The 144,179-nt window shown below is 43.2% G+C and overlaps 1 protein-coding gene and 1 long non-coding RNA gene across 2 annotated transcripts; one reads left to right on the forward strand and one right to left on the reverse strand.

The window, feature by feature from the left end:
* Nucleotides 1-8,670: 8,670 nt before the first annotated feature.
* LOC125638994 (uncharacterized) lies at nt 8,671-102,047 on the reverse strand. Its single transcript, XR_012669073.1, has 2 exons — nt 101,274-102,047; nt 8,671-13,093 (listed from the first exon to the last, which is right to left on the reverse strand). It is a non-coding gene; the product is annotated as an uncharacterized LOC125638994 (long non-coding RNA).
* Nucleotides 102,048-113,203: 11,156 nt separating this feature from the next.
* On the forward strand, nt 113,204-117,048 carry SOX1 (SRY-box transcription factor 1). Its single transcript, XM_048855339.2, has one exon. The coding sequence runs from the start codon at nt 113,600-113,602 to the stop codon at nt 114,695-114,697; it is 1,098 nt and encodes a 365-aa protein (XP_048711296.2). The 5' UTR covers nt 113,204-113,599; the 3' UTR covers nt 114,698-117,048.
* The last annotated feature ends 27,131 nt before the right edge of the window (nt 117,049-144,179 follow it).

A 144,179-nucleotide genomic window follows, 5' to 3' on the forward strand; every position in this document is an offset into this window, starting at 1 on the left:
ACCTCTCATCTATTTAGTCTTTCATTCATTCACTATTTCCCCTCACATGCATCCACTATCCCTTGGGGCAATGAGGGTGAGCCCCAGGCTGGGGCTGTCGTATAGAGAGCGTAAGCTGGGGCAGATGGCAGAAAAAAGGAACTCCTGAGCAGCTAGGGTTTCGAAGAAGCAAGGGGCAGATCGGAGGAAGGGGTTTATTATGGAGCTCAGGGCCTGGGAAAGAGGGTTTTTTGAAGGTTGGAGGAACAGGGAGGAAGAGGGATTTGGGGGGCATGGGTTGCCAATGGGAGGAGACTAACCAGGCATGGTAGGAGTTGTTAGGAAGAGGGCTCTTCTGGGTTTTAGTGTAGAGGTTGGTGACCTACAGGAAAGAGGAGATGCTTGGGTTGGAGTTGATCTGGATGGAAAGGAGACACTGAGAGGAAGTAGGTGGGAGGATGTAGTCGCTGGGATCAGAAGGCTTGGATGAATTAGGATGTCACTGTCTTCCTGAGGGGCTTGGGGGAAAGTTAGCTTCTGGGATTGGGAGGAAGGGGTCCTGGTTGCATTTGAGGTAAGGCTGGGGGAATGGAGGCTGCTGAATTCAGGGCTGAGGAGGAGTCTGAAGATGAGGAGATTATGTGCAGGAAGATAAGGCCATGCTCTCTGCATGGCAGGTTGGCAGTGAGTAAGTTCTCCCAATGTGGTAAATCATTTGTGAACAGAGGTGGCTGAGCTCAAGAGCACCAGGCTGTACAGGGATGGATTGTCTCTCCCTTAGGCACAATCCCTTTTTCAGCTCCCCAGGGGATGGAGCAGTCCTGCATTGCTGGTTACTCAGGTCAGAAGCTAAATACTACCATTTGGCTCTTATTTTGCATGAGGCAGAGAGAGAGAGAATGAGGCTAATGTATCAGTTAGCCATTTTTTAAAAATTATTCTTCTTGAGAAAATATGAAGTTCGGAGGTCCATTTCATTCCTGACAAGGAGGAAGTGACAGAAAAAAATATTTAGCCTGTTAAAATCTTGTTTTCTAAAGTCAATCTTGTGTTTTAAAGGTATTGCAGAAAGTTCCACATTCTGACACAGGATCTTTTTCATGTGGGATTGTATTAATCGATATATATCAGCCCTCCAGCTGATATTGTAAGGAGCTAAAAAGAAGTGTCAAGCACACAAGTAGGGGAAGAAAGTCTGTTGATAATGAAATACGGAAAAGACTGATTATATGTTGTAGAAGTTCGATTAAACAAGTGGCCAAAACCAAATTAAGGTGCAAAGTAATTCAGGCCATTCAACTCTGTCAAATGCCTTCTTAGCATGATTGACAGTGAGCATCCCTCCTTCCAAAAGATTCTGGCTTGGTGTATCAAATGTTATCAGAACCAGCTTGGACAGGATGATTCAACCCAGGTGGAATATTATTCATATAACTGTCTTAGGAATCATTTTAAGTCTGTGTTGAGAAAGGAAATTGGCCTGTAATGAATGTAGGAGCATCCATCTCTGTCTGTTTTCAAAACCTCAAGGATCAAAACCATCTTTGTCTCCCTTACAGGATAGCCACTTCTGCACATGTCTTAAAATTCTGATTGAAGAATAGGCAAAAATAAGGAGAGACTTTATAAAATTCTGAAGAAAAATATTAATGTGGCTTAGTCACTTAAAATTATTTAATTACTGTAACTTATTTATTTTGAAACGTTGCATGTCAAATTCCCACAACTGTGTACGTAGCAGAAGTGCTCTGTTTAATGCTCTGATCAACTTTATCCCTCTTACAACTTCAGTTAACATAATACAAGATTCTGGTTGCTTATCTCCCATAGAGCTTACCTTTAAAAGATATTCTGCCAGCAAGACATTTGGCAGCATGCAGGGAAGAAGCAAGTGAAGTACATGAGGGGAAGTGTGGAGAGAGGTGTGCCAAGTAATCTAGGCCCATACTCCAAAGGGCTTCTGGGCATGAGCTCTGGGAGTGCCTGCCCCCTTCCAATTCCTTGGTAACACTTCTCCTTTGGAGAGCACTGCTGGCGGTATCTTTGCCCATTACTATCCCTGAAATCTACTTATAGAGGATGTGCATTATGGGACAAGACAGAAGAAATTATTATAGACTCTGACTGTTGTTTCTTCCCTGCATATTTTCAAGGGGAGAATCTGGGCGAGGCCAGCTGACTCACCCATCCCATCCTCTCACGCCAGCCTGTCCCTTACCACTCTACAGATCTGGAACTCCACAGATCTCCAAATGAGGGGCTTCCATAAGTATAGAGAAGAGAACATAAGCCACAGAGGCAGAACTCCCCTTCTCGGCAGGCACTGGCTCCCTTCCATGCACATGTAGGAAGGGCAGCATGTGTCCTTGTCTTTCCAGTTCACTCCCTTTTTAAATATCTAAGATCTGTCTCAAAGTATGAAAGGTGGAGAACAAGGCAAAACAAGTGTGATATCTGGGCAGAAGAAGCATGCTGTACATATTCTTCCCAGAATCAGGTGGCTCGACTTAAATCTACCCCAGAATGCCTTATCCTGCACATGCCACATCAGAGTAGCAGACAACACAAGGTCTCACTAACTTCATCAACATTATGATTCAATCTCAACAGAGGGATTAACTGACAACAACGTCTCAGATGCAGTAGGTATAAACAGGCTTCAGAATCAAGCAGGACTGTCTTCTTGTTACAATGATTTTTGTTTCAATATGTATATTGATTGTGACCAATGGAAAGAAAATCCTACCTGCCATTCACAAATGAGTTCTGTTATAACCCAGATGCTGCACAGCGGGACATTGTTCCAGCAAACCCTTGTCTAATTTTTCAGAGCAACATTGAAAACTTCATACGTTCACAGTGTTTCTGACATTGTACAATGACTTTCTTCATCAGATTAGGTCTGGGTTTGGGGGATCAAGAATGAGAAAGTCAGCGGCTATTGCCATAAAAATGATTATGTCACAAGTTTGCTTCTGGAAAGAAGATGGTCTACAAGAGAGAAATACTTGTCTAAAAACAAAGATAGTTAGCAAAAGTGGTGAGGAAAATTATGGAAAAACAAGGTAATTGGATTTAAGTTTAAGTATGGTCTACTTGAAAGTCCAAATCTTACCTATCATACCCAGAACAGCAGTTCTATATAGCCCTTTAATAGCAAGCATAGGGCCAAAATCTCAGCTGGTATAAATTGGCATAGCTCCACTAAAGTCACTAGAGCTACACTGATGTATACACTAAGGAGCTGTCCCATAGTTTCTTGTTGTTGAGTTAGATTACTGTTGGTATGTAGTGGCATAGCCTGTGAAGGTAATGGAAAAGAACACTGTGAATAAATTGCACAAGGTGTTTTACTAGATTGGTCTTTGAGCCATTTGTGGGGCTAGAAAGTAGGTAGGAGCGAGTCTGCCCTGCCACAAGTATCAAGAATGTTTTAGTGGTGAGATCTTCAATAAGCGGAGAATAGGGTTTAGGTGGTGTGAAGAGAATCCAGAGAGATGGTGGATTATGGGGAAAGAAAGATTAAAGGAATGAAAGATGGGGGGGAGGGGATGGAAGTGAGGGAGCAGGCTAGCTGGTAAAGGGGAAGATGGCTTTTCAAGGAAGCAAAGTGAAAAGAAGGTAATAGCTAGTTAGTGAATCAAAGGGCAAGAAGCCAAGTTTTGTAATAAAGAAGTGATTAATTGAGGCAGCAAGGGAGAGGATTAGAACAGAGAGGCTTTAATATTACGCAGTTGGAAAGGAAGACTAAAGAACTGTACAGCATATAAAGAGAGCAGAGAGAAGGGAGCTGGAGGAAAGGGAAAAAAGAACTTAAAAATAAAAAAAGAAAATGGATGACAAGTATGTGTATTCCATGCAGTCCAGTGAAGGAATGAGTACCCAGACTGCAAATAAGATGGAGTTCTCCTTCATTGTTCTTCTGTATTACTAGATGCCCAGAAATTGACAGCACAGACACGGAAGTCATGCTGATGTGAAATGAAGTTAGAAACAATTGGATAGACCAATCACTATGTTTAAAAGTCTCAAAGAATTGTTTATATCAGTTTTCCAATCTATTTTTTCCTACTGCTTATAATGGGGTTATTCAGTGAATATGAAGGTATTAAATCCCACATCTCAAAATATTTTATGTAAGAGTATGATTCCTGTACTATAACTTACTTCTAGGTGGTTTTCAGAGTAGTTTCTATCACCACAATGCAGCTTTGCTCCATTTTCAAGCAGTGCTGTCTCCAGTAGTTGTTCCCCAGTCCTGGATTCTTATTCAACTAACCAAATTTAAAAATAAAAATATAAACCTGTCTGTCCATGGAGAAGTATTCCAGGCCTTTCATTGTCTGCTGTTTCTCTGCTGAATAAAGTATTCACAATCTTAAGTGTCCTGCTTGATATTAGAATATTGGCTTCATGCATTTGACAAATCATTGAGTGAAAAAAGATTAGATTGTTTGATCTTGGTCATTTTTGGATTTTGGATCTTGAGAGGAGGCAAGGAGGGTCTATTACATTAAAGGTTCTGGATACAGAAGCCTTTTTTTTTATCCCCAGATAAGGTATGGCAGAGGCAGTCGCAGCGTTAGCTGTCCCCACACTGCCCCATTAATATTCCTTGCCCCAGACCTGGAGATACATCTACTTGGGTGAGATCATGATTTAGCCTCTATGTACATTCAGTACTTGGGGTGAAATCCTGGCTCCCTGGAAGTCGATGTGAGTTTTGCCATTGACTTTAGAGAGGCCAGGATTTCACCCTTCGTCTGTTTGCTCAGACTATATCAACAAGGGTATGTGATGGTATTTTTCTGTTATGCTGAGAGCACCACCTCATTTGACATAGGCCACCAAACAGCCATCAGCTGGTAATTACTTTTGTTCACACTGACATGGTTACATTCATATAAATCATCTAGAGGTGAAAGGCTCTATATCTTCTCACCCACCCAGTCCCTCAAGGGTGGCGTGTTTGGAATGGAAGAGGGTATAGATAAGAAAACCGTGAGTGTCTGAACTCTGGAGAGGTTTTATTGGTTGATTGGGAGACAAAGTCTGAAATTATAAATATTTAGCCTTATTTAAAAATGAAACCAACTATGGAGGAATAAATTTTGGTAACCTACTAAAACAAAAAAAGTGTGAGAGGCAGTTTTGGGAGCTTTGAATGCAACAAAAAGCTCTGCTCATATAGTTGTCAGTGTAACACTTGACAAACTGGAGCAAGAACTCCAGAGTATAACTGAAACAATGCTACTTCACTGAATAGATTGGCCCAACCACAACCCATCTCAGCACCCATGGCAACTCCATGATAAAAACTCAATCCAATTAAAGAGCATTCATTTTAATATGTATTCAGCTAGTCAGATCGGAGTTTTGAGTGGATGGTTGCTATTGTGAGTGTGAGTTTGATTTAAAAAATAAAATACACCAGTTATTGAGTGAGCATGTTTTGTATGGAGGTGTGATACCCATGATGAAAATGCACTGATATTCTTCTATGTGCTGCAGTACAGGACATAGAAGAATATCAGTGCATTTTCATCATGGGTATCACACCTCCATACAGAACATGCTCAATGTGTTGCATATCTGGCATGAAGTAAGAGAGGATAGCTTCAACAATTAGGCCTTGTCTGCATTAAAAAAGAAAAAGATGGACATTACAACAATATGACAAGAAATTGACTGTGGTTTCAAAGCACCAATTTCTGATCTCAGCCACACTAGTGTAAATCTGGAGTAGCTCTAATGAGTTCATAATTTGACAATAAAGTCTCTTAATCTGCTCAGGCAAAAGATAAAAGAATGCTTAAATTGTATAATGATGTCTATGTATTAGTACTTTTGCTAAGTCACAAATTCTTGGTCTTGTATAAGTATCTTTCCCTAATACTTTTTAAAAAATGTTAACCAGGGGTCATCAACAGTGAAACTGAGAGAATAATTTGTAGTGAATAATATAGTTAATTACTTCAAACATTTTTATTAATGAATTGCCCAAAAGCAGCTTGAGGTTATCTTGAATGTTTTTGTAATTCAGAATTACTCACCATACAATTTTTCCAAATAATTCTTGCTCTGTAAACTGTTCTTGAACTGCTTGTATTCAGAGTATTCAGCATCTGAAATCTGTGTTGTGTTGGTTTGTTTTAATAAGGCATGTATGTTACCAGAGAAACATAACTTAGAATCAGGTTTCCAATGTGATTTTATCCTTATGAGTTCAAAATTTGCGTTTCATGAAAATTCACTAACATTTAATTAAAATATACTATTTCTACTAACATCCAAGCCAGTATATTCAATGCCCTGCAATAGTCTCAGAAAATGAACACCAAAGGGGCATGGCCACTTCTGAAGTTAATCTCATTATTTTTATGTACGCAAATAGTCCCCGAAAAAAATTGAGGTGTTTATCCTGTTCTAATCAACGCCTGGAAGAATTTAAAATTATAAAAGTTACAAAGAGCCTGCTTAGTAAAATAGCAAATGCTATGGCTGAATAAATGTATCAGCTGTCCTATTTTCCTGCTAGAGGATATGAATAACTCCTCTTGATCTCAGTGGGAGTTACTTATATTCTCTGGTGGGAGAATAGGGTCCTAGACCTCAAAAAGGAAATATAATCACTCTCTTTCACTCCCAGAATCCTGCCATCCTCAGACTAACAAATACTCTCTACTCCCTCCATGTTTTTCCATCTGGTGAGCTGTTTACCTCCAAACATTTTAGATACTGTAGAAGCTTTTGGATCATTCCTATTGTGGGACTCTTTCTGCAAGCACTTCCAAAAAAAGATATAATTTCACAGAAGTATGTTAGCACTGATTTATGCAGTTATGCACAAGAGGCCCGGCTCATCCTGTCAATCGCAATCAAGCAACTCCCAGTGAGGTCAATGGGAGTTGCACTAGTGCAGATACCAGGGTGATTGGGCCACAGGATCCTTATTCACTCCCCTTCCCCCCAGGTACAAGTAAGTCCCACTGATTTCTATGAGAGTTACTTATATCCTGTGGCAGGAAATTAGGGCCCCAATGATACAGTAGAAAACTGATGGTGATAGTTTCCATGAGTTGCATGACAGAAACAACCTGTACTGAGTGTCTGTAATGATTTTCAAATGCAAATCTTGTAAATGAGGTCAGGTGTACACATTAAAGTTGTATTTTAACTTACACATGCTTTCCCATAGCAGCCTTTGACTCTAATAGATGCTGAATTTGCAACAATACAGAGGTAGTCTTTAAATTATAATTTATTTTCAGCAATTTCTCCAATTTCTGGACAGAAAAGTTTTCATTCAGAAAATATTTTGAATGTTTCCTTTTTTCGTTTTTTTCTTCAGACTTTTTTATTGTTTTTTGTTTGTTGGTGATCAGTAAAAAGACAATCCCCTTCTTCAATTTTTTTTCTTTTTTCTTTTTTTTCTTTCTTTTTTTTTAATTGCAATGCATGTCTTATACAACATTTCATGGTAGTTCAGGATCCTGCACCTCCATTATCTGAAACTCCTGTTAAGAACTTCTGAACTACTTTGGCTTTTGAGAACTGAAACAGACTTTTGTTATGTGCAGGCCTTTTATTTTATCCCTTGAGAGAGTGATGCAGCACTACAAGAAAAAAGAGGTGACAACTTTTGAGGAAAAGAAGAATCAGAATGAATAATTTCTTACGTCTGTTTTCACCTTTCCTATGAAAGCCTCCAGTGAAACAAATTGTGTGTATGTAGCTCCCATTGCAATAGGTTGGATGAATGGGTGCTCAAAACTTCTGAAAATCAGTTTGCTTTTATTTAGATGTCTAAGTATGTATTTAGCAGTCTGTCTTTTAACACACGAGTTTGAAAATGTTGGCCATCATGCATCACTTTGAGACTAGATCTTTCTATCTCTGATCAGCTGTTGTGTTTGTGTCCGAACTGCATTGTCTGTCCAGTTTAAGCTGTAAGTGGCTGGCAGAATAGTCTGGACCATATCTTGTTCAAACAAAGTAGTGGCACTCAATAAATAACAATGCCCAGTTTACATAAAAAGCATATCTATATCTTTTATAATGTCACATAAATGAAAGTCCTTGTGCCTATATTTGAAATACAGTCAAGTACAGAAAACAATTAACCAAGCCCCACTCATCTGCCATTATGTGGGTATGTATTTTAAACACTTTGTTTTTTACTGGATTCCTTATAAGCATTACTTGTCATTCGGCATCTAAAATTAGAAAAATGATGCATTCATGTAAAAATAAAAAATCAGACCCCAAATATAGCTTCAGTGGTGTGCAATTGACAGTTTTCCAAATAACAGTGGGTCTGTCCATGTCCTTATGCCTTTTAATATCAGGTCTATGGCTTTTTTTCAAGGCCTATGATCTTTCCTGATACTTACTAACATACTGATGTTTTTTGGCACAAACTTTGTCTCCTTTCCCACATGCAGTGGCCTAAAGTATTCTAGCTTCCCTTGATGATCTTTTCTCTAGCTCATACATGTCCAAAAGAGCTTCATTCAGGGACCACTGAAATCTATGGAAGTCTTTCTATAGACTTTCTTTGGATCAAGCCCTAACTACTGTACTATACCAGTTTGAGATGTTTTTTTCAGACTCCCCTCTCCGGTATTTTTTCACTATGGAGGCCAGTCCTAGTCACACAAATTTGTAATCACTACTGATAACTAAACAAAATAATTAATTATCCATTTATTTATTTGTACCTGGAAATACAGAACATTGTTTTAGTTACTGAAAAACAGACCCCATTCTCCTGCATCTATTAGGAAAATTTACAGATTTATTTAAAGACATATAGCTTGTGAGACATATTTTTTTAAAAAGGGTGTAGATATACATTAGACATAGCTATTAGCATATCACACAGTAAAATTCTGTTTTGATGATCAATTTGAGTAACTTCCATTTTGATCATTATACTCAAACAACCACTCTATCCAGATCCATAAAACAGTGACTTATCTACACCGGAAACATCAGAGGATCGGTATCTCTCTGATGTCTGAACTAAGTAAATTCTGCCAGAGGTTGTAGTACTATGGTAGTTCAGTCAAGCTATAATTAGCTCCAAGTGGCTCCAACTCCAACTGGCACGTCCCAAACCTCAAGTCTTTGCTTACAGCTTAGTGCCATCTGAACTTCTCCTTGAGGGGTACTCTGTTATAAGCAAAATATTGAAGAAAACGAATAAATAATTTCTAAGCTGATCCTTAGAACCAAATCCACAGCGATCACGGTAAGGGAGGAAGCAACACATCAGTGCTAATAGCAAAAAGGCTTTTGGAAAGTCAGACTTGCTCCATGATCACTGCAAGGATTACTCTGAATTCCACCGCACGGTGTGTATAAAGCAGACTATATATTACATACAGTCATATCTTCTGCAAGATTCCATCCAGTGAGCAGAATTTCGGCACGTGAGCTTCTGTGTAATAGCATCAAGTGTAACAGGAGAGGGGGGAGGTAAACTAGAACTTCCTGAATTAAGCTGAGCAAGGGAGGAAAATAAGTGAAGGGGACATACATATTTTTTAAGCTTTCTTCCACGTGACGTGAGTGGTTCCCCTTCCCTCCCAAACACTGTAAAGACGTTTTCTCTGGCAATAAACAAAGAAGGACAGAGCCTGGTTTGTAGCACACTGCCTAGAGGCAGTTTACGTTCAGCTGGCAAGGTTGCTGATCTCTTATTTTTAGTCGCAGGCAGCAGTCTGTGATTGCTGCTGAACTTGGAGGACCCAGGCCTCCACTTTCCTAGTGGGGTGCTGTACTGAGGAGCAATGCAAAAGAGAAACTAGATCTGCGGGACCCCCAGACCAGTTTGGCTTCTGCCTCTGAGATCTTATTGCTACATTAGAACAGTCATTCCGTTAGCAGAGAGGGGAGACCACCACTCGGCCATCAGCATCCAGTGGCCCCCTCCTTCTTACATTCGGAATAACTTTGGGAAAGATCGAAAACTTTCCCCTGTGAGATTCTTTTGCGGATCAAAACTGTCTTCCTTTTATTTATTTTTTAATGAGCCATTTCGACGTACACAATCACAAGCTCTGTCGAGTTACTCTGGAAAAACAAACAAACTTGTTTACCTGATTTAAAGTTTATAAAGCATTACATTTTACCTTCACAATGCTGCTGGAATGGATGAATCAAGTGTGGCCTCGCTGCCCATATGCCATTCAGCTTCTGTCTGTCTTTTTGTTTACACTGGGAATACAATAGAAACTATAGTCCTTCCAATGCATCATTTATAAGTGTATTCTACCTCTGAATGTACAGACAGAACTGGCTCTGTGAATGAGGTCTGTGAATATTGCCAAGACACTGTGCTTTGTTCAGCATTATTCTTCACAATAGATACCACACTTTGGAAGTAATTTTAAAAAGGGAATCAAAATAGTGGTACTTTTAGCCTTTGTTTCTTTTATACCACACTGCATTCTCTGTCTCTCATTCAGCGGCTTCTATTATACTGACAAATTAAATAAACCACTCCATTGCTACAGAGGCTTCCGCAGCCTGGGCTTCAGTACAGGGCGGCCCTGGGAAGTTGAAATAAACATTTGTGCGGTTTTTTATTCTTAGCCATTTTAAGCTAACTTGAGTCAAACATCTTTTTAAAAATTGAGAGAGAGAGAGAGAGAGAGAGAGAGAGAGGGAGTGCTTCCAAATTTTTAGCTGATCTGCAGCACCAAGAGATCTGGCACCTGGAGGTGACGGGGGAAAGCCATGTGTCCAGGTAGTGAGCCTGAAGCACTGCAAGTTCCTTCCCGCGGTGAGGCCTCTGGGAGCGTGAATCGGTGAGTTCCATTCAGAATGATCTGGTGCAAACAGGAGCGGATCAGCGGCGTGGCTACAGACTTGCGCAACCTGCAAAACTAAGCAGCAAAAGTTTCGGGTGGGTCCTCCGGCCGCGCGCTGGTGTGTGTCTTTGTATTTTATACGGCTTATTAGCCACAAGCTCGTTCTCTAAAGGAGTGCGGCGTATGGACAAGGGGTGCGGGATCGGGGCAGGTCTTTCTTCCAAAAAAATAGTTATTGATTGGGATCTCGTTAACCCACACAGATATTCGCATTGCAGGGCGGGCGGAGGGAGAGCGGCGAGCTCAGAGAAAAATAAACCCAGGGCTGTAATGTGACCCTTAACTTTACCATGATGCTTTTCTGGCTCTGACTGTGGGACAGCACCCTTGCTTTTAGCAGGCAAAACAACACAAAATACAAACAAACCCAAAGCCCCTGAGGGCATCTTGTGATAGCCACAGGAACAATGTGCTTGCAAACAATTACCTGGGGGGATGGGGCTCGTTGGTATGATGATGGGGTGTGTGTGTGTATTAGTATTCTGAGAAAAAAGAAGAGGAGGACTTGTGGCACCTTAGAGACTAACCAATTTGTTTGAGCATGAGCTTTCGGGAGTTACAGCTCACTTCATCGGTTGCTGAACCCTAGTATCCTGAGAAGGATCATCCATGGACGACTTCGTCCTTTCACCGAGCCAGTCCTGCCCAGCACCCGCCCGGGTTAGCTTTGCAAAGCTCTGCCAAACGCGCCTGGAGTCGGAGCGTGTAAATAATGTAGGCTGTGTCTCTCCCCCGTGCCTTTCCCCTCCCGTCCTTAACAAAGCGAATAGCTGATGGGTAGAGGCGTCGGCGCGTCGTGGTGATTTTAAGGGGCCTTAGAAGCCGTCAGATTCCTTCTGAAACCCGAACTCCAGTAAATGCCAGTTCCGGGAGCGGGGCTTTGAAGGCTTCAGCCACCAGCTACCGTGACCTCATTTGGGATGCGAGGCGGCGAAGGCAGAGCCTGGGGGCCGCTGTCTTCCAGCAGCGCCGGCCCGGGGCTTCTAAGTCACCGCGCGCCGCAGGCGAAGGGGAGTATTGAGCCAACGCGGTTTGAACAGAGCGCCGAGGGTTCATCTTTTATTACTTAAAGAAAGGCTTTAAAAAAAATTAAATACAGCTCAGGTGAAATTTCCTTCTATTGTCTCGGAAAATTCTCTGTAATTTGCCCCAAGGGAAATCCCACTGCCTTGTGAAAAAAACCCTCCCTCTCGCTCCAAACGTAAATGTCTGTGGGGCCCCTGGAGCAGAGAGCTGGGCAGGGTGGGGGGGAAGCTGAAGGTCAGGGTTACCCACTGTGGCATGACTTTTAAGCTAAAGAGGTTTTTATTTCTCTTGTTGCCATGTCAGGTCTAATTTGGGCTGCATTATGCGAAAGGGGTGGGCCTGCTCATGACAGGAGGGGGTTAAATGAGATTACAAGCTTCAGAGGTTGTCAGCAGCTACTGCTGCCTGGGGATGTTAAATTGCGATTTAATGGTCAGCTTTATCAGTGGAGATCTGCTGTTTTCAGCAACTTAATTGGCGCTGGGTTTCCAGGAGTGGATTTGGAGTTCGGTGGGCCAGCTGACCGGCTTTCCCTACCGAACCGGGTGCCAGACGGGGGCAATGGGCGCGGCTCGGGCCTTTGCCCTTTGCTCGGGCAATCTGCTGCTTAAAACAAATGTCAACTTGCCAGACCTGATTCCGGCAGCTCTGAGTTCAGTCAGAGGGAGGGGACCACTTTTGCTCCCGGAACATGTGCCCAGTGAGGAGGGGGCCACGCCAAGCACACTTTGCACGTGTGTGTGAGGGAGAGCGGCCATGCGCACACCCAGAGAGGCCGGGGAAGGGCTTGGCAGGCATTGTCTGTTCACGAGTTTAGGGGTCAGTCCGGAAAGTTCAGGATTAGTACATTTAATATCCCATCAAAAGTCTCAGGATAATGGAGCCCGGCTGGCCGAGTTGGCAGAGCAGCCTCGGCGCTGCAGCTTGCGAGATAGCGCTCCTCGTTTGTGAGCAAGAAATTGTTTTGTGCTGACATGAGCAGGGCTGGTCAGACGAGAGAGGCTCGCTGGTGGGGGGCTTTTTTGTTTTTTTGGTTTTTTTGGCTCTGCAATGACCACTGCACTGGGGGAAAATACGCAGACCTGGATCGTTTTAAGTGACTCTTATTCATTCCAAAATCTTCCTGGCTGAAATGACATGTGCTGTTTGTTTTTCCTCTCCCTGCGTTGTAGGTATGGGCTGCCTCTGGGAGTCACTCAGGAATTCTGCCACTGAAAATAAGAAAGACAGAATCTTGTGTGTATACACACACACACAGAGAGAGAGAGAGAGAGATAATTTCCCAAGCATGACTTTTTAATGTACAGAGTTGTCAAATTTAAAGCACAGATCCTAGAGGAGGGAAATTAATCATAAAGCAAATAAATAAGGTTGTAATAAACTACAAATTGCAGCCCTGATTGAGTAGTTTTTGAGCTGCTGGGGGAATTTTAAAATATACTGTTTCTAACCAAGTAACAACAACAACCAAAAAAAGGAAAGGGGGAAAAAAAGTTCCTGTGTACTTTGTTCAAGATTCTGCACCTCTCTAAGCAGCTGTCACATCCCTACATTATGGTACATTGAATCTGAATGAGGCTCTCCACATCAAAACCTTGCATCCATTATGATATCATCTCCTGCTCTAAGCTGTAATGCTTATTAATTCTGCACCCATACTCTCCAAGCTTCAGCAAATGTATTCCATCAGCCTAGCATTTAATTTAATTAGTACAGCTGGGCTCTCATTCTCCTTTCTGTGTCAGAGGTATTGTCAGCACGTTCTGCTATAACACAATTACTGATTGCTTTTAGATAGGCAGAAATATGATTAGGGTATTGGGTGACTGTATCATAAGCCTTATTAGATTCATTTGAAATCTGGAGATAAATAGGAAACTTTTATTTGCAGTGTAATGAGATTATGCTTATTAGGCCAAGGCCTCGCAACCTTTTGCAAAGAACATAGTGTATCGCTAGGATTATACTCTGGAACCACACTTTTTGCTCATAGCATCCAAGCAATTTCTTAGTGGCTTTGAGATTTAACTGTTGTAGCACTGTACACATTTGAGGATTGTTTTCAATCTCAGTGGCTTTCCTGGGTGGTGGATAATATGTAACTTTCTTGGTGTGTTTTCTTCTGGTTTAATCGGGGATCTTGACAGAGTCTTTTGTTCAGCCGATAAAACAAGTAGATGAAAAAGGTTTGGGTAGGTTGGGGCATCGTGTGAGTGAGCAGACAGACACCCTGAACAGAAAAGGGTTTTGTTTAAAAAAAAATGAAACTCCATTTTTCTAAAAAGAAATACGCATGCATTTTGTAGCCGTTTTCCAAGGCTAAAAAAATAAATTCATATTTAAATTCTCTGAGGTCTATCTAATCTATAATGAAAGGGTGCTCATGAAATATGTAATGAGTTTCCTTGTGTAAAAGATCTGGACCTGCTATGCAGTTTCATATAAGGATCAAAAACCAGAGTGCAGTTAAGTCATATTTATGTCACACCATTTTGTTTTATGTATTATTCTGACAACACATACAGTGTACTGGAAGCAAGGGTTTTGTGACTAGAGTTCATTTATCATGAGGATTCAGAATTATTATCTGGTAGTTTAACCGTCACTATCACTGGTCATTGACTTAACAGGTAATGAGGGACCCACCAGTTTTAACATTAGCGTAGACTTTCGATCTGATCTTGCTCCCATTTAAGCTTTGCAACTGACTTCAGTGGGAGCAGGATTGAGTCCTTTTCACTCATGACAATTGCTGGGAAAGCCCTGGGTATTGACATTTGTGCTGCTCTCAGATCTGAGTGTAACAAAGACGTGGGTCTTAGCTTTAGATTCTTTGTGGCGTCATTTTATCAGAGGCCAAGATCATCACACTATGTCTGTAAAAAGAAAAGGAGGACTTGTGGCACCTTAGAGACTAACCAATTTATTTGAGCATAAGCTTTCGTGAGCTACAGCTCACTTCATCGGATGCATACTGTGGAAAGTGTAGAAGATCTTTTTATACACACAAAGCATGAAAAAATATCTCCCTCCACCCCACTCTTTATTACCAGCAGGAGAGTGGGGTGGAGGGAGGTATTTTTTCATGCTTTGTGTGTATAAAAAGATCTTCTACACTTTCCACAGTATGCATCCGATGAAGTGAGCTGTAGCTCACGAAAGCTTATGCTCAAATAAATTGGTTAGTCTCTAAGGTGCCACAAGTCCTCCTTTTCTTTTTGCGAATACAGATTAACACGGCTGTTACTCTGAAACCTGACACTATGTCTGTGTTACTAGTTTTGGCTAAAGGATTGCTCAATGGGGAGTAACATGGTGTATCAGTATTTCCATGGCTTTTTACTGTTCAGTTGGCAGGCACTGAGGTGAAGCAGGCATTGGCTTTGTTACCACTGCCAAATTGTGATGAGTTCTAAGGTAACTTTTAGAAAACATGAAATAGCCGTGGGTGGGGGACGGACCTTGCGGCAATTCAGAAAATATCAGACAGAAATTTTAAATATGACATTTGTATGGGTACATTTTTGTTTTAGTTAATGAGAAAGAGTTCCAGGAGCTACAGTGTTGCTTGGTCCAACTGGAGGCCTTCAGGGGAAAATGAATTGAGTTAAGGGATAGCCCAGTGGTGGGTGATGGGATAGCTCAGTGGTTTGAGAGTTGGCCTGCTAAACCCAGGGTTGTGAGTTCAATCCTTGAGGAGGCCATTTAGGGAACTGGGCCAAAAATTGGGGATTGGTCCTGCTTTGAGCAAAGGGTTGGACTAGATGACCTTCTGAGATCCCTTCCAACCCCAATATGCTATGTTGCTCAGTTGCAGCTTGGCATGGTTTTGTGTGATTCCTTAAGTGATGAGCAGGTGACAGCTGCTGACCAGTCTCAGGACCTACCCTTGTGTGTATGCACGCATGTAACAACTATAATAAATGCATCCCACTTCTATAGTAGCTCTCAAAGCGCTTTGCAAAGGTGGGGTTCATTCTCTCTGTTTTACAGATGGGAAAACTGAGGCACAGAAAAGTGAGTTGGCCAAGGTCACACAGCAAGTCAATGGCAGAGGCAAACACCGGTCTGGTGTCCTGTCCATTTTACTGAAAAGTCAAACACTGAAGATAAAATACCAATACGATACATAAGGTATAGAGAAATATATTATTATTTATATAACACCATAGGTGTGCATGTCACTCGACAAAAAAACAGCACTCTAGAAAAACAGGTGATTTCACAGATAATTTTAAGATGAAAAATACACAAGCGTTTGAGACACGATAGTCTTTAGCATCTTTCTACCTACCAAATGAGACGAACAGAAGAGACAGGAGCCCGCTATTACTCTGAATTGGGGCTTTTTCTTGTAGAAGGAAGGGGAAGTGACACATGCTACAGTTTTTCACTATTTTATTTATTAATAGAAGTATTTTAAAATTCACTGTAATTGCCTATATGTGAAAATGATCTGGTGGCCTCATTTCATTTCCTAGTGATCCACATTAAGGCAGAGGGGCTACCCATAAGCTTAAGTTTACATCAGTGCTTCAGTGCCTTGCTGGATCAAGGCTGAATTGACATGCTCAGTAAAGAGAAGCTGAACTATGATGTATCATTTTTATTCCCAGAGGCGGTTTGTCCAGATTCTGTTTGAGATGAGTTATCAAGCTGCTGCTTGTGGGTTATTTCCTCTATGCATAGGCAGAGGACTTGAGTCTCTGGGCCAAAAATAAATGAATTGTTACATATGAGTGCTAAATTACAACAAACAGTTTTATCTTTGGCCTGTTCTAAAAGAGCAGGTTTGTAAAAAGGAATACTAATAGCCAGTTATCCTAAAATTGGTTGATTAAACGAAAGTGTAACTAATTGTTATATGTTTGTTTCATGTAGACTCAAAGGTAGAATCACAACAGAAGTAATTAGAGTAATTATTAAGGTCTGTATTTAATTCAAAACCCCCAGGGAATATTGCATTTTCATTCATGTGAGCTACACTTCCTATTAAAAGATAGACTATTTCTTAAAGCTTCCATTACAGGTATGTTTGCGGTCGTGTCATCTCATATGACTTCATGTCATCTTGCTCTCTGTCTACAGTGACAACATTTGTTAATCATACTCTTGGTAATCAAACGGGAAATGTTACTGGTAACTTCTGTATGTGTGTCTTTTGCATTTCTCACCCCTAAACAGGAGTGACAATCATTTACTTAAGGCTTTCAGAGTCTTAGGATGGGAATGTTAGGATGAACTCTCCTTGATCTTTATAAAGATTGTACTGCACACATGAAGATGCTAAAACTAGGCATTATTGATGTAACCACAAAGAAAAATGGAGCCACGATTTGTGTCATTTCATTGAATCAAGAGAAGGATCCAGTTCCATCAACCTACTAAATTGTTGCATTTTAACACTAGTCTTGTAAAATCCAAAGACTGTCTACCCCCTCACCCCCCCCCCCCAAAATGTTTTCTGCACCATTTATTCTGGAGTAGCTCTCAAACTGCTTTTTCAGTCTGCGCACTGAAGCTGAGTTTGGAGTAGAGGACCCTGCAAAAGCACCCACTAAGGGCCCAATTCTGCAAATTGCTGAGCCCCTCTTCTGACATGGTGAGTAGCAAGCACCCTCAACTGTTGTTGACATCTGTACTTGGCAGGAGGCACACAGTATCTTCACGGGATTGGACCCTAATTGAGTTGGTGCAATCTCTCTCTGAATGGATTAAAATGCCTGGATGTGAGGCCAGATCCTAAACTGGTGCAAACAGGATAGCTCCATTGACTTCCTGTAACACAGAATAATGTCAGTCAAACAGACAGCACTGTAGCTTGATAAATTAGTGCATAGCTTGCTTTTCATTGCTTCCGGTTCTGATCCAGGCATGGCACTTCCTGTTCAGAGCGTAGGTGTATGTATGTGTATACACAGATAGAAAATCTAGGTTTTCTCCCAGCCAGTTTTCAGACTATTACATTTTATGTAAACAATAGCTACCCAAACAATTTTAGTCCCATTCTCTACATAAATACACAACATATTGAAACAAAAAAGCACAACCACAATTCCATACCTACTGCTTTCTAGTATAACTAGGACTGCTCTGGAATTAGGTGAATTTTTGCCACTAATGTAATGCTGCTTATCACATTATTAGTAGTAGTAACTTATTTATTTACTTATTTGTAGGTACTGCAGTTGTGCCTAAAGGTCTTGGTCAGGGATTGAGTGCCATTGTTTTATGAACTGTACACACTTATAATGAAAAGGCAATTGCTGCTCAAAACAGCTGACAGTAGAAATAAATGAGAGACAACAGGTTGATATCTTTTGCGCCCCCTGTATTTGTGTTGAAACAGTGAGAGGGTTATGATTAGCGCAGTCAAAACCCTATAGTTAAAGCTGTGTCAACATTCCCTATAACTCACATTTTACCACATTTATAACTTGTATCTAAAAGTTTCCATGAGCTGAAATTTGATATCCAGTGTTGTTTGTAACCATTCTTAAAACAATTATTTTGGTCACATTTAAATATCAGTGATTAAATTAGGAAATTGGCAATGCACGCTCGGTGCTTGCTTAGCCACTAGGGGACAGAACACCATGAGTTATTTTCTAATGAATCCTTCTGGTCAAATGGAGGGACAAGCGCTGGTGAGCTCCAGAGGGAACTGCTCAAGCCCTCCTCATAGAAGGAGGGTATGTGCATTGTGAGTCCTGCATGTGTAAGGGGAGAAAACAGGATATGTAAAGTTTCAAGAGGAGACTGGATGAGTCCTTTCCCCTAACCCCCATTAGAGCTGGCTGAAATTCTTTTGTCAAAACATTTTAGGAATATGGAAATTGCCAGCCTGGATCAGATCCAAGGTCCATTTAGTCCAGTACCCTGTCTCTGAGAATGGCCCGGTCCAGATGCTTCAGAGGCAGCTGTAAGAACCCTACAGCAGGCAGATGTGAAATAGTCTGCTCCCCCACATCAGATCTCATGCTGATCTCTTCATAGTTAAGAAATTAGTTTAAACCCTGAAGCAGGAGATTCAATATCCCTTCCATTTTTTTTCTGTTATCATTAGTTATAGTTCTAGATATTTTTGACATCCATAGTAATATCTGTGCCCTTTTTCGAATGTCGCTAAATTTGTGGCCTCAGTGACTTCCTGTAGCAATGAGCTCCACAGTCTAGTTGCCCATTTTGGGAAAAAGAATTTCCTGTTTTCAGTGGAAAAAAGGCTTTTTGGCCAAAAGACAAATTAAAATTTTCAATTTTTTTCTAGGTACATTTTGGGAACCAAAACTTTGGGGGAAGTGTTTTGGGGGGGTTTTCAAAATTTCTCACCAAAAATAATTGGATTTTTTTCCATCTGCCTTGTATCCTTTGAAATTGATATTTGCGCATTAGGGCCTGGTCCTGTATTGCTTATACGTAGGGCCCTACCAAATTCACGGCTATTAAAAAGCATCACGGGTCATGAAATCTGGTCTTCCCCCATGAAATCTGGTCTTTTGTGTTCTTTTACCCTATACTACACAGATTTCACGGGGGAGACCAGCATTCCTCAAATTGTGGGTTCTGACCCAAAAAGGAGTTTCAGGGGGGTTGCAAGGTTATTTAAGGGGGGGTTGCACTATTGCCACCCTTCTGCGTTGCCTTCAGATCTGGGAGGCCCAAGAGCGGCGACTGTTAGCCAGACGCCCAGCTCTGAAGGCAGCACCCCACCAGCAGCAGCAGCACAGAAGTAAGGGTGTCAATACCATACCAGGCCACCCTTACTTCTGTGCTGCTGCCTTCACAGCTGGGAAGCCAGAGAATGGCGGCTGCTGACTGAGGGCCCAGCTCTGCGATCAGCAGCGCAGAAGTAAAGGTGGCAATACCACATCAGGCCGTCCTTACTTCTGCGCTGCTCCTGGCGACAGCTCTGCCTTCAGAGCTGGGCTCCTGGCCAACAGCCACTGCTCTCCAGCTGCCCAGCTCTGAAGGCAGTGTCACTGTCAGCAGCAGTGGAGAAGTAAGGGTAGCAGTACCGCATCCCCCCCTACAATAACCTTGTGACCCCCTCCCTACCCACTGCAACTCCTTTTAGGGTCAGGACTCCTACAACTATGGCACCTGAAATTTCAGATTTAAATAGCTGACATCATGAAATTTGCAATTTTAAAAATCCTATGACCGTGAAATTGACTAAATGGACCATGAATTTTGTAGGGCCCTACTTATGAGCCAAACTGCCTCTGAGTTCAACAGGAGACTTGGGTGACAAGAAATGCAAGATCCAGCCCTTAGGGATAAACTTGTAGGGCCTAATTCTGCCCCCACATCCAGGAGCATAACCAATAAGAGTAGGAGGAGCCCTCCCCCTCCTCTCCCTGTCTTGGGTAAGCAGTGCTCCCCTCCCAGCTCCACCCCCTCCCCCCCATCTTGGCTGGAGATTTGAGAACTCCCCTTCCTCTTTCAATTTACTTTAGTCACTAGGTGTAACGCCCATTGAAATCCATGAGGAGTTGCCACCACGAAGCTGAGGACCAATAGGATTTTAGCCAACCAGTTCCCATTAATAGCGATGAAATTCTGCAGCTAAAACCCCAGAATGCTTTTGGCCACTTATGGATTACAAAACAGCTTTGGTTTATGAAAATGAAATTTGGCTGTAATGTGGTATGATAGAATTCCAGGCTATTGTTTTTTTTTTAAATAGCCAGGAATCAGGATCTTTTTCATGCAAACGTAAGGCCTGAATTTGCCACTCTAAGGCTGTGTCTGTACTGCGCACCTCTTGTTCCCCATATTTAGGGTAGGTATAGCTACTCACCACAGGAAAGAGGAGGCTGCATCCACACTTCAGTATGTAGCAACACGTGTAAGTGAAAGGCTCCGCAATGGGGAGCTGCTGGAGCCTTTTCCCTCTGTCAGAGTCTTTACCTGTTGCAAGGAAAGGCTACCGCTGCTCACGGCAGCTGGGAAAGGTCCAGGAGCAGGGAGCTGCCATACCAGAGCTTTTCCCTGCTGCCTCCTCTGCCAGACTTTCCCTGCTGCTGGAGCCTTTCCCTGTGGGAGGGAAAGACTCCAGCACTGGGCTGCAGGACTCTACACTGCTAAAGATAGTGTAGACAGGAGAGGCACTGCTTGGACATCTAGAGAGCTGTGTAGGGTTCATACCCACAGGGTTCAGGTGTGTCTTTACTCGCCTAAGAAGTGCCTCACCGTCTACGCTGCTGTTCTACCTGTGCTAGGTGGGTGTGCAGTGTGTGTACTCTACACACTGTGGAAAGGAGTGTGCAGTGTAGACATATCTTTAATCACATTAAATAGTACTTGACTCCCTGAATAGTCCTATTGATTTATATGAGACTGCTTACAGAGTAATGTCCTGCTCACCAAGCGTAAGGGATCTGACTCTTAGTGCAGTTCCCTGGCAGATGAAATGACATAATAGCAGTCTGATAGGACATTCTGTGGGGTCACTTACCAATGAAAGAGGATGATCTCAGATTTTGGGGATCCACAACAGAAAATGCAAACATGTACCTCCACCCAGTGCTTCATTTGTAATGAAAGAGGTGCTGGGACTCAGGCAAATAGGTGCCGGGGAGCAAGACATTTTTTTACTTTCATAACTGATGCAGCAAGCCTAGGCTAGGAACTGCCACGCCTAGAGGTGCCGGGGCTAGGAACTGCCAAGCCTAGAGGTGCCGGGGCTCAGCCCTGGCACAAATTAAGCACTGCCTCCACCTTGCAGATGTACACACCGACACTAGAGATGGTCGGAAGTTTTCAAGTTTTGACAACAACAACAAGAAAAGACATTTCCATGAAAATTATTGTGAAAATGTATCCTGTTTTTCAGAGAGCTCTGGCCCACACACAGTTTTGTTTTTTGTCTGTGGATTACGTAATTGTTATCTTTTCCAGACCATTTTAGAGAGGATAGTTTAATCAGTCAGTATAACCACGTGCGCTTTGCTAATCATGTCTTAGACCACGTGTGTCCCTACACACACACACTCCCTCATTCACTCTCCAGAAAGACTCTGACAAACCATTTCCAATGGCAGAGACATTATAATCAATCAATTGTATAACGTACCTTTAATTCCTCTCTGCCCCCCATTTTCAAAGTGCAGTTAGTGCCTGTCTGTTCAGCACCTACGCTTCCCTGAAAACTGAAGTCTTCTTCAGAACAAGTACAGCATGAGAAGTGGCAAGGAAATTCCCCACACTGCTTCCTTTGCACTTCAGCATCCATCTGGAAAAAGGGCAGGGGGGTGACGAAAGTTGTTCCCTCCTCATATCTGCTGAACAGTTGGCTTCCTAACTGAGACCTCTACAAAGGTGTATTTATGGTGATGGTTTTCATGATGTGGGCAGCTGCAATAAGGAATGATATTATTTTGCTTAAGGCACATTGTCACAAGTCAGAAGACCTAGATTTTATTCTGAGCTCTAAGACATACTGCCTGCGTGACCTGAGTGTTTCCCTTGGGCCAAGATTTTCGAAGGTGACTATTGATTTTGGGTGCCCAAATGAGACAGCTTAAAAGGGCTTAATTTTCAGAAAGCGCTGAGCACCTACCTTCTGATAATCAAGGCTCTATAAAATGGCTCAGACTGGGCCCCCAAAATCAATAGTCACTTGTAAGACTCATGGATTTCTATACTAAAGATTCCTGTCAATATAATGGGGGTAATAATGGGCCTCTACCTCATAGGGTGGTTTTGAGGCAAAATTAATTCTTTGTAAAGAGCAGAGATGCCTGCATGTCCAACATGGTATATTTTTATTGTTACACCTGGTCAAAAGTTCCTGAATTGTGAGTTTTGAATAATTTTTTGTCAAAAATGTCCAATTTTGATTAAAATTTCCTCAAAGCTTTTAATGAAAAATGTGGGGGGTGGGGGTTGACTGACTATAGAACTTGTTGACACTTTTCTATAATGGACAAAAGTATGCAAGATGTTGGCATTTTTCAAAACAATAAAAACATTTCAAAAAAATCCTATGACATTTTTACCAATTTTTGCCATTTTTTGACCAGTTCTAATTATTTCATATGGACCTTATTTGTATTGTAGTCCAAGTCTCAAAATGGAAAGTGATGCAAGACACAAGCTAAATGGTCAAGGTAATGACTGACAGACATCTTAGTTCCATGGCTTGATTTGTTATTTTGGAGGCACGGGGAGGGGAGTTGTTGGGACGCTCAGTGTTGAGGTGGGCAGGAGGAAGGGAAGGTTGGAGTACGATAGGGGAGAAGGTAAAAGGAGAGAGTAACTGCACAGGGGGAAGCTAGAAAGGGGATGTCAAGGTTCCTTCCCCACTCTGAACTATAGGGTACAGATGTGGGGACCTGCATGAAAACCTCCTAAGCTTACTTTTACCAGCTTAGGTTAAAACTTCCCCAAGGTACAAACTATTTTACCCTTTGCCCTTGGACTTCCACTGCCACCACCAAACATTTATCTGGGTTTATTTTATTAGGAAAGCATTGTTTGGAAACGTCTTTCCCCCCAAAATCCTCCCAACCCTTGTACCCCACTTCTTGGGGAAGGTTTGATAAAAATCATCACCAATTTGTATAGGTGACCACAGACCCAAACCCTTGGATCTTAAGAACAATGAAAAAAAGCATTCAGTTCTTAAAAAGAAGAATGTTAATAGAAGTAACAGTAAAAAAGAAGTAACAATAAAAAGAATCACCTCTGTAAAATCAGGATGGTAAATACCTACAGACACACAGACAGGAATATCCATTCTATTCAGCACAACTTAATTTCTCAACCATTTAAAGAAATCGGAATCTAACGCATATCTAGCTAGATTACTTACTAAATTCTAAGGCTCTATTCCTGTTCTGTCCCCGGCAAAAGCATTACACAGACAGACACTTTGTTTTTCTCCCTCCTCCCAGCTTTTGAAAGTATCTTGTCTTCTCATTGGTCATTTTGGTCAGGTGCCAGCGAGGTTATCCTAGCTTCTTAACCCTTTACAGGTGACAGGATTTTTTCTCTGGCCAGGAGAGATTTTAAAGGGGTTTACCCTTCCCTTTACATTTATGACAGGGGAAAAGGGAGAGGAGAGTGATGGGAAGAGAGGGTGAGGCGGGGCAGCTGAAAGGTTGCAGAGGTAGGAGAGGGGTGAGATGAGTGGGAACCAAAACCCAGTGGTAACAGATCAAATGGGGGGTGGAGGGAATCCAGAGTCCAAGTTTCAGGATGTGATTTTCTACCATGTTATACCATTTTTACACCATTGTAACATGAAATCAGATGCAATGGAGAATTTTGCCTTCTGGGTTGAGGTAATGTGATATAAGGAGACTTGACTCCTGTGTCTGGCTTTTGTTGCTGTTCCCTGCATGGAGTAGGAAGGAGAGGCTATTGGACTTAATGTCCTGTGTGGGTTTCTTGGGATCCTGTGACAGGGCCACACTGTGACAAGGATGAAAGACCCTGAGTTACCACCCTGTGCCCTCAGCAGCAGCTGTTGCCAGTAGCTATGGGGAAGAAGCCCCAGGGATCTGAAGATTTCCCCTGTAAACTCCTGCTAAAAGCTTGATTTGAACCCTATGAAGATGAAAACAGGATGAAGGAAAGCCACAATACTTGAGAGAGGACCCTTTGGGTCCAGTAGGGGTATGGGAGGTCTGGAAGCCCATGCAGCCTGAGCTGTCACTTGTACCTAGCTACTCTGAGAGAGAGCTCTGAGCAGGACTGATTTCCAGAGCGAAGATGGCTTTTCTCTGTTAGGAACTGAACAAAGACCACCAGCTGGCTTCACATGAACCATCAAGCAGCCATCAGATAATAACAATTGCAGGTCATTACTGATCAGCTCCGAATTTGAACCAGTGGCATAATAATATATAAACCAGTGGATTGTAATATATAAAATAGGTATGGAAAGCAAAATACATACGCAGTGAATATGTCAGTAATTTTAATAGGGCCATTGTGGACTACCAAGTAAAAAGTATGCTAAGGCACATGCTTAGCCCTATTTTAAATATGCACTTACACATAGGCCCATAACCATAGCTTTTGGTGAGAGGCAAAAACTCTGTTGAATACGGGCTTGTCACCCAGGGTTATAAGTAATCCTATCCATCTTGAGAAATGTAAGTAAGTGTGTGGTTCATGTCTTCTTCCATTCCTCTTTGTGTTGGATCTGGAACCTTTGGATACAGCCATTATTAATGCTCCTGACAACACAAGCACTCAGATTGCTCAGCAAGAGCATAGAGACTTGCACAACACTTCATCAATGTGGAGATAATGTTCCTGCTTGTCCTTGTGCCCTTTCAGAATGTGAGAGATAAACCCTAAGGGTGAAATCCTGGCCCCATTTAAGCTAATGATTTCAGTGGGGCCAGGATTTCACTCCAGAACCTCAAATGTTGGGAGAGCAAGAAGTGTGGAATTAAGTCTGTCCCTTACAAAGCTGTTAGTGTTATAATAACCCACAAAACAGAAACCAGAGAAAACCAGGAAATGAAGTTAAGGTGACATTTCCCACCAACAGATACATATATCACTGAACAACTACATCTAAGTTAAAAAGGCAAAACCAGGTCTCCTAAGATATTCAATCTCATTTTACTGTAATGATTACAGCATCTTAATTAACAAACTTTGCTCATAAATTCACACACAGTCAAATTCTTAGATGGAAGTGTTAGATCATTTTTACGGGATGAGAAAAATAATGCATCAGGATTAAAAGTGGGTTAACGGCAGATATCACGATTCCTGTGTAACCTTAAATTACTGAATCTAGAACTATATTAGCTGGTATGTGGTATGAATCCAATGTGCTATTACATGAAAAACAAAATTTCACCACCAACTTCATATTCATCTGTTTTAAGGCAAGCGGGGACTATTATGCTCATCTAGTCTGACCTTCTGCACAACACATAGACGTTCATCCCGTGATTCCTATAATGAGCCCAATAACTTATTGTTGAACTAGAGCATATCTTCTATAAAGGTATCCAATCTTGATGTAAAGACTTCAGGTTAAGTGCTTCTAAAAGAGACCTAACAAGCACAGATTAGTTATTGCACAAATTGATGAACCCGCCCTCATACCTGCTGAATCTAACCCAATCTTTGATTATAATAATAATAGACACATAGGAGTATATCTTCAGCTGGTGATAACCAGCATAGATCCATTAACGTCAATGGAACTAAACTGATTTACACCAGCTGAGTATCTTTAAAAAAAGCAGCCCACAGTCAGTTACTCAGGATTCCCCTTCTCATTCTCCAATATGTAATATCATTCTAATTTAAAAAGATGGGAAATGCATCCATTGGTGTGTATGGTATATAGCCAGAACAGGAGTGATTGGAGATTTAGGCACCAACCCTGCAAACACTTAAGCATGTTCTGAACTTTAGGGTATGCAAGTTGACATCAATGAAAGTATTTGTGAGTTTAAAGTTAACACATACACAAGTCTTTGCAGGATCAGGGCCTTATTCCGCAAGGGAGTATTAAAAATCTCCTTGCTCAAACTTATAGAGTTATGGAGCTACATCTGACTCCCATAATATTTTCACATAACAGATATGTTAAAACCAGCCACTTCCCAAATAGTCTCCCTATGAAATAACTCTAGTTATTAGTACAGTAAATGTCTGTCTATGATAGAAGATTATAAATAATCATGTAGTATGTATTAGTAACCCTTTGGGGTACATGTATGTGTTCAGTCTTGCATTATGATTGCTAGATGCTAGCAGTGCATGGTTTGAGTGGCTGTGACTATCAATCTTTATGTCCATGATGCACTCACTCACCCTCGACAAGTTCAGATTTTTTTAATGTTATGATATTATTTAATTTTTTTATTTTAATCAAAGAGAGCGGCCAGCAATCAGTGAGGTCATGGTTTTATCTTAATCATGGATCCCATATTCATAAATAGGCAGGTTTTCAGCTTTCTAGTAGCTCTGGCAATGATTTTTTTGATGCCTGTTGACAATGGAGAGAAGTAATTTCACCTTAACTACGATAAAGCTGGTAGGCGTGGTATAGTACTATCGGAAGAGCATATTATTGCTTGTGCCTGTTTCGAAGTGGGGGGAGTGCTACAGTACATAGGCAGTGCCTCAGGAGAGCCCCTTTTCTCTCTACTGATGTGAAGGCATGCAGTAGCGCAACATTCAACCGTCTACAATCAAATACCTCAGAGGGCAGAGCGGGTAACAGTGATATCATAGAATCATAGAATCATAGAATATAAGGGTTGGAAGGGACCCCAGAAGGTCATCTAGTCCAACCCCCTGCTCAAAGCAGAACCAATTCCCAGTTAAATCATCCCAGCCAGGGCTTTGTCAAGCCTGACCTTAAAAACCTCTAAGGAAGGAGATTCTACCACCTCCCTAGGTAACGCATTCCAGTGTTTCACCACCCTCTTAGTGAAAAAGTTTTTCCTAATATCCAATCTAAACCTCCCCCACTGCAGCTTGAGACCATTACTCCTCGTTCTGTCATCTGATACCATTGAGAACAGTCTAGAGCCATCCTCTTTGGAACCCCCTTTCAGGTAGTTGAAAGCAGCTATCAAATCCCCCCTCATTCTTCTCTTCTGCAGGCTAAACAATCCCAGCTCCCTCAGCCTCTCCTCATAACTCATGTGTTCCAGACCCCTAATCATTTTTGTTGCCCTTCGCTGGACTCTCTCCAATTTATCCACATCCTTCTTGAAGTGTGGGGCCCAAAACTGGACACAGTACTCCAGATGAGGCCTCACCAATGTCGAATAGAGGGGAACGATCACGTCCCTCGATCTGCTCGCTATGCCCCTACTTATGCATCCCAAAATGCCATTGGCCTTCTTGGCAACAAGGGCACACTGCTGACTCATATCCAGCTTCTCGTCCACTGTCACCCCTAGGTCCTTTTCCGCAGAACTGCTGCCTAGCCATTCGGTCCCTAGTCTGTAGCTGTGCATTGGGTTCTTCCGTCCTAAGTGCAGGACCCTGCACTTATCCTTATTGAACCTCATCAGATTTCTTTTGGCCCAATCCTCCAATTTGTCTAGGTCCTTCTGTATCCTATCCCTCCCCTCCAGCGTATCTACCACTCCTCCCAGTTTAGTATCATCCGCAAATTTGCTGAGAGTGCAATCCACACCATCCTCCAGATCATTTATGAAGATATTGAACAAAACCGGCCCCAGGACCGACCCTTGGGGCACTCCACTTGATACCGGCTGCCAACTAGACATGGAGCCATTGATAACTACCCGTTGAGCCCGACAATCTAGCCAGCTTTCTACCCACCTTGTAGTGCATTCATCCAGCCCATACTTCCTTAACTTGCTGACAAGAATACTGTGGGAGACCGTGTCAAAAGCTTTGCTAAAGTCAAGAAACAATACATCCACTGCTTTCCCTTCATCCACAGAACCAGTAATCTCATCATTGAAGGCGATTAGATTAGTCAGGCATGACCTTCCCTTGGTGAATCCATGCTGGCTGTTCCTGATCACTTTCCTCTCATACAAGTGCTTCAGGATTGATTCTTTGAGGACCTGCTCCATGATTTTTCCAGGGACTGAAGTGAGGCTGACTGGCCTGTAGTTCCCAGGATCCTCCTTCTTCCCTTTTTTAAAGATTGGCACTACATTAGCCTTTTTCCAGTCATCCGGGACTTCCCCTGTTCGCCACGAGTTTTCAAAGATAATGGCCAATGGCTCTGCAATCACAGCCGCCAGTTCCTTCAGCACTCTCGGATGCAACTCGTCCGGCCCCATGGACTTGTGCACGTCCAGCTTTTCTAAATAGTCCCTAACCACCTCTATCTCCACAGAGGGCTGTCCATCTCTTCCCCATTTTGTGATGCCCAGCATAGCAGTCTGGGAGCTAACCTTGTTAGTGAAAACAGAGGCAAAAAAAGCATTGAGTACATTAGCTTTTTCCACATCCTCTGTCACTAGTTTGCCTCCCTCATTCAGTAAGGGGCCCACACATTCCTTGGCTTTCTTCTTGTTGCCAACATACCTGAAGAAACCCTTCTTGTTACTCTTGACATCTCTGGCTAGCTGCAGCTCCAGGTGCGATTTGGCCCTCCTGATAACATTCGTACATGCCCGAGCAATATTTTTATACTCTTCCCTGGTCATATGTCCAACCTTCCACTTCTTGTAAGCTTCTTTTTTATGTTTAAGATCCGCTAAGATTTCACCATTAAGCCAAGCTGGTCGCCTGCCATATTTACTATTCTTTCGACTCATCGGGATGGTTTGTCCCTGTAACCTCAACAGGGATTCCTTGAAATACAGCCAGCTCTCCTGGACTCCTTTCCCCTTCAAGTTAGTCCCCCAGGGGATCCTGGCCATCCGTTCCCTGAGGGAGTCAAAGTCTGCTTTCCTGAAGTCCAGGGTCCGTATCGTGCTGCTTACCTTTCTTCCCTGTGTCAGGATCCTGAACTCAACCAACTCATGGTCACTGCCTCCCAGATTCCCATCCACTTTTGCTTCTCCCACTAATTCTACCCGGTTTGTGAGCAGCAGGTCAAGAAAAGCGCCCCCCCTAGTTGGCTCCTCTAGCACTTGCGCCAGGAAATTGTCCCCTACGCTTTCCAAAAACTTCCTGGATTGTCTATGCACCGCTGTATTGCTCTCCCAGCAGATATCAGGAAAATTAAAGTCACCCATGAGAATCAGGGCATGCGATCCAGTAGCTTCCGTGAGCTGCCGGAAGAAAGCCTCATCTACCTCATCCCCCTGGTCCGGTGGTCTATAGCAGACTCCCACCACTACATCACTCTTGTTGCACACACTTCTAAACTTAATCCAGAGACACTCAGGTTTTTCTGCAGTTTCGTACTGGAGCTCTGAGCAGTCATACTGCTCCCTTACATACAGTGCTACTCCCCCACCTTTTCTGCCCTGCCTGTCCTTCCTGAACAGTTTATATCCATCCATGACAGTACTCCAGTCATGTGAGTTATCCCATCAAGTCTCTGTTATTCCGATCACGTCATAGTTCTTTGACATCACCAGGACCTCCAGTTCTCCCTGCTTGTTTCCAAGGCTTTGTGCATTTGTATATAAGCACTTGAGATAACCTGTTGATCGCCCCTCATTCCCAGTATGAGGCAGGAGCCCTCCCCTCACAGACATTCCTGATATAATGATATAATTATTTTAGAAAACCATATTTTCTTAGCTCAAATCTGATAACTAGGATTGGCAGTCTCAGATGGCCTTCATTTCTCCCAGTTGGAACTGCAGATCCTAAGTGACTGTCCCCATGAAGAAATTAATAGAGTTCTGTAGACCGTTACCCCGTGAGGTGTGCAAAGGCACTTGTTGAAATCTGATCAAAGCAAACAATGACATTCGGTTGCTCATGATGGAAATATCTAAATTCACTTTTTTTTTCTTTTTTTTGGTGGGGGGCAGGGAAGGTATGGTTGTTTTGTTTTTGTTCCTTTATCCAGTGAATGAATATACCAGGTTTCAAGATGGTGGCTCCATGGAAACATGGAAGTTACATGTGTCAATCATTTTGTTACAAGGACCTGTATTATAGATGGTGGTTGGTTTTTGTACTTCATTGTAGTATATGTTTTATTCAATAAAAATAATTATCACAAAGGCACCAACCAATAAAAACAAAGAATTCCAAAGGTCAAGTGGTAACTCTGTCTTTTAAAACCTTTTCCTGGTTTTACAGTGTCCCTTTGTCCCTGAATATTACAGTGTACATAATATACATCATGATGTGCTGACATCAAACTGTCAATACCAAAGGTGAGATTAATTGGTCTCAATACAATAAGAACCAAGCTGAACAGTTGCCCAAAACATGGTCTAGTTTTTGAGGTTCAGATATATTTAACTTGCTTTCTCTTTTTTCATTTTCAAATGCCGCCTTGTACTGGCTAATATAATACTGCCCTCTACTGGATAGAATGGCAAACCGTCTGAAGTGTCAGTGATTATGTTGCCCTCTAGTGGCTCACCCGCAAAGAATAAAAAAGTTCTTATAGTACAAGGGCCAGAGGGAATTCTGCTTTAGCCCATGTGGCAGAGTCTTGTGTTTTGCAGAAATGAATATCCCAAGCTGTTTACTTTAACTGTTCACTTGTGTGATATTTACAAGTAACTATATAAGTAAATATATATGTAAAATGCATAAATAGATATAAAGATTTTAGGGTGTGGTATTATTGCATACCTTTATGAACACATGCACATAGGTCCAGGGTGTGGTATTGTTCTACATAAGAATATATGTAGGCAGTTGATGCAGCAGTGTTATATACAACTATATACATATGTATTTGGTGCATTATTGATGCACACTGAGAGGTCCACAAGTAGCTGGTGTAGAACTTTTCTAGCTAGATAGGTACATGGGAATCTGGTGCAGAGTTCTTATACTTAAGTAAATATAGAGGTGTTTTTTGTTCAATATATCAGTGAGAGGTTGACATCTTTATAAATATTGCACAATGCAGTATGGCATAATTGCTGTTTGGTGTTGTTGCTTTTGCATTACAAGTAGCTGAGTGCTTCCGTAACTGATTTTGGCACTGTCTAATCTGAGCTATGATCCATTCCATATCTGATATTTCTTGTCTTTTGTTTAGCTTCATTGTAACTGTAGAATTTTCTCTTGTGCGCCATAGCTTTCCTTCTGCTTTTTTTTAAATTATTTTTTCGATAACTATCTTTGTTTTGGAGAATCTTTGTAGATGTGGGGAAAGGCTTCCCAGAACATACAAAAATAGGTTTTTATCAAAATGGGTGTCAGAGATTTTCTGAGCACTTTTAGTTGCACACAAGCAACATATCTGGATCTATGGGTATTCCCAGAAAAAATTATAGGTAGGTATATAGATAGATATAGATATAGAGAGATATAGAGAGATATCCTCAACAAAATGTACTCAAATACTCAACATTGGCTGTAGGCCAATAAGTCGCCACACACACACACTTTATATGTGAAAGTGTGTGTGTGTGTGGTGACTTATTGGCCCACAGCCAATGTTGAGTATTTGAGTACATTTTGTTGAAGATATATTGAGTGGAGAAGAAACATGATTACTTACCACAGAAATTCTTTCCATGAGGAGGGGAGGGTGTGTGTAGTTTGGAGGATATCTGCTCAGAGGTAGTCATCTATAATACTCTGAAATTCTGCTTCCTGTTTTTCTGTTATGTGCTGTGACTTATCTATTTCAGCACTATTCAGTGCTCCACAGAGAATGGCAATTTGTCCTTTAGATTAGTTCTTGTTTGCTTTATTATTCATTTTTGAATTTGGACATGGATTTGCTGTATATCTGCCCAGTCAGTTCAGGTGTGCTGAAGTTGGAGATATTTTTAAAAATCTATCACTGACGGTTGTATTAATTGGCTAGTTCATCAGTTTTCAAACTTTTTGACTTACAATTTTTGGCTGCGCCCCCATCAACCCAAACCCAGAAAAAAAAGGGGTGAGTCGGGGTGAAGGTAGGGCTCCCTTTCTGAGTCCCACCGCATGGGGCTGACCTGAGCTGCCTGGCATCGCCACTCCCCCACCCCCGAATGTTCCTCCGCACCCCCCTACAGGGACATGCCCCACAATTTGAAAACCTTTGGGCTAGTTGTTCAAAGCTTCCAAATCTGTATGGGCTGTTGTAGCTAATTCTGTTTATTCTGCTTCCATCTAGTTGTGGTCTCATGGCAGACACCAGGGATATGGTTGAGGATGTTAGAATTTATTATCTGTATTACAGTAGCACCAAGAAGCCCTATGATTAAGGCCCTTCAAAAATTGCTTTCTTTTTCTTTAAATTCATGGCAGTGCCATTGGTAAGTGCTTGAATTTCATGTGATATGCCTGGTTGCTGAGTCTTTCCCCTCCCCTCAGTTCCCAATCTGCTGTAATTTTTCCAACAGCAGGAATTCCCACTTCTGCCTCCCTGCTGAAGCTGCCGCTGTTGGGGGGGTTAGTGGGCCAGGCCTATCCCACGGAGGGGTGGGAAGTGCTGTGCTGGACCTATTCCAGGAAGTGGGGAGTGTGTCAGGCTGAGCGGCTCAGCCCCACATTTAGGGTAAGGGTTCAGGGCCTGGCTCACTCTGTGCTGAGCTCCAGCCCCGTGTGCTGCTGCTTCCAGTCTGGCCAGCATGATGAGGCGGGTGGCAATTAGAACCCTGGCTCAGCCCACCCCTGGAAGCCCCATGCAGCTCCAGGGAGACACCTCATGCTGGCTGTTGTGGAGCTGACCCTGAGATCTGCTGCATGGAGCACAAGCAGGTGTGTGAGTAGATGAATCTATCCCATCCCCCAATCCTGATCCCCCCAAATAAGGCAGGGCCACCTTACACCCCAGTCCTCCCACCAGGGTGGGCAACAGTGGTGACCTGAGCCAGAGCTCAGCGCAGATGGAGCCAGGCCCTCATCCCTGACCTGACCTGGGTTGGCTGGTCAGCAGAGTGTCTCAAGACACACTGTCCTTACCCACCTCCCCTGGCCTGCCACCCTCCCACTTACTCCCCAATAAGGAGCCGAATTAGTCCAATACTGTGATTATTTTGAGGAGTGGGGAGGCAGAAGCAGGGATTCCCATTTCTGCCTCCCCAGGATTGGAATAAATCACAGTATAGGGCTAATTTAATGATTTTTGTACAATGTGTGAAACTGTGATTTACATGGGGCCTTAGCCATTGTGCTAGGCAATGTACATACAGATAACACGAGACAATTCCTGCCCCAAAGATTTTACAGTTTCAATAGATAAGACAGACAAAGGAAGGTCTCATTCCTGTCTTTTGAATGGGGAACTTGAGCACAGAGAAAGATTAAGTGACTTGCCCAAAGTCACACAGCAAGTCTGTGACAGAGCCAGGCATTAAACCCAGATCTCCTGGTGTGCAGGCTGACACCTTAACCATAAGACAATCCTCCCTCTCGATACTAGGTGGCACAGAGATGTTTTCACACTCCATATTTTTTGCTGTGTTTCCAAACAGTTCTGGTGGTTTTGACCCAGACGTTAATCTGGATCTGTGTTTTGTCTTTGTGGGGCCTATAAAGAGAGTTGATTTCAGTGGTGTAGCTTTAAGGGCTGGTTTTCCATGTGCATCCAATCTGTGTGGGTATGATTCCTCCATATCCAGTCCATTAAATATTTATTTCAAGTGCAAGTCTGGAGGAATGAGTGTTTTCCATCCCTATAGCTTTCAGCTATACCTAAGTGCTCAATGGATTTAACCTAAATCAAGAATTCAGTGTAACACCTGGCTATAAGAAACATAAATCTGAGAACTAAGTCTTTTCTCTCTCAGGTATCCAGGATCTTAAGTCATGCAAATGGCATAGTGGGGTTCCAACAGCTGAACAATAGTATACCCAAGCATAAATACTCTATATGACAAAAACTTGCTCAAATGATTTGAACAGTTTAAAAACACTTTGCAGAAGAGCTGTTCTATTGTTAATCCTAGGAGGCAGGCTAGATTCTGGAAACCAATAAGATAAACATCCAGCCAAGTTTTTCCTTGTTCCTTTCCATGTACTTCCCCTTGATATTTTCAAAAAGTTTGTTGTCATTTCTGATCATACGTTTGCAGGTTCGTTTGGGGTCTGAAAGGGAGCAGAATAAATCCTGAGTTCTGTACCCACCTCAGATCACAGGCTGCAGCCACTATGTGCAGTCTGTGTGCTGACAACCGTGGAGTCCTCTACCACCATGGAAGTTGAATTATCAGAGTGCCTCTGAATTTTCTGGTTCCAGTTAGAGGTGAAAGTACCAACATCCCATATAAGAGACTATTCTGTAGGATTTCTTACCCATCCAACACTGAGAAATAGCAGGAGTCTGGTGAAAAGTCCTGTTCCAAAGCAAACTCTGTTCCGTTAGCACTTAACCTGTCCCTAATTATACCCGCAAGGCCTATGTACAATGGAGCATGTTTAGCGCAAAGTTAAATCTTAAACTTTAAAATTTAAGTTTAAATTAATCTGTGTCAAGACTCTTAATGGTACATAAAGGGTTGGTGGTTTTGCCTATGGATTTCTTTCATTTCTCGGCAGGTTTGGCATCCAACTTTACACTGTTATTTGTAGCAATAGCCACAGTAGCAATTTAAGTTCAGCAAATTTCAGCCAGAGGTGCCACATTTGCATTTCATGAGCAGCACACGGTGAATGCAGTTTCTACATTCCCTCCTCAGTGAAAACAGCAGTGGCCACAGCAGTCTGAAAGTGGTTAGTAAGGATGCTTCTGCCCCGGCCAGCACATAGCAACCACTATGTTTCTAAGGGCAAATAGCTCCTGCCCACCCTAAGCAACTAGATGAGAACATCAAAACATGCCTTGTACGAGACCTCTAATACCCATTAGCGTTAGAAACTGTTACCTCAATCATGAATGACACAGCCCTAATTATTAAGGTAATTAGAAGTTATAACACTGGCAATATTAAAGGGAGAACTTCTAAAGCCCATTAACAACGTTACTTTAAGTGATCTAGCTGTGAACTGTTCAAATCTCTAATTACATTATACGTCTGTCTTAAAGGGTGATGTAATTAAGTGATGGGAGAGCAAATTAATGTATAGTGACTACTGTGCAACACTTCTAAGTACTATTTTCACAGAAACCAGCTTCAGTAATGTAATTATGTCAGTTCAGGCTTTTTCAGTTAACTGTATACAGTATGTAGCTAAATAAAACCCCTTTCCTCAAAATATCTGTAAATGGATACATGGCAGTGTGGTATAAGGGTTTTATCAACATGCGTGTGGGATGGCTCCATTACTCAGGCATGGCAAAGTCATGTGTAAGATGTTCAGGTCATCGCAGACGAGTGCTACCTTTATACTGCAGCTCCCCACCTCTGTTACAGGAGAACCTTGTTTCAGGAATGATTCAGAGTATTAAACATTTTACTAGGATTGTATCTTGTAGTATTTCCATGATTGTAGCACCAAGGAGCCCTAGTCACGAGCCAGGAGCCCATTGTGCTGGGTGCTACACAAGCACTGAAGAAAAAGACAGTCCCTGCCTTTCCTCCACTTATTTACTGTAAGTCCCATTGACCAGGACAAACAGGCAGATGAGTTACAGACACACAGGATGGGTTTAAATGGCAGGCCACAACTTTATTAATGATAACTTGGGGAGGGGCCCAACCCCTGCTCTCCTGTGCCATAAGGCTTTTACCACCAATACCAAACAATAACTTGGGTAGATGCTCCCCAGGGTACCCCATGGACTCAACTCTGTTGTGAAACCTTCCCTCCCCCAACCTCCCACACATTAAGGGAATGGCGTGACAGAGGCGACAAAGCTGGGAGGATGACCCTCAGCCTGCAAAGACTTCAAACTCCTCTCCCTCCACCCATGAGTTCAAGATCCAACAGTGCAATCCCGGGCCTCATTTACCTCTGAGAGCTGCCCCAGTGAATAACCAGGACTTTAGGTCTCTGAAGATCAGCCATCAAGAAGTGTATCAGAGGCAGGAGCTGGTCGCAGCATATACCCCATCTGCCACACCATGGAAGGGAAATGGCTTCAGCTTTGAAGCTCAGTTGTGATCTATTTGCTGACCTGGTCACCTGCTTATGGGCCCAGTGCACAACCTTCCAGACATCAGCCTTCCTCCCAATGTCATCTGTTGTCATGATTGACAAGGTTAATGTGACCTCTGGTGTGCTCAGTGATGGCCAAGGCCAGAAACACCCACTAGGCTGCAATGAAAAATTAAGCCTCCAAGACACCCCCAGACACTCAAGGATGGACCATAAAGTTTTGAAGTCCTTTTTGAACTCTACAAATTTGACCAAACCAGCCATTAAACCAGAAAGCCCGGGGAGCAATGGAGGATTTCAGGGGTGGTGAGTGTAGGGAGGTTCGCCAATTCTAAAGCTGTCATGAACCAAGACTCCACAATTGGCCTGTGGGTCACAGCTAGCGAATGGAGCAAACTCCTGGAATTTAATCTCCTAAAATTGAGACAGAGGGTCAGCAATGTCATTATCTATGCTTGAAACATGAACTAAACAGAATAGGATTTTAAAATGAAAACCAAGGTAAAATAAATGCTCTCACCAGCTTCATTCCCTGGGCTGACTTTGCTGACTGTCGTTTGTTGACATGAACCAGGATCTGGCTGTCACACCAGTAACATACCTACTTATTTCAGAATTCCTCACCCCAGATAATGACCAATGTAGAAAAACATTCCAGAAAAGCAATATCCCTGTTTATACCTAGGGTTGCCAGGCATCCGATTTTCAACTGGAACACTTGGTCGAGAAGGGACCCTGGTGGCTCTGGTCAATGGCCGTTAAAAGTCTGGTCAATGGCGCAGCGGGGGCCTGGGGCTAAGGCAGGCTCCCTGCCTGCCCTAGATTTGCGCAGCTGGAAGCAGCTGCCAGATCTTTGTGGCTCCACATGCCGGCTCCACAGCTCCCATTAGCCAGGACCACGACCAATGGGAGCTGTGGGGATGGTGCCTGCAGACATGATGGTAGCGCACAAAGCCTCCCTGGCCCCCAATGTGCCTAGGAGCTGCAGGCTCCTGGTGGCCACTTCCTGGAAGCACAGTAAGCGCTGCTGGGACCCTGCCCCCTGGAATCCCCTCCTGTACCCCAACCCCCTGCCCCAACCCAGAGTCCCATCCTGCACCCAAACTCCCTCCCAGAGCCCACCCCCTGCTCTCCCCAACCCACTGCTGCAGCCCAGTGTCCCCTCTTGCACCCCAAACCCCTCATCCCTGGCCCCACCCCAGAGCCTGCACCCCCAGCCAGAGACCTCACCCCCTCCTGCACACCACTCCACAGCCCAGAGCCCCCTCCTTTACCCCAAACCCCTCATCTCCAGCCCCACCACAGAACCCGCACCTCCAGCTGGAGCCCTCACCCCAGCCCTCTGCCCCAGCCTGGTGAAAGTGAATGAGGGTGGGGGAGAGCAAGCAATGGAGAGAGGGGGAATGGTGTGAGTGGGAGCAGGGCCTTGGAGAAGGGGGGCAGAGCCTCATGGAAGGGGCAGGGCAGGGGTGTTCAGTTTTGTGCAATTAGAAAGTTGTCAACCCTACTTATACCTGTGCTGTCCAATCTGCTGACCAGCTCTGTGCACCATTTCCCTTGAAAATATACTCCAAAACCAATTCCCCCAGGGGCATCAGATTGTATCTAAAGTTCAGTTCCCATTATCCAAATAATCTCCAGATAGATACTCTACTAAATGGATTGAGAAATCTTGCCCAGACCCCTAAGTCAGCCTTCATTTCCCTGGCTCTCCTGATGAAATGTTGAGGCTCCCTGATCCCAGCAGTGGAGGAAGCAAGCAGGGCATAAAAGGCTCTGCCTGGAGCCCCCACCTTACAAGCAAAATTCAGATGCTCTAAAATCACCTGCCACTGCCTAAATGTTGTTTTTCTACACCCCAAATTACCCATATCACCGCCTTTAGATAAGCCAGTTTCTCCCTGGGTAGCCATGATAAATCCTGCATTGTGTCGAACTCAGTTCCCAAATACATCAACCTCTGCACTGGACCTTCTGTCTTTTCAGAGGCCAGTGGGATACCCAGTCACCCACCTGTGATGCTTTGGGGGTCAACCCAGACGAGTATTTTATGTCACCACCTGCCCTGGAAAGCTGCTGTCCCTGTGCTGTGCAGCCTTGGTTCAGAGCTCTGACACCAGCGGCATGCTCACAGCACAGCAGCCTCATCCTGGCTTCCACCAGCCTGGGCTACTCTTTGCAGGGTGACCCCAACACCCTCCCAGTGCCAAATATCCCCCAAACGGTCTGCCCTGAAGTGTCCAGCCCACTCACTGAACACTTACAGAAGTTATTGAGTTCACTGCTCCCTTAAAGAGACAGTACCTTGCAGTTTGTTACCTTCACTGGGGTTAACAATCGTACTATTTTAATCGAAGTACAGAAATATTTTATAGTCAAAGTAAAACAAGTTTATTATACAAAAAGACACAAGTGTAAGTGATACCAAGTATTAAGACAGAAAGGGTTAAAAGCAAACAAAAGGTTTTTAAGACTAAAACCTGATTTAACAAACTAGAGTCTTTTGCTCAAAGAAGTGTTTCTCACTAAGTCGCTTTTCCAGCTTGGCTAACCAGACTCTCTGGTCTCACAAAGCTCAAAGTGCTCGGTGCCTTTGTCTCCTCAGGTGAAGGATGCCAAACTGGCATTTTCTCCCTGCTTATATGTTCCCAAAGTTCACTGACCCTGCTTCAAGAGGCAGGAAGGCTTCCTGGGGGTGCAGTCGCAATCCCCTTTCGGGATTGTTAAGTGATTCCCTTTCCTCACTTGCTCTCCCGATAGCTTTGTTCACCTTGCGTGTAAATTTGCTTGTCTTTGGCTTTGGTCACATCTTGCTTAATTTCCATCAGAGAGTCATGTTCGAGCAGGGAGAAACACATTCCTGTGTCTGGAACAGGCATGGCTTAGGCACTGCTTGCCAAATACATTTTAAGAACATATTTCCAGCACAGATCTATAAAGACCTTTGTGGGTTTACCATAGATACATCACACAAGACTATTAATGATCTGTGCATTATTAGTTTCCCTTGATATATTTGGGTATATATCATGACAACAGTGTGCCAATTGACATTAGAATGCTCTTAAGGTCACACCGCCTATTCTCTGAAAGTCACCGGTCCCCAAATCTTCCTGCAAAGAGGAACTCACCAAGATAATGAACTGTCTATTCTTAGGCCTGATCTACACTACAAACTTAGATCAATGCAAGCTGCCTTATGTCGACCTAATAATGTATGCGTCTACACTACCAGGTCCTTCCGCCGACCTAACTCACCTGTAACATTGACTTAATTACTCCACTTCCGTGCTTAATTCGTGAGAGGCATAGTGCTTAATTTGATTTTGATGGGTCAAGAGAGAGGTAGTATAGATGCAGCATTGTGTAAGTCGACTGAATTGGCCTCCAGGTCGTGTCCCACATTGCTCTGTTGTGACCGCTCTGGAGATCATATTCAACTCCACCACACAGCAGCCAGGTACACAGGAAGCAGCACCCCCCTCTCTTAAATGCCCAGGAACTTTTGAATTCCCATTTCCTGTTTGATCAGCATGGAGAGTTCACCAACCCAGCTGATCATGGCAACTTAATGCGCCAAACACTCTCCAGCCTGGAGTACACAAGAAGTGATGGATCTTATTGGTCTGTGGGGAGAAGAGTCTGTGCAGTGACAGCTCCGATCCAGCTGTAGAAATGTAAACATCTACGAAAAGATCACGAAGCGCATGGGGGAGAAGGGCTACACCAGGGACATGCAGCAGTGCATGTGAAAATCAAAGAACTTCAGCAAACGTACCAGAAGACAAGGGAGGTGAACAGTCATTTTGGTTCTGCCCCTCAAACATGCCTCTTCTTCAGTGAGCTGCATGCGATTTTCGGCAGTGACCCCACCACTGCCCTTAAACACAGGAGTCTGTGTCCTGGGCCACCAAACACAGGAGTCTGAGTCCTGGGCCACCTCAGGCAACAATGAGGAGGACATTCTGGATGAGGAAGAGAAGGAGACAGAGAATGGGAGACAGGTGAGTGGGGATCCATTCTCCCCCAGAACCAGGAGCTATTTTTAACTGTGGAGCATAGCTGCTCAGGGGACAGCATGGCGGCCGAGTGTGATGCCGGGGAAGGCACCTCTGGTGAGTATGCAATTCCAATCAATCTGTAGGGGTTAGATGCTCTTATATTTTGTGCTTAACATGAAGAAAAGGTGCCATACTCACCATGGCTGGAACAGCAACTGGTTCGTTGAATAGCTAGGGATTCTCTTTATGTTCTGGCTTGCACTTGAGTGTAGTAGAGGGAGGGATTTTTAAACAGCAACTCCTTACTAGACTCAGGGTAAGCATTGACAATGGTTGCCTTGTGCTTTTCATGTCCTACAGTGAAAAGCTTGGCCTTCAGCACATCCTCCACACCGGCAGAGAGGCTTTCACAGCTTGGAAGATGGAAAGAAGAGAATGCGTAATGACATGTTCAATGAGATAATGAACACCTCCGGGACAGCTGACATGGAGCTCAGAGCCTAGAGGATTTCATGGTCTGAAAAACTGGACATAGACATGGAGAGCAGGAGAGCATCCCAGGAGCATGAGCGTTCCAAGCAGGATGAGATGCTGTGGATTATGAAGGACCAATCAGACATGTTGAGGCATCTGTTTGAGCTTCAAGAAAAACAGCTTGAGGCTAGACTCCCTCTGCAGCCCTTGCAGAACTGCCTGCAAGCATCGCCCTGTTCGCAGTCCCCCTCCCCAAAACACTCCAGGAGGCGAGGGGGGGAGGTGCAGTATCCTTTCCACTCAACACCGGGGGAGGATACTAAAATCAAAAGGTGGCCACTCAAAGACCTTTGATGAGCAAGACTTCTGTGCTTTCACAGACAAGCTGACTTGGTTTCTCCCCTCCCAATTTTATCACACCATTTGTCCAAGGTTAAATTATTTTCCTGTTCTTTCAGTTTCTTTATGTTTGTGCAATAAATGTCAAGAATAGAAGTCATTTTGAGAATGAAATACTCTTTATTAATTCCAAGCATGGGAAGGGGGTGGTGGGTGGGAAGGGGAGGTACAAGGAAACTGATGAAATGGAGGGGATGGTATGGGAAATCACAACACAAATAAGTGGCTCACTTTACTGTGCCTCATTACTGAAACAGGTTTTCAAAGTCTCCTGGAGATGCAGAGCCCCTTGCTGGGCTCTTCTTATTGCCCTGGTCTCTTGCTGCTCAAAATTAGCTGCCAGCCTATCCACCTCCATGCCCCATTCCGGTGGAAACTTCTGTCCCTTTGCCTCACAGATATTATGGAGCACACAGCAGGCACCAGTAACAATGGGGATATTGCTCTCACAGAGGTCTAACCTAGTAAGCAAACTGCGCCAGTGACCATTTAAACATTCAAAGGCACATTCCACCACCATTTTCTGACCCCGTATAGAGGAGAGATATATCACGTACTGGCAAAGAATTTAAAATCCCTTAAAGGATTTGAACATATAGTTTAAAAACAAATACAGGCAGAAGTAGCTTCTAAAAGGCGGGCTGACACCTATGTGAGTTTACCAATGCTGGACTTGCACCTTTCCCTCCTGGGTTTGATTCCTAATAAAAACTAGAGGGAAGTACAGTATTATACACCATTTTTCTTACCTCCTGGGGCTCTGCTGTTAATAATAATATTGATCCTAATCTATGGTTAATTTGATATTCCTCATTTGGTACAGCAGTGCTATGATCAAGCGGTGTGGCCAAAAAGCACTGCTAAAGTGCAACATTAAGTCTGGATTTTGGTTGCTTACTATCCATCCCAAGGATTTTTAATTGTTGGGTCTCCAGTTTAAAGGGCACTACCATTTTGAGCAATGTTTACCAATGGGCATATCTACACGACAAAGTTAAGAAGAGATAATTTAAATCGACATCTAGCCACAGCAGTAATTAAGTTTTTAGTTAAGTGTTGCACACACAAAACCAGAGAGGTAGCTAGGACCAAAGAGCTAATGGAGGGGTCGAGGGGGTTGAGTTTGCTTTGTGTCAACAAGTTTACAAGTGAAGAGAGGGTGCTTCTCATTTACATCTTTAGTGACTTTTCATAGTTCTTTCTGATGGAGCAAGGAAATCAGAAGGAAACACACCAGTGCTTCTCCACCTCCAATACAGTAACTCCTCACTTAACGTTGTAGTTATGTTTCTGAAAAATGCGACTTTAAGCGAAACGATATTAAGCTAATCCAATTTCCCCATAAGAATTAATGTAAATGGGGGGGTTAGGTCCCGGGGAAATTTTTGTTTGCCAGACACAAGACTATATATATATATACAGTCACACACACACACACGCACACACACACACACAGAGTGTACGTTTTAAACAAACAGTTTAATACTGTACGCAGCGATGATGATTGTGAAGCTTGGTTGAGGTGGTGGAGTCAGAGGGTGGGATGTTTCCCAGGGAATGCCTTCCTGCTAAATGATGAAGTAGCACTTGGCTGAGCCCTCAAGGGGTTAACTCGTTGTTAATGTAGCCTCCCACTCCACAAGGCAGCAGGAATGGAGGGAGGGGAGACAGCATGGCAGACAGAGACAGAGACACACATCGTGTGTGTGTGAGAGAGAGAGAGAGAGAGAGATGCGCATTTCCCCTTTAAGTAGGCTGACACCACTCTTTAGTGCACTGCCTTGTTAAGTAGATCAGCAAGCTGAGACCACAGCTGCTGCCAGGAAGCTCCCTCCGTCCTGAACCCTGTCGTGTGTCCCCCCTGCTCTATGGAGACGGGGTAAGCGGGGTGCAGGAGCAAGGAGGAGGGGGACACCCTGACATTAGCCCCCCGTCTTCTCCCCCGCTCCCCACACAGCAAGCAGGAGGCTCGGGGAGCTGCTCCAAGGCAGAGGGCAGGAGCAGCACGTGCAGGGCGGGCTCCAGGCCCCAGCGTTCCAAGCAGGTGCTTGGGGCGGCAGTCAGAAAGGGGCGGCAGAGTTTCCCCCACGGCAGCAGCAATTCGGAGGCAGCTTCTCTGTTCCACCAGCCGCAGCAGCAAATTGGTGGCAGCTTCTCCCTTTTACCGTCTGCGGCGGCAGTTTTTTTCACTGCTTGGGGCGGCAAAAACTGTCGAGCCGGCCCTGAGCACATGGCAGCGGCGGGAGGGACAGCTGAACTGCCCACAATTGATAGCCTGCTGGGCGGCTGCCGAACAGGGAACTTAGGGGAGCGGGGGGCTGATAAGGGGTCTGCCGGCCCACCCTGGTTCCAAGCCCCCACCCACTAGCTGCAACGGGCTGCTCTTCCCGCAAGCAGTGGACGAAGCAGGCGGCTGCCAAACGACGTTAAAAGGGAGCATTGCGCAATCTTAAACGAGCATGTTCCCTAATTGATCAGCAACATAACAACGTTAACCGGGACGACTTTAAGTGAGGAGTTCCTATATAATACTATTTTTCCCTCCTTGGTAAAAGGAGCCAAAATACCATCATTCACTCTTTTTATCTAAACTCAGACTTTGTTCTAATTTTAAAACCACTGAACTTCAAAGGGCAGGTGCTGGCTCTGGGGTTTGTGTGGTGCTTTTGCACTGGGTTGTGTCAGAATTGGGGGGAGTCAATTGCAGCAACTAGGTTTGTTCTCCAGTTAGTAGTGGAATTTGGAGGGCTAAGCCCAAAAAATGACATGATCTGTTTTTACTCAGATCTTTGTACTTAGATTTAGTGAGAGGGAAACAGAGTTCCTCTTTCAAAAAGAACCAAGCCAGTTCCCTCCATCCCCCCAACCCCCCATAGCTGTTCACACACGACCCCATGCTATCGATTTATAGCTTGGCTGTGGGAGCCAGCTTTCATAATTGTTCAAGTGGCTGGTGTATGCACATTGTTCCTGGCACTTGAGCTCTCTAGGGCTGACTGAAGTAAAGGAAATTTACAACAAATAATCAAGTACACCTGGTGGCTGAACTTTGTGACTTTGTCCTCACCCGTAACTATTTCACATTTGGGGGCAATGTATACCTTCAAATCAGCGGCACTGCTATGGGTACCTGCACGGCCCCACAGTGTGCCAACATTTTTATGGTTGACTTAGAACAACGCTTCCTCAGCTCTCGTCCCCTAAAGCCCCTACTCTACTTGCGCTACATTGATGACATCTTCATCATCTGGACCTATGGAAAATAAGCCCTTGAGGAATTCCACCATGATTTCAACGATTTCCATCCCACCATCAACCTCAGCCTGGACCAGTCCACACAAGAGATCCACTTCCTGGACACTACGGTGCTAATAAGCGATAGTCACATAAACACCACCCTACTGACCGCTATTCCTACCTACATGCCTCCAGCTTTCATCCAGACCACACCACACAATCCATTGTCTACAGCCAAGCTCTACGATACAACTGCATGTGCTCCAAACCCTCAGACAGAGACAAACACCTACAAGATCTCTATCAAGCTTTCTTACAACTACAATACCCACCTGCGGAAGTGAAGAAACAGATTGACAGAGCCAGAAGAGTACCCAGAAGTCACCTACTACAGGACAGGCCCAACAAAGAAAATAACAGAACGCCACTAGCCGTCACCTTCAGCCCCCAATGAAAACCTCTCCAACGCATCATCAAGGATCTACAACCTATCCTGAAGGACGACCCAACACTCTCACAAATCTTGGGAGACAGGCCAGTCCTTGCCTACAGACAGCCCCCCAACCTGAAGCAAATACTCACCCGCAGCCACACACCACACAACAAAACCACTAACCCAGGAACCTATCCTTGCAACAAAGCCCGTTGCCAACTGTGTCCACATATCTATTCAGGGGACACTGTCATAGGGCCTAATCACATCAGCCACACTATCAGAGGCTCGTTCACCTGCACATCTACCAATGTGATATATGCCATCATGTGCCAGCAATGCCCCTCTGCCATGTACATTGGTCAAACTGGACAGTCTCTTCATAAAAGAATAAATGGACACAAATCAGATGTCAAGAATTATAACATTCATAAACCAGTCGGAGAACACGTCAATCTCTCTGGTCACTCGATCTCTGACCTAAAAGTCGCAATATTACAACAAAAAGACTTCAAAAACAGACTCCAACGAGAGACTGCTGAATTGGAATTAATTTGCAAACTGGATACAATTAACTCAGGCTTGAATAGAGACTGGGAGTGGAGGAGTCATTACACAAAGTAAAACTATTTCCCCATGTTTATTTCCTCCTCTCCCCCCCCCCCCCCCCCACTGTTCCTCAGACGTTCTTGTTAACTGCTGGAAATGACCCACCTTGATTATCACTACAAAAGGTTTTCTTCCCCCCTCCCCCCGCCCCGCTCTCCTGCTGGTAATAGCTCATCTTAAGTGATCACTCTCCTTACAATGTGCATAGTAACACCCATTTTTTCATGTTCTGTGTGTATATAAATCTCCTCACTGTATTTTCCACTGAATGCATCCGATGAAGTGAGCTATAGCTCACGAAAGCTTATGCTCAGATAAATTGGTTAGTCTCTAAGATGCCACAAGTACTCCTTTTCTTTTTGCGAATACAGATTAACACGGCTGCTACTCTGAAACCAAGTACATCTTGCAAGGCCTGCCTATGGCTTGACGGGCCTGCTAATGACACAGACACATCTCTTCAACTCCATGTGAGCCTTCACCTGTCTGCGCACACACACACAGCCCAGGTCTGAATTCACCCCAGAGTCTTTCTTAGCTACCTGCTTGTACTCAGAATAGGAAGGTCCCACTGCTAGGCAGACAGATCATTCTCTGAAGTGGAGCCAGTCTCTGGGTCTCTCAAACCTTGCTCTTCCCTTCTCTTCCAGCGTAAGGGTGGAAGCAGATTCAGTTAATGATGCTATCAGCAAAAAAGCAAAGCCAAGGAAGGAAATACACCAAAATGTTATAATTGTAAGGTCCCTAGCCAAAGAAATAAGCTTAGGTGATTTTAACCTTGTGAAAATAGCTGACAGGATTTCAAAAGGCGTAGGAGATATAGTAAGAGCCAAGGAAGCCGAAAGGTGAGGATCTTTTAGTAGAATGTAAAAACAAAGAACAAGCTGATAAGCTGCTAAAAACTAAAACATTAGAGAAAGTTAAAAGAAGTTGCCAGCTACCCAAATATTTGACTGAAACAAAGAGGGTAATATATTAGAACTGACCAATGATGAGAGAAAGTGTTAGTAAGTAAGTCACTGGTTAGTAAATGAGGAGCTGAAAGCAAGCCATCAACAGCAGTGCTGATTACATTTCAGGGGGGGACTCCAGCTGAGAAAGCCCCATTAGGGTTTCAGATATTCAGAACCAAGCCACATAGCCCCCTCCCCGAAGGGGTTATAAGTGCCAAGAGTATGGGCACGGAGCAACTTTTTGTAAAGGGACAGTAAGATGTGGTAAATGAGGGAGAGAGAATTCCTGTGAAAATCACATGGAAGGGACAGAGGTCAAATGTAGTAAGTGCAATAGTAATCACAGCCCAGCGTATTGAAGGTACATTGCGGCATGATAAACTAAGGAGATACAAAAAAACAAAAAATATTAATAACATATCTGTGCAGAAGCTATAAAGAGACTCAAAGCATCAGGCAGAGAAGGAAGAGACAATCAGCACAGGAAAGGGGGAACTGCAGACACAGCCTTATTCTATAAAGCATATGGTAAACACTGCAGAAGGAATAGTGATATAGTTAGTAGTGAGAAAAAAGGTTTATTGCATTTAGAACAGAAGAGAGAACTTCTACAACACAAATAGGGAAAAAATCAGAAAAAATGAAAATTATAGCAAAGGCAGCAGAAAAATACTTGCATGTTAGCAATTTGTCAATAGACCATCTTCTTGTGATTTTGATTGATGTTAATAGTGAAATATGACTACTACGGGAATCATAATCTTTTGTTGGAATGCGCACAGCTTGATCGCACATGGTCAAGAATAAAAATAAACGTCCTGGAAATGAAAACTAAACCAGCACCATACGTGTCCAGGAAACACAGTTGGTTTAAAAAGCTTGCTTTTAAAATTCGAGGGTATATTGCCTTTAGGCAAGACCAAAAACTAGGAAAAGGAGGAGTCATTTGTACTTTCCGAAGGCAAAGATTAAACTATATAACAGTAGAGAATGAAAAAGTAAGCCTAGAATATAATGCTGTTGAGTTCAGTGCAGAAGAGAAATATTTCTTTAAGGCTTTATAATATCTATAACCCGTGTGGGAAATTTAGAAAGCTCCCAGCTACAAGAAATAGTGAAGAATGCTAAAAGACCCTACATTATATGTGGTTACCGAAATAATTATAATAAACTGAGGGGAGTAAGACAACTTATAAAAATGGTGCATGCTTAGAAAAGTTCATTGATGAAAACAATCTAGTGGTTTTAAATGATGGCACCCCAACTGGATTTAGTGCAGCAGATGGTAGTTTTTCCTGCTTAGATTTGGGAATTATAACAGCAGATATTGCAAGTAAATTCAACTGGGAGATCATAGAATCATAGAATATCAGGGTTGGAAGGGACCTCAGGAGGTCATCTAGTCCAACCTCCTGCTGAAAGCAGGACCAATCCCCAACTATATATATAAGGAAGAAGGAATGGGGAGTGATCATTTCCTTATATTTATTACTTTTCAAGGGCAATGTAAGGTTGAAAGTAATGGAAAATTACCCTCCTGGAATTTTAAGAAATCTAACTGGGAACTCATTATAAATCAGGGATCGGCAACCTTTGGCACACAACCTGTCAGTGAAATCCGCTGGTGGGCTGGGACGGTTTGTTTACCTGTGGCATCCACAGGTTCGGCCGATCGCAGCTCCCGCTGGCCACAGTTCGCTGTTCCAGGCCAATGGGGGCTGCGGGAAGCGGCGCGGGCCGAAGGATGTGCTGGCCACTGCTTCCCGCAGCCCCGATTGGCCTGGGACGGTGACCCAAGGCCAGTGGGAGCTGCGATCGGCCGAACCTGCGGACGCTGTAGGTAAACAAACCAGCTCGGCCCACCAGGGGCTTTCCCTGATAGGCTGCATGCCAAAGGTTGCCAATCCCTATTATAAATAAATGTACTGAATTTGTGAATAATGATTGTGTGAGTGATGACACAGAGAATTTCAGTGACAATGTAATAAAGGGATTAATAGTAGCAGCTGCTGGAGACGTACCAAAGATAGTGAAGTACCACAAAACTAAAAACTCACTTTCGTGGTGAAATGAGGAGTTAAAAAAAGGAACAAAGCCTATAAAAAAGCAAAATAGTGAAGATTTAATGAAGTATAAAAGAATCAAGACAATAGCATAAAGAATTATTTAAAATTCAAATAAACAGAGCTGGAGGAAGTACTGAGGTCAGATAAATAAAGATACCAAGACATCAGAAATATAGAGCAAATTAGAAGAACGAAGGAAATTCAGACTGATTAGTCACATCCCAGGTCCAACTGGGACTGACAACATAGTTAAAAGTTCTGATAATAAGAAAAGCAAAAGTTATAGCAGAAATTTCTAAGGAGTGAGTAATGAGGAAAATCAAAGTGAAGTTTTCCACAAGATTAAAAGACAATTCATTGAAGAGAGTCATGTTCTAGTATGATGTTGGGATAAACATGAAGATAATATACTGAAGTAATGGTTTTGTATGCGAGAACTTGAGAAAGCTATTGATATCAGCAAGAATACATCCCCAGGTAAAGATCATATATGTAACATAATGTTTAAATATCTCTCTGAGGGCAGTTTGCGGGTTCTCTTGGAATTGTATAACACAATATGGGGAAAAGCTGTGATAGCTGTAGGATGGAAACCTGCAGTTGTAAATCCAAGATGAAAACCACGCAAACTCCACAAAAGAGGATGCCTAAAGACCAGTTGCCTTTATGTCCTGTCTGGATAAAATTATGGAGAGAATGGTGAATGAAAGAGTGGTTGCCTATTTGGAAAACAATGGCATTATAGATAACATGCAGAGCTGTTGTAGGAGGGGAAGATGCGCCATTGATCACACTGTTAAAATAGAAACTGAAATACAAAAAAGTGAAGCACGAAGGTTTTGTGATAGTTGTCTTTCTAGATATTGAAAAGGTGTAGGACATGGTATAGAGGGAAGGCTTGTTGTACAAAGTAGGGTCACAAGGGATAAGGAGAAGAATGTTGTAGTAGGAAGAGAGCCAGAGACAATAAGCCCTTGGATCAGAGGCTAAAGATAAGGTCAGGATGACAGTGTGATGGATAGAGATGCTTTGATCGAACCAACATGTACAAGGTAATGGGTGGTAACAACCCACGTCATGGGGCAGGAGCTAACCACGTCAGAGGGGCAATACATAACTTGTTTGTATTGATGTACAAAATGAAGCCTCAAAGGGAGTGTTTTTGTCTGGCCTGGAGGGAACAGAAAGTCCCGCCATTCACTGAGCTGGTCCATTGTAACGGGCATACTTGTATTAGTCATCCGGGGTAGAGTCTGTGGGATGCTAGCTCATCATCAACAATACATCAACATTAAACCTGGCCAGGTGCCTTTGTACCTTAACAGATCTTGTGGTCATTGGGCAGTTTGCTCGAAGTTTGCTATGCCAGCTACCTACACAGAGCTGGGATGGCATAGAGAGGGAACACATGCAGCCAAACATCTGACAACAAATGTATGAGCGGATTAGAGAATTTTTGAGTAAAAGGACCATACAGGTCAGAGTTGGGAAAGTTATTTTGAATGTATATAATATTAAAAATGGTACACTACAGGAAAGTGTTATCAGCCCAATGTTATTTAATATAATGATAAACGATGTCCCAAAACAAATAAGTGCCAGGGTAGATGTTACTCTACTTGCAGATGATTCTGCTTACAGGTTAGGAGCAGGAATATTGAGGTGGCAGAAAAGAGTTAACAAAGTGTTACAAGAGACCTCTGACAAGGGAAATGCATGGTGTTTCAAGTTCTCCATTGCTAAAACCAAAGGATCAATCTTTACAAAAAGGAAAGTTGCAAAGGAATGAAACTCTATATGTATGGGGAACAAAGAGATATAGTTAAAAGGTTTAAATTCTTAAGTGAAATATTTCTAAATTACTTTAGAAAGACCATATAAACTATGTTAAAGATCAATGTACAGGAAGGATTAACCTGCTTAAAAGTCTCGCTGGAACTGCTTGGGGGAGGATAAGAAAACAGAGTTGATGGTATACAGAGCCTTCATCAGACCAGTTATTGACTATGGCAGCCAAGTTTTTGGGTTAACCTTAAAATCAGATCTTAAAAAATTAGATTTAATGCAACCATAGGCGCTATGAATTGTGTGCAGTGCACTTATTACAACACCTCTATGTGCACTACAGATCACTTCTGGTGAAATGCTAGTTACATTACGAATGAAAGTACTGGACCTACCTTTCTGGGCCAAAGTTAACGGGAACTGCCATGATGAAAGTACCAAACAAATAGATGAGGTTTGTTGGGAATTTGATAGGAGAACCATAGCACACCCTGTTAGAACATCCAAGTGTGGATGCAGCAGTTGAAAGAAAAGGAAAAGCTGAATGACGTCAAAACTTTCAGTCATGGGAAAATTAGTTATGGATGGAAAGTTGCATGTCCAAATGTGGATTTAGATTTGGTTTAGAAACGTAAGGGTAAAAAAAAAGACAGTGGGTATTAAAAAAAGAAGTATGCCAGTATATAGATGAAAAGTGGAGTCTGATTGGTCACATGTACACAGATGGATCCAATAAACAAAAAACAGGAGGAGGGACAGCATATTGGGAACACCAACACTGGGCATTAGTATATCTAAAAGAATATCTGATTAAGTAGCTGTTATGTCAGCCAAACTAGTAGCAATAATGCTAGCATTAAATTGGATCTGGGATGTATGCCCAGCAGTGGTGGTCACTTTTTTAAATTCAATCTCATGCTTTGTGGTGATAAAAAACAAGATTGTCTCAGTATGTAGAAGTGATTTAATCAATGAAATTATATTTCTAATAACAGAGAGGGTACAGATGGGGAGACATGTCGCATTCGCTTGGATCCCAGTGCATAGTGGGATAACAGGGAACAAAAGGTCAGACAAAGCAGCTAAAAAATCACTGTAAGAAATGGAAGGATGACATCGGAATACCATTGAGTAAACAGGAATTCAGAAACCTAGCACAGAAAAATTTAAAAGAGGAATGGCAAAAAAATTGGATTAATGAAGAAAGAGGAAGAAGAATTTTTGAATTGTGCCCTAGAGTTGAGGATAACAACATACTTCAGGGATAGGACGAATGAAGTGCTTTTATTTAGAATACTAACTGGCCATTGTGGATTAAACAAAAATCTTTTTCAAATAGGTAGCCAAAAGATAGACTATGTGTAGAGCACACATAGGGGGAAGAAACAATTGATCACCGTTTATGGATAAATAAGGGCTTTGGTACAGAATGGGAAAAGAATTCTGAGGAATTCAAACATCTTAAGGTAACAAAAATTACATTATGTTATTTAGTAGGAACGTCAGGGACATGTGGTACTATTAGAACGGTATTCTTACATTACCTGACAGACACACGGCAGAGCGAGAGAATATAAACCGCTGAGTGTGGAGGATCTGTAGTTGGTGGCAGCTATTAAGTTTTTAGGCCAGTCTGCTTCACCATACAAAAGAAAAAAGAACAGGCAGTGCATTGACAGGAAGAAGGAAGCCAGAGTCAGAAGGCTGAGTTTCTGCTGGGGAAGACAGGATCAGCAGTTCTGTAAAGAACAGTCTGGGCCAGAATAAGAACTCCGTGTGTGGCAGAGTAGCTGGAGAGGAGCATGAACTATTGTGTTGCTATGATGGGCTTTATGTTCAGGACAGTGAGCACTATTTTGAACTGCTTTCAGCTACTAACCCAGCCTCTGGCAGGGGTTGGTGATGATCCTGAGAAATGTTATGGGGAGTTCTTAAGGGGCTTGAAGAGGAGGGACAAAGAGAGGGCACCACAGGGACACCTCTTGCCCCGAAGGGGTGCTCAGTAAACAGCAACCTCATTACACATCCCTATTCCTGAAAGCATTAAAGCAGCTGCTTAAACGCTTTCTGGAATCAGGGCCATAAACTGTACATATAAAGTGTGCATAAGCTGCACCTGTAATAGGCCAGATTTCTGCTTAATTCCGAAGGTACAACAAATCATTGGGGATGCATGGCTATCATAGAAGGCAGAACATGACCCATTGGCTGCGTTTCTAATTACACTGGGAATGGAAGAAACTGCTCCATTTAAAGGCTGCATAAAGGATTCCGAGGTATGTCCTGTTTCAGAAGTTGAAGCCTTTCTTGAAGCTTTCACCTTCAGGCTGGAAATTCATCTATTCCAAGAGTGAATTGTTTTGGGGAGTTTGAGCAAAAACATGTTCAGCAATTTGGAAGCGGAAAGAGTCTAAAATAATATTCCTAGTACTGAGAGAGAGAGAGAGAGAGAGAGAGAGAGACTTGGTTTTGGTCCATTCTAGTGATGGAGGGAGGTAGAAAGTGGAAATTTTTCGGGGAACTAGCCCTCAAAAAAGATTGAATGTCTTTGAGTGTTCAGGTGAAAACTGGCTGAGTTATGGTTCTTTAAATAGTACACTCTGCAAGTGGACAGTCAGTTTGGAACTACAGCAATGAGGCTGTGAAATAAACACTAAGGAGGTCCACTCTGTGTGCATACATGACTGACTAACTTAGCTACATACCTTACAAGATACACACAGGCTGAGACAAGGGCTCCACCCACTTAACCTGACAAGCAAAACACACCTGGCCAGCTTTTTAAACTCCCTACAGAGATGCGTGTGAGGTAGATAAAATGAAAGTTGGGTGCCTTTCCCTGGTGTGTTTAGGGACTCTGAAGGCGGGTGCTTTGCAGCTCCTAAGGTTGAAACAGAGGAGATTTCTCCTGTGGACTTAATCAGATGCATGGGAGAAGATATTTCTCAGGTGTCTAGCCAAATCTTTCCCTAGTGTAGAATTTCTTTTCTTTTTCCCTTCCAAACAAACTTGGAAATTCCATACAAAAAACTATGTTATGAGAATGTTAAGGTTGCACCGTTAAGACCTCAGGAAATTACAGAGGAGACATTCAAAGTAAGGCACCCAACTGCCATGGAGAGTCGATGAGAATTGGCCTCCTTATTCCCAGTTCTGCCTTTGAAAAGCTTGCCATATAAAATATGAAGGTGTCACTCCTATAAGGGGCTCTGTGTGACTGTACAACCATAGTTTTTCCCATTATACACACATTATGATACGGTTTTTAATTCCATGATTACATACCATTTCTCAAAGAGTGCAGCATATCCAATATTTTTTCTAAACACTTAAATTCACATGTATAACTTCTTTGTAATACTGTGCACTACTCTGTGGTTTCCAGACAAAGAGAATACAGAAGGTCACAATTGATGGAGAAAGAATAAACATCACTTTGGCAGGCTGATTTAATTTTCTTTTTTTTTAATGGTGTCTGTCTGAAAATACGCAGTGGTTTGAATTATAAGAAGTCCCATCAGAGATGGGTTAATGCACAGAGAATACATGAAGTGGTCAAAGGTGCTTAGTTAAATACAACATATAAAACATGGACCCTATATCTGTGTGATAATTCATGAAGCCACGTAATAATTTGTAGCAATAAGATATATTTCATAACCATGTGCTAAATTTCATTTAATTTTGGCTGCCTTACCAATTTGCAGCCCCCTAATCTATCATTGTTGGAATTACTTCTCCAGCACCTCTTTGCCAACCTGGGATTCTCCTACACTGCACTGCCTAGAGCCAATAAGTGGCTGGGTAATCTTCTAGGCTAGCAGAGTAGAGGGCAGGATCTAGGCTAGTGTGTAGCACATAAAACCCACGCTAGCATTTGAGCTGGATCACTAATTAATACAATCTAAATTATATGGTGAATTTTGCTTCTTTTTCTGTTTGCAATTGTCTCAAGTTTTTTCATTATTCAAAATTATTCACCTAATAGCTTTGGTGAAATCATCTTGGTCAGCAAATTATTTGTGAGCTGTTCATTATGAGAATTCAGTCTGGGCTTGATCCAAAGTCCATTGAAATCAATAGGCGTCAACAGGGCAGAAAGACTGGCACAGTGGATTGAGTACTGGACTGCAACCCAGGTGACAAGGGCTCTTCTCCTTGGTCGACTGGCTTTTTGGGTGACTTTGGGCAGATCACTTCACCTCTCTTTGCCTCCGTTTTTCCAACTCTAAAATAGAGATATGAATGTTTCCTTCCTGGGAAAACATTTCCAGATGAAAAGGGCTACAGGCCATGTTTTTATTCAGTGGGTTTTGTTCAGGCACTCTATGAATTCAAAATCCAAGCTCTTTTGAGTGCTATATGGGTCACCTGATATGTTTCTATTCCCTGACAGGAGGAAGGCAACTCTTAAGATCAGAGGAATACTTGAGATGGCAAGCTCAGAATTCACTTTCTGTAAATATTCTGCAATATTTTTAAAGGGCTGTTTCAGTGAGCGTTCCTTTCAGTAAATAGAAAGAAAACAAGCAAAAATCTGCAAACGCATTCACATTAAAATGTGAATATTTGTGGGGGTTATTTTGGTTTAATTTGGTTTGATTGGGATGAAGGGAGTGTTTTTCTTTTATTTTTTTCTCTTGCATCATTCTCCGTGTTCTTGCTAACATACAGGGAGTTGACAGTGAAAACCTTGAAATCAAGGAGGGTTTTGCTTGAGAAACGGCTGTGGGCCCACAGCATATTTATCTTTAATCTGTGCACTGATGAACCTGTCTGTGTTGTGACCAGTGTCGCCTGCTAGCTCAGAATCAATTGTTTACCTGAAGTCATACTCACATTTTTTTGATTAAACTGGGTTTCATGATATCTAACACAATCTAAACTTTTTGGTGTCACTATAAGCCAATTTAAAGTGCTTCGTGTATATGTTATGTTTACATCATTTATTTCTGTGAGAATTGGAGATAAGTTTAATATTAACATTTATCAGGGTGCTGTGCAGTGTACATAACAAATATATCCTGTTACTAAGGCTGTTATTCTATTGAAATGTTCTGATAACAAACATAAACCACTCACGTTTCATTCTTGCTTGGTTATTATGTCATCAGATTACCCAGTGGAACCAAATCTGCTTATGCATTATCCTATATGGAATGTTTTTAAACTTTCCAAAGACATTAAAAGTCAAACCACCTAAGAGTACATACCCTATATTCCTCCACCCACAAGCACATACCTTTACCACTACCACAACTACTGTGTGCCATACACCACAACCTCACCTCTGCCCCTCTTTCACCTTTCTGCGCATACTCTTTTAGCAGATTCATTTCCCCCCCAAAATAAGTAGTTGTGGATGTTTGGTGTAGTAGCTGGATGTGGTGAGAGAGGGTAGTTTGGTGTAGGTGTGTTTGCACAAGGGCTTTTAAAGGGGAAGATGGAAGGCTTGCATGCCAGGGTCTGGGGGGTGGAGTTTGTTAAGATAATGTCATAGCTAGGAAAGTAGCCAGAGCTATAGTCATAAGGAAAAGAATGTGGCATCACCACTTCGTGTTTTTTGTCATTTCATTGTGGAAGGGAAGTAGGCACTTTTGTGGCCTAAAATTACTTATGCCTAGTCTTAGGCCAGAGAACAATTATATTGAAAAGTTTGAAGTAAATCCAACAATCCATTTCTGAGATGCATGACTTAGAAAAATTGACGGTGGTTCTCCTTCTCAAAAATGATCCTCCTCATTTTTCATTTCCTTGTATTTTGGAAGCAATGAGTCTAGCAAACTATAAAAAGAACTTGTCTGCCCTGGGAAACTGGCCAGCAGAACTATAATGGTATAATTATACTACTCCAGCTATGCTGATATAACTCCCATGTGGACACTCCATTCCAGAATAAAAGTGACTTTTTTCAGTATAGCCATAAACTATGAAGTCAGGAAACAAGTCATGCTTATGCCGAAAAAGCCACTTTTATTCTGGAATGGCATATCCACATGGGGAGTTACACTGGCATAGCTATAGTGGTATAACTATACTGCTGTCGTTCTGCCAGTCAGTTTCCCCATGTAGACAAAGGTCTGACTTGCCAGGTCTCGTTGCTAAGACCTCCTATACAGGATTACTTTCAAGAATTTCTGGTCTTTTTTTTTTTAACTTATTCAGTATTAAATTTTAATTGTTGGGGGAGATGTGAGGTCTCACATGGACATTACACTGTCCTTGAAGTGCTGTACAGACTTTATAATGTCTGCGAAGCACTTTCTGGACTGTTTATTGTCACTGAAGCACTGCAAAGACATTATAAACCCCTGAGGCCTCAGGATGGACCTGACAATATTAATAATAATGGCAAGTCCACTTTGCAAAAGGTATACTATGTGTTCATTGAAGTATAAACTGGCAGTAAAATGAAGGGCACAGGTGACAGATGGAAGGCTGAAGGGCTGCATTAGCACTTGGAAAAGGAATGGGAAGTCCAGGGAAAATCAGTCTCCATGCACTGTGTAAGGAACACAGAAATGAGACCTTCCCGAGCATTAAGGGTAGGGAATATAAGGGACTGGAGGGTACAGAATTACCTCAGTGACACAGAGATGAGACCCTCCCTAGCCCTAGGGTTGGGAACACACACTCAGGATTAAATTCACCCCTGTGCAGAAGGCTGGCAGAAAGCCCCTGAACTTCTAAAATATTCCAAATAGGGCATTTGTCAGGCTTAAGTGGTGTATAAGCTCTGTGCTGGCTCTTTGCCCTTATGAAATGCACTAATATTGCATATAAACCTCATAATGAGACTATCTTTGCCCACTCATGCTGTACACACGTGTAGGCTGAGATTTTCAGAGCTGCTTTCGAGAGTTAGGTGCATCCAAATCCCTCAGACAGCTTTGGAAATCTCAGCCATAACATACACACTCACACCACATACACCTCTGCCTCACAAAGCAATTCTATACTCGGTACACACACACACCCCAACATGTATACTCCCCATCCTCACCAACCTATTCTGTAAACACTCACACACATAGCGTACACACAGGCAAAATTTGTGAGATGGAGAATTATGCTTCCAAAGCTATACTTTTGTATGTGAAATAAGCTCATTTTTATAGCTGACTTGTACAAAGACAAAAATATTAGGGAGGTCTTCCTGGTCCATAGGATCTTATTTTTAAGCCAATTTTGTGAACCTGAGCAGTGAGATGTGTATGAGATGCATTGCGATTGTTGTAAGTACTGCATGGCTCAGGATGTAAGTGTAGCACACAACTTTTACAATGTCCCTCATGGGCCTTGTAATCTCGGTGCGCAGTGCATTGGTCCTAAATGCTGCAGGCACATTAAAATAGTGCTAACAGTAATCAATGGAGGAACCTTCTCTTATTTCCCCAGCTCTCCCAGGTACTTTCTCCATCCCTCCAGCCACACTGAACCTTCCCTTTTCACTTTTCTAAAGAGGCACACAAACCTGCTATTAATCCTCCCACACCCAGCTCGCTCATTCAGGCCTGGTCTACACTACTAAGTTAGGTCGACCTAGCTGCATTGCTCAGGGCTGTGAAATATTTCACACCTTGGTGCAATGTAGTTAAGCCAACCTAAGCCCTGGTGCAGGCACCACGAGGTCAACGGAAGAATTCTTACATCAACTCAGCTACTGCCTCTCAGAGAGATGGCTTTACTCCAGCAATGGCAGGACCCCTTCCGGTGCTGTCATGTCTACACTACAGCGCTGCAGCTGTGCCACTCTAGCATTTCTCGTGTGGATATATTCTCAGTGCCCCTCATCCCCTCATAGACATCACTCTTCCCCAGTGCTGCCCAGACTTCCATAACACCAACACATCTACTTCACCCGGTCCCAGGGATTTCTCTCTCCCCGATAGCCGTTCTCCACTGACATGTCCACTCTTGACACCCTTTGTCCCTCTGAGCGTCACCCTGCCAAGAAGTCATGTAAATTATGTATATTTCTGTTCTCTATTAATGTAAGAAAACAAGGAAACAATGAGGCAAATACCTAGTTAAGGTGACGTTTGTAAGTGCATATCACTACCTTAAGGGGGGAGGGAAATAAAAAGAACTTAGGACGTCTAAAAATCTGAACCTGCATGGGAAGGAAGTTCTACACTAAGGGCACATTTTAAAAAACAAACACCCTCATGCCCTGTCAATAAAATATTTCTATATTGTACTTGGTATTTCCATTCTGCAAGCGGAAGAGTTTACAAGCAAAGAACAAGTATTTTCTTTTTCCTGCTTTATTAATTTTTTACGGTAGAAATGTAGATTTGGGCAAAATTTCAAGAACAGATTCACAGACTTGCTCTAGGGTGAAGGTCTTCTAATTTCCAGTGTCACAGTCAGGTGGATTATTTTCTTACGCCCAAATTTTCCAAAATGACTAGTGATTTTGGATTGCTTTAGTTTTGGGATGCCCAATTTAAGACCCCTTAAATGAGCTAGATTTTCAAAGGGCAGGTGCTCAACATTTTCAGAAAAACAGGGCCCCTTTCAATTTTTGCAAGCTGGGCAACCAAAATCACTAGTCACTTTTAGAAATGTGAGCCTAGTTAGTTAGTTTGCTTTTTTGTTTGTTTGTTTAAAGTGCCCAGCTTATAGAAAGCCATCCTGTGCTCTGACCACCTATGCTGTAAATAAAAATACAAAATATAGAGGACAGCTTACCACACCTTGGCTCATAAATAAATATCCACTAGCTATTATGGGGACTGTGAAAAAAAAAACCCAAGTCCCACTCATCTTCAGGCCCCCGCTCTCCAAAAGCCTAAGGGAAAAAGATGGGTTTAAGGACATATTGGGCCTCAAAAAACACAAATGAGGTGTCTGAATAACACCGTTTTTATTAGACTGACAAATAATTTGCTACATGCACAAACTTTGGGGCCCAAGAGTTTTCTTCTGTTTCTACACCTTTTGGCTGTAAAGTTTTGCACTATCACTTCTTTGTTGGTCTAGTAGAGGATATTCCATTAACTGTTATGTCAAATTATTCTGGGCAAAATGCAAGACAAATTTCACAATTTTGTTGTAAAAAAAAAAAGGAAGTCAAGTATATACTAAGATTAAAGGTAGTTTTCACTAATAAAGTAGTTTTCACTTTACCATATTAGAAAAATCAGGCAAAAGGGACACTTTAAATTTGCTTTTTGTGAATCTGGTGAAAATATGATAGTTTTCTGGCTTAACAGCAAAGCGGTAAGTTGTTTGTTTTCGCATCGACGACTGAGATTGCAAGGTTTTTTATGTGTTCTAGCTTCAGACAAGCAACCCACTGACTTTAATGGGAATTCCATTCACATAGCTGAAGCCAGAGTATGACTGATTACATTGATTTTACGTGCATAATTGCTCGAGCTAAAGACCGTGATGAAGCAAAAAGCCAATGTATTGTAAAACAGGTCAAATTTATGCAAAAATTAGGAAAGAAGAATATCATGGCTCACATTCTAACAACCCCGCTCTCACCCTCTTCTCCTTCAGTTTGGTTTTCAATCCTGAAATCTCTCTTCTACTATCTACCTCTAACTTCTCAAACTGTCTCCTTAATCCCATTGCCTGCTGTCTTCCATCACTCCTTCTCTTCTTCCTTCCCTCTTCCTTATATTTAACAGTTTGCTTGCTCTCCTCTGGCTCCTTTCTCTTCATATTAATAATAATACACAGCACTTATATCACACTTTACATGTCCAAAGTGCTGCACAACCCTTTGCTAATTAATTCTCACAACACCCCTGTAAGATAGGTAAGTATTATTATCTCAGTTTTACAGATAGGGAAACTGTCATCAGGAGTCAGGAGCAAGGACACAAGCACTTTGCCTATAACCTCATTTTTGTGTTCTCTATTTTGAAATTACCTTCCCCAACCCCATAAATACTTCCTTCTCTTTTGTCTTCAGGAGTTTTCTTTTGCAAAATCACCCAAGGTCTTCAGTTTCTCTTGAAGCCAGACCACGTATTGCACTGTGCCAGCTGCCCTGGACTCTTGCTCTCTCCTGATTTCTCATAATAGGTTCACTATTCCTCTGAGTGGACACCCATACAGCTGTTCAAATAGGAAAAACCCCATCAATTCTTGGGGAACCTTATGGATGGCAAACAATAGGGGTGGGAATAGCTTGTCCCAGTGCAGGGTTCTGTGTCTACGAACTTCCGCACCATCAACTTTAAAGTCTTATTAAAGCATTCAGCTAGTCTATCAGTCCATGGATGGTACACCAATGTCCTTGATGCCTTCACTTTTAGTAGTCCACACAGCACCTTCAGGAGCTGAGATATGAGATGGTGCCCTGGTCAATGATGATCTCTTTCAGGATCCCCACACGCTCGAACACCTTCGTTAGTTCTGGGACCAGGACCGACTGTTTTGTGGGCCATAAGGGGTCATCTTTGGATTCTTGTGGTGTAATCCACTATCACCAACTTGTACTGGTACCCTCTGCACTCTATTCTAGGGGGCTTACTGGCTCCACACCAATTCATATGTATGGAGTGCCTACTACCAGTGGGACCCAGAGTAATAACACTTATCACCCTCACAGAGATGTTGTGATCATTAATTCCTATTTGTATATGTGCTATAATTCACTGGAATCCCACAATGCCCTCCAGTTGGTAGGGGCCTAGTAACCTCCAACCTCATATCTTCCCTGGTAATTGTAAGGGCTGGGTCAGGAAATGATTATTTTTTCATGAAATATTTGGATGAAAACAAAGGAAAACATGCTCATTAGGTTTTTTCCCCAACATTTTTCAATGAAAATGGATTTTTTTATATTATTTTTATTATTTTAAGTACTTATTTATTTATTTATTTATTTAGCAGAAAATTTTATTCCATTGAAAAGCCATTTTCCATTAAAAAAAGAATTTGTGACCAGCTCCTTCCCCCCCCCCCATCCTATCAAAGAAGGGAGGAAAAAGTAAAAAAGCAAACAAACAAACAAACAAAAAGCACCTGAGATAAATTGGGAATTTTCCTACTACTTTGAAATAAAGAGGGTTTTTTAAAAAATTCAACAACATTGAAATCTGTGTATCATTTTTTCAAATTCAAAATGTTTTCTGACTAATTTTTTCCACAACAATTTTCATTTTCAACAAAACCCCATTTTTCAGTTAAAACATTTTTTAATTGCAAAAATTTCCACATGCCTTAATAATTATCTCTTGATCTTGGGGATGCAGTCCGTAACCAGCTATCACAGATTGATGGATATTTATTACCAAATGATCTTTTGGTAATCCTCCAGGGGCTTTCCAGCAGAAATGGACATGAGGAATTAATCTCTCATCTGCTAGTAGCTGCTCAGCTATTAATAGATTCTCATTGGAAAAAGAAATATAGTCCAACCATAGAGGAATGGTTCAAAAAATATGGGAGGTTGTTGCTGTGGAAAAATTAATGCACCAATTACATACCCAGCAAAAAGGACAAAGGACAAATAGATACTTAGATATTTGGCTACTATTTATTCAGTACTCAGACAGAGTACATTCACCTGCCCCTCCCCCGCCCCAAAAGCACACCTGTCCAATTGTTTTGAATATTAACATTTGTTAGACATGCCTGGTCTGTTAAATCTGTGTAATCAGAGATTTCACTCAATATAATAAAATCAATAGGCACAACACAGCATAGATGTACTGATGCTCCCTCTGTAATATGGTAGCACCCTGTTAAGTCGTCCTGATATTCCTTATATGATGTCTCTTTAAACAAACTCATTTTTGTACTGGTTATTGTTCTGTTTCTGATATTGACATGGCAAAGATTTGTAAACTTGTTGATACTTCTGAAATAAATAGTTTTTAAAAAATCCTCCCTTGAAACACATTAAATTGATGATGGCAAGTCTGCACAGACCCAAACACAAGCAAGCAGTGCCCTGTTTTTCCTGCAGCAGTTGGTGGCAAAATTGCCCCATCCTTTTAAAAATAGAGAATCAGTTAAATTTCAAGAAAAAAGAAAAGGAGTACTTGTGGCACCTTAGAGACTAACCAATTTATTTGAGCATGAGCTTTCGTGAGCTACAGCTCACTTCATCGGATGCATACCGTGGAAACTGCAGCAGACTTTATATATACACAGAGAATATGAAACAATACCTCCTCCCACCCCATTGTCCTGCTGGTAATAGCTTATCTAAAGTTATCATCAGGTTGGGCCATTTCCAGCACAAATCCAGGTTTTCTCACCCTCCACCCCCCCACACAAATTCACTCTCCTGCTGGTGATAGCCCATCCAAAGTGACAACTCTTTACACAATGTGCATGATAATCAAGCTGGGCCATTTCCTGCACAAATCCAGGTTCTCTCACCCCCTCACCCGCCTCCCAAAAACCACACACACAAACTCACTATCCTGCTGGTAATAGCTCATCCAAAGTGACCATTCTCCCTACAATGTGCATGATAATTAAGGTGGGCCATTTCCAGCACAAATCCAGGTTTTCTCACATCCCCCCCACCCCCATACACACACAAACTCACTCTCCTGCTGGTAATAGCTCATTTGGATGAGCTATTACCAGCAGGAGAGTGAGTTTGTGTGTGTATGGGGGTGGGGGCAAATGAGCTATTACCAGCAGGAGAGTGAGTTTGTGTGTGTATGGGGGTGGGGGGGATGTGAGAAAACCTGGATTTGTGCTGGAAATGGCCCACCTTAATTATCATGCACATTGTAGGGAGAATGGTCACTTTGGATGAGCTATTACCAGCAGGATAGTGAGTTTGTGTGTGTGGTTTTTGGGAGGGGGGTGAGGGGGTGAGAGAACCTGGATTTGTGCAGGAAATGGCCCAACTTGATTATCATGCACATTGTGTAAAGAGTTGTCACTTTGGATGGGCTATAACCAGCAGGAGAGTGAATTTGTGTGGGGGGGTGGAGGGTGAGAAAACCTGGATTTGTGCTGGAAATGGCCCAACCTGATGATCACTTTAGATAAGCTATTACCAGCAGGACAGTGGGGTGGGAGGAGGTATTGTTTCATATTCTCTGTGTATATATAAAGTCTGCTGCAGTTTCCACGGTATGCATCCGATGAAGTGAGCTGTAGCTCACGAAAGCTCATGCTCAAATAAATTGGTTAGTCTCTAAGGTGCCACAAGTACTCCTTTTCTTTTTGTGAATACAGACTAACACGGCTGTTACTCTGAAACCTTAAATTTCAAGGGAATTCCAAGACTCCTTCTGCTATAATTTCCACAAATTCTTACTCTGGCCTTCTGCATAGTGGTGTAATTACTGAGGTTATGTCTGGGACAGAACATTGGTGTCCTAAAACTGTTTTGTAGGACCCCTCAAAAATGCTAAGACCATCTGTTTTCAGTGCGAGCAAGCAAGATGTGCTTGTTGTAAAGTGCTGTGTAAATGTATTGTGTCATACAAGGGCTCAGTTAGTTCATGGTCTTACAAGGCCTCACAGACGCATAAGGGGCCTGCAAGGCTACACCCCACTCCCCAGCATTGTGATGATGTAGGGCTTGCCTTAATCAGGAGTCCAGGTGCGGGGGGAAGAGTAGGCTCCAGTGGGCTGTTGCTCCCCCACCTGCAGCAGAGTCAGGGGGTGAAGTGGGGGAGTGGGGAGCAGGAAAGAAGAAGGTGAGATGTAGGAGTGGGGAGCAGGTGGATCAATGGCTTTACCCAATCTACATGCCAGATAGTAAAGGTGGCCGGGCATGAGGCTAGTATGCTGAGTCAGGAAATGAGCTGACAAAACATCCCCCCTTACACTTTATGATAACTTGCTCAGCTTGGGAAATTTTGACCTGAGTTGCAATTCCTTTCTAGAGTTCCACCTGGGGTGACACACCTACATGTCACCCCATACTCAGGGTAGAGAAATAAAATCAATCTAGCTCTAAAGTCACAGCCAGCAAAGCACTTAACCATGAGTAGTTTGACCTTGGCTGTGTCTACATTATCGTGGGATCGACTCTGCTGTGATCAATGCACTGGAGGTCAATTTAACTGGTCTAGTGAAGACCCGCTAAATCGACAGTAGAGCACTCTCCGGTCGACTTCAGTACTCCACTGGGAATGAGAGGAATAGGTAAGTCGATGGGAGAGCGTCTCTCATTGACCCAGTGTGGTGTAGACACTGCAGTAAGTCAACCTAAGCTACAAGTCTTTGCAATTTACTCTATTTTTGGTAAGTACAAGTTTTGAAAGCTGATGATTGCATTTCAGACAAAAGCAAGGCATGAGGCTAATCTATAAAGTATGTGAAACTCAAATTAAGCTCCTACCTTTCTACATATGCCTGCTTAAAGGCCTAAAATAACCTTTCAGACTCAGGCTGTCTTGTGGGATTTCCTTCTCAATCTCCTACCCTCAGCCACTAGTCATGACATTTCAGTAACCGGTAATCTCTCGACAACCTATCCATGTGTTGAATGTATGAGACTTAGGTGAGAATATTGAACTTGCCAGATTCATTTTTTCATTTGTAAATGTTAGGATGCCAGGTTTATTTTTTCCACATTAAAGTCCAGAAACTTTATTAGCTGCAAAATGTAGTTATTAGGGTCAAAGCCTAGAATTCATTGTAATAAGTATGGTGATTTACTTTACACATTTATGCAGTATACCAGCAACAGCTTTGGCAGTAGTATGCAATTTCTTGATGTGAAGATACTCAGATCTAAGAAACATATTCACACCCACTGTCAGGGAGTGGATCTCCCTTGTAAGTCTCTGGCCAACTTCACCAATAACATAAACAGAGGCATAAATCTCAGGTGTAAGCTGGTCAGAAAATATATGCAAACCAGCGCAACTTACATGCTGAGCGATGGAAGCAAAAAAGCAATTAACAATTAAGGCAGGAGTAAGACAAAGTAGGGGTCAGTGGGACTACTGGGCATGAAAATAGCAAGCAGGATTTGGTGATAATTGCATGCAAATATAAATATGTAATATGTTACTTGCTATTTATAGTGAACACACCCTTCAAATACAGCAAATGTACGTTCAATATGTGTTAATACAGTGTCTTTATTCAGTGCTCTAAGGTCCAAAAGATAGTCCTGCTGAACTTAATGGTAAAACTGCTGTGGCTTCAATGGGATCAGGATTTGCCTCAAACTGCCCTGTAAATTATGTGTCTGCGTGGTTAGTTATACCAGCCTTGCACAATTCTACTTCCAAAGAGAATAACAGTTGAGTAAAATGTCTACCCCACCCCCCATTATAGTCACCATCAGAGTAAAAGAAGAGTGAGTCGATTTTTGTTCCTGCGCTGGTAAATTTTCTACACGTTAACGTAGCTGGCTTATTCATTAGTGTGCTTTATAGTGTAATCACAAATACGTTAACTCTTTATAACTCACTGATAGGAAACTTTTTTAAATGAACAGATCATTTTTATCGCCTTGAGTTCTCCAGACAGTGTGTATTTATTGGCTAAAAGGTCCTCAGCAGCACTTACCATGTTCCATGAAGCTGCAATGAAAATGGAGTATTTGGTGTATGTCCATACCGCAGCTGAAATGTCACTTCTCTGGTGCATGGACTAGGCATGCATGCCATAGGGATATGGTTAAGAATCCTATCATCCACTCAATACCCAAAGAACATTACGGTCAGGAATATCATCTAATTCTTAAACTGTTTTACATGTTTAGAGCCCGGGGTTGCTTGACTTCCTCATTTAATTTACACTTCACAATATGCAGTAGACTGGAGATGGCCATATCACCACTAGTCACTATGACAAACAGAAAAGGAGTACTTGTGGCACCTTAGAGACTAACCAATTTATTTGAGCATGAGCTTTCGTGAGCTACAGCTCACTTCATCGGATGCATACCGTGGAAACTGCAGCAGACTTTATATATACACAGAGAATATGAAATAATACCTCCTCCCACCCCACTGTCCTGCTGGTAATAGCTTATCTAAAGTGATCATCAGGTGGGCCATTTCCAGCACAAATCCAGGTTTTCTCACCCTCCACCCCCCCACACAAATTCACTCTCCTGCTGGTTATAGCCCATCCAAAGTGACAACTCTTTACACAATGTGCATGATAATGAAGTTGGGCTATTTCCTGCACAAATCCAGGTTTTCTCACATCCCCCCCACCCCCATACACACACAAACTCACTCTCCTGCTGGTAATAGCTCATCCAAACTGACCACTCTCCAAGTTTAAATCCAAGTTAAACCAGAATATCTGGGGGGAGGGGGGGGGTAGGAAAAAACAAGAGGAAACAGGCTACCTTGCATAATGACTTAGCCACTCCCAGTCTCTATTTAAGCCTAAATTAATAGTATCCAATTTGCAAATGAATTCCAATTCAGCAGTTTCTCGCTGGAGTCTGGATTTGAAGTTTTTTTGTTTTAAGATAGCGACCTTCATGTCTGTGATTGCGTGACCAGAGAGATTGAAGTGTTCTCCGACTGGTTTATGAATGTTATAATTCTTGACATCTGATTTGTGTCCATTTATTCTTTTATGTAGAGACTGTCCAGTTTGACCAATGTACATGGCAGAGGGGCATTGCTGGCACATGATGGCATATATCACATTGGTGGATGTGCAGGTGAACGAGCCTCTGATAGTGTGGCTGATGTTATTAGGCCCTGTGATGGTGTCCCCTGAATAGATATGTGGGCACAATTGGCAACGGGCTTTGTTGCAAGGATAAGTTCCTGGGTTAGTGGTTCTGTTGTGTGGTATGTGGTTGTTGGTGAGTATTTGCTTCAGGTTGCGGGGCTGTCTGTAGGCAAGAACTGGCCTGTCTCCCAAGATTTGTGAGAGTGTTGGGTCATCCTTTAGGATAGGTTGTAGATCCTTAATAATGCGTTGGAGGGGTTTTAGTTGGGGGCTGAAGGTGACGGCTAGTGGCGTTCTGTTATTTTCTTTGTTAGGCCTGTCCTGTAGTAGGTAACTTCTGGGAACTCTTCTGGCTCTATCAATCTGTTTCTTTACTTCTGCAGGTGGGTATTGTAGTTGTAAGAAAGCTTGACAGAGATCTTGTAGGTGTTTGTCTCTGTCTGAGGGGTTGGAGCAAATGCGGTTGTATCGCAGAGCTTGGCTGTAGACGATGGATCGTGTGGTGTGGTCAGGGTGAAAGCTGGAGGCATGCAGGCAGGAATAGCGGTCAGTAGGTTTCCGGTATAGGGTGGTGTTTATGTGACCATTGTTTATTAGCACTGTAGTGTCCAGGAAGTGGATCTCTTGTGTGGACTGGACCAGGCTGAGGTTGGTGGTGGGATGGAAATTGTTGAAATCATGGTGGAATTCCTCAAGGGCTTCTTTTCCATGGGTCCAGATGATGAAGATGTCATCAATATAGCGCAAGTAGAGTAGGGGCTTTAGGGGACGAGAGCTGAGGAAGCACTGTTCTAAATCAGCCATAAAAATGTTGGCATACTCACCTTCTTCAGTATTGAGTTGATCTCTTTGTCAATCCATTTTTATTTATTTTTTAAATTAAGTGCTTTCAGAAGATCCCCAACCTGAAGGTCTTGGAGGCTGATGTCCTTTGTCTACAAAGTAGGCATACCTCAGGCTCAGCAGTGAAAGCTTCTTCCCACTGCTTTGCAAATGTGCTTCAGCCCTACCTTGGAGGGGTCACTTCTGGGAATCAAAGAATAATTCAGTTTCCATTCAGTCTTTGGGGATCTCTGAGACATCCAGCAAGGATTTTAATTAGAGACAGTTGAGGTGATGCTTGTGTGATGTGAACACCTCCCTGAAAATGAGACCACCAATTCTTTCACATCTGGCAACTGAACAGCCTTCAGATGATAACTTTTCATCCCTACCAATAGCGGCGGGATTTGATCTGGTGACCCATCCATTGAAAGGTTCCATGTGCCATAGCTAGTTCCTTGTGTCATCCAATCCCTCTTTCTTATGCATTATTATTTATTTATTTTATTTGGAGACATGCAGAGATCCACTCGCTGTAGAAGTACAGTTAGCTTGCCTTTTTCTTACGCCTGCAGTGGTGGTGTAGCCATGTCAGTCCTGGGATATTAAAGAGACAAGGCAGGTGAGGCAGTATCTTTTATCGGTCCAACTTCTGTAGGTGAGAGAGACAAGCTGGACAGAAGTTGGTCCAATAAAAAATATCCCTCACCGACCTTGTTATCCCTTTTTCTTATAGACAAACACCCTAGTCCGTGGGGCTGATGGCTGGTGCTGTTGCTGGCACCAATACATTGCATGCTGGGGCATCTCAAAACTTGATGTTGACCTCATACATTCCAACATGTAGCACGAGCAAAAGTAGAATCGCCCATGCATTTCAGGGGCTAGCAGCAGCCTCCACACAAAGCTGTCTCCCAAAGCATGTATTTGGACAGTGTTGTGTGTCTAATGCACCAGCATCAAAGTGCCATAAAGGAATGGGATTTGAAGGAAAGAGGGAGGTTTTATACCTACATGCCGGGCATTCACCACATAAGCTCAGAACTGAGTTTGGGCCAGTACAAAGCTTCACCCAGCTCTACCTCAGGAGAAGCCTCAGGGCGAATAGCCTCTCAGAAAGCACAGCCCCTCCTGGAGCTCCCCAAGGTGCAGGTAGAGTGTGTGCGCTGCACTATCCGTCCCAGAATGCCCAACCAGCTTTGTGGACCAGTGCAAGAAGCATAGCCATGCCCTTCTCCCTGCCCCCTTTGAGGTGGGGTGCCTCCCTGGGCAACAGTAGGAAGGAACAGTATCTACACTCTCCCAAGAGGGTAGGTTTCTTACAGCTTCCTTCTCATTGCCCCTCACTTCCCTGCACACTTGTGAGGACCAAGCACAACTGAGCCCTTGCTTGCTTTATGTAATTACCATGCTGAGTCCTCACCTCATCAGTGGGATATACTCTGTGCATGAATGCACATCATGCATAGGGGCATTGTCAAAGGGCAGACATCAACTTTTAGGTCCTTGAATGCATCTTTTAGCCAAAGCAATGATCCTGGTTCAAAACGTAGACTGTGTTCAAAATGCCCTTTTCTTCCCTGAGAGGCATGCCACTTGTCTCCACACGTTGTGGTGCGTGATGGTGAGGTGCGTAACATTACTGGGCTCTGTGTATCAGTTTGTGGTGAGAGGTCTACGGGGCAGCCATGAGAATTATTTTTAGATCTGGTCTTGTTTAATGTCTGGAAGAAGTAAATAGCACATAAGGAAAATCTGATGATGATACTTAATTTGGAGAGGTTACAAACACTAACGAGGAAGAAAGAAAGAATACAAAGCTAGAGACTGAAATAAAAGAAAGTGAGATTCAACTTAGAAAAATACATCTATCCTGTTCGATTCTACGTAGGTTCGTATGCAATGCTGATTACCACAGTGTCTGAGTACTTTCCAATAGTGTGTTAAGCCAGGTCACTACACATCCGTCACATGTTGTTTGTTCTCTCAACCTCTCCCGAGTGGCAGAATCGTGTGCAGTGGGGTGTCTTGTTTTGGTAGCTTGTGTGGTTTGTGTGTTTGGCTTTTGGGGGGGAGGGGTTAGAGAGAGCCAGCCAGAGAGACTGAGATTCCATGGTCTTAGATCAGCCTTGGAAAAAGTTTTGTCTCCCACACAGAGAAGCTTTGCTCTCATTGTAGAGTGTTCCATTGTGTTAGAGAAGAAGAGTTGTCAATCATGGTCTTCTTCCCAGAGCTTTAGACAATTTAGGTATCCTGAGCCCAGGCCACTTTGAAGATAAGGACCACGCCCTTGAACTTGATTTTAAATTCTCTGGGAAGTCAGTGTAGAGAGCAGAGGACAGGTCTGAGGTGTTTGCACTAGCCTGTGTTGCTGAGGAGATGCACTGCATCTGGGGAAAATGCTTGAAACACAGCTATTCACAGGAAAATCTGTATTACTCAGTAGGACTTGCGGAAAATTCTTGGACTGTAAGCTCTTTGTGATAGGGACTGTGTCTTCACAGGTATTTGCACAGTGCTGAGCACAATGGGACCCCAAGCCTGACTGGGTCCTTTAGTCACTATTGTGATATAAATATTATTATTTATTTATTATTATAGAAAGCAAATTAGATGTTTGTTTTATTTATTTCAACTAATAGGAAATATGCCTATCTGGAGTTCTCAGTGGATGCATATAAAATATTTTAATAATAATCCATAAAGTAAACCACTGGACAAGTGGCCAGAACTAATGGTCCTTCTAAATCCCCCAGAACGTTGTCACGTGGGGAATAATCCTTAGAGACTCAGCCTCCCACATTGGTCTAATTTGCATCCCCCTTGCACCACTGCCTAGGGAAGTGGTGGAATCTCCATCACTGGAAAATTTTAAGAGCAGGTTAGACAAACACCTGTCAGGGATGATCTAGATCAGAGGTGGGCAAACTACAGCCTGCGGGCCACATCCGGCCCTCGGGACCATCCTGCCCAGCCCTTGAGCTCCTGGCCAGAGCCCCTGGGACCTCCTACCCAACCCCTTTCACTGACATGCACATGCGTGCCACCGCCGCCCCCTTACCATGCCACTCAGAGCGCAGGAGCTCACAGCCCCGCTGCCCGCATGGCTTCTGTATGCAGACTGTGCCATGAGGGTAGATACCTTTGCTCCTTTCAGGCTAGATTACTACAATGCGGTGTCTCGAAGGCTGCCCTTAAAAATCATTCATAGGACTGGATGCAACCTTGTGTTACACCGGAGGGTGTAGGGTCCCCTGGATAGAACATCTGCCTGGAGAAGGTGTTGCAAAGATAGAAAGAGCTGGCCTACTTCACTGTGCCAGGGGCCCACAGCCAGCTGGCGTGGCTCCAAAAGTGGGAAGCACTGATTGAAGAGGGGGAATGAAAAAGGAAGCAGGGAAATGATTAATCAGCATGTGCTGCAACAGCCATCCCCAATGCATGGGGGAAAAACTCCCTGGCATAAACTATACAGCCACCGTCTTATCTCCCTTCATATCCCTCCTTAAGACTCCCCTCTGCCGTGATGCCCACAAACCCACAGCTGCTGCTCTTAAGTATGTTTGTACATTCCCCATTTGTGCTATAATTATATAAATTTACCGCTACTACTATTACTAATAATAACTGCAGCTTAAATCTACTACCCCCCCAACAGAAATCCCAGGTAGGGCAGCAGTGAAAACTCTAGCTGTATGCCCAGAAGGGTAAATCTTCCCACAAGCACAGCTGTCCCCATATCTGAAGCCTCTTCAAGCCCATGAACTCCAGCTGGAGAAGGACACAGCAGCATCCCTGCCCCTGGGCTTTCCCCTGGCAGTGCTGGGGAAGCTCATGCTCTCACCAGTGGCTGGCTGTTGTCGAGGTAGTGTGGTCCATGGCCTCACTTCTTTGAACTTTTAAAAGGTTTCTGTGATTTTACTTTCAATATAACATGCCTTCAGTAATGCTGAGTCCGTCTGACTGAGGGACAGTCTACACCCTCAATTCCTGGGACAGTCCTTGAGGTGGGTGAGGCTGGACCTCCTGACCATCCTCTATCACAGTCTCCAGGGGACAGAAGGCAGAGCCTGCTTTGTTAAGAGGCTCGCAACTCAGGGATGCTACTACACATGAAAGCCCTCCATGGTAGCCTTTCATGTAAAGCAGGAGTTCCTGATTTACTTTGTGGTGTGTTTGGTGTGTTATGGGATGTGTTTGTGTCTTTTTGATGTTGTTCCAGTTGTTTATTTTAAGGGAGAAGTCATGTTTCCCTTTACAAATTATCGTGTTAGTTAGTAATATTTTGTACTAATTGGTACACCATCTTTCATCCAAGGAGCTAAACGCATTTGGCTAAGTATCAGTCCCATTTTACAGATGGGAAAATTGAGGCTCAAGGCACCTAAGTAAATTGTCTACTGTCACATAAGTCAGTGGATCAGGGGAAACAGAATCCAGCACTCCTGATCTCCAATCACCTTGCTTATCCTATTGGATATTTTCTTTGGTGGTTCCTTTTGTACCCCTGTGTTATCTAACGGCTTGTTTACATGGTGAAATTTCCTGATATGGCTATACTGGGATAATTATTCTGCTATAGTTATAGCGGTAAACATCCCCATGTGGACACTCTATTCTGGAATAAAAGTGCCTTGATTTCAGAACCATTACTCTACTTCCAAAGGCCAAGCTGGTCTTTTCCTAGACTTAGCTGAGCTGCCTGACATGATTACCTTTCTTGTTATGTACTTGGGGCAATGTATTAACACTCATTCTCAAGTGAATACTAGTGTGTAAATAGCAATAGGATGATACATTGGCTTTGGCTCTGTTTCGTTAGGAGATTTACCCTTACATATTTTGTGATTTCTTTGTTTAATTTGTTTACTTAGGGCATATTGCCCTTATTAACTCCTTTGTATGCTAAAGTGTTAGAGCATGACACTGGATACATATATTCTAAGCCATTTCTCTACACCAAAGATGGTGGATAGACAGTAGCCAGGGCACTTTTTACAAGTGATTAAAGGCTGAATAACTGATTTCATATAACACTGTAAAAAGTGTGTGTAGGCTTTAAAGCAGGAGGTAGCCTTCTTTGCTCGACCATGGTAAGTTTTATGCTTTTATAAAGGAGTCAAAGTGGGGAAAGAAGGTGGTAGCTTTGCCCACCAGCTAAGCTGCACCCAAATGAAATGCCATTGGGAGTAGACTGTGCGCATGTTCAAAATATAATCAGGCATGGCCTCTGGGCTCCCTAGGGCGTGGCTCCCCATCACTGGGGTCCAGTACACCAGGGGCTTTGCTGGGCTCCTCAGGTTTGACTTCCCCTTAGTGTAGTTTGTAAACCCTGCTGGGTGTCTTGAGTGTGGCTCCCCGATGGAGGGGCTCAGATGGGCTCTTTTAGGCTTCTTGGGTTTGGCTCCTTCTTGACTGGGGCGAAAAGACAATACCCTCCCAAGCTTACTTTCCCATGATGCCAAAATGAGCTGTCACTCACAGTAGATTGTGTAGATCTTCCTAATTTGATCCTTCCTCTCCTTTCTTACATGTTTTGGTGAGCAGCGAAGTAGCTAACAATGTTGACGTTTAAAGGATCACCACTGGGCATCTGAGGTCATACCGCCATGTACCAGTGGAATCTGAGCCCTGCTTGAATGGTTCTGCTGTTTCTGGGCATTTTGAGTTTTTCTGCTAGACAAACACAGATTAAAAATGTATTATTATTATTTAACAACTATATTGTGGCAGCACCTGGAAGCCCACCTGATCAGAGCCCCACTATACTAGATGTTGTACAAGCAGATGCACTCTATTATAAAATAACTTCACTTTTCTCTTTCTATGTCTTGACTGTATTGTCACTTTGTGACCAGTCTGTTAAAAAATGTCTCTCTAAAAACAAAAACAAAATTCAAATGAGCCCCTTATGAAATAGAACATATCATCATCAGAAACAAAGAACATTTGGCATTTAGAGCAAATTCAGCTCTAAAAATTCCTATTTTCCTAAGTGTTAGCTTCTGATATGATCCCTCCCCTAAAGATGCTGGACTTAAGTGTATTGCGGTCACTCTTACTCAAGGGTTCAACCATAATTACTTTTGACCCAATAGGATTAAGTTTAAGAATGACTTCACGTCTTTTGTGCTCTTCAACTAGCTTTTCCAAGAAATTCAGTTGTCAAGAAATTACTTCTCTAAACCTTGTGCCAACTTGGCATGCTCCCAGTATACATATGGGTAGCTGAAGTCAAGCATTAACTTGACTATTACTACTTTATTAGATTTAGATCTAATCTCAGATCTCTCTCAACAATCTTTAATCTCCCTTCCCCATAAAATTCAATGGGTGAAATCCTGGCCCCATCAAGATCAATGGCAAAACTCCCATTGACTTCAGGAGCCAGGATTTCACCCAACGTCTTTTTCCTGTTATAGGGGTCAGTAGTGTAACCCTTATAATATATTTGTAGTCTTCATTTGTATTCGTATAGGTTCTACCACAGGATCCTTTTTACTTGAAAATTTACCTCATTAGATTCTATGGATTTTCTTCAAATATGATGCAATTCCTACACCTGTTATATAATCTATTCTTTCTCAATAATTTATACCCAGGTGAAACAGTATGCCATTGATCTATCATACTTCAGTAAGGCCTATTACGTAAAGGTTCTCTTCTAATGCCAGGTATTTCAGTTCACCTTTTTCTTTTTAAGTTTCTTGTAATGATATGGACAGACATTTATTATTTATTTTTCTATTTTTGACCATGTGCCTTTTGATATTTAACTACTTTATTTGATACCATTATTTTTCTCAAATGTCACCTGGTGATCTCAGCCTCTCTCTCCCTTCATTTCAGTTGTAGTTTCTGTCTTATACTTTACTACTAAGTACAGAGCTACCTTTGTATTATCTAATCCCCAGCAGATGTCTTAGTCTGGTCTGAGAAATTCTCACCCCTCGTTAACTTTCATTAACTTTCTTCCAGCTCCTAGTTTAATAATCCTAGTTTAATAATCACCCAAAATATTGTCCATTTTCAGTGCCAGCAATCTGGTTCCGCATTAGTTAAGATGCATTAGTTAAGATGAAGTTGAACTTTACTGTAGATGATGCTCCCTTTGTGTTGAAGATTCCCAGTGCCCAATACATTTAACTTTTTCCTCTTTGGACCATCTACTCATCCAAACATTAAGACCTTGAATTTCTCTGTCTATCTGGGCCTGTGCATGGAACTTTCAGAGAAAGCTACCGTAGAGGCCCTGGACTTAAACCTTTTTTCCAGTAATCAAATGTAGCTTCCAAATGCTCTCTTTTGTAACTCTCTATATCATTAGTACAAGTATGTACCGTGGCCACAGACTCCTTCCCAACACTCACGAGAAGTCTGTCTGTAAATCTTGGTATTTCATGAGCACTACCACCATCATGATCAGTAGACAAGTCAGCGACCAGTTTTTGTGGTCAGACAGCAATTGTTTTTTTTCTAATGAGTGAATCCCCAATCACCACAGCTTGCCTGACTCTAGCATCTGTGTTCCCTTCTTCTGGAGGAACCGACTTAGTTCAAAAGGAATGATTAGCTTTCTCCACCTACCTGCATAAGGTGTTTTTTTTTCTCCTTTACACCTTGGTCTCCTCCCATCATGAGACAGGTATCCTGAACTGGATGACCTAGGTGGCCTGTTTAGAGAGGTGAACCTGCTCTCCAGTGTCCCTTTAAAATGCCTCTTTATAAATAATTCCATGGTTCTCTGCTTCTTTGTATGTATATAATTCACCCTTGGTTATAGTATCTCTTGTACCCTCTTACATCAGATTAAATATTTATGAAAGACATGTGTACACTGACTAACCTTCATTTTTTAAACTATGTGTAACTCTTTCATAAAGCACTTAGGTGACGCGGACACAGGGGTGACATTTTCAGGCAACCTCAAGCTGGCCTTAATTTTATAAACCTATCTTCATGCTTAACTGATTGCATTGACAAAAGGGGCCATGCACAAAACCTACACTGGTGCGTGCAAATTAGATTGTTGGGTACCCAGCCATGTATTAGTGCACAAATGACTTTTTGCACATGTGAAATGAGGACACGTACAGTTTTGCTGGTGCATTCAGTCAGTGCAGTCAGTCAGAGGCTGGTTCTGAAAATTCTGCCCTCATATAATTTCTCCCTCTTGTATGTGTTCATTCGGTATCCACTGGGGAAAAGATTAAGAACAAAGTGAACAAAAGAAGCTAGATGACACATTGTATTTTAGACAATAGGTGAAATCCAGGCCCCATTGAAGTCACTGGCAAAACTCCCACTGACTTCAGTAGAGCCATATTTTTACTTATTAGCTTTCCACCTCTGTTTGTTGAAGACATGAATGAAACTAGGTGTGGTTGTCTCTCAGCATAGATTCTAGTGTTTGGCATTTGTTCTTCATATTTCACTGTACACACCTTAGATGCAGATGAAAGGATATGGGTAATCTGCAGCTTTCTGAGACCTAAAACAAAGGTTACCCCAAAAAGACTGAAAAATACCCTGCAAGGTACTGAGGAATTCCCACTAATTATATCCCTGTGGGAATAAGTGACACAAGAGAGGGAAGATTCAGTCGAATCAATGATGACTTCATGGTCCCAAGCAGAGACACAAAGCAGGTTTTACAGAGATGATTTTCTTGGACTACCTTTGGGTCCAAGCATGAATGTCTGGGTCAATCCAAGGATAATGATGTACCAAATTTTAAACAATTAAAATGCCCGTTCCAGGAGCTCTAGGTATCCTAACAACTAATTAAACCGTGATGTCCACACTGCAGCATCACATACTCATTTACAGATACGATGTTAATTCAGCCTACACAGCAGCACTCAATAATCATATATAGGTAGCACATTAACTCAGCTAGCCAACAAATGAAAGCAGCAGCAAAGCCCCCTCCCCCTGCAAGAACGTACCTCAACAATCTTTCCCAAAACCCTGTCAAATTAATGGCTTTTTCAGTGTGCCATTTAATGTCATAAGGTTTCTGCCATGACACATCATTAATATATCTTACTAAATACAGAACATGAAAACTGCAGAACACATCCCACAAGTAAATCTGTCCTATATATTTGTGCAAAAATGATGAGAGGGGAGCTTTCACTTAAATAATTTGGCATGTATTTCCAGCAATCAAAAATGAGACGTAAAATGGAATTCATTTGCAACAGAAGATGAAGGGTAAGAAAAGCACTATTAATATACTAACATAACTATACAAAAACACAAGCAGAGGAAATAAGCAAGGAGAACTAGAGTGCTACTGAAAATAGGAGAGCAAAACTTCCTAGCTGTTACTGACTCCTGCTGGGATACATTTCATAACTGGAATGTCAGTACAGGTGAGTAGAAATCGGCTCTCTCTAGGAGTATATGGAAGGGGAAGGAGGTACTATGGAATAGATTTTCTGCTGAGCTGAGGCTTAGCTTACCATTTTGTGGATGCAAGTACATTTTCCAAATGCATCTCACAAAATGAATTGTGGATGTATAGCTGATTACTTGCCCCTTGCTGATTTCAAATGCGCATGACACAAGTAATCAGGCTTGTGCCCATAACTGAATTGTGGATGCATAACGTGGGTGCAAACTTCAACCACAAAAAGAGAAATAACCTGACCAAAATCACCACCTTATATCAAAAGCATTCACAGTACTACTGCGATATCATCTGAGAAGGAAGAGTGCGATGCGAAAGTGTTTTGGTAATGATAGGAGAAATGAAAAACAAAGGCGTACCAGTGGGCATCTGCTACAGACCATCAGGACAAGAGCTATAGTAAGAATGACAAATTTATGGCTCCACTCTCAAAATGCTTGAAACTGCAGGGTACTAGACTTTCCAGGGCTACTCTTACTATCCAGATATTTATGGGTCCTGTCATCTGCATGTCTGCAGAGAGGAGTTAAGGAGATGTAAGGAGCCCTTTTTACTCCCTTGTGTAGGTTACCTGCCTTGTCAGCCCCTGCATGGGAGGAGAGAGCAGGTGCTATCAGGCTGCAGCTCTCCCTTCCAAGTAAATGGGCAAGGAGTGGATGGAGCTCTGGTTCTGCCTGCCCCCTCCCTTTCTCCCCCCATGCACCCAGCAACGCAGCTGAGCCAGTGCAGAAGGGGAAGTGAGCTGTGCTAGAAAAAGGGCAAACACAGCTTACTCCCTCATGGAGCAAGCAGGGACCAAATTATGATTCTGTGTCCCAACTAATCCCTGTTCTGCTCCTGAGGCTGTGCAGCCATGCACTGCCCTTTACGCTGGGCAGATTGAAGGATTACAAGCTAGCCCTGCGGCGGTAACAAATACAGCTAAGCTTGCATCATCAAAGCAGAAAGGAGAAGTGACTGACAGACAGGAGACAATGACCCATTATGAAAGACTTAAAGGAGAGAAATATGTGTAACTTCGCTTCTCAACAACTAAAACAGTCTAGGGTAGAGCGTTATCTGCAGGGAAACCCTAGGAACAGACATTTTTAGAAAGGAAGCTTCAGCTGAGTTTGTATTTTTGTTATTTGAGTTATCAGTAAAGCCAACCTAAGGAGGGGTAAGCTTAGGCTAAGTACAGTGGTCCAGATCTTTGGTCCTGCTCTGACTACTCTGTGCCCCTCCAGATCCATCTCCCTGAAGTTTCCCCTTCCAAGGGAATCTCTAGGTGGTGTAGCTGCTACAGTGAACAAACATCTGCTCACGAGCCAGGCACACAGTGCAGGGATGCGGCTTGGGTGTCCTAGAGCCCTGGTAATTCCCAGCTGCCAGAACGTCCTTTGGGATCTGTGTCTGGCTGGGTGTTAGGCTCATCTAACTTACACAGAGACTAAACCAACTTTAAAGCTAATGACAGGTTTCAGAGGAACAGCCGTGTTAGTCTGAATTCGCAAAAAGAAAAGGAGTACTTGTGGCACCTTAGAGACTAACCAATTTATTTGAGCATGAGCTTTCGTGAGCTACAGCTCACTTCATCAGATGTATACCGTGGAAACTGCAGCAGACTTTATATACACACAGAGAATATGAAACAATACCTCCTCCCACCCCACTGTCCTGCTGGTAATAGCTTATCTAAAGTGATCAACAGGTGGGCCATTTCCAGCACAAATCCAGGTTTTCTCACCCTCCACCCCCCCACACAAATTCACTCCCCTGCTGGTGCTAGCCCATCCAAAGTGACAACTCTTTACATAATCAAGTCGGGCTATTTCCTGCATAGATCCAGGTTTTCTCACATCCCCCCCACCCCCATACACACACAAACTCACTCTCCTGCTGGTAATAGCTCATCTAAACTGACCACTCTCCAAGTTTAAATCCAAGTTAAACCAGAACATCTGGGGGGGGGGGGTAGGAAAAAACAAGAGGAAACAGGCTACCTTGCATAATGACTTAGCCACTCCCAGTCTTGTCTTTGCCCTTACTCCTAGAGGATCTGGACCAGTAGGTCAAAGAAGGGTGGGACCACTGTCTATTTAGAAATGGTACTAGAAGCAGGATTTCTGGTCACCTTTTGTACAAAGTGGGGAGACTGAAGAAGCCTTTAAACAAATGATACAACACTGATAGCAGCAGCAAGCCTTGCTGCAATTCATAAAGGAGAGTGTTTCTTGGACAATTTTTAACTAGAAATGTAATTAATCAAAGGACGGTACTAACAAAAATAGATTTTTCAAACAATGTGTTTCAAATTTGGGGAGTTTGGCATACTCTGAGTTGGCATCATGGAAATTAAACAAACTTCTACGCAGAAAAATATCACAACTCTAAACTCTTGGGACCTTCCAGGGCTAAAAGCATGCATTCTTCTCTGAGACTCTGGGAACTGCCTGTCTCCACTGGTGGAGATATGCATGTATAATGCTTATATTCTATGTCAAGGGCAGCCAATAGGCAGACCGCAGGCCAAATCCAGATCACCAGACATTTTTAAATGGACTTCAAAATCTTTTTATTTACTAATTATTTCATTATTGTTATTTTTTTTAATTATTTTCTCTGGATCTTGACTTTACCTTGACCAAGAAATTTGAACCTTGACAAAAAACAATTGACTACCCGCTATTGGGAAGCCAGTTCAAAATTTCTCAGTTTAAACTAGGCAGCTGGAGGACACAGTGATATGTAAACAGAAGTCTGAGTGTATATGTGTATGCTCTCTCGTTCTCTTTACGCCTTATTCATACAAAAATGCTGTTCACTTCAATGGTTATTTCCTCTGAGTGAGGAGGATCAGGCCCGCTTTTGATAGGGATATTGACACAAAAATGCCACATCAGGCAGATCCACACACACAGATCTGCAACCTTCAGAAAGCAGGATTTTGTACAACGTAGAGGTAACGTAAGTGTTGCAAGTTAGATATGTGGCTATTGAACGGCACTGAATGTAGGCCTCTGGGCCAGATCTTGGCCCCTGCATGCTGCCTGAATAAACAGACTCTGTGCAGGACAGCTACATTAGGGATTGAGAAACAGAAGTCTTAGTCCAACCCAAGGACTGTAATAGTATCTTCAGCCCTCTGTACATACCTACAGGTGTGTTTTGGCCAATTATCTACACAGCTGCTGACCTTCTGGCTCCTTAAAAATAACACAACCCTCTGTGAATCCAGTGTGGCAGCTGCTACATAGTTGTGCTCCATGGTAGGCATGATTCGTCTATGCCCTGCCGCTCCCAATGCTGGTTGCCCTGTTTTGGGGGCCTTGTGAGTCTTTGTATAACCAGGAGGTTTTGTGCTGAACATTTTCAATCACTGAATCATTTGGTACCTCTCCAGGGTCACACACCTGTGTCAATTTTAGCCTTCTTCAACTGCTTCAGGCTGGTAAGCCTCTGGCCACTCCCTGGCACCTTGTTCCATTGCCCAACATTTCTTATAGTTCTAAAGTTTTCTTTGATATGCAACCTAGTTATTAAAGTAATCACAATGACTTCCTGCTAATAGTTGATCCCTGTTCTCTTTATAACATTCTTTTTAATATGTATACAAGCAGTTTTCCTGCTCCATCTCTGTCATTATCTCTCTGGGCTGAATATACAGAGTGGAAAAACTGAAAAATGTTGCTCTGAAAAATTTGGGTGGATGTAGTTTTAAACAGGTAAATTCCACGTCTGCCCTTGTTTGCATTTATGTGACTTATTGACTTCACATATCCAAGGTGAACATTTAATCTAAAATTACTTTATTCATCGTGTGTGCTCATTTTTATTTTCTGTATTTTGTAAGCTATTTTAAAAAATCATAAGGTAGTACGTTGGAAATCACCTCCACATTCGATAAAACCTATTCAACGTGAGCATATCTCCGAGCTTCCAAAGATTTTCGGTGCGTGTTCATGTCTGCCAGAAGGGCTAGCCTACCCTCCTTCACTTTCAGATGCAGAGGTCGAGACAACAACCTCCTTGGGGGAGTGGAAAGGGAGAGAGGGAGAGAGGAAGTGAGGATCAAGAACAGTAAACATTTTGAGCAGCATTCTTTTCTCTCTTTGTTGGGTGATCCAAATTATCCGTTTTTGTTTTCCTCTGGGGGGGGGGGTGCTCACAGACTTCTGACTTCAGGAGGACTTCAAGAAGTCACAATGAAATGAGCCTTATTATTTCTTTCCTTGGCCGTGCTCCAAATAAGTATCACAGCTTCGGTGTGACTAAACCCAGTATACTTTTTTCTGAAGCAATTTCACCATATTTGAATCACACATCACGGACAGGATACGGTGAATTGCTTATACATTTGTATGTAGGTTTAGGCCAACATTTTCAAATGTGGGTGCCTGAATTTAGCCACCTAAATCCATATTTAAACACCTAAATAAACAACAGCATGATTTTCAGAGATTCCAAGAAATCCTATAGAAATCAGTGGAAATTTACATGTAAGGAACTGGGCCTATAGTACAATAGACTTCTCTGGAATTGATTGATTCCTGGACGAATCTTTAGCTTAATGCCAAATGTACTAAAACATATCCTATGTGAGTATATACTCACTGTACATAGGCCCACTCACACAGCTGTTCCACACATAGAAGTCAATAGGAGTTTTGCTGGTGAAAGGACAGCAGGATCAGTCCTGTTATTCTAGAGTAACAGGCGCCATACGATCTGTTTTAGATTTTGAAAAGTATTTCCTGTGTTTTATATCTCATGTTATTTCCAGTCATTTGACTGGACTTGATTTATGTTTCTGTCTACATCTCAGGGAAAAGTCAGAGTTGATGTCACTAGTGGCAGCTCCATTGAAGCCAGGTCTGAATTCCACCCAATATAATTTTAAATATACGTATTAAAGAGCTCATTTGTATTCAGAGGACATCTTTAGAGCTCAGAGAATGTCTTTTAGGATTTGATAGAAGTTCAATTATAGTGATCATCTATTTTACTTCAGGAAAGAAGTAAAACCTCCCAAATTTTACACTGCAATGACAATACAACTGTGATTTTTCCCACTTCTTGGTTCAGTGGACAATTTCAATGTTGGTGCAGATACATGTTAAAGCCTCCTTTAGTATTGCAATGCAACAACCACATTCAGTAGAGTGACTTTCATGTGGAAAAAAAATTCAGTTATGGATCTGTTCCAGAACCGCTACAGTGAAATGTAAAATACCTTTTACTTTGCTAAGAATAGGATTGGGCCCTAGTCAACATGCTATCTAGCTACATGTTAGAAGAACCTACGTTTAACATGAAAAGAAGACTTGAATGAGACAAACAGTATTTGTTCTGTGAAAGACGGCTCTCTGAATCGATATTTGGAATTTGTGTAAATCCCAACCTAGTTAAACCACTGATACCAGGAATTCCTGATACTGGGCATCTCTGCAAAAATGGATTAGCATATATCATCAGGAAATCAGAACTTACTGGGCCCAGAGAATTAAGGCCCATTGACGTTAACAGCTCTGCTATTTCAAACCAGCGGAGGATCTGGCCCCGTGTTTTCAATTTTTTTGCTTTTCTTTTAGAAAAAATTTTGCAGAACTCTCAACATTCCATCCCTTCTCACATCAACTGAAGTGTTGAAACACGGGGAAATATACGACTACCTGCCCTCCCTCCTTCAATGCAACATCAAATATATAAAAGTTACTCCGACCCACACAGAGCATTTCATAACAAAAACGTTGCCCCATACTTACGTCGTAACAGACGCCCCATGTGAGAGAGAATAGCCGGGTGAGATTCAATTTGCATTGAACCACATCGTAAATAGGTCTGTAACACCCACATAACTTGCTACACTAGCCTTCAAAATATTGCTACCACAGGTCCATGTTTATTTCCTGTACTTGCTTTGAGAACACTTTAGAAACTTTCATTGTTCTTGGGTTTTTAGTATGCAGGTGAGTATATAGAAATAATCTGTCTAGAACTGCACATGCCTCCGAGGTGTAACTGGCAAGTGTCAATTCTCACATGAAAGAAAGAGTTAAAGTAAACCAAACATAAAAAATAACCAAACTGTGCATGGTAAAGGACCTGCAAAGAACTAAAGTATGTGAGCTTCACAAGAAAATTGGGCAAAACATTCCCTATGTTCCCTTAACTAAGGAAAACTAAAGGCCATATTCCGCCTTCCTTACTCAGCATTGAAATCAGTGGAGCTATTTGCAGAATAACGTGCTACTCAACTTAAGTGTGGCAGAATCTGACCCTAAATTACTGTGTATGTCTTAGTCTGTGAGAATACAATTTATATTTGTAAATGCTCTCTGTGTGTAAGGGAGTTGCTTGGTATCTGTTATAAACCACGAGACCTGAGAGTTTGTCACTTTATCATGAATACCCGTTTGTATTGCCAGTTTGGTAAATTACAAGGAAAGGGTTAGGTCTAGAAAGAATAGAATCATAGAATCATAGAACTGCAAGGGACCTCAAGAGGTCATCTAGTTCAGTCCCCTGCACTCATGGCAGGACTAAGTATTATCTAGACCATCCCTGATAGGTGTTTGTCTAACCTGCTCTTAAAAATCTCCAATGATGAAGATTCCACAACCTCCCTAGGCAATTTATTCCAGTGCTTAACCACCCTGACAGTTAGGAAGTTTTTCCTAATGTCCAGCCTAAACCTCCCTTGCTGCAATTTAAGCCCATTGCTTCTTGTCCTATCCTCAGAGGTTAAGAAAAACAAATTTTCTTCCTCCTCCTTGTAACAACCTTTTACATACTTGAAAACTGTTATCATGAATATCCCCTCTCAGTCTTCTCTTTTCCAAACTAAACAAACCCAAGTTTTTCAGTCTTCCCTCATAGGTCATGTTTTCTAGACCTTTAATCATTTGTGTTGCTCTTCTCTGGATTCTCTCCAATTTGTCCACATCCTTCCTGAAATGTGGCACCCAGAACTGGACACAATACTCCACTTGAGGCCTAATCAGCATGGAGTAGAGCAGAAGAATTACTTCTCCTGTCTCGCTTACAACACTCCTGCTAATACATCCCAGAGGATGTTCGCTTTTTTTGCAACAGCGTTACTCTGTTGACTCATATTTATCTTGTGGTCCACTATGACCCCCAGATCCCTTTCCACAGTACTCCTTCATAGGCCATCATTTCCCATTTTGTATGTGTGCAACTGATTGTTCCTTCCTAAGTGGAGTACTTTGAATTTGTCCTTATTGAATTTTATCCTATTTGCTTCAGACCATTTCTCCAGTTTGTCCAGATCATTTTGAATTTTAATCCTACCCTCCAAAGCCCTTGCAACCCCTTCCAGTTTGGCATTGTCCACAAACTTTATAAGTGTACTCACTTTACCATTATCTAAATCATTGATGAAGGTATTGAACAGACTGGATCCAGAACTGATCCCTGAGGAACCCCATTCGTTATGCCCTTCCAGCATGACTGTGAACCACTGATAACTACTCTCTGGGAATGAAACCGTCCGCCATGGGAATCAGGACAAGCGATGCAGGAAGTGTGGCTATGCCAATGAGACACTACCCTCCGTCCTGTGCAGCTGCAAGCCCCATTCGAGAGCTTGGCAGCTGCGACACAACACCATCCAAGATTGCCTGGCCAGAGCCATCCCGCCACCTATGGGGAAGGTTGCTGTAAACTCTGCCATCCCCGGAACCAACAGCCAACAACGACCGGACATCACCATCACCAAGAGGACCAGAAGAACATCATCATGGTGGACATCACAGTGCCACTCGAGAACAGGTCCCTGGCCTTCCACAACACCTGAGCTTGAAATGTAGAGAAATATGCCCCTCTGGCTGACACCTTGAGAGCAAAAGATTACCAGGTTCAGACACATGCACTGATCATCAGAGCCTTAGGCACATGGGACCCCAGTAACGAGCGAGTGCTGAGAGAATGCGGAATCAGTCAATGCTAAGCTTGGCTGATGAGGCAACTCATGGTGTCGAACACCATCAGGTGGTTGAGGGACATCTACATAGAACACATCACAGGACATCGGCAATACCAGGAGGGATGAGCCGGTGTGCTGATGAGAAGCACAGTCAGGAAAATAACTGAAATACTTGCCTCATGGATTGTATTTTCTAAATGGACAATCTACCTAATTCTCAGTTACTGAGGGACAATCTCCACTCATTGTTATATTTTGCTTTCCACAATCAAATCCCTGTACAACTTTTCATGAGTGATGTACCCAAGTATTTGGATTCTAATATCTAAACTGTATTGTTAAATCTATTCTCCTAAATGTGGGTTATTGCTGATTATGTACTCTATGTATCATACGACTTTTAAAAACAAACTTTGTATTGGTGGATAATCTAATCCCTATATCCAGATGTACAGACGCTCTTTTCTCAACCTATGTATTATATAATATTTTTAACATTAGCTTTAATAAAAATTTTAAATCTGTTCTTATCAGTTTAATTACTGAGGCAGAAACTACACCTTCTAGAAAGACTCAACCTGCTATCCTGAAGAAGACAACTGCTTTGAAGATGGATTCTATTGCTTCAAAAGAAAATCTTCATACTGCTTCAGAGGTTCCAGATAGACCGAGAAGATGACCACTCCCTTGCTGATTCCACAGAAATCTTCAACTGCTACTCGGGCCACTGCTGCTTCAAGAATGCCCATTGGGGAACAGCCTCTAAGAAGACCCTCAGCACTTCCCAGATGTCACAGATGAGCTGCATCAATGGGAAAAGCAGCGCTTCCTCAAAGAAACCCATGGAGGTGCTGCTGCAAGGATATCTTGCACCTCAAGGACAGCCTTCTGGGACATCACAGCCAGGACAAACATCATCTTGTCTGCTCTTCAGGAGCAGGATGCTACAAGGAGAACTTCTTCCATTGTCTCTACTGCCCAGGATCCTGATGATGGTTATTGTCCTGCTGTACAAGATGGTACCTCAGCCGGCTGGACCAGCCTTTCCTCAGAGACCAGCCTTCCCTCAGAAACCACCCAGTGGGACCTGAACACCTCACTAGACACCTGCTCAGCCAAACCTCTCCATACTACTCTCCCAGATCAAGAAGAACCATCTAGTGAGTCCACTGATACGGCTGAAGCCCATCCAACAGAGGGAGAAGAAAGGGAGAATGATTGCATCTACCTCCAGTATCCCCTCCCCACGGACATCCTCCTCTGCCCCTTCTGCTATCCAGTCCGAGGATTCCAGTACATTGGCGGTCTCAGCAGACACCTCAAGAGAATCCATAGCAAGCGGATCACCTTTCGATGTGCCCTCTGCAACCTGCCTTTTGAGATGCAGAAGAAATGTAAGACACATCAAGTCACCTGCAAAGGATATCTCGCACCGGAAGAGTCGAACTCTACCAGTCTATGTTGCTGACATCCCATCTCTGCTCCAAATGCAGAAACACCACATGCTCCAGCTCTAGCTTCCGACTGCCCAAATACTCCGGGTACTGCATCCCAGGTAACTCCCCCAGAGCCACAGCATGAAAAGGTAGTCCAATAATCTACTGAGGGAAGGACAACCCCTGTCCCTGGGACCACCCAACATGATACTACCATTGAAAGAGTAAGTGCTGCCTCAAAAATCCCTAAGCTGGACCCCACCAAGAGTAGGATTGGCTCCCCCTTGCAGTTTACACAAGGCAATGCCATCTCCAGGTGGCTTAGTGCTCCCTCACAGAATGTCCAGCTCAATGCTGTCATCAGAATGGTCAGCGCCCCGCCCCCCACCACCACCAAGGAAATTCACGAGACTGTCCTCAGAAGAGCTAGCGTCACTGCAGAGGCTATCCAGCGAGACCCAGCCAGTGGAGAAGCTATCTCCACTGCTAGGACCACACAATGGGACCTCACCCCTAGGTGGACCAGCACAGCCTCCAAGACCACCCAATGGGACCTTGCCCCCAAAGGTCTCACACTACATCAAAGATGGCCCAGACAGAACTCACCCACAGAAGGACCTGCATCACTGCAGAAACTCCCAAGCAAGACCACATCCCTAAAAGGGTCAATACCACTGTCTCCAAAACTGTCCTTCCTAAAAAGACAAGTGCTGTCCTAAAATCTGTAAGGGAAGACACTGCCCTCATTCCGGAGATCACACCTCAAGATCCAGCCAAACAGAGTACTCAACACAGTGAGGAAAATAGGCAACAGGCTAATCCCACAGCAATTTTCCAGCCTGAGCCAGGGGAGATTGAGCAGCCAGAGGAGCAGCAGCCTTCAGTGAGGGCCACCACACCATGGCAAGCCGCTTGTATAGAGGAATTGGTGAGGACAGCCTCCTTCAATGACTTTGACCTCCTTGTAGACAGACCCACTGAAGACTTGTCTGCAGAAACCGTATGTGGGAGGAAGAGAACACACCGACTGCTCACAGAGTTCCTGCGTGGACACATAACAACAACAACCACCACAGGAGAGAAGCCAGAAGAAGGAACATCAGTCGCTGCTATGACCCAGGAGAAGTTTCCAGGATCCAGAAGCTCTACTGGTCAAACAGCCCAAAGGCTAAGAGAGAGATCCTCGACAGGCCCTCATCCTACTGCACAATCCCATCCGAGAGACTATTCTTGTACTTCAAAGGGGTGTTTGACCATGTAGCTCAGAACAACACACAGCATCCAGAATGCCTTCATCCTCTACCCCGTGTTGACTGTGCAGGGAACCTGGAACAAGACTTTCCATCACGGGAAGTAGAGACCAGACTTACAAAGACCAAAAACACAGCCCCAGGAAAAGATGGCATTCACTACAACTTCCTGAAAAAACGAGACCCCAGCTGCTTGTGATTAACTGCACTTTTCAACAAATGCAAACAGTTCTGTTATACTCCCCACTCCTGGAAGAAGTCTATGACAGTGCTCATCTACAAGAAAGGCAAGTGAGATGACCCCAGCAACTGGAGACCCATCTCTCTCTATTCTACCGTGTACAAACTGTATGCCAGCTGCCTTGTGGCTAGGATCACAGACTGGTCGATGAATGGAGGAGCCATCAGCTCCACCCAGAAAGGCTTCATGTTGTGCAAAGGCTGCTATGAACACAACTTCATCCTTCAAACTGTCATCCACGCAGCTAGGAGGGCATGGAGGCAATGTGCCATAGCAAGGCTTGACTTGGCTAATGCTTTTGGATCGATGCCCCACCAGCACATTGTTGCCATGCTGCGAGAGTTTGGGATGCCTGAAAACTTTCTCCAACTGCTCCAGGAACTTTATGAAGGCTGCACCACCACCATCCACTCCATGGAAGGAAAGACACCTGAAATTCCTATCCATAGCAGCATGAAGCAAGACTGCCCCCTGAGCCCCATCATTTTCAACTTAGCCATGGAGCTGCTCATTCAAGAGATCTCCAGCAGTCTAGGCGGTTTTGATCTATACGGCAACAGAGCGAATATCCTGGCCTACGCAGACGATCTGGTCCTGATCGCAGACAACCCCAAGAGTCTCCAACAAATGCTCGACATCACCAGCCAGGCTGCCAACTGGATGGGACTCCACTTCAACACCAGGAAGCGCATCCCTGCATATCGATGGCAGTGGAAGGGACTCAGTCCAGGTGACGTCTTTTCAGATCCAGGGTGAACCAATGATCTTCCTCGAGGACGAGCAGGCATACCAACACCTCAGCACGCCCCTGGGTTTCTGCGTCCAACATGCACCTGAGGATACCATCGCGGCGATCCTACCTGATGTGGCCAGGATCGATTCCTCCCTACTGGCATCAGGGCAGAAGATCAATACCTTGAACACCTTCCTGATCCCCCCATCTCACTCATCCTTAGGGGAGCTGCCATGGCGAAGGTACCTCTGAACAAGGCAGACAGCACCATCAGGCAGTTAGTAAAGAAGTGGATGTTTCTTCCTCAGAGAACCAGCAATGAACTGGTGTACATCTTGCACAGGCAGGGCGGTGCCAACATCCTTTGTATGGATGATCTGTGTGACTTTGCCATGATCACTCACGCCTTTTGCCTTCTGACATGCTCGGATGCCATGGTGAGGAACATTGCAGAAAGTGCCATGTGGGATGTCATCAAGAAGTGAATCACTAGGACCCTCTCCAAGCAAGATGCCACCACCTACCTGAGCGGTTCGCTGGAAGGTGAATTTGGAAGAGATGGGAGACTTTGCTTTGCTCTGGACTCGTGCCTGCAATGTTTCGAGATGACTGGAGAAGTGTATCGGCTGCTGCTGGACGTGGTGTGAGGAACGCCAGGAGCTGGTAGTCCTGATGCTACAGGTGAAGAACACAGACCACATAATCCTCCCTCCAAAAGCTAGAACCATGCTGGAGAGGACCCTGAAGGATACTATCCGCCGCCAGTATGTGGAAAACCTGAAGCAGAAGCTGGACCAGGGCAAGGCATTCCAGATGATGTGCAAGTGGGACCCCAGCAGCCACTTCCTCCCCAGAGGCAGCTTCACCCAATTTGCTGACTCGAGGTTCATCCACAGGGCCTGGCTCAACTGCATTCCACTGAATGGAGCCATTGGAATCAGGACAAGCAATGTAGCAAGTGTGGCTATGCCAATGAGATGCTACTCTATGTCCTGTGTAGCTGCAAGCCCCGTTCCAGAGCCTGGCAGCTGTGACACAACACCATCCAAGATCGCCTGGTCAGAGCCATCCTGCCACCCATGGGGAAGGTTGCCATGAACTCCACCATCCCCGGAACCAACAGCCAACTGTGACCAGACATGGTTATCACCAACGAGGACCAGAAGAAGATCATCATGCCATTGGAGAACAGGACCCCAGCCTTCCACAATGCCCAACCTCGAAAAGTAGAGAAATATGCCCCTCTTGCCAACACCTTGAGAGCAAAGGGTTACCAGGTCCAGACACACGCGCTGATCATGAGAGCCTTGGGCACATGGGACCCCAGTAACAAGCAAGTGCTGAGAGAATGCGGACTCAGTCAACTCTACGCTTGGCTGATGCAGCAACTCATGGTGTCAGATGCCATCAGCTGGTCGAGGGACATCTACATAGAACACATCACCAGACATTGGCAATACCAGGAGGGATGAGCTGGAGTGCCGATGAGAAGCGCAGTCAGGAAAATAGCTGAAATACTTTCCTCATGGATTGTATTTTCTAAATGGACAACCTACCCTAATTCTCAATTACTGAGGCCTGGGCTACGCTGGGGGGGGGGGGGAAATCGAATCAAGATATGCAACTTCCGTGACGCTATTCGCACAGCTGAAGTCGAAGTATCTTAGTTCGAGTTACCTGGCCGTCCTCACAGCGGCGAGTCGACCGCAGCAGCTCCCCCGTCGACTCCGCTTACTCCTCCTGCCAAGGTGGAGTACAGGCATCGATTCAGGGATCGATTTATCGCATCTAGATGAGATGCGATAAATCAATCCCCGATAGATTGATCACTACCCGCTGAGCCGGTGGGTAGTGAAGACGTACCCTTAGGGACAATCTCCACTCATTGATATATTTTGCTTTCCACAACCAAACCTCTGTACAATTTCTCATCAGTGATGTACCCAAATACTTGGATGCTAATATCTAAACTGTATTCTTAAATTTATTCACCTAAATGTTATTGCTGATTATGTACTCTATGTATCATATGACTTTTAAAAACAAACTCTCTATTTGTGGATAATCTAAGCACTATACCCAGATGTACAGACACTCTTTTCTCGAAACCTATAAATTACACATTTTTTTTCTTTTAACATTAGCTTTAATAAAAAAAATAAATATTTTCTTATCAGTTTAATTACTGAGGCAGACACTACACCTTCTAGAAGACTCAACTTGCTATCCTGAATAAGACTACTGCTTTGAAGATGGATTCTGCTGCTCTTGCCTCAAAAGAAGATCTGCATGCTACTTCGGAGACTCCAGGACAGACCGAGAAGACAATCACCCCCTTGGTGACCCCACAGAAATCTTCAACTGCCACTCGGACCACTGCTGCTCCACGGAACGCCCATCAGGCAACAGCCTCTAAGAAGACCCTCCGTTCTTCCAGGACTTTGCAGATGAGTAGCCTCAATGGGAAAGCCAGCTCTTCTGGGACATCATCGCCAGTACAAACATTGTCTCCCCAGCTCTTCAGGCAAAGGATGATACAAGGAGAACTTCTTCCACCTCCTCTACTGCCCGGGATCCTGATGCTGGTTGTTGTCCTGCTGTACAAGAAGGTACCTCAGCCGGCGGGACCAGCTTCTCCTCAGAAACCGCCCAGTGGGACCTCAACACCTCACTAGATGCTTGCCTCACAAGATGAAGTTCTGAGATTCCAAATATCTTTGAATTAGTGATCAATCAAGGTTAGGCTTGATGTTGCTCAGAATGGTGGCTATGTAATGGGGGACACTGTAATCACTGTTACAAAAGAAACTCTGCTGGGAAGAAAAACTCACATGAGACATCAATATCCATTTATAACAAAATACCTCTGGTGTGCATTCAGATAATACACTTAACACAGCTAACTTATGAACTTAATCACTTTGCCACTCTTGCGATACCAAATACAGACATTAAATAGGATTATGCAACAACTTTCTGTTCATGCTAATCAAAACATGGAAAACAGCCAGTATCAAATTATTCCTTGTAGACCATTCATGGCTGCTTTAGATTTTTCCAACAGTTAAACATGCAGCATGGTGGTTTGTCCACACTTGCTGAGGCTTTATGGTGATCCTTCTAACATGCAGGCTTCTGGAGAGGATACCGTCTTTTTTTGCTGTTGCAGAAAAATCAACCACTAAAATGTTCTTATAAATGAATATTTTAATGAAAAGTCTGAACAACAGATTTTGGAAGTTTGTTTATCTGGGCACATTTATTACCTCAGGCCTGATTCCCAGAAGTGCTGAGCACCAGCAGCTTTTGTTGACTTCAGCCGGAGTTTGAATGTTCAGCACTTCTGGAAATCAGTCCCTTAATGGAAACAAAGACTTTGGGCCAGATTCTTCCTTTGGATGTACTTGTATGGGTTCCATTAACTTTACCCTTTTACAGGGCCCAATCCAGACTGAATTTGCCTCTGCAGCACAGAGCCCATGGAAATTATGGTGCTATCTCCTCAACACCTGTGAACAAACACACAAAAAGGGGAAAGACGTGTCGGCTATACTGAAGGTTAACGCTCCATAATTCCCAGCTCATCATCCCCACACATACAATAAATTTGTGGGATTCATAGAGTGTCATGGCTGTTTCATCAAACGCATGTCTAAAGGTCTGAGGGGACATTTACATGCAGGCCAAGCCTTCCATAAGCCCCCTTTCACTCATGACAGCACAGCTCCTTTCAGAGGGGCTGTCCTCAGCCATCTTCCCCTCCACAAAGCCATGAAGTAAGGGTTCAGTAGTGGTGAGGTTACAGTTGGGGCTTTTGGACACCAAGGAAGTGTCAGAAGGCAGTTTGGATTTTCTGGCACCCAGGAAATGGTTAAACATTTTGCTTCTTGTCTGTATATCTGCATTCCCTCCTCCTTACAGTGTTGCCAAGATTTTGTACAGTCTCATGTGACATTTCTTGCCAGTGAGAACAGTCAGCTGATTTCCCCTTCAGGATGACAACAAACTGTGCGAAGGGTGTGGCAGGAGGAAGGAATATGCCTATCTCTCATGCCTTGCAGAGGGATTGGAGGGGCAGGTTGTAAATGGAGGGAGCTGAGGTGACTTGGAACTCTGGAGAAGCTAGTAGGTACCAGAGCCAATTTATGGCAAAGGGAAACCAAGGCTTTTTTTTTTTGGAGGATGGTAGAAGAGCATCCTCCATCCTAGCCCCTCCTTCCCATTACTAGACCCATCCTAGTAGTCCCATCCTAGTAGTCCAGTCATACCCCGGCCTGTCCCAGTCCTCTTTGTTCTTCTTCCTCCTCAGCCTCTGATGCCTCCAGCCTTCCCTGGCTTCTCTCTGCTCCTGTTTGGCCCTTGCCACTGTTCCTTTCCCTCTGTGTTTGATTCAGGCTTTTCCTGATCCTCCTTCCCACAGCAGGCAGTTCCATGTTGCCAGGGTGCCATCAGGAGGAGCAGTGAAAACACAGGCAAGACACCCTGTTCTTAGTGCAGACACACAGCACTGACAGTAACTGCAGTAAACAACTAACAGAGGGAACACATGAGGAGATAGGCAAATGTGTGACTGGCATGCCTAATGCATGACACTTGGCAGGTCTATTTTTATAGGCAGGGTCAAAGGTGACTTGAAATTTTGGGATGTATTTGCACTCAGTTCCCAATGTAACTACCTTTGATAGCACCATCTGCCCCACTGCATTGCTACTCCAATATCCATCTTAGCATTCAGCAAGGTGAATAAGCATAGTTAATTGGTGAGTCTGCTAAAAGGATCAGCAGAAAAATAGTTTTGAAAAATGCCATTTAAATTGTCACTATTAGACATTAGAGTCAACACCTCATTGAGATGAGTGCAGCAATTTACCTCTGTTGAAGCTTGTTGCATCAGGTTCTTGCTCTGCAGATAACACTGCATTGGTTTACAGTCCATTCACTTTTGGAAGATTATTTTAAGCTATGATAAGGACTAAAACTTTGGTTGCATAAAATGTTAGATTCTGCCACACAATTCTGTGGTGAGGTAGATTCACTTGGAAATCTTGCAGACATTGAATCATAGAGCTCTGTTTTTTGGCTGGTTTGTAAAAGGAAGCTAGGATTTTTTTCAAACTTTATTAAGTGTGTTTTTTTTTAAAAAAAATACTGTTCTAACACAACAAATTAGGTTTGAAAAAACATACTAGATTTTTAGTAGAGAGCCTTAAAATCAATAAGCAAAAAGCCTTAATAGCTTCTTCAACCCTTGTTTTCATGCTGGCATGAAATGGGCTCATTAAAAGTACACATCAGTTTGCTCTCTATGAATAGCAAAGTGAACATCAACACAACTGGGGAATTTGCAAAACTGTTCCATTGAATGCAATATAAAACAAGAGGGTTAGGAAGATGCTACATTAACATGTGGGAGATATGATGAGGAAAATGCAGATTTCTTTGTAAGAACGAGGAGGATATTTGAATTTGTAATTATGCTTTGAAAAAAAATGTAACATTGCAGTTTTCAAAAACCTAAAGGCTCTTAATTTGGTAATATAGTTCATGCACTCCAAATTTCAATATAATTGAAGCATACTGAATATTTGGTTTCACACTTTAGGTTTGTCTGTTTTTCTGACAAACAAATTTAACTGCACAGTTGTTATGAGAAACTTAATCACTTTTTTCCCCCTCCCCAGCATGTCACAGAGTTCCACAGCGGCTCTTTGTGTTGGAATGTGTAAGTGACAACAAGTGTGCGCTCAGGGCATGACAGGGCTAGCGAGTCAATGGAAGAATTCCAGGGAAATTCACAGAGTACAAATATAGAGGTCCCCAGCTCTTGTGCAGAAGGGAGTAAGGGGCATGATCTGGCTTTTCATTACACTGGTTCAAATCTCAAGTAATCCCACAAACTTCAATGGAGTTACTCCAGATTAACATTGCTAAGACTGAAAACAGAATTTGAATCATATTATTTGGGAGAGGGGAGAGAGTAGTGTTCTGATCATTTAAAATTGTTGCACTGCTATCATTTCAACAAGAAATGCTTTACCCAATTCAATTCACATAAAATTGGAGCAGCGTTTTGATCGATTAGGAGATCTAACTGTTTACAGAGATTTGGTTTTTGCATGCTGTCTTGGTTAGGAAGAAATCTAGTAATATTATGTATAAAAACATTTTTGAAGCAAATATTACATTAATTGGGAGCTGTCAGTGATCACATTTTTCAGGACACAATTATGCTGGTGAATTGTACTACTCAGAGGGACATTCATATCAGAATACAGCCTGGGAATGTTCAGCTAGTTCCGCTCAAAGGAAGCAATGGAGCCTGTAGACATGGTATAGGCTACCATTCTAATCAGCAAGCTTCCCGCTACAAATATTCCCTCCTTTAAATATCTCTTGCCATCCAAGACCTACATGATGCATATAATTTAAGCATTCTTATTAATGAATTTCAAATGAAGAGCAATGTTTACAAGGAAATTTCAAGTAAAGTATGGGCTTTATCCTGTGACATGCTGAGCAAGCACCTCCACAGAAGTCAGAGAGAGTCAAAGGCCTGATCCTTGATCCAAAGCCCATTGAAGTCAACATGGAGGCTTTAATGCTGACTGCAGAAGGCTATGGATCCAGTCTGGAGAGTACCCAGCACTTCTCAGGTAGCATTCAGCCACTTGCAGGATTGGGCGCTATCTGAACACACTTAGGGTGTAGTCCTGCAGTCCTTTCCCAGGCAGAACTCCCATTGGATTGTCTAAGAGTTTTGTCTGAGTAAAGACTATATAGGGCAGGGCCCTAAATTACTAAAAATAAAATATATATTGTTATATGTTGCTACTATATGTTTTGTACAGTTTGTATATGAAAAAGAAAGTATGATTAAAAGTCGATGAGAGACTGTTTATAAATTTTGATTGCTTCATAATTTTAACTTTGAGCAACATTTTTATCATAATTATAGGCTTTCTTAAAGCATTTATGCAGATTGTTTTACTCAAAAGGGGTTTATTCCATTTTTGTATAAACTACACTCTTTTATCTCTTCATAAAATCAGTGTGGGAATTTCCAGCACCCAGTGCTCAACTAGACAGGCACAACACAAATAACCGAGGAACTTTCCTTAAATGCAAGAGGTATTCTGTCCCTTCTTCCTCACTTTCCCAGTCAAAGATTAGTATTAGTCCTAGTAATGATAATAATATTTAGCATGCGTATAATCTTGTTGCTCTCGGTGCAGTTTAGACCCATTAATTAGCTAATTCTTGTACACCCCTAAGTGGTATCACACCCATTTTACAGGTGGTTCAACTAAGGCTCAGAGAGATTAAGGCTGAGATTTTTCAAAGCCATCTATAGGGATTTAGATGTACAACTTCTGTTAATTTCAATGGGAATTTTGTGTCTAAATCTCTTAGGCAGAGTTGAAAATCTCAGCATAAGTGACTTGCCCAAGGGCACCAGGACATTTCCTGATCACTTTACTCATTCAAGTAATTCCACTGACTTCAGTGACTGTTTGTGTGATGTGAATAGTATTTAGCCTACTGGCAGAATAGGTAGCTGAGCTGAGAGCAGAACACAGGAGTCCTAAAAAATTAGTAATCCTTTTTGGAAGAGCAGCAATAGGATAGTAAGAGTCTTGTAGCAACTGCATCACCATGCTACACAATCCCAGAGTCTTAGTGTGATTACGTGTAGGTTGCTTCTCTAGTACTAAAACACTCATCACTATGAGTGTAACAGGATAAAATATAAACACTCAATTTAGATATAAATAGGCCTCAAGAACACTTAGTGGGGACAGTGTCATCACACCACTAAGAAATATAAATAAATGAAACATACTTTGATAAATATATAAACCATTTTACATTTTTGTTTCTTGTATTTAATAGTCAAAATTAGACCTTTCAAAGTTCTTTTTTTAAACTTTGAAATAAATTGATAATTGTAAAGCTATAGTTTATTCAAACTAAGTGATGTAAGACTATGATGATGAACAGTCTATACATTATATACTCCTCCTCCATCTCTTTGAATGGTAATCACAGGGCCTGATGCTAAACCATTCAAAATGTTCTGTTCACAACAGCTGAACCTTTAGTGAATTCTTCAGACAATTGAACCAGGTTCAGCCATGAGGCCCTGATTCACTGCTGGGTTTCTTCAGTCCTGCACAAGTGTCAAACCATTTTAAACTATGGACTTACACCAACATAAGACTGGAATATAATCTTACAATTATATGTCTATACAGTTGTAAAGTGATAGTACCCAATCCTGCAGGCCTTATTCAAGAAAATGTCTAATTATACCTAATACAAATAATATGATAAAATAATTAATGTATGGTATAGCATATCCGCTGCTATTAAATTAAATGTGATGGTCGTCACTTTTTACTGACTCCGTTGGTTTTAGAACAATCAGGTTTTCTCCTCATTTTTCTTTTCAATGACATGTTATAGCCTCATTCTGATCTCTCTTACACTGGTGTAAATCAGGAATAATTCCTTTGAAGTCAGTGGAATTAAGCTGATACACCAGAGTCAGACTCTATATTTCTATTTCCTTCCTACAGACTGACACAGGCTTCCTCCCCTACATTGTAAAAACCCAGTCTCCTTTATTTCAATTCCCAATGTTATTGTACAGTCATTCACTACATCTATTGCTTATAAAAGTGCCATAATACTTCCAGCTGAAAAACATGCAAATATTAATGCTTGAACTACAGGAATAAATATAAATTGAGTGCTCTGTTTTTTCTGGTGACATTGCAGTTACAGAGGGTGCAGATGTATATTTTCAAGCAATTTTTAGGATACTCAGACAGTCACTGGGTTTCATTTCTAGACTTCATAAAATTGCAACAGTTTATTAAAAACTACATAACTAGGGTCAATTCCACTTGGAAATCTGGGGATTAGAACTACTTAATGGCAGTGTACTGGAAGACATAGAATCATGCTTATATGGAAATGTGATAATATACTTACTTCTGAATAGCAAGAAAATAGTATCAATAGCCATAATAGTTAAAGGATAAAATTATTTCTTTTGGGATGACAATAGCAGTCGCTATCTATCAAAGACTATTTGTATTAAATATGAATATTTTCCCAGAAGAGCTGATCACTTCCTTGCCTGAAAATAATGATCACAGAGGTATATTTTTATAGTGGCACTGCATTTTGTATACCTTCATTGGATATTAGGCGTATATTATTTTTCTGCATGAGAAAACTAAATAGAGAATTTCAGGGCACACATTCTAGTTCCATGGAATAACTTCAGGTCCAATCTGTGTATTTTAACAAGTTGCTGAACAAGCTGTAGCTATAACTGACTTTTAAAGTTGGTTTCTCATGTGTATAAACTTTAATGTAAACATGCAAAAATAAAGCAAAAGTATTCATTTAATATTTTGCCAAATACAAAGTTTTTATTTTTATTTATAATGGAATGGAAGTAGTAATTCTGCACTCTAGAAGTCACTGGGAGTTCTGCTATTGACTCCAGTGGCTCAGGATCAGCCCCAAGAGGGCTTTGAGTAGCCTAGTATATTAATATTATAGACTCATAGATGTTCATTAGCTCTTACACATTTTCCAAAGTCTACATTTTATGATCAGAAATGGAAAATGAATTTCAGGGCAACTTTCAGGTGAATCTCAATTGAATTGGGTCTGATTCATTGACGGAGGAGTCCATACTCTGATTACGAACAATTGTTCTGAAAGAGCTGTGAGTCCATATTTGCAGTGCAAAGTCAGAATTTTAAAATAATGTCCTAAATGTAATATACTTACTAAGGAGGGAAAGCTTTTCCTTTCCCCTGAGCTTTAAAAAAGTCTGGAGGATAAAGTATTTTCCCTTCACCAAGTTTTGTGAGTAGTCTAAATCTTATAATCTGATGCTCCTGGCACAAATTACACTTCTAAAAATGAAGAATTGATAGGTTATACCAGGAGGAAAGCATTGTACTCAAAACACATTTTTTATGAGTGAGCAAAGCCAAATACGGCATAAAGTTAACAGTAACTATATATTATCAATAATAATTTAATATAAACTACTCTGTGAAGTCAGTGTAAAATATGATCATGTAAATGTGCCAATTAAGTGCACAAGGCTATGTATAAAATGATCGGAGTGTGTGTTTAATTTATGGTTAATGATTAACATGAATAATCCTAAATATACCTGTTTCATTTAGTCCACTCATTATGTTGCTTTGTTCAGGAACTCCGAAATGATAAAGTGGGCACAAAGAAAGTGATACTAGCAACATAACATGCTTTGTAGGATGAATGATCATTTTTCCCCTTGCTGCATTCTGACCACCTCATGCAATGAACATAAATATTTATGACCTTTTTTAACGTTCAAAGGAAATTTGACAGGGGGTGTCTAAAGCAAAAAAAAAAAAAAAAAAAGCACATATTGGGAAGGAGACAGATCTTGAAATGACATGTTTTTTTTTTAAAAAAAAAACAGCTCGTCATTTGAATATTAGCTGCAGTTAAAATAACTGTAAACATTATTTGCCTCATCAAATGCCAGTGTGTCCTTTAATGCAGTGGCCAAGAATTATCCCGATGATTTCTTGATGCTACAGCACAGTTCCCTTAAACGCTCCTGGTGACCTATGCACTCTGCACGGCCCAGCCTCGCTCATTATTGTATCTGTTTTATGTTCCCTTCCCCGCCCCTCACCCATAACTCGAGTTCTGCCCAGAGGAACTTAACAGGCCCCCAAAACTTCAGCTTTATAAATCCCTTTCTCTCTCCTTCCTAATACTTTACAGTTGAACAGTGAAACCATACTAAAGAAATGAAGCTTTCTGTTTTTCAATATATACGGCACTCAGCCCCTTGAAAAGCGCCATCGTATCTCTCTTTAATTTATACTTTGCCAAGTAGCCTTCCCATAGTCCGCTGTTAGAGAGATGTAGCTATAATTTGGCGGTCAGATTTCTCGTCTAAATAAAAAGCGTACACGGGAGGTTGTCAGTGCCTCCAGGCTGTATAGAGTTTACACACTGGCATCGCTTTTTAAAAACCGATATGTGGGTTAAAACTCAATTTCACAACCCACATTTATGTGAGATGTAGGTTTGACATCTGTTTGCCGGAGTGTTTTGCACTTAGCCTAACACCCACTATTAAGTGACAAAATTGTGGCAGGCTGTCAAAGCCAGCTGACTGACAGCTGCTCTACTTTACAAAAACCATTCAAATATTTGCAGGGTTTGAAGCTTTCCGGAATGTCCTACCCATTCTTTCGGTTATTTAACGTGTAAAAAGATAAGTCGAAGTTTTAACTCTGCCTTCCAAAATGTTTCCATTTTCCATATAGAAAGGAAACGCGTCCGCTGCTGGAAAAGATCCAGTCCCAAACGTAGTGCATGTGCGTTTTGTTGTGTCCCCGAGTTTCTCGTGTCTGCACCAGACCGATAAAACTGTCGTTTATCAGCGTTTCTTAACACTGCACGTAGTTAGAGTCGGTGTGTTCGGGAAGTGAGAGCAAAGGTCCGCTTAGAAGCAACAGGGGAAAGGGGTTAAAATAAATAGAATTTCAGAAAATAGACCCCCACCCCCCACCCCAGGTTCTGTTTTATTGCAGCGGGGATTATTTATACATATACGTGTGGGCGCGGGGTTTTTAAAGATCCATTTCTCTGTGGAGAAAGACACGGACCCTTCAGAAAACATGCACGGTATACCGTTGCTTTTCTACCATTCAGAATTAAAAGGGCGGGAGGGGGGGTCCTGGGATGATTTGCCTTGGCTAATTCAAGCGCAGCTAACAAATAATTTACAAATGGCAGCGTTTGTCTATGGATTGATACCGACTGGATAAAGAGCAGTCTAGTGTTCTGTGTCTTGGCTCTCAGAGACATGCCCAATGATACATATAGAGCACAGATTTCTAGGGAAATCATATTTGCCTTTCCATTTCCAAAACAGACAAAACAAATAAAAAGTATTCGCTATTTAAAATAGAAAGCGACTCTGGTTAAAAGATCTCTGATGAATGCAGGGGACAAAAAGGCATATTAGCTATAGATAATCTTAGAGTCTCTGGGTATGACGTGCTGCAGAATAGGTTAACCTCAGATGCTTTCTGTAATCTTCACAAGACAAACAGGTATGCTCTAATCTCACTGCAAAGCAAGTAGCCGCTTAAAGTTAGGCTCCTTCTTTGTGATGAGGACTACATCCATTCCAGAACGTATGGACGGAAATGGAAAGCATCCATATATAATAATGTTAGCGACCAGCTGCCTCCAGTGCCCATGCAGGCTGCCCTGGCCTCTCTCATCCCCCTGCAGAGTAGGAGCAGCCACAGCCTCCTTCATAGGCTCAGGTGCTGGCCAAAAATCCCCATTGCCCCCCCACCCGCATCCCTACACATACACATATACACCCTCGCCCACCCAGCCACCTAGAGCAGAAAAGAAACGGATTGCTCTTCGCTTTACCTGAAAATCTTTAGCTGCTTTGTGTCCATTTTAATAACCTCTATCGACTGTCTTTCCTAGAGCAGTTGTCATGTTGATAGGAAAGGGACTGGAGAGGAGTATTACAGAAAGTACAGAAAGAAAACTAGCAGCTCTATGTAGAAAAAAGAAGAGATTAACATGAGTATCACAGATTGCAAAAGGTGCAAACCTTCAGTAAAATCCCTCGGGAAGAGAAGGGGAAACTGACAAGGAGCAAAAAGCTTTATCCTCAAGAAACTAAAGGGAGGAAAAGAGCGAGGAATAAGCAGCTCATCCTCCCGATTATATAACCCCAAGGAAGCCATGGAAGGCTCAGTGAGAAATCCAAGTTTATTGGCAACAAAGGAGTGGAAAGGAGGGTCTGGCAGTGTACGAAGTGTTAATTCGGAGCTGTGGGGCTATTTAAAGACTCCGGGGAAGAAAAGAGGGAAACCTAAGAAGTGATCAAAGACTGGAATAATCGAGGGAGTGGGGGGTGAAGGATCCAAATAGAGGTAACTGTGCAGCACAGGTGCCTAGAGCAGCTGAGGTTACCGAAAGGATGCTCTTTGCATACACGAAATATTCCCAGGGAAAGGGGAAGGCTGAGGGAGAGATAAGGGAAAGTGGGCCAGCACGCGAGGGAGGGAGAAAGACAAGGTTAGAGCGGAAAGTGCATCTGAGCCAGAGAGAGAAAAGGGAAGGGAAGGGAAAGGAAAGGAAGGGCTCGGCTCCACCTCCCTGTTCCAAGCAGCGTCCCAGCTGCTCTCAAACCAACTGCTCAATTCTATTCACTGTCGAGACGGAACAAAAAAGTGGCTATTTATTAGAGTACTTGTTTGGTATTGTTCAGGGCCACACAAAAGGCGTTTCATTATGTGGGGGGGGGGGGAGCGGAGAGAGACAAGCCCCTCTTTTTCCAGAGGGAAACAATAACTTGAAATTGTCTTTAAAGTCTTTTCTATCAATAATAAATTTCATTTCCTTCTCTCTCCCTCTCTCTCTCCCCCGGGCAGTGTGTGGCTGGGTGTGAGTGCGGAGCGTGCCGGTGTAGCCGGGCACCGCTGGCTGAGACACAGAGACACCTCTCTCCGGCTTAGGCTGGGCTAGGGGCGAGGAGGGGAGGCATTTCCCTAGCTCTCTGGAGGTGTCACTAGCCAGCGCTGTGGCGAGCTCTCCAGATGGGTGTGTCTGGGCAGCGAGGCTTGAGGAAGGTGTCAAGGTCAGATTGCCCAGGGGGAAAGCCTGGCCCTGAGCCGCTGTTGGGAGGAGGCTGGAGCTGGAAGAGGAACTGTAAGTGTGCCTGGAACTTTGGAGGGGGGTCTTCACCCGGGGGGGCGGGCGGAGGGGAGGTTTCAGCGCCGAGTTTCCGGAGGGGAGGGCGGCTCCCAGCTTGCTTTTGGCACTTAGAGCAGGGGGAAGGGAGGTTGCCCTCGCTGGTTTCTCAGCTGTGACACTGAGCGGGCTTTTTGCAGTGTTTTTTTTTTTGGGCTGCTGCACCCCCCCCCCCCCCCCAGTTCCCCAGAAGGGAGCGGAGGGTGGGCAGGTCTCTGGCGGCGAGGGGCAGCTGCTGCTGCTCTCCTGGCTCAGCGGAGGAGGCGGCGGCTGCGGGCTCCCCTGGCCTGCGCGCTGGGGAAGGAGCTAATGCGGCGGTTTTGCAATTAGATTAAAAAAAAAAAAAAAAAAAGACCGTGTCAAATGACCGCGGGTGCCATTGAGTGAAAGGTGTCTGGGGGCAAAGAATCAATTGAACGTTGACTGACCGGCGGTCCTGACCGTATGCATCCTGCCAACAAAAAGATCAATAGGAAAGGCAGCCCTCCGCTATCAGGAGTGCCGCCCTGCCCCTGGCAAGGCGCGTTCATACGGGCTGCGAGCATCTCTCGGGCAGCCTGGATGAGCAGCACCTGCCCCCTAGCCGCCCCGCGAACTTCGGGCAGCTAATACTTTGAGCTGATCTAATCACATTTGGGTCGGAGCCTTGTGTAACGGTGACACGGAAATCTATTACTTCCTGCGTGCGAGATCGCATTCTCCTTAAGTTTCATTATGTGAAAGGACGAGAGCCTTCAATCAATAAATAAGGACCGCTAAAGAAACTCTTAATTATTGGGGGTAATCTTGCATGGTCTTGAGAGCAGAGGGTAGCCGCTGGCTCTGAGCTGTTGTAGGTATTATGTGAGGCCTCCCCGTATGGTTGCCATAAACTGTCACGAACTTTAAAAGGTGAAATGGATTTTTTGTTTTGTTTTGGTCGATCAACAGGCAATGGAGCAGCTATCGATTGGGGAGGGGACAGGGTTTGGCTGAATCTCCTTTCAGAAACAGGTGTTTAAACATGATAGCAACTCCAGTCAATTAACCCATTAAAAACCCGTTTTATCGCATTGATTCCCGCAGGCTGCTGCAGCGGGTTTCGGTTTGAAAGCCTTTGTTAAGGTGTGTGTGTCAGTGTGTGGGAGAGAGATTGGGGGAAGCTGGGAAGCATCTGGGTATTTACAGTATCCACGAGAAAAGGGACATGGAAAAACCTTCTTGTCATTAAGCAAAGTCGTTGTAAAGTAAACCGCGACCCACGCCAAACCTGCTAAATAGTCGCTCATTGCTGACCACAAAATATAGCTAGTAGCTAGTTAGTAGCTAGTTAGTTTAGGCGAGAGTAGCTATTTTACCTGCAACATTCCGTTCGAGATAAACTTCACGGGTCAGGCCGGCTGTCAAAGGAAAACGCTGAGCCTGTACCACAGCGTGCTTAAAAAGTTGGCCCGAAACTTTAAAAATGTGAAGGTGCTCTCCCAGCTAGTGCACGCTTGGGGACTAAGAGGATATCCAGGAAAGGGCGAGACAACCCAGCGGTCTGCGGGTAGTTTAGTTGCTCTGCGTTGTAAATGTTGGAGCATCCACATTGACCTGAGCGCGTATATATTGACTTGGGCGTGGCAGTGAGGTGCAGTTGGGAGCCAAATTGGGGGGCTTGTCTTCTGTATAAGGTCAATGGTGCCTTGGTAGCCGTGAGCCCCTGACGTGTGATGACACTTACAGCACATGCAGATGGTATGAAATGAAACCCTGGGACAAGAGTTCAAAATAACTGCACAAATCCCTCTTGGGAGAAGGACCCTTTAGGGGCGGGGGGAGACAGCCCCATCAGAGCGAAGGGTTAACCCTGAGCCTGCAATCTCTGAAAGTCTCGGAGTTGGCTCCCCATGTGCCTGGAAGAGGGGGAGAGGGGAAGGAATACATCCCCGGCCCCAGGACTATCCTGCCCAAGTGTTGGGGGGTGTAGGGCAGACGAAGAGTGACAGATATTGGGCGGCTGTATCCAAAGCGAAGGCTACACACGACCCTGCATACAACTACGTTGTGAAAATACCCTCCTGTAAACCAGAACAGCGGGATTTGGTTTCGTGAAATACGATCCGGACCAAACAAACTTTAAACGATAGGATTCAAAAGGAAGGGAAGGTTTCTGCATTCAATTCCTCAGCTTAGCGATACATGCAGAGTATTGTCCATCAAAAAGGATTAGTAGCTAGATTAATACGTCCAGATAATCAATTTAAATATAAATAACCCTTTTCATCTGAAGTTCCTTTACAAATAGGTTTAGGAACCCAGAGCTGATTGGACGATAGTTACCTCTACATGGCACCGAGGAAAAAGAGAAGAGCTGCTAGTATTATATTTTGAAGCGAATACACCTGTCTTTTACCTGCACAGGTTCATAGAACTGAGAGTGTTCTAAATTAGCGGAATCAGCGTGGTGTTGTATACATCTCGCCTTTTGCATCAACTTTGTTGGTTTCAGTTAAAGAACAAATGTAGAAAGTTGCAAGCGCTTTCATTTTCTACCCTGGACTGTTTGTCAATAGAGCAGTCCCCCACCACTCTTTTTCCAGCCTTTCCAATGATCATGTTATAAAATATTTATTTGTATAGACATGTGTATGTTCCAATGATCGTGTGATAAAATATTTATTTGTATAGGCGTGTAGCTATCCAGCATTACAGTGTGCATAAGGTACACCTCATTAACAATGTGCAGGTGTAATGTGAAGTATCAGGTAAATGATCTTGTAAAATGAGGATTTTTTTCAAATCACTCGCACCCAAAAAGGCAAATAAATACGGCGAGAGGGTCTCCTAGCTGCAGCCAAGTAGTCATAATATCTCCGCTTGCTGCAAAGGAAATAGGGTTATTCTCTTTGCTTGGTGGAGTTTGATGCCTTTAGATGACTACGCTAATGGCTTTAGATGGAGCAAAAGGATCATTTATTTCCTCTGGGTGTTTTTAACTTCCAGAATAGCATTTTGAGATTATTTAGATGTTTCTACTTTTCCCCTTGTTTGCTGTTTTCCGAAGTAAGCACTGGATGCGACTGAAAAGGCTTGAAATTGTGTCAAAGTGATGTTTTAATCTCATTGAAAAGTGTATTAAAGGACAAGATGTAATTTATGTGAGATGCTTCGATGAAAAGAGAGATTGGAGTGGATGATCCTTTCACTCTCCTGTGAACCTCATGTCATGTTTATATTGAAGCCTGTGTAGCTAATCTAATTTGCAATAACTGGGATGGTCCGCCAGAAAAAGCTTCTGTGATTTCTCTTCTTTCTTTCGTTATTTACTTATTTCATATAAATTCGTTCTGACTTGTCTACCTCTTTGACTGAGTGAGGCCTTTTCTATTTTTGGCTAACGAGTGAGGCTGTCAAATAGAAATATTTTAGTTACAATGCTATCATTCCAGTTTTTCTAGGCGACGCGCCATGAATTCGTGAGATATTGTCTTACTGTTGTTTACAAGTAATACTCTACTGTAGCTTGTAGCGCTTTTCAGTATCTTAATGCTCCATAGAACAAAAGCCCAATTTTAAAGCCAAATTTTCTCAGTATGACCGTTTCTTGCCCACTTTACCTGTTCTTCTTTGTCTCTATTTAAAAGTTAAACTTCACAAAAACATCACCCCCAAAATATTTTCCATATACTAGGAGGTCAATTATTCGGCACATTTTTTGTCTAAAGTATCTTTTGATTAACGTGTCTTGTGAAAAGCAATGGTCTAGTATCCCTTAAAACTGACCAAATAAGACAACATAAACCTCACGTTTCATAATACATTTGGTATTTTGCATCCTGATTAGCACATTACACGTGTGTACTTTAACAGTAAAAAAAAAAAAAAAAAAACAGAACAGAACAGACTTGAAAATTACAACTTTTATGTAGGGCAAAAAAGGTGTATTCAGGCTGTTAATTACAGGGGTTTGTGTCACTGGAATCTTATCAATGACCCGTTTAATATTAGTGTAATTATTGATAAAATAAGACAAGGGTCACAATACAGCATATTTCTCTATCAAAACAATATTGTGCTGGAAGTTTGGTTAATACATAATATAAACAAGCATTTTATAAAAGACTCCTGCTGACAAAACATGATGAAAGGACGGGTCCTGCCTTTTTTGCGAACCCCAAACTCGTGTTGGACTAAGGATCAGGCCCTGTTCAAATAGGTACTAATATCGATATATCCTGTAATGAAAAAAAAAGGGGGCAGAGAATTCTCCCATTAGTCTCAGGCTAACAATCCCAGCTTCATTTAAGTGTGTCTTGCAGTTTCTCCCTGATTGTTAGCTCTTGAATCTGCCAGTTCATCCACAAGACAGGGCTCCGATGAAACTTCAGTGTGACTGTAGACTGCAGTGTAGATCACACATACAGAAGATCGATACTATTTCATTGAGGCGCAACCAAAATATAAAGCACTTACTGAAAGTCAGTATCAGATAGAAATGAAGGAGTGACAACAAAATTTCCAAACTCTTCCTGTCGCACGGAAGAGTAATTTATCAATACTGGCTTGATCTGGAAAAAGTTGAGCAAAATTCCCTTTGAAAATGGCTCTTCCGGACCTCATTTAAACATCTGGTTTCGCGATAATTATGGTTTACAAAACCATAATTACCGATGTATTTAGGAAGTGATCGAATTGTTTATTAACAACCATTTATTCTTTTTTTAAGACATCAGACTAATGTATTGAATGCACTTTTATATTTAGTTTAGTATCCCTCCCTAGACAACTGTTATAAACGTCCCAGTAGTGCAATCCGTTCCATTTAGGTAGCTTCAGAGCTACATTTATTTCCCAAGCAGTTGGGGTTGTTGTTTATACTAAGGGAATCTGCTTGGTTTTAATAATATTTCATCAACATTTACGTTAATAGTCACACGTTAATATCCCTCTGTTTTTCCTTTCTATGTGTATGTCCCATTCTTTTGTCCCTTACAGATTCCTGTGTGTTGTCATTAAGTTTTGGTGACTTTGGCTCATCAGTGCGCTGACATTGGAAAAAGGACAGTGGTCCATGTTTAAGAAGCTCTGTTTTCGTTGATTTTGAGGGGAAACACATCGAACCCAACTTTAGAGACAGGACAAATCATTCCCGTTTCCTAGGAATAGTTTGTATGACTAACAATAAAACACCTAAAGATCTGAGAAGAAGCTGCCGTTCGGGTCTCATTGGGGTTTTATTTCATCCCTAATATTGACAAGAAAGAATTAAAACGGCAACTAAAGGATTTGGAGAAGGATCATGACTGCTTATTTTGGGGGGTACATGGTGCGTGGTTAGAGTAACCTTTGCCTTTTGGAGCTTTCCCTTGATGGCACAGCTCTCCTTGGGAAAGGGGAAAGACATTTCTTGTCGGGGATTTAGCCTTTTCCCTTTTCTTTCATTCATAAACCTGGTGGCTGTAGACACAGCTTGAATATTGACGTCTCTTCCCCCAACTGCTCCTCCGTTAACCCAATTACAGAATTCATCAAGAACTGTGTTGAATTATCTCTTTCCATACAGTATCAGCATTAGCCTAATTAAAAGCTATAATGTCTGATATAATGATTAAATCGTTAGCTCTGCTGTAGGGAAGCAATATTTTGTTTTCCCTTCAATTAGAAGCTGATTGAGGTTTTCAGAGCAGGTCAGCTGTGAAATTTGAATTATATGTGCGAGTACTGTTCACAGGGTGAGCCCCTACTCGAAAGCTCCAGAGATTCTCCAAACGCTTTCACCCGGCGAGCAAGGAAGCGACAACAGAAAACACACAGAGAGATGATATATTTGCTTTAGGATTGTGGAGTTACGATCTCCAGATTAACTGTTTGTATTGGAAAGGGAAAGGACTTTATTTATTTACCCTTGTCTCAGTCGCTATCCAACCCAACTTGCTATTACTTTGAGTCCAAAGCATGATCACGTTTTTGCAAAGTTACCGAGCCACTCGAGATTTGTTCTTTTGCTCCGGTTGCTTGTCTCTGGTCCAGATGATGCTCCGAGCTGGATTTCACAAGCAGAGTCGGTTTTGATTCTGCATTGGCCGGGAGCCTGTTCAATATGGGCATGGGCGACCAGGAAGGGATGCTGCTTAAAGCCAAGGCTGTGGGGGGACATCGGCACGGGGATTGTCACGGGACTGCAATCAGACGGGGAAGAGGCTGAACCCTGGGGTGTGGGGAGAGCAGGGCTAGAGGTGAGCTGGAGGGGGCTGAAGCTCCGGGCACTGCTCTGGGCAGGGAAGCTGAGCCAGGCAGCGAGGCGGTGTTTCCGAGTTACTTTGCAGCCAGCAGACGGCGATCGCAGCCTGCGCAGGGGATCTCCTCCGGAGCCCATCGCTGGCTCGCTGCAGCCCGGAGCTGGGTCCTCTGCCGCAGGCGTTGCTTTCTCCTCCTCCTCACAGGGGCCCAGCCGCTCGCGACCTCTGGCAGCAGCCACAGCGCCGGCTTCTGGCCCGCTGCGGGAGGCGCAGGCGGGCTGCAGAGCAGGCAAGGCGGGATCCCCCAGCTGGGCTCCCTTCCCGCCACAGGCGCGCTCACGCAGGGGGGAGACGCCCCCCGGGGAGGTGCGGCTCGCAGCCAAGCGGAGCCGGGGCTGGGGGGAGGGAATCACTTGTGGCTCCCGACGCAGCGCAAGCGGGCCAAGCCTGCGCTTCCTCCACCCCCGGGCTGCCGGATGCGGGACCTTTAACCCTTTCTACCCCGCTGCCGGCGTGGGGGGGGGGGGGGCGGACGCCTCCGCTGGCCCGGCTTTCCCCGACATTTAGGTTTTCTCGTAGGATCCTGGCCCCGGAGGAGCGGAGGCATCAGCCCTGCATTTATTTCTTAAAAATACCGTCCCCGCCCCCACCCAGGCTGTCCCCAGCCCCCGCTCTCCTCTCCAGCCCCCGCCGAACTTCGGGCTGCTTTGAACTGCACTTCTCGCTGCACAGAGCGAGTTTGGGGGAATCTCTTCCCCGCAGCCAGTCCGTGTGGGGGCCCCCAGCCTCCGCCCCCGGCGGGGCGATGCCGGCAAGACAGTGTCTGTCCCGCTATCGCACAGCCTCGCGGAGTCCACTCGCTTTTAGCTTCACTTCTGCAAAGTTCTCAAAGGCCTGGAGGCCTCATTGCTCGAGGCTCGAGCCTGGATCTGCTCTGCGCTCTGCAGCCCACAACACACTGGGAAGTAGGGCCAAAGGAAAGAGCAGGAACTTAGATGCCTGCTCACTAGCCTGGGCGGCTCCTTATCCCAAGTCGGTGCTGTACAAGAACGTCACAATCTCCTGTCAGGATACACAAGAACGAAGTGCAAATGTAGACAAGGAGCTCAACTCACACACACACACACTAAGTGAACCCACCAGTGAAGCTCTGAGGGTGAGGGCAAAGATTCGCATTCACAGCTAGCTGTTCTGTCTGTCCCGGGGGGGGAACATAGGGGTGCGCTATTCCCCTGGCGATCCTCAAAGGGGTGGCCCAATGTGACATGGCCTCATCCAAACAGCATCACTGCTAGGCAGAGCTCCTCGCCCTTGCCTGTCTGAGTTTGGATGGTTGGTGGGTATTTTCTTTGCGGCAGTTTTGTTGTTGTGGAAGGAGGGGAGTCGATGGGTTTTATTGCTTGGGGGGAGGGGTGTTTGTTTACTGGAAGAGGGGGTGGCATTGCTTCCAGAGAAAGTAGAAAGATTGTGGATGAGCTAGTGTACGGCTTTTCTTCTCCCCTTGCCAGACCCGGAGTCTTGGCGCTGGATGCCCTGTTGCTGCCTGATTGGCACACGCAGCAGCTGTCAATCAACTGTCACTTGGCAACAAGTTACACCTGCAGTTTGAGTCTAAAGCTCATAAATGCAGGCACCCAGAGTGCCTGCAACTGGGCCATAGTAACATAATCCATAAAAGGTTTATTGCGGAAGCTTTGAACACTTGCAATAGCGCAGTATAATTCAAGGCTAAACATCTACCGTCAGTTTAAATGCCCGGGGAAACAAAGGGCAATGTCATATTTGGAAACAATTTGAGGGAATATGATTGATAGAGAAAAAAAATCTATACTGAGTCAAAGTCAGTTATCCAAATTCCAAGGATTATAACTTCTTCCTGTGATGAACGTTAGATCTCGGGGTAGGTGTTAAACGAACTGCCGAATTCCTATGGAAAAGATGTCACCAAAACTGTTTCATGCAACTTATGTTCAGGTCTTTGGCTATTTTAAAATCTAATTTCAAAAATAAAATATCACTCGGTCGTTAAGTGAAAAAAACAGTTAAAACTTCTTATAAATCATTGCCTTTATCTGTTGGTTTATTACAATATTCAACTCTCCTTTCTTTATCAGCTGTCAAAGGGGAAACGTATTTATTTCCTAAACAATCCCCCCCCCACACACACACACTTATTAATTGGTAACTTTTAAAATACATTATTAAACAACTAAAATGTTTGGCTTGTTTTTCCTCTACAGATGTAACAAACTCATTATCATTAGCTAAAATAAACGGGCTACTAAAACACTGAGGGGCCCCATCCTATAATCCTTAGTTAAGTAAATCTCCCATTGATTTCACTAATGACTTCAAGGGAAGTTTTGCCTCAAACAACAAACAAACAGCAGATTGCAAAATAGCGCCTGGATCCTGCTCCCATTGAAGTCAATAGCAAAACTCTCATCGAATATAGTGGGAGCAGGAGCAGGCCTCATACATTCAATCAAAAATTTCAAGTAATATTATTCTTCTAAATTAATCAAAATGAACGTGAGGAGATTACTACTTAATGTCCAGTAATCTAAAACGAAAATTGTTTAATCTGGACACACAGCATCGTGCTGCTGCCTTGTATATTATAACAACCCTACTGTACAAAAGTTCTATAGTAATGGTGGTGACTGGTATTATTTCTATACTTTGGACAGCCATTAGGGTTACGAAAATTAACACTCACATAAAGTGGGAGAAAAAGAGGGGATATCGGGTGTCCATTTCCCCCCACACGATGAAATATTATTATGATCCTAATACATATATGTGTATTTGTACTATAGAATGGGCATTTACAGGGTATTAAGGATATATCGTCACTTTCGTTATACACCCTTATTTGCAACGCAGTACAAAATCACTGTAATCTGTCTCACTGGTCAGCAAGGGAACAAAAATGTTCCCTTTAACCTTTTCACAAAGAATTAACTTGTCCATGTTTACTTTATAGAAATACAAGATGTTTGTATATACATTTAGGAGCCTCCGGTACTTTAACACCCCTAGATCTAAATATATAACAATGGCAATTTAGGTGATTAGCCTATATTATGGACTAGGCCTTTGTGTATTTTCAATACTTGGAACAGCCATGTCATTAATTTGTTTAGAAACATTTATGGTCCGAGTCTACAGTCATCATCCAGGCAATGCTCCAGTAGATATAACTCCTTAGGAAGAATGGATAGATCTCTACCACACAATTCGGAGACCGGCGCTGATATAGCCGTGGGAGATTTCTCTGAGTAAGGAGTGCGGGATCGGGCCACTGTCTTTTCAACTCCACATTTAACATAGTAAACATCGAGATATGGACTGGCATGTTGATATTATTTATTAATCTACCGAAGTGTGCTACTATATACAAACCACTGTAACAGCTGCGAAGCTGTTGCTCTGGAAGTCAATAGCGTAGGTTTTAAACCAGTGCGTTCATATGGATGTACTGGATTGATTAAAAGGTCTATTGAATAAATATATGAGAATAATATAGGCTCTCCCAACCATTTCACCACTCCCATCTTTTAAAAGGAGTGAGAGAAAGTTCGGTGAGAATTGAAGAGAGCGTGTGGTCTCTAAGGACACGCAGGCAGAAGATTCAAATGTAAGGCTAGCGCTCAGGAATGCAGATGGTGTGTCCCTGTGGTCCTCCAGCGAACACACAAGGCACGCAAAACCATGCCAACAAAACATTTCATGTCTCCCACCTCGCACCATCGTGTAGTCCTGAGACAGGCACACACACACACCTGCCCGAGTTATGGCAAGAATGTCACCCATAACTTTGTGATTTCCTGGCTTTTGTAGGCTATGTAGCTAGCACTCTACGTGTTTGGAGTGAGGGGTTCTAATTGTTGCAGGATTCTAATGGTATTTAATTGCTATTAACTCCTCTTTACCTAGCAGGGCAAAGCGCGGTAGCCGTGACCCCTTCTTTGGCCCCTCCCAGCCTCCCCTCCACCCCTAGAATAGTTTATACTTCTCACCTCCGGACGTCACTCCTCAGCGCGGCATGCAAATAATCCCCCGCCGCCGCGTTCCGATTGGCCACGGCAAACTCATTTAATCCCAGTTCGGTGCGCGGTGTATGGCTGCTGGACTCCTCTCTCTGTGTGTCTCTCGCCAGCTCCTCCTCTCCTGATTCCTCCAGGGCAAGAGGAGGGAAACCACAGAGAACAAATTACTGTGCAACTTCTCTCTGGCTCTGGGGGCTTTTTTTTCTCCCCCTCCTCTCTATTTTCTTCTCCTCACTCCCTCTCCCTCTTTTTTACTTATCGTTTAATTACTTTTTTTCGGTGGCTTTTCCTCTCTCTTCTCCTCTGTTCACCTGGGAGCAGCGGACGCATATCACACACAAGCTCTCTAAAAGTTAGCAAAGAACAACAACAACAAAATAGCTCTGTCAAGAATAAGGGGGAGAGAGAGAGAGAGAGAGAGAGAGAGAGGAGGGGTGTGCGTGTGTGCCGGAGAGAAAGAAGGACATTTCTGAGTGCTCTGCACACTCCTCCTCCTTGCAAAGTGAAGCAGCAAGTTTGCCTTGCACCTGTTTGAGCAGCTTGAATTCAGATCGCCAGCAAGCCCTGAAAGTGGTTTTCAAAGGAGAAAGTTTTTTTGCCTAAGGTGTTGCCGGTTGTGCTCTTTTTCTTTTTTCTTTTTTTTTTTTTTTTTTGTCTTTTCTCGTCCCTTCCTTCTTGGCTCTCTATGTTTGATATTTTTATGCTTGGTGCCTGTGGAAAATAAAAAGCTACTTGAATGTACAGCATGATGATGGAAACGGACTTGCACTCCCCCGGTGGAGCCCAGGGCCCCACTAACCTAACGGGCCAGACCGGAGCCGGAGGCGGCGGCGGCGGCGGTGGGAACAAAGCGAACCAAGACCGGGTCAAGAGACCCATGAACGCCTTCATGGTGTGGTCCCGGGGCCAGCGCCGAAAGATGGCCCAGGAGAACCCCAAAATGCACAACTCGGAGATCAGCAAACGCCTGGGGGCCGAGTGGAAAGTCATGTCCGAGGCCGAGAAAAGACCCTTCATCGACGAAGCGAAGCGGCTTCGGGCGCTGCACATGAAGGAGCATCCGGATTATAAATACCGGCCCCGCAGGAAGACCAAGACCCTGCTCAAGAAGGACAAGTACTCGCTGGCCGGGGGGCTGCTCAGCGCCGGCTCGGCAGGGGGAGGCCCCGCCGGGGTCGGGGTGGGCATGGGGGTCGGGGTGAGCCCCGCCGGGGTCGGCCAGCGGCTGGAGAGCCCCGGCGGCACGGCCAGCGGAGGGTACGCGCACATGAACGGCTGGGCCAACGGCGCCTACCCGGGCTCGGTGGCGGCGGCGGCGGCCGCGATGATGCAGGAGGCGCAGCTCGCCTACGGGCAGCACCCGGGCGGCGGCGGGCACCCGCACCACCCGCACCCGCACCACCCGCACCCGCACAACCCGCAGCCCATGCACCGCTACGACATGAGCGCGCTGCAGTACAGCCCCATCTCCAACTCGCAGGGCTACATGAGCGCCTCGCCCTCGGGCTACGGGGCCATCTCCTACGGCGCCCAGCCCCACCAGAACTCGGCCGCGGCGGCCGCGGCGGCCGCGGCCGCGGCGGCGGCGGCTTCCTCCGGAGCTCTGGGCGCCTTGGGCTCGCTGGTCAAGTCGGAGCCCAGCGTGAGCCCGCCCGTCACCGCGCACTCACGGGCCCCGTGCCCCGGGGACCTGCGGGAGATGATCAGTATGTACTTACCGGCCGGAGAAGGCGGGGACCCGGCTGCAGCGCAGAGCCGGCTGCACTCCCTGCCCCAGCATTACCAGAGCGCCAGCACGGGGGTCAATGGCACGGTCCCCTTGACACATATCTGAGCCGGGCGGGAAGGAGAGGGACAGAAACTTGCATTGAACCCGGCTGAACGGTACCTCTGTCTGCCCGGCCGCCGCCACCTCTCCCCTTCCCAGCGCACACACCCCGCCGGCTCCCTTTTTGTACAGAAAATGTTTGGATGTTCTTGTAATAATAATAATAAATAATAATAATAATAATAATAATTAATAATTAATAATGAGGAAAAAAGGTAACGATTGCTCTCATTACCTTTTTTTTTTTTTTAGGACTAGTTTCTAAAACTAGTTTTTGCGTTTTAGACTGAACTTCTGTGTTTTATTGAGACTTTTTGTACAGTATTTATCATTCACCCACGAGGCATAGAGCGTTTTATTTGCTAAAGAGAAAAAAAATCACAAAAGGACAAAAAAAAAATAAGAATAATCACACAAAGATCTAGGCGATGCCAACTTTTATACCGCAGAAGCGTTACCCGCTTCTTCCTTGGATCGCTTCTTGTGCAGGCTTTTTAGTGCCTAATTAAGACAAAGTTGATGGGGAAGCAGTTCTCATTTATTACACGTACTAAGACATATCCAAAACCACACGTAAAAGTTTTTGTAGATGTTATTGCGGGGGAGGGGGGGTTATTTGTTTGTTTATTTATAAAACTTTTTTTCCCGACTGCAACATTATTCTTGGTTTTGTAAAACTTTATTGTACCTTTTTTATTTTTTGTTTTGTTTGGTTTTGTATGATTTCTTGTAAATGCATTGTGAATTAATTTTTATTTTAGGCGTTACGAGGGAATTGTGTATATAGTTTACTAAAAAGCCTTTCTGCTAAAGAAAAATCCTAAGGATGCGTTCGTTGAATACTGAGTTAAATAAATTTCAAAGTGGAAAAAGTCACCTGTTTTTTTTTTTTTCAATAAACCCGAAAGGTAGTAATTTTATACGCATGGTATGCCTTAAAATATAACCGGTAAACCTAGAAATTGGAAAGGAAATTTAAAAATATGATCAGAAAATAACCGAAAACAAATCCCATATTGTGTTTAGATTTCTCACAATCTATATAAAACTGAAGGGATGAAAGTAACTAGAGTGGTGTAGCTTTTTTTAAAAGATTATTTTAATATCTGTTAAGTATTGTTAAGAAGGCGACCTATTAAAATACTTTCCATAGTACTCATGGTTCATTTTGTTTATTTTATTTGTGGAACTGACTGTCCAAACCTGGAGTAACTTCATGGCTAGCAAACTTTTCCACCTTGAACTAGGTTAGGGGCTCTTATCAGGTCTGGACGATCTGCCTTCCCTTTCCCTCAGATTTCAGACTGGGGATCCCAGCAGCGATGGGGAAACCTTGTCCCGGAGGGATGCAAAGACTCCAGCGTATGCACAAGTTCCTCTCTAATCACCACAACAATTGCAAGAGAAACTGATTGGGTTTGAGTGTAATGAAAAACAATCTCTGTACCAAAAATATTTAAGAAGTCCTGGCCCTCCCAACCCCCCCCCCCCCCCAGGGGGCTGCAAACAACGCTGGACTTCACACACACACGCACGCACACACACATCCTCTGTAACTGGAATGCAAGTTCTTACAACTGGTGTGAAAAGCTGTCAAGCAAAAATGATGTATTTGTTCCGAACAGGATCCTGATGTTGTTTAATGCTTTGAAAATTTATTATATTTTTTTCTACGTGTTTATCGGTACCTTGCGATATTCTGGAATTAAAAGTTTGCTGTAAACTTCATTTAATAGTAACGACAACAGTCAGTATTGCATTTAAAAATCATATTGTAGCAAATAAATTTTGAAATTAGTCGTAACATATTTAAACAAAAAATAAGAAGAAATATTTTAACGTCTGGAGTGGAAACATCGTTACAGCAGGCTTTAGAGCATCTTTTTATTGGTGGTGAATAAGTAATTTTTCCATCCAAAAATGGGGCAATGTTAGTTGGTTAATAAGGAGCGGGTTCGGTCCGTATTAGAGATTGCACTTTAACTATAATGCTAACATGACAACTGACATATGTAACTCTTTGGAGTCATTTTGATAATTTTGTTTAAACCACTCATTCGTTAAAGTGATTGCGAAATTTTACTGAAAGATGTCTATTGATTTCTAACAAGGTAATAAAAATCCGTTTTGTAACTATTTGGATCCTTTATTAAACCGCTGTGTGTGCAGGTTTAGACATTCAGCAGAGCAGGCTTGTGAAATGTTCAGTGTACAAATACCGCACACACAAACCAGTACCTTATGGGAAAGCTGTGTAGTTGTGCTCCTTCTAACCAAGCATGGTCCTCTATCTTTCTAATTTAAAATAATCACATTTGTACTTTTAAATATGCAGAATAAATTGAGTACCTGTTGAACTATTTCTTAATACCACACACACACACATATTTCTCGGCTCGTGGTGCAATATGAGTGGATATCTACACGTGTGTGTATATAGGGGTGTATATATATTTAAAACGTTTGGTGCACCCTTGGTACCTGCCCTTTCTCGAAGAGTTACAGAGTAATTGAAGTTCAGATTTATTTGGGGGGGGGCGGGAATAAACCACTAAATTTGCATAAACAAAATATAATTTGGAAATGCTGTTGTATGCACTGTTCTACATACTAAAATTATGTAATAATCCTTTTTGGGAAAATAAACATTTGAACAGTACCAAACTAAGTATAGAACGATTTCCATCCACTCTTGGTGAGATTTTTCTTTCCTTTCTTCCTTTTTTGCCCCCTCACTCTTTCCACCCCTCCCCCATTTAGCATTAGCCCTACAAATAATAGAAATATCTGCACTTTTAATTTATCGGGATTAAAAAGAACAAACCCGAATATAGTTAAATAAATTTCGAATATTCTGAGCATTCCTTTCAAGGGAATAAAATCCTCTCCATGAATGTCAAAGAGAGAATTACATGATTATGTAATGTATTATCTGCTCATGGTTTATTGGTTTTGTTGCTTTGATTTTTTTTATTATTATTTTTTAATCGTGTGTGGCTATAGACAGCATCTACAAGCAACATTAAAACAACATTGTTAGGCGGAAAAATAGGGTTAGGTATGGTAAAATAGTTCATTCTTCGGGCTCTTTTCTTTGCAAGTTATATATAAATGAATAATATAATATGCAAAACTAAAGATAGGTTTAAACGATTTATGGATTAAGTACTTTACATCGAAAATGTATGAAATGTTCATCCTCTAACACGATTGACAGAGCTATTAAAATCACCTATATGGAAGAATTAAAAACTACGCATTTCGTTTTCAGTAAAGGAGGAAATTCCAGGCACTAAAAAGGAGGGGGCGGAGGGGAGAATGTCGTTAGTACTGAGCTCTGTTATATGAAGCTTGGGGGCTTTGGATTCAGGGCCTCCCCCCCCCCCCCCCAGGGGGTAGAGATACAGCTCTTCCCCCACCCCTGGACACTGCTGCCCCTCTCTTGGCTCCTGGCCTGGCTCCGGCCCTCATCTAGACCTCTTTTGGGAGAAGGACCGGCAGGGTCGGAGGCAGAACTTGCTAAGGGGGGTCGATTCTTTCTAAACTTCAAACGAGAAGGCAAACTTGGCCTTGACTGGCAGCTCTTTTCCCAACGGTTGGGGGTGGGGGGAGCGGGGAGCGCTGTGTAGCCAGCCTAGCTGGGGTGAGGATTGTGCTGGGCTCTGGGATTAGGGTTTCCCGTAAACTCCACTCCCCCTGGGCGGTGGGGGGCATTGTGTAGGAGCCTGAGGGCTGGTAAAAGTGGGGGAGGGACACTGGCGACTGAATACGCTGAGCTCTTGGGGGAGATATGGAGTGGCCCGCTCGGATACTCTCTTTGGGAAGGGGATGGGTCTCCAGAACCTACCCGCAAAACTGCGGGCACCCAGAGCAAAGCCCCCCGGATCGCCACGCCAGGAGAGGAAGCCCGAGCGATGAGCCTGGCGGTGGGGCGCGGACCCTCCCTCCGAGCTGTGCTACCTCCTCCAGGCAACATCAGCCCTGCTGGGGGGGGGGGGGGGCTGAGCGCTTAGCAGGGCTGTAACGTTTTCTTCTTATTCAGAAAGTAGACCCCTCCCCGGAAACCCCCAGCTAATCCGGGCGGGCGGCGGGATACAATAAAGTAGGGACTGCACCCCCCCACACACACCCACACCCGCGTCTGTGCTTTCCCTTCACCCTGCTTTGCAGCGCGATTTGCTGGGGGGAAATGAGGCGGCCGCTCGTGTTCCTGCCCCCTCGCCTCGCCCATTCCCCTGCGCCCCGATCCCTCTGCCGACCCCCGCCCACTCCCCTACCCTCTGCTCCCCCTGTTCTGTTCCCTTCCTCCCTTCCACTCCCTCTGCCCCCAGACTTTTCCTTCCCTTCCTCCTCCTCGCCCCCCAGCCCCCGCTCATCTCCCCCAGCCCTTTAGCGCTGCCCCCTTCCTTTCTTCTCTCATCCCCCGCCTTTGCTTTCCCTCTCCTTCCCCTCCCCCTGCCTGGCGGCCTGGCGGGCGGGGGCGGCTCTGGCAATACCCTCTGGTTGTGCGTGTGCGTGTTGGGGGCAGGTGTTCGCGGGCACGGAGCCCCCGCCAGGCGAGGCCCAAGGGGGTGGGGCGGGGCGGGGGGATCGCCACGGCCTCCCGCGCAGAGCAAACCAAGGCGCCACAAGTGGCTGCGGCGGCGCGGGGGCTCCAGCCGGGTGGCAGCAGCCGGGCGGCTGCGGCCGAATGACGCAAGGGGCGGGAGGGGGAGGGGAGGGGAGGGGAGGGGGGGCTGTTTGGAGAGCGCGGGATTAGCGAGCAGGAGCGAGGCCTGACCTCGGGATCAGCGGCCAGTCAAACCCATTTACACTCACCCAGCGGAACACTGACGGCTCCCGCTGCAGCAAGCGGCCGGCCGGGCAACAGGTGAAACCAGCGTCCCCCCGCTGCGCCGGCGTGGGGGCGGGGGATCGGGCCAGAGGGGAGCGGGAGGGTGGGAAGCGCCATCGCCGCGGAAGGAGGGGACAGGAGGCCGCTGGGCTCGGGGAGGGGGGGCCGCTGCCGACCGCAGGAGGGAGGAGGCTGGCCCGGAGTGGGGAGGGGCACAGGCCAAAGCCGGCAGGCGGAGGCACTCCGGGAGCAAGCCAGGCGCTGCCTCTTCCCATGATGTCGCATTTGGCCCCAGCTTTTCCTCCCCTTTCCCCCGCAGGGCAGCAGATGGAAAGGAATCGATGTTCCCAGCCAGCGCAGCCTCCGGCGTGCGGCTCAGCCCGGGAAAGGCCAGGGCGGGGATGGGCCAGGGCGCAGCTCCCGTGGGCCGGACAGGGCCAGTCTGTGTTTCGCGTGGGACGCAGCAGCTAGGTCGGGCAAAAGGGCTCCGAAGGAGACCAAAACTCACTCCGTCCGCTCAGTGGCCGCCCACCCGGACCCCTCCCCGGTCCAGAGCCGCCCCTGCTCCGGGAGGGGGGTTGAAGAAGTGCCAAGGTGCACGTACACAATTGCCCGGGCACTGGCGTGAGTGCGCCTGCAACTTGCCTTCCCATGCGCTGAATCGGGCCGCGCCTGCCCGCGAAACGGCCGCGCGCCCCACCGCCGCCGCCCGGCTGGCACGTGCAGTGCAGCCGCTGACCTTTCCGAGACCTCTCCTGTGCCCGCCGCAGTATTTCTCAGGGACTTCTCACTCCGCTTCCAGAAGTGAGATAGCCCCAACAGGCACGGCGCTGCTCAGCGCGGTGCCATACAAAGAGGTACAAGGAGCAGGAGACAACCCCGAGGAGCAAGCACAGCCTGGGCAAAACAGGAACTAACGCCCATGAACCCAACCATCCTGGGAAAGAGTCTCTTGAGAATGGCCCCGTTCCACTTGTAGTGAAACTACACTTATTGTAAGGGTTGGCACCATGTATTGAGAGGAGATCCCCTGGCATGGCCCTTTAATCAGACAGAACTGGTGCCCGCTCATTCTGATTTACGTTCTTTACCACCTCCTGGGCTTCATAGGAAGGAGAGACCCAGCTCAGCCCTGGAGAAGTGTAACTCCAGTGGGGAAGAAGGAAGGCTGGTGGTCACAAGGGTATATGGCAGGTTTCAGAGTAACAGCCCTGTTAGTCTGTATCTGCAAAAAGAAAAGGAGGACTTGTGGCACCTTAGAGACTAACCAATTTATTTGAGCGTAAGCTTTCCTGAGCTACAGCTCACTTCATCGGATGTGTGGGTGTCACTGGTTGAACTGCACCCCGCGGGGACCAGAAGAATGCACGTCCCATATCAAGGGAGCCCCGCATAACCAGAGAACGAGAATGAAAGGAGCTCTGAACAAAGGAAAACCGAATGTCACAGGAGGAATAGGAGTAAGCGGTCTCACACAGCTTGTGGGGAGGGCGAGATGAGGGAAGGTAAGGGAGACCCAGAGTCCAGGGAAATGCAGCCATTGCACGGCCTGACAAGAAAACGGAACCTGAACAACTCGATTTCTTGCAGTTCCTGTGGTGTGGGGAGAAAGGGGTCTCCAAAGGGCCAAAGGAAATTTACGGTGACATGGAGAGGGAGCGCTCACCCGGTGGAAATTGAGACATAATAGAGATAGGGGGCTAGATCCTTTGCTTGTTTGCGTTGGCAGAGCTCCATTGAAGTCAATAGAATTATTACAGTTTACACCAGCTGAGGATCTGTCTCAGGGATCCCGCGCAGATTAAAGGAAAGTAGCTCCAGGAGGACAAGAGAAAGGAGCTCTGCAGAGAGGTAAATATTTAACCACCTCCAAGCAGACGGGGTTTGATCCTAGCTTACGTCATCACCTCCAGGACAATTCCTGAGTTATGACAGCAAAAGAAGGGAACCTGAAATACGGAGCTGAAGTCATTTTATTCCCCAACACATTAAAGAGGAGAAGGTTTTTTAGCGTGGAAATAATTTGTATTGCCCAGCAAGGCAAGGCCTGCAGTGGTAATTGTTTTATAGCAGAAGACTTCAAACTTCAGACTTGGTAAAGGAAACTGACCGCTCCGAAGAATATAATGAAATATTTGTCGGGGAGGGGGGGGAATATGCAACAGAAGCTATCAAACAGGAGTTCTGAGGCCTTCCTCATGACAAAAAATGTTGCTGTTTTTTTAGGAATTGGAAACTATTTTTCAGCTTTGCGGTTGGATCAGGAAAACGCTGGTGGACTAAGGGTGATGGATCTGTATGGTGGGGATCATTGGGCAAATCGGCCTGCGTTTGCCTGAGGCCTAATGCAGGGCTTGGACTCAGATTGCCTTCAACACACGCATGGAAGGAAGAGCGGGAAACGAAGTCTGATCGCTGATGTAACAATTCCCGGAGTTTGCGAGCAGCAAGAAGAGGGGGACGTTGAAACTAAATGCCTTAGACACGGGCTAGAAAATCAAAACCATGGGAATTGGTGGCGTCTATGCTTCAAGTCTGAGACAGTTTGGGATGCCATGTGAGCATTTTTCTGCACCCTATGTTCTTAAGGCATTTTCCTGCACCGAAGTCGTTGAACTCTCCTGACGAAGCATGTAATTATGTTGGTTGATTAATATGATTCATTCTAGTTAACACGTCCAGGTCCTACTGGTCCAGCTTTCAGTATGGGTATCTCCCATTCATTTGGAGAAGAAGGGATAAAGGGTTCCCACCGAAGGAAGGCTCCTTTAGCGACCTGGAAAAGAGACTCACCGAAAATGCAGAGAAAGGGGGGAATATCTTAGCTTGTCCAAGATGTACAATCGATAGAGGGAGAACATAACTCTGGAGAAGGTGAAGAAGTGCAACTTCGACCAGATAGGAGGGGTCCTGCAGCATGCAGGGGAGTGTGCCTCTTACTGGAAGAACAGGCTGTGCCAGGGCTGAAGAAATAGAGCAGACACCATCACGAGGAAACGTAGACTGGAAATAGGGCATTTAAAAATGGAGGCGCTGTCACCAGAAGGAGGGATAGAAAGTTTAGCAAGGGATAGAACTCTCCATAACAACTGGAAACGCGCGGCGAACAGCGACACCCTAGGTTCTGGGCGGGATAGTTTACCAAAGGGTGGGGGGAAATATGGGAACCTTTGTTTTCTGGGCCACATTATATTTCACGTACACACTTCACAAATATTCAGCTCTTCTTGAAGGCGGAACGAACACAGAGGAATGACATAGAAAAACTGTTTTGCAAAAACGTTTTTTCATTGGTTCGATCCTAATCAGGTTTGCAAAATTTAATGGGAGACTCTTCAAGTTGAAAGTTTGCAAGCTGTCTTATCGTAAAAGAGACAATGAGTCCTGGGAAGAAAGGCTTAATTTTTCAATCTCGATCAAAATAAAAAATATATACCGCGCTAATTGGAAAAAGGCCAGGCTCTGGGACACTCCAAATCACGAGATGTACATTCTGTGTGTGTGTGTGTGAGAGAGAGAGAGAGAGAGAGAGAAAGAGGATTTCTCCCCTCTTGAAAAAAGTTGAGTAATCAATTATCAGTGATCTGGTTGGCGAAACATACTGAAGTGCTTCCTAACTTTACCTATACCTAAGAGCAGACAGAGAGGTTTGTTTGTAATATATGTATGGAGAGTCTACCATTGAGTCACTTCATGGCTCTCAGTCAAACGGTACGTAGTACAGGGTAGTTGGAATTCTTTCCAGATATTAGAATTGGAATTTAGAAAATGAACAGGAAAAATAAAACTCCCATGCAACGAATTTACTTTGACCTTTAAAAGGGAGAGAGAGAGAGACAGAAAGAGACAGAAAGAGGACGAACACTAGGACAAGAAGCATCCTTAGAGAACGAAAAGTTTTACAGCTAGGAAAGTTATACCGGGAAAGGGGTTGAGGGTGTATAATATCTAGGCTACCACTCCCCAGAGAGATGCAGATCCCAGAGGTAGTGAGGGTGTTTATCTAAAGATAGGTAAACAGCCAAAAATCATGCACAGAAAAAAGTACAAACAAACAAAAAACAATAGTGTGACAAAATATCATGAGATGAAGAGGAAGGATTATAAACATGCAATGCATTCTCAGACTGGGTATTTGGTAATCCACAATCTGGCATCAAATAACTAGTTTAGCATCTAACAAAATAAGAATGGGAAAAGCGAAGAAAAATAAGCACGCAAATTACATTTTTCGAAACATTCTTGTGCTGAGCTTCCAGTTAATGTGCTAACTTTGGGTAGCTGGAAACCATGGCTAAGAAAGATGCCATTAACGTGTCAGCTAAAAGCTCCTTTTAATACAGCAACTCACAGGTCATAATCTAAATAAAGCCTCTTTATTTGTTTTCCTTTCAATCCGCAGCTGCAGGAGTAAGCCACACATGGTTTTCGCGAATATAACAACATTCGAGGAGCTGTGAAGTGAGCCTAGCTAGATAAGTGGTCCAATCTCAAGATGATAAACATGCCACAAGTTCCAAATACTTAAGATATGAACACCATGTGTTTCTTGACCAAGAAAGAGGGATACACTCATAGACAAATTTACTGACTTTGGATTTATACTTTTGTTGTAAAAGAGACATTACAAACATTTAAGGAAGATGCAGGAAACACCCATTAAAAAGGTCTCTTGCTATTTGGCAACATTATTGGGCAACATCTGGATTGGTACTTGTTTAAAGGAAAACTTCAGTGTAAATTCACCAGATCGTTACTTCTTTAATTACTAATGTGCTGTAGCATGTTCTTGTTCTGTATATCTCTGTGTGTTTATAAGTGAAAGTAGCAAATGTTATTTAAGAAATCTCTTCAACTTTTCTATTGTACCTCTGAATGGAAGCTGCCATTTTCCTGCTAACAGACACGAAATAAAAGAAGATGGGGGAAAAGACTTGTTCTGCACTGAGATAATTGGGTACAACCCTGGGTTTGGATTACTACGTTTAGATAAATTCCAGTGCAGTGTAACCTCCCCTAGCTGTACCTGTTATCTGAAACGCCCTGTTGTTTAAAATCGGGTCATGTCCCTAGTGTCGATTATTTACATTGAAAATGAGGTTCATTAGCCAAACCTTGGTTGTCAAAAGCTATTTAATGTCTCCAGTTACATTAATATAGAGTTGAGAATGAAAGAGAGAGAGGTAAGTTTAGCTTTGTTTTTACTTATCTTACATTTGTGTCTTTGGAAATGTCAAGGAATTTCACATGAACGCATGAACTGGCCCCATCCGTCTCTGCAGGGCGCCTTCTATTCCTGCGAAAGACCTCTGTGCCATCACCCTCCTTCAGCTCAGCATGTCGGACTCCACCTCTCCTCAGAGACCAGGTGGAATCGTAGTGCTCTTGGCAGGTGATATCTGGAACAGAGGTCGGGCTGCAGGGGTAGAATTCTGAGTTGAGGGTAAGTGAGGTTTAGTGTCGAGGGTGCACTCCAAAGTGAGAGGAAGGATGATGTGAGCCAGTGGTCCAGCCTGGCCCGACAGTACCACACTGGAGAAAGGAAGTGGGAGTGCCCAGATTGAAAGCCCGCTTTCTTTCAGAGAGAGGCACAGTTTATCTGACTTCGTCTGAAATTCCTGGCCCTGGCTGTACTTTAGCTCTAATCCGCATTCTAAATTCAGTGCTTTTCCTGTTGTCTTCTATATAGAATGAGCTTCTTCCTCCCCTGATTTCCTATTGACTGGCAACAAAATGGCAACTCCCAGGAACTAAGTTTTTACCTGTCTTTTAAAAATAACGACAACAATATTTCCTGCTGTTTTTAAGTAAAGTCAATGAATGCTGGAATTTGGACAGAGCACTGGAGTTCTCCTTTTAAAGAAAACCTGCTAATATGTGAGACTTGTGGCTAGGATATATTTTTCCTGTGCACAGAACACAAAATAGAAACGTTAATTTAAATGGACACTTGAAAAAGAAACAAACATATTCACAGGGTAATCTTGCAGTACAATAAAAGGCCAAGGGAAAACTCTCCTGTTAAATGAATAGCTGCATTAGGTCAATACCTTTCCTTGTATCGAATCAAAGATACTTCAAATTATAACAGCGTTCTCCCTAATGTTACATCTTAAATATATACATTTCGTATGCGTTTTACAGAATATTGCTGCTTTATCAACACAAGAACAGTAACACAGGAGGTGCAGGCAGGAATGCTGATGCAAGATTTGCTACTTGGATAATTTCTTCAAGGACAATTTCTTTCCAAATAGTGCCTAAGGAGACACAAAATCAGAGTTTAGTGTCTGTCTAGCATAATCTTTTAAACTTCAAAATAAACACAGTCCCATAAATACTATTCTCAAATCGTTCAAGCATTCTGGAAACTTTACAATACAATTATTGCAAAGTACTAAGATCACTACCACTGACCCTTCAACCATACTGCACAAATATTGCCAAATTGAATTCCCCTATTATTTCTGGGAGCCAGCAGACTGCGGGGACGGGCGGGGGGACGGGAAGAAGAGCTCTTTTTTAAAGTGAAAGAAATGTCAGAAGTCTGTAGGAAAACGGTCTAAAGCTAGGTAGATTAGTACTGTCTCTTGTTCAACCTACATATCTCCTGCAGGTTATTTTTTCTCTAGTATAAATGTAATTTAATAGCTGAGGTTGATATTGTTTCACTTTCAGCTATCTGCTCTATACTCCGGTCTCATTCTACACTAGATGATTACCTGACTATCCTATATGCACAATTTAAAGGGAATTACCTATTACTTCAATTATTTGTTTCTTATCAACTGATGTTACACTACAAGGATTTGCATTGAAAGGACACAAAGAAGGAGCAAGTCATGGCACATTGCCAAATAAAAGAGTAATGTTCTGGTGAATTTAGACTAAATAATTTACTGCTATATAAAAGTGGAAAAGTGGAAGGTGAACCCTTTGACCAATAAATCTCTTCTGCATGTGAAACCCTTATCTTGTCCCCTCCAATATATTCCACACTAGGAAGCCATCATCATTGGCTCTGGTTTGTTATTTGTAAACCTTGATCTTCTGCACTCGGTGTCCTAAATATGGATAATTAGCATCAGTTTATCACGCCTCTGCATATTTTCTCTTCTCTCCAAACATGCATGCTTCTATTGGCTGCCATTCTGTCACAGAAGATTATGGAGACAGATTGCAGAGAATGAATGTGCTAAACGAGATTAGGAAGGAATAGAAATAGCAACTTGGCCAATAAATTCCTCGTGAGAGCCTTATCATACAATTACACGTTGACTTGTTTCACACTCTCCCAGCCTCTTAATCCAACGCCCCCACCAAGAATAAAATTTCACTAATTTCTGAATTACTGCATAGCCTCATGACTTGTCACCGAGAATGGCTGGAAGAAGCAACACGGTCGAAAATAGCACATCAAACTTCCAAAAGGAAAAGAAACGTTCAAGGCAGAAATGGCTGGAGGTTTAAACCATTTGTGGGCATGTTTAGAAGTGCTGGAGCCTCCACCGTTTCACGTGGCAAGACTTCACCACGAAACACTGGCGCGTTTGCTTTTACCTCCAAACTTTTGTTTTAAAAAAGACACCGAATTGATGCTGCTAAATTGTTTAAAGTTCACGTTTGCTGCACTGAAATATTACTGCTAAACACCGTACAGACGTGCCAGACAGCTATTGCAAAACTATTTACTTTTCTTACTAGTTTCTTGAACGTCCCTGAAATTAATGTAGTCAATTAGGAATAGGTTAAGGGTCTGGTAACACTGCTGGGACAATACGCCTGTGCAGTTACAAGAAGTAGGTGTTCATTTAGATCTTTGGGAATAATTACAACCAGTGAAATTGATGAGATATTTTCAGTGTGGATATTAGAAACCATGACTTATATTATTTAATATTAAAAATCAAATCAGCCTACCTATGTAGGTAGGGACAGTGAGAAAAAATCTCAATTGTTTAAGAGACTAAAGAAGTATTACTCACTCCAGCCTAGACATGTCTACGTCTTGCATAGTGATGCTACTGTTTGTGGTACTGTTGTTTTAGTTATTTTGGATAAACGGAGGGAGAGAACAAAAAAAAACCCCACAGAAGTCCCACAGAGAAGCCCCCAACTCAATGGAACTAAACTAAATACTATTAGCTTGTGTCCTACATGTTGTTTAACTGTTTTAGCAGAGTTAAGATTTTGGCAACTTTCTGTTATTGTAAAATGACTGCTTGAAGGAGACCTTAGCTGTATGAATGGAGTTGTTTTTTAAAATAAAAGTGAGTCCATAGCTGCCTTTCAAAGCATGAGTTAAACTATGAAAAAGTAGTGCCAACTGCTTTCAAGTTGACTGGCACCATTTTTGCTGCACGCTATCCCTATGTCAGGAGATGCTGAATACGTTTAATGCAGCAAGAAGTTATATTTTAATTACAAGTGTAGAGTGGATTCAATTAATAATGAAGAAAAGAAAATACGGCTGACTGGGAACTTTTCTTAAAACATCTAATCCCAGTGAAAAAGAATAAAATACTCTAGACAATATATTGTATCATAAAACTCTACTGAAAATAAATGATACTGGAATGAAAGATGCCACCTTTGGAATTTTGGGTAACATGGCACCCTGAACTGCAAAACAGAGCGTACATACCTGTTGGTCAGACCCCTTACATCAGTGGGGGGCTGAAGGGAGGTACCATCTTACCCTCGGGGATACTATCTGTAGATACTTTTCTATCAGGAAACAATACATTAAATCATTTAAAAACCTATCCTGCAAATATATATCTAGAACCAGGACAATGGGCATGTATAGAAACTCCACTCGCAACGTCCCTGGGCCCCTAACACGTGGAATCAAAGAGGGGTTATTTTTGGATGAGTCTTACACATTTTATAGCTTTTTAGTGGTTTGTTTGTAATTCAAACCTGCCTTTCCCACTGATCCTTGCCCATGCTTCCTTTCCCACATTGCAGCATGTCCACGTGCATAATTGTCCATAGCTGAGGGTCACCTTCCTCCATAGCCTTAAAACCATAATGTTGCTGAAAATATTGAGACGATAAGCCTGACCTGGGGTGATACTCAGTGCGGAAGCCGCGATACCTGTGTGTTACAATAGCAAACTTTGCACTCTGCAATCACATGACGTGATATTAACACACACTCCCCCGCCCCACACACACACACACACACACAAACTTTTTTTTTTTTTTTTTTTTGTATATCCCCTGAATTGGTTAGTTACATCAGGGAGAGGCGTTTGCCATTAATCTGGGAACAAACTGCTAACCTCGGTGACTGGTATTTTAGCTTTTCTTTTCTCACTTTTCTTAGTGTGGGGAAAGCAGTAAAGCTTGTGTGGACTGATTGTGAGGGGCTCCGCTGGAATTTGGCAGCCCAAAGGCTTGGAGAGCAGCCCCATGCTGACTCCTATTCAGCGGGCCAGTTTTCCGCGAGCTTTGGAAGTTTCACTCAGCCGTGCACTCAATGGCTTCACAAAGCTGATTACAAGCTTCAGCGCATTCCTGAAGGAGCCAAAAGCGACGCAGGTGCAAACGAGCTGAGGGAGCCCCTTATCCCGGTGACAGAATGGGACAAGCTGGGAAAGGCTTGGACCACACAAATCCAAGGCTCACCAGGCAGCGGCAAGCCTGCCTTGGGAACCGGGGGTCATTATCCGCTCCATTCAGCGGGGACCCAGAGGCAGCCGCACGTACCAGCACTGGGGACAGCTCCCCGGCCCCTGTGTCCCAGGAGACAGCAGCGGCTCTTCACCGGACACCTCCTCCCAGTTTATGCCAGCCGCCCTCCCTTTAAACTAGCGCATAGCTGCTACCTTGGGTCTATTCCCCAGCCTCCTTCCGTCTCCCAATTGTAACTCAGCGTACAATAGCTTTTAGCCCCACAGTACGAAATACCTATGCTTTGTTTGTCTTTAACCCCACACACATGAAATCTCCCTCCTCCTCCTTCCTGATATAAAATATTGCTCTAGGATCTAGCTTGAAATCCAGCATGGAAAATGAGCGGATCCTAAATGCCAGGCTCTCGATTGAAGTTCCTGAACACTACATTTTAAAGTGTATCTTTTAATGGGGCATTTCAGGGAGAAATAAGCAGATCCTGCCTCGGTCTCTAGGTAAATCCAATTCCCATATAACCTTACTGCAACTGTCAATATCTAGTCATTGTTTTCCTACACAATGAAAGCAGCCCCCCAGTCCCTGTCCTGCCTCCTTCCCGAACGAGTGTGGGGGTGGGAAGGAGTCGAGGAGGGGTCTCTTTCTTGGCTGAAATGGGCGTTGTTGGATTTTATTTGGGGTTACTGGGCGACTCTCCCTCTCCCCCGTTTCTGACTTCCCTTGCTTTTCCCTCAGCCAGGCGAAGAAGCCGCAGTCTACTTTGCGGTGAAATTAATTACGGCCCTTCCCCGCTATCAATTACTGAGAAATCAGCCTTTCCTGCAGAGAGGAGGAATAATCAAAGAGCTTTGAGTCTGGGGAACCTCGGACTTGAGCGTGCACAATGCAGCAAGGGAATTGCAGGACTGCTGGTCAATAGTTTCATATGCAAATAGGACCAGCCTCCACGTTACTAGGATGATTTTATTTTTTTTAAGGACTGTATTATTGCGTTGATTTTTAACAAACCACCCTCCACATGCCCTCCCTTTTCTTACAGCGAGGGGGTCCTTGCTGCTACCTCTTCCTTGGGGCGCATTTCCTCCTGGTTTAGCTGCTGTCCCACCTCCATGTTAATTTCGCCCCAGAGAAATGAAGGCAGACTGGCTGGTCGCTAATATTAAAGCGATCTCCCAGTCCCTGGGCGCTCCCGCTCTCGCCCTTGCCGTGGCCATGCCCCTGCACGATCGTGATGTGCGGCTGGCATGGCAGAGGCATGAAATCCCCCCCCCCCCAGCACCAGCCCATGTCCTCCCCCTCCCGCTGAAACCCCCAAGTTCTCGTTGTCTTTCCGGTCTGCAGAATGTTGAGGAGGCAAGGCAGCGGTGCATTTGCTTGTGTGGAGCGCACCGCCTGCAAGCGGTTGCCTTGGCAGAAAGGTGCAGCTTTCCGATGTTCTTTTGTCTGATAACTAATTCAAGTTAATGCGATCTTTATGTAAAGCTAACAGCGGATAATTGTCTATTTTCTCGCCAACAATCTCCATCACAATCACTTATCTGGAAACCTGCGGTTGTATTAATCGCTATATTCCCCGAGATAAGCGTCTCTCGAATTATCAGTAAACACTAGAGGGAAATTAAACAAACTCCAGAGCCACTTAAGTTTCCTCTGCAGCTTTAACCCCATCCATTGGGGGCGGGGGGGGGGAGGACAGAAAATCTGGGACCTAAATACAGAGCTAGGTCGCAGTAGGGGAGAGATAGGGAGGGGGTACAGGGGAGATGGGCCTGATTTTGTTTGTTTGTTTTATGTGACTTTTGTGTTTGAGAAATACAGCAGCAACCTCTGTTCGGTGTCTGGGGCTCTGCCTTTTGTAGCGTGTGGGACTTCACAGGCAATTCTTGTAAATCACGTAATTAAGTGTATTAGAAGCTTCAGGGGCAACAAGAAGCCAGGAGATAATGCACTGAGAGATTAACAACAGTTGTATGGCTTTAGTTGGGTTATACCAGGGAGAAAGGAGTTCCTCCTTCTGAAAATCTCCATATTAGCAAATTTTTGGCAATATTTATACGAGAGATTTATTTAAACCTCAGGAGAAAAAGAGCGAGAGAGTGAAACTTCGGTGGGAATATGTTTTACTGCTTAGATCCCATCAGTTCTGTTAGGTGTAAAGAAATTATAGTAAATTGTTCTGGAAACCCCTCAAGGGAAAACATACTCGTATGGCAAAGATTTTGTCTTTTTGAGATGAAGTCAAAACAGCAGTGTCGAATGAAATTTATTTTAGGGGTAGGGGAGGGAGAGTGTGGGGGTGGGGGGCGGGGGGGGGTGTTGGCGTGCTGCAACAAAAAGCCAGCCCCTGACATTTCATTCGGAAGCCTGGGACAGTACAGAGTTTTCAACTCGTGGGGAGGGGAATGCGGTTTAATCCATCCTCTCCTCACTCATGACCCTCGCAGATAACCGGTTTCTGTCTGCCAACTCAGAACACAGCCCCTTCCTTTTCCTGGAAAATAGCGGATTTCAGAGTGAAGCTGTGCGCTGCTTATTAATAATCACCATCACACTTAGTATCTATACAGGGGCTTTGCATGTTCATAGCGCTTTAAAAACACTAATTAATTAATCTTGCCGTTTGGTTATAGAACAGGCAACAAAGAACTGTAAAGCATGACTTTGTCCTGTGGTTAATTTTTTTAAAATAAACTTTTACATATAAAAGCCTTTAATTAAGCAGCTCTCTTTTTGGCCGCGGGGGCGGGGGGGAGGAGGATGGAGGGGGAATAGATACTTCTGTGATATTTTTATATGTAAAGGCATAATGTTTCCATTAAACAACTGATTAGGTCTTTCTAAATACTAAAACTGCTTGAACTCTGCGGTTGTTTGTTCCTCTTGAGCTGCAGGTTCCCAGGGTAGCTTTTTCTTATGGCATTTGAGAGTCATCCCACTTCATCTCTCACCTGAATCTTGTCATCTCTGCCATCTTGAAGTGATCTGTGAACAATGCAGGTCCCTTGGACAGCCCAAGCTGGTCAATCAGGCAGAACAGACTATGCAAATGGAATGGAAAGGCGAAGCGATGGAGAACACTGGCTCCCATTGTCTTGAGAATTTCAAAGCGAAGCCCAGCTGCAGCAGCGTTGCTGTCTCGGACCTTGGTTGCTACTCTAATGTCATCATTGCAAAACATCAGATTTTGAAAACTATACACTCTGAATGCACGAGCAGCCCTCTGCAGAGATTTCGCTTTTCCATAACACGTTTGTCAGGCACAAAAACCTAAGGTTGCCTAGGGAAGAGGCAGGGGGAGGAGATTCGAGCACCATTATTTGATTAGATTTATAGTTTCCTCTTATTATTCAATCATATACTGTTAGATAACTGTTATGGATCTGATGCTAAATGTTCTCCCCCTTAGTTTTCTTGCAACGTGCCTCAATTTCCTGTTGCCTCTAGAGTCAAATCAGTTTGTCGGTTATCTTCAACTTAGTTTATATTGTGTTTTAGCAGTTTTTGAGGGGACCTAACTAGCTTGCTCCAGTCTTGTAAACTGCCAGTGAAACATTTCTTAAATCTTTGTTTGCAGTTCTTAAAATATGTAGAGCGTTGCAGGGTAAAATAGTTAGACTATGTCTCTGCAAGTAATTAATACAGAAACGTAGTTATGTTTTAATGAAGGCTCTGACATTTTTGAGCAACCAGTTTTTAATGATCTTAAATAGCTGTCCCTATTAAATATACATTAAAGCCCTGCTTAAGATCTTCAGTTTCCAGTGTGAGGACCACAGTTTAATTCCTTAGATGCTACATAAAAATAAAACTTCATCTTAGTAGAATTTAACGCTGTTGAATTGTTACTGTGTATTTTTTCAAGGACGAGATCTCTGAACATGTTTCACTTACAATTTCTTTTCCTTTTCTTTTGCCTTTAGATGACTTTTGTGATCACCATGTGGTTAGCTGAGGAAACGCCTCTCTCAAACGCCTTCATGTCAGGAGACTGCACCTAGGAGCATAGTCTATGTAGCCAATGTTTCCCCTCCCCCCGCTTTCTCAGTTATCTTTCAGGAACTAATGCACATATAGATTGATTATATTACATTATTAAATGGTGGAATGTTCACACATTTTAATCCAGACTTTAATTTAGAACAAAGCATGTTTAGTATTCACGTGCGAACAGGGGAAAAAAGTGTCATCTTGATAAAACAACTAATCTTCAGTGAAATCTAATCGTATTTTTTGCAGTAGCATATACATTTCAACTGACCTTTTCTGTTCTATAGGTTAACTCTTTTACTGTAAAGGATGTGATCTTTTCATGAACAATACGAGTTCAAGGAAAGGGTTCAGACAGGTCTTAATACTGAAGTTATCTAGGATTAAGGAATTCCTATTAAAATCATTTCGTCATTTTCAGAATAAAGTGACTGAGGCTCTAAGAAAAAATGGATGGGATTACCGTAAAGAAACGAGAAAAAAAAAACCCAAAAGCAAATGAGATCATTACATTATAACAGTTGTGGCATTTGATCTTCTGGCTGCAAGCTTTTTTTCACTTAGGCGAAGAGAAACCCGTTTCCAATCCTTAGTACACAAAATACAAATTATGGTTTAAAAGGCAACCAGAGAAAAAGTCAACATAAAAGCCCCGTTTCATGCAAATAACCAAATGCGGAAAGGGAGCACACAGCCCTCCACTCTTCCAGCCCATGCCATGTCACTGGTCATGTTTAAATGGAAATTGTGTATGTTGGAAATTCTGCACCGTTTCTCTCAAACAGATTCCGGGCGAACATCTCCCCAACCCCTTTTCTCCACAGTAAAGCTGACCACTGAAAACATAAGATGTGCAATCTCCGCATCCAGTTTACTTCCTGAAGATGCCCTGGGTATACCTCAGCTCTGGTTGGCCTTAGCTAACCCGAAATGCAGACAGCCACAGAGCGCCAATGCTGTTCACCGGGGAGGTCAGAGTCTGGGTTCCAGCGCCCGCAGGGATACCTTCACCGCTGTTTTTAGCCCCACACCTCAAGCCAGAGGCAGCTGACTGGGGTGTTTAATTGCTGTGTAGAAAGTCCAGCCGCAGGGTTTGTTTTGAGGTGTAGACATACTCATTAGCCAACAGATAAAGCAACGTTTGCATGGGACCATCACAGGTGCATGGGCCAAATTCTCTGCTGGCATAAACCAGCGCATCTCTAACTGGAGCTCCGCCATTTGACCCTAGCAGGGAATTTGGCCTCCTAGCTAACAAGTACGTCGGGCAGAGGGTAATTAGGTTGCAGCTAGTAAAGAGGTCCAGTTGTCCCTCCACTCACATGTTGTCTCTTATCTTGCTGGTCAAGACCCTTCCCCAGGAAGGAAACTCCACTGAAAGGCCCTGCCCAGGAACCTGGCCAGTCACTATAGTCTTTAGTATCCTTTTTTTTAAAACTGGGCCTCGGCCGGCCACCTTTGGTCATGTGCTCCTTTCTGTTTACACCGGAACCCCGAAGCAGATCGGGAGCCCCAGCGCCAGGAGGAAGCATAAAGGTGCCGAAAACTTCCGCCTCCCCCTGCTGAGCGGGTTCCCCTTCCAGAGAGCAGCCGTGCGCTCCCTGGGAGCGAGCCCCGAGGCGTGGCCATGGCGAGCCTGGATCTGTGTCTTCCCGGGGCTGCGGGGAGGGGGCTGGAGAAGGAGCGATGCTGGGTCGGGAGCGAACTTAGTCGAACCGGGAGCTTGACAGCTGCGGAGCTGGGTAACAGTCTCCCTTGTCTCATGCACCAATCTTCCCCATCAACTCCCTCCCCAAAGCACACTTTCTCCCCAAGCCTAAAGCCTTTCGGAAAGGAGCGTTGTTGTCACATCCCTGAGCCACCTCCCGCCTGCCCCGGCGCCAGGTGCAGCGCGCTGAACTGGTTTGATCGGGTCCACATTGGCTTGTGCCCTCTTTGTATGCTTGTACAATCTGGAGCGTGCTGCCTTTGCCTCCCGCCTATCATACCACTCAGTGTGACCAGATGCCACGATTTTATAGGGACAGTCCCGATATTTGGGGCGTTGTCTTATATGGGTGCCTATTACCCCCCACCCCCTGTCCCGATTTTTCACCCTTGCGATCCGGTCACCACTCCATGATGTGACTTTGGCACGGGTGGCTACTGAGTTTCCCAGAGCTCATCCCGTACACCACCGGGGTGGTGGTCACATTGATAGGACGTCCCAAACAAACTTTAGCGAAACCGGTATCCTTTCTCCCCCCGCCGACCATCGTCACCCAGAGAGTCTTCTTCAGCTGTTTGCTCTGCATCTGCTCCCAAGCCAATATTTAAAACACACCCGCTGGACTCTCGCAGAACGCAACTTCGTCTGCGCTCACAACTTTCCACTTCCGCCCCTTCTCCCCAGCCGCAGCACCCCTGGTACATTCAGCCACAGTTATCTCTGCTCCTGCACTGACTGTATTTTTCATGGTTATTATCATCCGAGGCTGTGTAGTGCCATCTGGCACGCGCGCACTTGGGGGACGAAAATCATATAGTCAATGAATGGAGCATACAGGGGTATGCTTTTTCTTCCTTCCTATGGAGCGGTGTCTGTTTAAAATTATGCAGAGGAGATAAGTGAACAATTCACCCTCGTGACAAACGATCAGAAACACCAATCATGACATTAACAACCACTGTGGAGAAGCGACGCCAAGAATGGACAAGAAAGTGCTTTCCTCTAAACATTGCCTTGTATTTGCTTCCTTGTATGTTTCCTTTCACCTTATGTCCTCATAAGGAACAAAATTTCTTCAAGATGTTATGCTAGCTCTGTTCCCTCTGGATCTTTATTGATCTTTCAGCTAGCCTATTTAATTATGAGGCATATATCTGAAGTAAGTGGCACATATGAAACATCACTCCTCGTATACACCAGTTCGTCACATTATGGATCAGGTTGCAGTCCTTGAGACCTTTCTCAGTCTTACTGCTATTGTACAGTGAGCGCAATACAAATGTTTCTACTAGGCGCAGTGCAAGCTAGAAGCCAAAGCATAGCCGCCTTATTTCAAAGCTAGTTTTATAACAGAGAGATATATAATCAAAGCGTCTTTCTTTCATGAGAATGCAAATAGTGTAACATTATCGGAGATGCCTTGTGGAGAAAACCACACAATGTATTGTATTACTTGATTCATTTTCTTTCAATTTTTACTTTAATTCTGCCTAATTACTGTATTGTGATCTAAGTCAGCAATCTTAAATTAACTATCAAGGAAACTTTTGAAGAACCCCTACAAGTGCTAGATAATGATGAAATTTAAATTACTACAAGTTATTGTGTAATGTCTACACAGTGGAAAAGCGAACCTGATATTTTCATTTCACTCGCTCACGTCTCATTAGGTTTTTCTTGCTTCATTTTCCAGCAGACAATTCTCTGTCTTTTCGACGATATTACAAATAGAGAAAACATCTGGGGGCATTTTGTTTTCTGCATTGGAGGAAGACGGTGCCAAAAGGAGAATGAAAATATCTTCCATCCCAGCCAGGATTCTGAACTAGGCAGACTTCTTCAGATGGGCAGCTGAATGATACATACATGCCCATGTGTATGCACACATATACTGTGATAACGCTCTCTTCTTATCCTGTTGAAACAGACTAGTGGATTTCAGGACAACTCATAACATCTCTGCACCTGGACTTGGGTCTGATCTCAGACATTTTAACTTCAGGATACTCCTGGTTTAGGACCTAATCCAATGCCCATTGAAGTCAATAGAAATATTACTTCCATGGGCTTTGGATCAGGTCTTTACTCCAGCGTCATTTAGATCAGAATCCCATCTCTTCTTCGCTATATATTTATTCTCCCATGAACTCTGATTAGTTATGGAACAAATTAGAAATGCTCAATTAGGGGGGAAAAAGGTCGAGTTTAATTTATTTATAGCAAATAACGCTGGAAATGTTTAATATAATCAGGGGTTGATTGCAACCATAAAAACTGTAATTTGCTATATGTTTCTGATTACCTCCGGTTCTTTTAGGGTGCAGTGGGTTTTATTTGTATGCTCGTTGCTTTACTTTTTGGCTACATTTTTTGGCTACATTGCGGGTTCTATGTAACTAACGAGTGAAAGAAGAATCTATTGTAAAATACAATGTATGACAAATTCATTGCAACAAGTCAAATAATTTAAATAATGGTCTTTCAATAAATGCCAAGAGCTCAATCCCACACCTCCCTTGATCGAGGCTGCTACGTAACTGGTAAGAAAACGATCGAGGGAGACTTTTTATGCAGTAATCTATGGTGCCTGTTACAGTTGTTAAGCACTTTATTAGAAATTCAGCAAGTCTTACCAAAGGGGATCATAAACATCCGCAATTAAAAACTCATATCTCTCTCGTCTTTGTACGGTGACGTGTATAGAAAAATATGTTTATTTTTTTGTGTGTGATGACTCATTAGCTCTAATTAAACTTTACTTTAAATGTGGAAGCTAAACTGAAAAGCAAAAGAAACGTAGCTGTTTACTGTCAGATGTTGCTGTTCTACTTTGGAACCAAGAGAACTGCTTCAAACACCACCGGTAAAAGAGATCTAAAAGAGAAATAAAAAATGGAAGGCACAAGCATGATACTGCAGTGGTAAAATAAAACCCTTATTTGCTGTAAGCGTTGACCGGTAAGGAAGCTGACAGTCTCCACCTCTGTTTATTTCATATTGTAGGGCACAGGTTCAATTACAACCAAGTCCTGTAGAAAGGGTCCTGGTGTACAAAGAAAACAAAGGTTCTACATTTTCAAATATTCAGAGTAGAGGTACTCTGGATAAATAATCCAAGATGTTGGTCAATGATCAGAGTGATAGTTCCACACGTTGAAATTATCTTGTGCCAGCTACATTGATTGAAAAAGCACTAGGGACAAAAATGGCCTCATTACAAGATGTTTCAAAAGTAGATAAGAGTGGAAAGATCCCCTGTCGTAAATGAGTGACCTTATCTAGATTTTAATATGGTGGTAAGTAAATTATAAATGGCTGGCCAAGTGAAACAACTCTTATTATAAACCCTAAGTCCTGGGAAAGTTTTCAATATTTCAAATGGCTGGAGATGTTATTTCATAACAAATGCTTAGGACCCAATTTTTCCTATTTATTTCTCTTGTCCTGTCCCTCACATGGCCCGAGGAATAGGTAAGCCTGGATTTATTGCAAACTTTGTTACTGTTTTGCTGTGATTGTTCGGATCAACCCAGGACAAATGTGATGGCTTAAACTAATGACTGAGCATCCATTGTGTTAGTGCTGTTTCCTGGTTATCTATTTATTATTTATTTCCTGCTTGTCCTATTGTTTCTTTCTTTGTGAAGAGTCCTGTTAGCTGTGATAAAATTCCATATAACATGGCTGACAGGCCACGGGTTGGTTAAAAAGGGTAAACTGAATGATAACAGAAAGAACATATAAAGAATCCATCACAGCAGTCAGTAGGACAATGCAATTTATTTTCACTAGACACCTCTTCACTACTGGTTTAGTCACTTCACAAATGAGCAGATGACACATAACTCACGTGAGTGGGGACTCAGTTGTTTAGGTCCTTTCGTCACCAGTGTAAATGAACTGCCAGTACACTCACCATTATATAAGCTCTTTGTGTTTATGGCACCATCCTGTATTTCTTGCACATTCAGTGCTCACTAGGAGTTTGGCGTGTGTAAGGAATTCAGGAGAAGGCATCAATCCAGGGAGTCATATACTTGCTTGGTATTATTTCTAAATGATTACAATGGATATGAATAAAGACACTGACATAGCCAGGTGGTCAAAGTTAGGAGGCCAGAGGTACACTGAAATGGTTTTAAAAGGCCGTCTTTCTGTCAGCACACAGGCTAATGCATTCCAGAATGCTTTTTCTCCTTCTGTGCTAGACATCCCTGGAGTCTGTCTCCAGTGCTCATGTTAGCAAGGTTTCCAGTCACAGAATCAGATTCCCTCTCAGGACTAAGCGAAACTAACAGCATGAAATCTGAAAATTCCTGATAATTTTAATAAGGAAAAGGAGAGCTTGTAAGAATATTACAGTGACTCTAGGAGCTACAGAATGGGATCCAAGAGTCCAAGACCCTAGCTCTTGCCACTTAACTATGTCGTCTCTGACAGCTATTATATATATTTATCAAACCCATCCCTGAGACCTGATCCTGTAATTATTGATTGAAATAAATGAAGTTCAGAACCAAATTCAATCCTCACATATAAATGATTAACTTTGAGAGATCTCTCTCTGTGACTGGCAAAAAGGAAATGTTACCATATTCTGCACTTTACTGTTCATGAATACAGATCTTTGGGTAGGCAACAATTTCCATGTCTGGACTTTGGTCAAGAAAAGATATAGGCCTCTATTTTTGCATTTATGTATCAATTAGGCATCTTGTTTTGCCTGCCCAATCCAGGATTAGTCTGCCAGAGGTAAATTCAGCCCTGCCCTAAACCGGCACAGCTCTATTGGCTTCGGTGGAGTTGCCTTGCTTACGCCAGGGTTGAATTTATTCCCAAATCACAGAACATTTACCAGACTTAAAACAGATCATCATAATCTGATAATCACAGTCTGAGTCTGAATGAACAGAATCCCTACACTTTGCCCATCTGTACACAGGATCAGGCAGTAGAACTGTTCTCAGATCCTAAATAAGGACCTGACCCAAAGCCCCTCAAAGTCAGCATAAAGATTCCAATTTTTGACTTCAGTGAGCTTTATATCAGGCCTATGCAAAATATTCTACCCTTATTCTACATCGATTGTTCTGTGCCAAAAGCCAGGTTAAACTATGGCCCTATGAGTGTTAGAGTCACAAAATAAATCAATTTAGCTCAGCAGTACCATACAGAATTATATATCTGGCCACTGCATTATGTAGTAATATTTTATTGGATAAGTAATTGTTATCAATTTTTTTAAGGCCAGAAGAGACCATTATGATCATCTAGTTTGACTAGAGATGAGAGAAAAAAATTGGATGAAATATTATTATAATATTATGCAAATATTATATTTGAGTTGACCAAAACACTTTGTGAATTCATGTCAAATTGGTGAATTGTTTTGGCTGAATTTTTTTTTAAACATCAAAACATTTCATTCTAACATTTTCAAAATGAAATACTTTAAAAATTCAAAATGGCTTTTCATTTCCAAACAACTTGCCATTTTCAATTTTATTTCCATTTTTTTATTTAAAAAAAATCCTCAAAAACTAAATGAAACATTTCATTTTGGGATGAGTGAAACGTTTCACTGAAATTTGTTATACAAATTTCATTTTGGGTCAACCCAAATAGATTTTTTTTCAGTTTGATCATTGAACTGTTCACACAACTCTAAATTTGATCTCCTTCGTAATCCATAGGATTTCCTTGAATTAATTTCTGCTTCAAGGCCAAAAGCTGTAGTTGAACTAGAGCTTATCATTTAGAATAGCATCCCACTCTTGATTTTTAAAATTTCCAGTGATTGAGAATCCACCACAATCCTTGATAAGTTGTTCCAATGGTTAACTATCCTCCCTGTTAAAAATTTGTTCCTTATTTCTAGTCTTATTTTGTCTAGCTTCAACTTCCAGCCATTGGATCTTGTTATACCTTTGTTGCTGAATTGAAGAGCTCTCTATTATCAAATATCTCTGCCCCAGATATATACCTACAGACTGTGAGCAAATCACCCTTTAACCTTCTCTTTGATAAACGAAAAAGATTGAGGCCCTTGAGTCTATCCCTAAAAGACGTGTTTTATAACTCTTTAATCATTCTAAGGACTCTTCTCTGAACCCTCTTCAATTTATCAACAACATCTTGGGTTATTCCATTGTGTTCACTTAAGTAAATTATTCTGAAACAGTTAAGCAAAATTAAGACTATTTTAATCCTGAAATTACTGGAGAAATAAATGCATAAATAAATGAGCCAGCTGGTATCCTCAGATTCATACCCCGTGTGTGAATGTTTTTCTAAAAGATCTGCTCTAGGAATTACTTTAGGGAAACTCTACTGCCTGTGTGGTACAGGAGGTTAGGCTGGATGATCACAGTGCTTCCTTCTGACCTTGGAATTTATGAATTTATCCTTGGTATATAGAAGGGAGGAGAGGATAAACGGGAGCTGTTGTGTCGTCAGCATTGTTGAAAATCCGTCCATTTCTTTGGGGGTCTAAATACAGACTTAGGCACTAACTTTAGAGACCAATTTTTTGGAAAAGCTTACTGTGTCTGTGTTGGATGAAATATAAAACCTAAATTCCTAGATCCATAGATTCTATGGCCAGAAGGGACCCCTGTGACCATTCAGGCTTCATCATGTGTGGTCATGAAAAATCCCATAACACTGCATAATCATAGAAGTGCTGGTCTAGGTGTTCTGGACAAATTCCAGCTCAGTCAATCACTATGGCACAGATCATCAAAGGTATTTAGGCACCTAATTCCCACTGAAATCTCTGGGAGTTAGAATCTAAACTGCCTTTGAGGCTCTGGGTATATCCGTCCACCTAAATTCCCATTCTGATTCAATTAGATATGAAGTTCTTCATTTTTTGCCTTGACTATTATATAGAGTCCAATTGCTGTTATGCCCTATGTTAAAGGAAAAAAGGCAGAATCAAGTCCATTATGTTCTACCCCGGAAGTAGCTGCATTTCAGTAGTGGGTGTAATAATAGCTGTATGTCCTATATAGCTATCTCACAGGGCTGTTGGGAGGCTTAATGTTTACAAAGTTCTTTGAGAGTCTTTTATGAAAGGCACTATGGAATTGCAAACACCTAATTTTATTTATTAGTAATTATAGTCTAGCAACCTCAAATATTCCCTGTAGCATCAGCTGAGGAGAGTATTCTTTGTTTTCTGTCTTGGAATGTTGCCGTGTGTGCATTGTTTGTATGCGTTGTTAAATAGTCACTGGCTTTCACCACGGAGATGACTATGTCTAGTGCTGTATCAAGCAACTTTCTGTATATGTAAATTTGTAAAAGCACTTTCAAGTTCTTCTAGGTAAAAGACACTATTTGCTATCATCATGAGAATAATATAAGATATTTATTTATATTATTCATCTTTTCTATACTATCTGTGATTTAACTGAAAGGTGAATAAAACTCACATTGCTGGAGTTCCATATTTGTCTCCTATCTGAGGAGGCTCATGTAAATTATTCCAGTGAAGCTCACTAAATTGGCTTGAGATACAGCTTTTTCATATAGCAGCATTAAAAAAAATGTATGCATTTGGCATTTTTGGCTTAGCTACACCCTTATTTTGTGGAGCTGCCCTGAGAAACATAGGAACTCAGTGTACACTACAGGAGTGAAATATTCTTCATAGATGTTTCCACATTTCTTTAATACATGTCAATGTACTGGGGGAAATACTGCCTCATTATACTAATAAATACTACAACCAAGACTTCAGACAGTAACATAAATATCAGTTGCCTGATAGAATCATTCTCCATGTCCATGAAGTGCATATTATTCAAAACATATAGTTATATTTTTAACAATATGTTTTATGAGAAGAATAAACTATCTATCTATCTATAGTTTGTTCTCATAAAACATATGGTTTTATTCTTCTCATCATGCCAGTCACAGAAAACAAGAGATGATAAACACAAAAGCAAATAATTACAGATCCAAAACGGATAATGAGTTTAGGTTAAATGCTAACTGTGTGCTAAGTCTTGCTTCCTTTACTCATACAATTAGTTCCAATGAAGTCAAAAAAAGACTGCTCATCTGGAGTTTGGAGGAGTTCAGCGTGGATCTGAAGGGTTAAAAAGCCAGAGATTTACAAAACTAAGTTTCCCTCTTCTGTCGGTTTTTATGAGAAAAGAAAAATAATGTCCTCCTCAAGTCTTCAAACTGAGGCCCAAACACCCCTTCTGCTTCTATGCGTGGCAGAGAGATGAAACCAGGAATTGGAGTGTTGAAGGAAAGTAGGGAAAAGAAAAGAACCAGCTTCCACACCTATGGCCAGATTATAGAATCCAAAGTACATTTGGGTGAGTGAGTGTTTTTCCAAAGACACTGGAAAAAACAACCAACCAACCAACCTCTGAATAACAAAATTAAACTATAAATTCAACATGTCAGGTGAAGCAAACAGTTTCTTAAATGTCTTTCCCATTTTCAGTTTTTCCTTCTGGTAATTTCCTTCTAGTTAGCCTTCTCCCTTAATCATTTTTTATTCAATGTTTTCCCTCTCTCCTCCTTTCTCCCTCAGATTCTCCCAACTATTCTCCCTCCTCCACTTCTCTCTCCTTTACAGACTCTTCTTGGGGTGGGGGCTGTAGACTAGATCCTCCTCACTTTCCAGATGCAGGTGATGAGAAACATCTGAGTGCTATCCTCTGCATGAAAGGGAGCTAGGCTGAGGCATACTCCAGAGCCCTGAGTACTCTGTGTAGAGTATTAGAAATGAGACTCAAAGGAGAAAGAACACAGAACTGGACAATCAACCCTAACAAGAGGGGGTTTTAAGTGAAATCCTTTTAGTTTTACTACTTTAAATCCACTGAATGAGGGTGAATATTCGTGCATCTTCTGGTGTTTGATCCTCATGTCTTGTAGATTCAATATTCTGCTCAAATTTCTACACAGTTTTGTAAGTAATTTATTGCAAAGTCACCACTGTATTTCATCTAAGATATGATGGGTCCTTGGGTCCAGCAACAGACAGTGGCAAAACAAATTCAGACCTGATTGTAAATGCCTGCTATAGTGTAAATGACAGTCCCGAAGGAGATTCAATTCAGAGCTGCATACATGTTGCAGAGGTCCCACCTTGGAATTATCCTAAACTAAGAAAGCTCTGGCTCCCACCCAGTTCTCTACTCCCCTGCCAATTAGCTCAGCAGTGCAATCTTCCTAGCATTGCAGAGGCCAAGACATATTTTTAGCTGAACGCTGTGCTCTCTCCCCTGAATTCCTGGATCCCTGCTGAGCCAATGGAGTCCCAATCAGTGGGCTAGCTCTGATGCTGCCCC

The sequence above is a fragment of the Caretta caretta genome, chromosome 1, assembly GCF_965140235.1.
Source record: "Caretta caretta isolate rCarCar2 chromosome 1, rCarCar1.hap1, whole genome shotgun sequence".
Classification (NCBI taxonomy): Eukaryota; Metazoa; Chordata; order Testudines; family Cheloniidae; genus Caretta; species Caretta caretta.

Coding starts and splice junctions, on each gene's coding strand:
- SOX1 (XM_048855339.2), top strand. CDS start 113,600: ATGTACAGCATGATGATGGAAACGGACTTGCACTCCCCCGGTGGAGCC.